We start from the raw sequence: 137199 nt of genomic DNA on the forward strand, positions 1-137199 counted from the left end.
TTGGGTCCTCTTAGAATCTCTTTTGTCTTCTTTTGCTATTTCAGCACAAGTCCATGTCAAATTAAAACAAACACATGAAGGGTAAATTTTGTTTAACTTAATAAACAAAGATCACTCATTTCAACCCTTCTCAAGTACATAAATTCTGAATATCTCATGCATGTTGCCCTCTAGTGTTATTTCAAAATGTATTTAGAAGATTCTAGCCCCCAAAATGAACAAGAAATGCATGTTTCAAAGAGATCAGGCAAGGTCTAAGCCTGAGAAGCAACTGTGCCTGTAAAAAGTGGCATTTTTAATCATTTGATTTTGGTTGGATCGATTATCTAAAAGTCTTTACCAAGAACCAGTGCTTTGAATATTCATTTATACATGTAAGGAGTGGGTAGTACAGAGATCTTCACTTTGCTGTCCACATGTACTCCGAAGAGGATACCACTGATGCCATATGGGCATTTTTACTTACCCAGGTTTTTTTTTTCTGTAACTGGAAGTTTCTCAAGCAGTTTAAAATGCTTGGTTTTGCTATGGGCCGGTATTAATAAAATCAATATGGCAATGTGCATCCAAAAAATGGGAAAAAAATAATTTATTATCATTTTCTGTGAAAATATTTAGAAGCTTTCCCATTTTCAAGAAAATACATAACTTGAAGGGGGAAAAATGCTAAGTCCCAACTCCATCCTTATATTTAAAACAAATCCTTAAGAAAAATAAGGATTTTTTTTTTTTTTTTAAGACTGGGAAGGAGCATGGATACAGATTCATGAAAGTAGGGACAACAGCTGTCACCCACTACCAGATACAAAATGTGTCTTATTTTGCTAGACTGAATGCTGAAAATTATGATAGTACACTGATTTAAAGGGATCTATGAGCAGAAACTTAACAGCAAAGTTGTTTGTTACCATTAAGCAAGGTATTCTTTATTGGCAGCGCTGGGGTAGCATCGAGATAACTCACCAAGAATGCTCCACCAGTTGATCCTTCGTGAACAGGTTATATTTTCACATGTATTACATATTCATTACATTCCCCAATTCATTAATCTATCCACTCCCAGTGACTGCCTAACAGACATAGCCTTATTTGGCAATCTTCGATATCATCTGGCGTTCTTCTAGCATCGTGATGGTCCATTGTTAGTCCTCAGGAGTCGTTTACTTCCTCTCGACACTCCTTTTGTCCCAAAGATTGCTGCGGAATGCAAGGACAATCGAGAAGTCTCTGCACACACAGATAAGGAAGACAAAGGGGAACATCTTGATGCTGTCTGTCACGTTTCAGGCGCTCCGTTGTTGTTTCTTTGGCCTTGTTAAAGCAGACCAGCCTTACATCATGTCTCCCCATCTACAGTACTATATCACAATTATCATCCGCAATATCTAAAGACTACTGTGGTGTTGCAAGCAAGTATCAACGGAATATTTTGTGTAATTACTTCTTCAAATCAATGTCACTGTTTAAATTCTGATCTAACAATCTACTGGCTAGTTGCAATTCTGAGTAAGAACCAGGAGTTTTTAGCTTCTTTGAAAATCAGAACTCTAAATTAATGTGTTGGTTGATACTTAAATAGTTTAGCACTGTTATCAGACAGCCATCAAATACTGCATATTTCTTAATTTTACCCATTAATTTCCTCATTTGATGGCATTCCACTGGAAAGAATATCATGTGACTTGTGAATAACATTACAACCAATGGGATGCTGGTAGCTCAAATTCTGGATTTCCTGCATCATAATGGTTTTTTAGCGCTTCATTTTTCCCATCTAGAAAATAGGATGATGAACTAATTCTCTCACGTAGAATTCTTTGACATCTATTGATGAAAATGGTCCGCCAGAGCTGCGGTATTACTAATTAAATCCAGACTTCTTCTGAAAGCTCTAAACATAATAGGATAAAATACTAGATTTTATTCTCTTCAAACTCACAATAGTTGTTCAGAAAAGTTCTCTAACCTTGAAGAAAGTTTTGAGCTCAGGTCAGCAGATTAATGTACTTTCCTCAAACCATGTTATGATTCAGGGAAATCAAATCTCAGAGTGATTTGTGCCCCTCTTTTGCTATGGTTATAACTTCATAGTAATCTTAGGATGTGCACTGCTTGTTCTTTACATTCAAGGCCTGTTAGAAAAGGATTTATATCTGAAGCTTAATGTGTGGATGTACTGCAGGTTGCCCAGTTTCCTAATACATCACAAAGCTAGTTGTATTCAAGTACGAAGCTGAAGTGAGAGGTTTTCCACAGAGGACTTCCACTAAAGTCAAGAGGACTTCAGATCAGCAGCAGAATGTCTGAAGATATACTTCAGAGTCCACAGCAGCTGCAGCCATCACAGTTTTAGCTCAGGTCTCCATAAAGGAATCTTTCAGGGCAAGCAACATAGAAGCGCCCAGTGTAGCTCTGTGTTTATGTTAAACATTTTATCAGCACAAGAGGAGAGTTCACGCGTCCCAAAAAAAGACACAAGCAATGTGGAAATAAGCTCTGGCAATTAACTGCCTGTTCTTCTGAGCAGAACAGCAGTGCTAACTGATACTAATGAAACTGCCAGCTCTGATCTCTGAGCAAAGGAATTGAACATAGTGCATAAGCTACCTTCATCTCCTGACTCTGGGGCACAGCTGCCTTTGGGCTATGGAGTTGTTGCGCTCTAGAGTTACTATTAAACCAGTCGCAGTAGTATGTGTTAGGAAGATGGCACCTATACTTATAGTTTGAACTAGAGACAAGTTAGGTATTTCTCATTGTCAGAACACAGAAATTATTTAATTTTTAGGTTATTTATTTCTTAATTTTTGCATAAGCAAACTAGACTGGCAGGTAAGCTGCAGAAGAATGTGAGAAAACTGCGTTCAGAAAATCTAATTATTGCTTGCAACTGCCTGAACAGAATTTTGTCCCTGTATCCCTTCTCTCCTTTGGGAGAAAAATGAAGCTAGATATAGTGTCCCCTTCACACTCATTAGATCTGTTCCCTGTATGTCTTCTTCCTTTTATATGAAGAAAAAAAGAAAATCTCCAAGGCTGTCTTATTCTTGTTCATCCTGTACAATCAGAGCTGTTGGGAAGGAGTTTGAGTGATTTTTTTTTGTCTTAAATTAACAATAGTTTTAACGAACGTGCCAACATCAGAAGAGCAGTAATGAAATGCATAAGTCAAGAGCACAGCTGTGACTTTCAGATTTTGCAAGGCTGTCAGCTAGAGAAAATGTATCTTTACCTGTAAAGTGGGGAAATTTATTCCATAAGACTTTGAGAGAAAATAAATTTGGAACTTCACAATGGTATTTATTCAGAGTCGCTTCTCAGCATATAACCACTTCTTAACATTCTCACAATAGTAGGAATCTCATAAGCATCTCAATGCACCTTAAATTCTTACCTCTGTCAAGAGTCAGCAGCAAAGTTTATAAAAAGATCTGGCATCTTTTATTTTGCTGGAGAGATTCTTTTAATCAGTTCACAGTTGCCTGGTATATGTCTAATTTTATGTAGCAAGAAAAAGATGAGCATATCTGCACTGACTTTGCAAGCTCAGAGATATTTTGCTTTGAAATTTACAAACAGATAGGATCCATGACCAGAATTACAAATGTAGATAGGCATAACACATTAGAATTGTATTTCTTTTCTTCTAAATTGTTTCTTCACATCTTGTCATTGCTTGTGTAACATATCAATAGACCCAGGACAGACTCAGTAACATAAATGCCATCAGGCCACATTCACAATAGAATGCAGACTCTGGTTTTGTATTTACAAATATACATATGCATATATTTACAAATATATATTTATCACAGGAAGAAAAGCAAACCCACAAAACCTTAAGAAACAAAATCTGTCTTTGACGTTATTTCCTTGCCTGAATTTGACATACAAGCATTTGGAAATCAAGCTTCTTGTTAGATAGCAACTGGATGTGTTTGCAAGTTTAAAGATACGGTGTCCAGCTTTTTTGATTAGGATAGGAGAGCTTAATTATACCAATAACAAGCTCTTACAGATCTTGAAGCTGTACTCTGCTGTTTACCTGCTACAGTGCACTTTGGGCATCTGTTAGTTTTGGCAAATTCGAGTTGATGCTGTCTTAGAGATAGAAGCGAAGACCACAACTGCATGCCCTAGCTGTAATTCCCAAAGAACCTGAACTGCGCCATCTATTGATAATTAAGAAATTCTCTTGGTCCAGAATAAAAAGGATCTGTTAAGTGCTGCTCTGGTTGACTGTTTTTATGATGGAAGAGCTTTAGGGGAAAACCTTTAGGTAAAAACACTGTTGGAGAAAATTTTCTAGAAATTCTGAAGCTGCATGTTGTGAATTGAGGTAAGTTGTCCCTTTGTTCTTAAGCTTTACATTTTGACTGTTGAATATACGCTTGTCTTTGTTACAAGCTTTAGGGCTTTGAAACTGTAGTTGACTTCACATGTTCTTGGCTTGCTGACTTGCTCTACTCTCTTAACGGAATAAATGATCTCATGTAATAACAAACCTGACAGATCTTCATAATTGATCTCTATTCTTCACAGATGAAGGGCATAGGAAGCAAATAGAATAAAGCAGTGTAAGTATTGTGCAATGTAAGTATTGATTCTTTTAATAGCAGTACTGCTTGTCTCTGTAAGTGCCCACTTCAGCAATAAGAAATTATGGGGAAAAATAGAAGTGGGAAGTAAGAATTAGAATCAAATGGGGAGGAAAAAATGTTACAGATAACTCAGTGAGAGCCTGCCAAGTAGCCTTTTTGCCTAAAGGTTCAGCCTTATGCAAAGCCTTTAACTGTATCAATGGATTATTTTTGAACTTTTGAAGGCTAAACAAGTGTAACTTGGGAAGGGGTAATATATCAGCCCCGCTGGAACCGGATGCAAGTTAGCAGTGTTCAAGACTCCTTTAAACAATTGGAATGATTTACAGATGAGTGATTGGCGTAGACTGAGAGGTACTGTGGGTAATGGTTAGAGTGATGGGGGGGGCTGCTTGTACCTTGTACAATCTAGCAAATTGTGCTTCCAGAGCTTGATGTCCTTGATAAACAAGAAATGGCAAGACTTATTAAAGTACAGTCCAATCATTGTTATACCCTGATACTGGATGAGATAGGTGTCAAGTTCTGTTACTGCTGAAGTTTTCACAGCATCTGAACGATCTCATTTGAGGTGTGTGAGAAGACACACTGGCATAATATGTGCACACCTATTCCCAAGCCTGCAAAACCACTGCAGGAACCCTTTAACCTACTCTTTCATCTTCTTTTATACATCACTGTTGTCTCACAGTCTGCTCCCACTGAGCACGCTGCAGTTGTCTAACGAATTTCACATTCAGATGGTTGACTCGCATTACACTCCACAGGGTCATATGAATGTTCTGAAACTGACAGTTGTGATTACAAGTTAGTTGGGTAAGAAGAGGACCCCTGGGCACAAATCTCTGATGTACCTGAAAATTTTTTTGGCAGCAATGACTAAATCTATCCCAAGCCTGCAAGGTCAATTTGCAGCTCAGTTGCTATCCATATTTATCTGCCTCACACATGAAAATTTTGCTATGACAGTGAGAGGATCTCTAGGAAATACCTCAGATAGTTTCTGTGGATAGCCTGTAGTGCTTGTTCTCTTGAAACAGTCTTCCAGGATATTTAATTCTCCTGATGATGATATCTTCTACTATTTTTAAGAAAAAAAGGTTCTTGGAGTAAAATAACTAAACTTGGTTTCAGTTGTCAGTGGCCTGTAGCTTGGTAAGCGTTGGTCACGCCACTGTCACCAAGTATAGTCGGTGTTCTGCTAAGCAATGGAGGGAAATGTTTGGCTGCTAGAACGGACAAGGATACAGTGTGAGATCATTAAGTTACCTGAATTTCTTACATTAGTTATGATATCTCACATCACTGAGGCGATTAGAATTTTCCTCCTCTTCCGTATTTTCTCTGTTCCTGTTTGCATTCACTGCCTCCTAAGCACTTCCAGTTTCTGATGATTTGTCAGTAGGTGTTTGTACTGAAATCTCATGTATTTAATCACAGCAGCAGTGTGACAAAAATACCAGATAACTACAACTAGAAAAGGGAGGAATCATTCATACATGTCATGTAAATTTTAGAAGCAATGGCATTTTTTAGAAGCAAACAGGAGGGGCAAAAATTTTGGCTCTTGAAACTGGTTTTAAAGTGTTTAGCATATGGTGATACTTGAGAAGTTTTGAGCTTCATCTCTTCCCTGAGAACCACATGTTTTGGTCCATAGAACATCCCAGGCAGTGCATGGCATGTGTGATATAGGTACATCCCAGATAAGGAGAAAGGTTTTTACTATGAATTTGTAATTTGCTAAATGAAATGGTTGACTCTTCTCAACTCCCAGGGCAATCCACCTTTGAGCTGTTAAATACTGCTAAAAATAAGAGGTTCATTGCTCTGAAGTAGCTGTTTAATGTTGAGACAATGCAGCTGATATTTTTCTCTGATCTTTTTCCAGAAGAAAATCATGTAAGGAACGTTTCACAGTGGCTTGGAGAAATGGGGGTATTTTTGTGGTAGGCTGTAACATGGGCACTGAAAGATACTGAGGGGAATAGCTTTCTATAGCACAGCCTTACATGTGTTCCGTAAGTTGTAATATATCTAGGTAGCACGAGAGTTCAAGAACTTCATCATTCAAACACTGTCACTGCAATTAATTGCACCGAAGGCCTAATATACCGTATGCTGAAGCCAACAGGAGTATTTTCATTAGCTGGAATGAATTTTGGATCAGGTTCAACACAAAAGAGTTGCAAACTCTGCAGCTCTTACTGTCAGAGGAGCTCTCTACTACCTCAGCTAAAAGTAAACTCACTATTAGCTGAGTTCATATTGTCATCTGAGATACCGAACACATAAACAGTTCTGCAAGCGTAGAAGGTAGAGTGCTAGATAGTGATAGGCACAAAATGCATGTTAGAATCTTCAGAAGCACAATCTCTATGGTATATGTGCTGTGATATGCCTTATGGAAAGTTTTTGCTCAGCAGAATTAGTCTTTAGTCTAGTAGTTAATTGTAAGACCATATCTTATTTTCACTCAGGAGATAGCATTCTCTAAGATAGGGAATTAAAATGCAGGGAAATGAAAATGCAGGGTTTTTTTCAGCGCCTATATGCAGTTATTCCTTGTGACCTAGCTTTAGTTCTTTCTCCATCAATATTCAGTTGCTAACATAGCAGTTACACTTAAGTAGGGACCACAAAATGCTAACGGTGTTCTATTGTGAATGTACGCTCTTGCTGTTCACAACCTGGAATACTAGTCCTGCAAATTTTCGGTTTTTATTTACAGCTTTCTAAGCACATTTCTAGAGGGAGATGTTACAATCTCTGTCAGGGATACAAACAATATAATATTACTACATAGATGGCATCTCTGAAGCTACAATACAACCCAATCAAACTGACACAACTGATAAAAACCGGTGCTACAACTCCTGCAAAGTCTTTACAGCACTCTGAAATGCTTGAGTACAGCATGGTTCTGAAATCAGTATGATGTTTTTTGCTATAAAAACACCCTACATCAGTGCCAAAGAATAGTGTCTTTCATTGCAGTGATTTAGTGCTCCATCCCAACCCCATTCTCATCAGGAACTGGCCACCAGAGACAACTCAAAGTGTTTTGCTGCTTTTAAGTAAGAAATCTAAATTAGTGGAAGCTTCAAATGGAAGTGTGTGCCTTCTTTTGCTACCAGAAAACCCTCTGTCCTTTGCATCAATAACACTGAATGATTCTAAATTTGCTAATCTTGTTGAAAATGGTTTTATTGTGCTCTCTCTTAGTCTAGTAAATGGGGATGGAAAGTGATAGTTACAGTAGATACAGTATTATACAGAGGGTGAGTCAATTCCTAAATTCCAGCATGTGGGGGTTGTATTGTTTGAAAAAGTAGTGTAGGGCTGGTTTATAAATGTATCTTTAGCCATACTGTGTGCTTTGCTTATCTCTTACAAGGGTGGCTGCAAAAGTAATGCCTCCTATTTCATTTTGGTGGCCCACGATGTCTGAGGCAGATGTTAGTGGTATGACAATAGACGTTGAACCTTCCCAACAACATTCCATTAAATTATGTTGCTGTGTGACAGATGGTAGCAGAGGGGCAGTCTGACACAGTAGTGTCTGATGTGGAAGTGTGTATGAAGCAGAGGTGTGTCACTGAATTCCTCCATGTGGAAAAATGGCTCCTATTGACATTCACTGAAACTTTCGCTGCATCACTTTCAGAGCAATTTATGTATTTCTTGAACTAACTTTATATTTGGTAGGAAAGCATTTCTTCCTTTGAGGAGAAAGTTTTGGTCTCATATTATTGCTGCCCACTTGATGACAGGAGAAAATATTAACCGTATTCGTCTTTGAGATATTTATGGTTATGTGGTACATAGTATCATGAATCTTGTCCAAGAATTTCACTGACTTCTGCAGCTAAACCACAGAAACTTGTTCAATAGCTATCAAACTCTTTACCACTTTTTGTTGTTGCTCTCTCCTCTTCCCCTAGGAGCAATGCAAATTTAAATGAAAGAGGCCTTTACTATGCTTTGAAATAATTTGGTACATATTGACTTCTAAGTGTCAAATACCATTATTAGACTTGGTGGGAAGGATGAAAAAGACTGCATTTTTGCATAGCAGAGAGTACACTGTTTGTAACACCTGCTCAGAGCAAGTCTCCCACACCCCAGCACATTTCCTACTGCTTTCCCATATTGCTGCAAGTGATACCAGAGAGCTAGACAAAAAGGAACAGATTTTAGTTTTTCAAAGCTGAATCTTTCATCTTTTCTCTGCTTATCTCTTGCTGTTGTTCAGACCCCCTCTAGGAGGAAGATTAAAGAACAATATGGAAAAACAAAGGAAACAACAAGAGTGTTTATTTTTAAAGAAGCCTTTCTCAAGAGCCTCTGCTCTCAAATACTTACCATCGGGTTTTAATTTTGTTGTTTGTTTTTGTGTTTAAACACATTCCACTCTGTCATAAACACACCTTGTGCAATTTCTCGTGTCAGGAAGGAAATCTTGGGGCTTGAATTAATTGCGTAAAGGTACAGTTACAAGGAGAAGCAGATGGCAGATAAAATAGTGAGTGAGATTTTTGTCTATCTAGCCATCCGTTCATTATTGTTTGTTTCCATCTGTCTTTGCCTCGCTTCCAAGATTGCATTGTGTATTTCTCTAAGTGCTGTTAAGTGCCAGAGATTTGTCTGAGTGCTACATTAGCTTACCTCAGCAAGAAGAAATAGTATTTGGTTATACTGAAATGATTTTCTGTTCAGATTGTTTTAAAATGTATTTATTTGTGTCTGCAGAAGGCTTTTATAAGGTTTATTGTGTAGCCCTCCTTAACTGGAGATATTTTACCTGTGACGTAGGACACATGCTTCAGGGCTTTTCTTTTCCTCTCTGCTCACCGTGTATTATTATTTTTCGTAAGACTTATTCAGCAAAGTATTTTAAAACAAAATAGTTTTTTAAAAAACAATTTTAAAACAAAAGGTGAGATTTTGTTAGCATGGAAAAGGATAGGTTTCAGTAAGGTAGGTGGGACTGTATTCATCATTTAAGATGACTTTCCTGAATTCTAAGCAGGTCTGATCCTACTGGTAGTTATTCTGTTAGAAGGGACACAAACTTCTTGCCTTTGTTGCCCCAGCTGGAGTATGGGAATGGTAATGCTACTCTCAGCTCCAAATTGCTGGTTGAAAAGGGTAGTTAAACAATACTAAATACTGACTGTTTGTATACAATGTTGGAAGTAAAATGCTGTAGTCTCATAAAAAGAATCAAAAAACACCAAAACTCTTTTCACATTTTTTCCCCGGAGTTACACTAGTATTTTACATGTCGCATGAAAATCCACGTACGTCAGAACACAAAATCTGCTGTGTGGATTACAAGCAGCTTCAAGTTAGAGGATTAAAGTAAAACCGCTAAAATGTCACAGAATCCACGTAGAATAATGATAGAAATATCCAGTGAACTGCATGATGTGATGTTAACAATTCCAGGATGTGGAAAATGATATGAGTACTATAAGTTAGACAGCCAGAGCTAAGGGCCAGGCACTGATGTCAGGACCTGTTGGGGAAGGCCATGGGAACTGACCCAGGTCAGGTCTGCTACTGAGAGTGGATGTATGTTTTGAAGAAAAGATCGGGGGCTGGAGGCAAGGGTACTTAACTTCAGGTCATCAAAGCAAGGTGATCATTTTAAAGACTTAAAAAATACAAATTCTGACATCTTTGAGCACCTAGAGGTGGTTACTGCTTTGTTCTCAGTGTGGTTCTCTTTTAACTGTTCATCCTTTTTTCGATTTCTTGTCCTGAAGTAATGTTTGTATGAGTTGACTGAAAAACTCCACAGAGTTGCATAAGGTTTAACAAATTGTCAGCCATAGCAGGGGAACAAATCCTTTTTCCTTGCTGTGTTTCCAGGATCCACATCCTCCATCCTTTTACACATAGGTGTCCTAATTTCCTATGTTGGCTGTGAAATACTTAAATGTTGCTGGACATTGAACATCACTATGAAATCAGCTCATCCTTGAAATGCTGCACAACTCTATCAGTAGCTACTGTGCTATTATGAAAAGGAAGTTATGCAAGTTATTTCTCAAGATTGTCAAATGCCTATTTTGTTATCAGCTTAAATATATTACTGTTTTTTTTTTTTTTCATTATTTTTCACTGAGAATGCTTTACACAGTAGACTTCAATGAAAACCATTTGGGTAAGAATTATAGGATTAAGAAATGTAGGATTAGAATCTCTTTTCATAGAAAAATGTCTTTTCGTCTCTAAGTAGTTATTTTTTTGCACTACAGCTGGAAGTTCCCCAAAACTCTATGCCTGAATTTCTGAAAGGAATAATCCCATCATGATGATTCCCATATGTTTTGTAAGCAGGAAAAATAGCTGTCTGTACTCAATTTGCTTGAAAAATATGCATTCAAAATATTTGTCATATATTTATAGTGGACACAGATACAACATATCTTAATGTCTTGCAAATAAGTGCTTTTTGTGTTTGATGGCCATTTTCATGTTTTAAGCCTTTTTGAGATACCATTCTGTTGAAATCTTAGCTGACATGTTTTGTTTCCTGCCTTTTTATGGCATTTCAGTGATTTGGGACCTGAATTCTAGTGCTTCTCTAAATCTGATTTATTTTGTTATTTCATTTTTGAAGTTGCATGGTCACCTCAAGGCTGCTAGGATATTCAGAATGAAAAGAAGCTGGGAGTGTTCAGTCTCTTTTACAAACCTGACAACACTATTACGTGAACTGTTCTCTGTGTGCTCTCATGGGAGATTCTTGGTCTGAGGAGTCTCCAATCTTTGTAAAAATACCACAGCCAGCTCCTTTGCCATGTTCCCTTAGAGAATCTGAGGACATAGGAAAATTGTGTTTAATGTCCTCTGAACTCCTTCCTGACAATCTGCCTATGGGAGATGTCATGCTGGAAGCCACCCATTATAGATTAGACTAATTGCCCTGAATTCCCTGACTATTTAGATGCCATGATGACGTTACTGATTTTACCAGCATAGTCACTCCCATCTGTAGAAAATGTTTTCATGTAATACTCCCATCAAGCTATGTAATAGCTAACTTAATCACCATTTTCCATAGCACCTCTATGTGTGGATGCAGAGAGAGCTGCAGTGTCTAGGATATACTTGTGAGATCCCTAAGGGTAGTACTAATTCCTTAGCGGGTACCACAATTCATTTCAGCGAAGTACTGCTTGCATTTTGTGATGCTGTTTTCAGACAAAAGAACATTTCTACTCTGACAAATATACTAGATTCTCCTTAAAGTGTTTATGAAAGAGGGAGAGAGCTGTTACAGTGTCATGTAGGCTGTCTTTCCAACCCCACAGTATTTTGGCAATAAATACATGAATAGGCGAGAGATGAAGCTGTGACATTGAATCATGGTATCTCAACAGATGGTCATAAGAAGCCTAAACATGAGCTGAGCACATTGAATGTTTTACATGACACTGAAAAGATTTACACATTCATGTTTTACCTTAAAAGGAAATAGCTTTTCTAATCTAGATCTGTACTACATTAATTTTCAAAGATCCTGTGTCTCCGTCGCACTCTGAGGTAGATTATTAGTTCTTCTGAGCCAGGAGGCATGTAAAAAATGATAAAAGGGAATAGGCTTCTATTGAATTTATCAGAATAAGTTGATAAATTGTATGTGAAAAGGCAGGTTGGAAATATAAATATGTTCTACATCCTTTTCATGACAGGCTATGGAATATTTATTATAAATGGAGACATAAAGCAGGAATAATCTTCCCCATGACCTCACTGTGACAAACTGGCTTCCTAATTCTTGCTGAGTGCTGATTATTACTTGGCTAACCCTCTCAGCTGAAGATGAAGCATGTGCTAAGTTGCAGGAATTCTTACAAGTAGGCTGAGCTATTTTCAGAAGGGCAATTTTAAGGACACATTCTTGTTTTTACTTGGAGGATTTTATTTATTTTTTTAAGCATACAATTAGATCTACATATGTGGAAAACCATCAGGCAAACAATATGAATGCAATTGCTCACTTATGCACTCAATTTTGTGCTTTCGATGAAGTAGGCTTGTGAAGTGGGGTTAGAGAGCTTGGTGACATGCTATGAAAAGCTTTCTTCTTAAACGCTTTTTTTTTTTTAACAGGTGTAACGTTAATAAACTTGCTTCCATTTGTAGCAACTTGAATAGAATGCTAGTAGCTAAGGTAGCTCAGAAAGAAGTGGATATAGCATGAAAGAGCAGAGGTAAGTGGTGCCTTGTTGAGTTTTGTCACTTGCTGGAAAGTTTTGAATTGTATTTGTGTACTTCCTTATAAGAGGAAGGAAGGATGCAGTTTCTTGTAGCAATTTTGCCACGTGCTTTCAGAAAGCTGGAGAAGAATTACAGTGAAATGGCAGGAAGAAGTAGAAAATTATGACTTGTAGCATTAAATAAGAATTGTGCCATTCCTTAAGTAAGGTTTCTCATACGTAAAACCATGATTTTACCATGATTTGAATTCAGGCAAAACTACTTCTGGGCTGTACTTTGAAGGTGGTAGACCTTAAGCAAAGGTTGACCAGATCTTTTTGGACATACCTAGGCCATCTCCTCCCCAGACTTATAACTGTAGCTGAGCCAACCTTTCTATTGTGCTGACATCAGTCTGAAAAAACTTTGTACTGTTTAGGTTTAACCTGGACACATGATTTTAATCAAGTGTATTTGAGCAGTTGCCTTGTTTCTCTGTCCTTCAGGATGTGCTGTTCCTATTCTAGCACCAACTTTTGATCATTTCCTCTTATGTTTACATAGCAATGAGTGGTAGGCATGAGCCCTCTGCAAGCTCAATCTTCCCATGTTTTCAGAGCCTTTTAACAGTAGCCTCTTTGCAATTTTGTTCCACGGATCTCTTGATACATAGATACAGGGACAAGAGAAAAAGTGAAAAGTACTCAGGTTTTGCTGATGCTGAGCAGCAAGAACAGCGCACTGCTGGGTATGACTGTTTTAACATTTTTATTAAAAATGTCCGTGAACTATACATAGGAAGGATTGATCATTCATTTCATTATAAACACTGATAATTTGCTTTTAAAGTTTTTACCCATATGTCATAAGAGTTTCTCTAAACAACTTATTCTACCATCTCACCGTGCGGTCTGCTTCTATGACACAACACTTCTGTTCTGAAATTAAGACCACTAGGGGAGATCAGTGGAGAGAACTGTCTCACAAGGACAGTGTAAAACATCAAAGAGTATGAGCGAACACCTGTTTTAAGTTCTAGATGAGCTGTGGGAAGTTTTTGCTTGTATAGAGGCTCACAGACTGCTTGAATTTAAATCTCCTAACTCTGTGAAAACAGAGGATTTTTCTTTCTTTCTGAACTGAAATATGAGATTTTCTCATACTACATACGTTCAAAAGCATTGAGTAACACTGACAAGAGAGAAAAGCTATCACCAAGCTCAGTAGTGTGTTTCTGTTTCCTCCGTAGTCTGAGCTCTGTGGTATTATCAATGTAAGCATACTGGTAATCCATGCAATGTTTTTAAATTAGTAGGCATATCTTAGTTTCTCAAATGGGTCAACATTTCTCCGATTTTATAAAAGTGTGACAACTTTGTCTCTGAGGGTGATTTCACTAGAATGGAAACTTTGAATTGAAACTTTGCTACATGTAAGAATCTCAGGCAAGTCACATATGAAAACCATCTTTTGCAGGTATACACTGTTTTGTTGATTGCAGCTCAGCTGACCTTGTCAAAAATCTCAAGCAAATCTTAATAGTGAGATTTGTGTTCTTACGTATCTCATTTTCACAAGATAGCACAAACTTTTGCATAAAATATAGTGGAAATCTAATCATATCCTTTCCTAGTAGTGCGGATTATCCTGCCATCTCTCTACCAGAGAGATGTTTGCTCTGAATAATTAAGGATTAAACCTATGATGGAAGATCTTCAGTCAAGTCCTAGTATTATTTTCAAATCAAAGACAAACAGATGCAGCATTATAGTGAATTGTATCAGAAGTTGGAGATTTTTCTAGGGAGCTGCAGGAAATTGGTCTGCTCGTGACTGATCCAAAGATTCTGCCTAGACTTTTCAGTTAGTGTGGCAGAACAACAGTATTGAACAGACTGTTGAATGAGTGATAGTCCTAGAATAGAATTTCATGTCTTGTAGGTTCAGAAGCTGTTCACATTTTTTGTTGCTACAGGCTTAAATTCTGTGATGTCTTATGGCTATTATCAGTGCCACAGAGGGTAATTGTAATCACAAGATTGTGTCAGGACAAAAGGTCACAGAGGAAAAAAAAAAAAAGTTAACATCTGAAGGAGTGTTCACAAGAGAGATGTTCTTCATATCAGGTATCTATAAACATGCAGAACTCATCCACTTCGCAGGAATAGAAGTCAAATACTTGCAAAAAGTGATCACCAAACATGATAGGAACACAGAATTAGAGAAAATGCTTAGGAAATTCAAGTACTTGGAAGGATTGCTTTTAGGGTTTGTCACTGGAAAGATGTTAACTAAATAATGTAGAAGTTAGTGCCATATGAGTATTACCTAAAAGAAGAACATATCGCTTCTACAGATCTAGCAGAATATATTTTACACTTCTACAGTGTTAAGTATTAGCTGCTATGTGGTCTGATAGTGATGAATTTTACACTTCAGGTGAGCTGCATAAAAGCAAGAATGTGTTATATGTGTAGAAAGGAAACTCAGTACCGTCATGGCTTCAGAGCTAATAGTGGTTCTTCGGGTTCAAGTACTTTGGTAACTACAATCATTAGCATAATGCTGCCTTAAAACAGTAGTAGGCAACTATTTCTTTGCCTATGTGTATAAATAGTTAGGACCAGGAAAGGAGAAATCATGCAAGAATGAACTAGAGAGCTTTGTAAGCTATAATAACTAATATCTATTGTACTGAAGCAGATGAAATAGTTGTATTATTAGTAAACATCTACTTCCATTTTCTGGACTGATGGCAAATCTGGTTGTGTCTGTGGGAGGATAAAGGGGCTGTAAGTCATAGAATTATAGAATATCCTGAATTGGAAGGGACCCACGTGGGTCATTGAGTCCAACTCCTTGCTCTGCACAGGACTACTCAATATTCAAACCCTCTGTCTGAGAGCTTCTTGAACTCTGGCAGCTTGGTGCTGTGCCTGCTGCCCTGGGGAGCTGGTTCCGTGCCCACCACCCTCTGATGAAGAACCCTTCCCTAACACCCATCTGACCCTCCCCATATGCTGTTTCATGCCATTCCCTCAGGTCCTGTAGCTGTCACCGAAGCAGCAGAGAACACTGGTGACCCTCCACTCCTCTGTGAGGAGATGTAGGCCACCATGAGCCCCCCTCTCAAAACAAGGGACCTCAGCCATTTTTCGTATGCCTTGCCCTTGGGAGACTTTGCCATCTTTGTGGCTCTCCTTTGGATGCTCTCTTATAGTCTTATGTCTTTAAGTCTGTCTGAAATAAATACGATTATCTCTCCTTCTCCACAGATTTTGTGTAGAACCTTTGTGCAGCTTCTACAGATAAGCATGCTGTATGTGCAGGCTCTTCTTGAGGTATTAAAAAAAAAACAAAACAAGAAGAAATCAAATGACACCAGCCCTACATGTATGGGTAGCGTTGTCAGAATTGGAGCTCTGAGGGCTGGATGATGGTAAATTTCTAAGGAACAGGGAGGAAATTGGGACAGAAAAGCAGAAACCAGCGTGAAAAGGGAAAGAGGCCTGGACTGCAGCATGCAATCTCAGTGTGACTATGCATTTTGTCGTGAGCTGAGCCATGTGAGGAGGGCAGGAAGATTTTTGAGTGAGACCTAATTAAAATCATCTGGCCCTCATGAGGGAGATGTCTTTTTCTTTGCAATTATTTTGTGTGTATGTGTCAGGCGTATTTAATTAGGCATGTAGAACTGATGTTTCTGAAAGGAATTAAAGCATGCTATTTTTAGTATATTATTATATTGTTGGATTTGTGGATTACAAACAAGTCTGTAAGAACAAAGAAACTATATGTTCAAGGCTCCAGCAATGGCTTAAGACTGACACAATCTACAGCTATGGTAGTTCTCTGCATTTGATTTCTGGGAGATAGCAAGTGTCTACGTAGAAACTATACAGTATCCCAAACAGATTATAATCAGCAGTGTTTGTTTCTTTTTTGACCTACCTACTTCATACAGTGATTTTGTGGCTTATTAATGTTAGATTAAACTTTGGAGAATGGTGATTTTTTATAATATTTTCCATTAGTGTCTTACTGTTATATTTCAGCTGAACTTTTTCTTTTCATTTTCTTCAGTTATAAAAGATACATCTGGGAGCTTACCCTTTGCAAGTCGTCTTCATAGCAAAAAGTAATTTAGCAAGCAGTGGTTAATATGTAACCACAAGACTGATGAGGTGCAAACTCTGGCTGCTTCACTATAATTCCACACATTCTGCATCTTTCTAACATGAGGATGAAATTGCATGTAGTGGCTTTGTGAACATCCAGAGCACTAACACAGATATGAAGCCATAAGTATGAAACTTTGTGGTGATCTCCCTGGAATAACTTTGCAAAGGCAAACTCAAACATCATACCTGACTATTTTTCTGTGAACCTTTATGGCTGTTTGTCAGGGGGCATTGTTTGTAGATTTTTTTTTCTTTCATAGAGATGGAATTTAGTACATAGTACTGTGCATTCACAGTAGTAAATGTAAATGCTATTCTTCATATGAACTGGAGTCATAGGTTTTCTTGTATCACTTAAGATTTTGTTATTTTCACAACTATGTTCAAGTTTCAGTAGCAGAAGTGTTTGCTACTGAATGTATGCCAGTGATGCAGGCTCTCTGTGCAAATTCCATGCAAAGTTAAGACTCTTTCCCTTTGGACTTTGACTCTTTTTTTTTAAAGTTGTGTGGTATAAAGCTTTTATATCAATAGAAGTGTTTTGATTTAGAAATGGGTATATAACATATAGGTGAGATGAAAAAAATGTATGTACAGACACACATATACACTTGTTCCTAAACACTTTTGAAATTCACTTAGCATTGACATCTTTTTTAATACTTGAGCTCCCACCCAAACGTGAATTTCTAGAATTGCTAGGTAATAAGGAATCTTATCTCACAGATGTTTAGTAGTTCAAGAGCCTTTCTTTTGCTACTGCATTTACTAGGAGGATAAAAACCTGTGAAGCTCATTGCTGATTTTAGCACTGTAACTGTAGAGTAACTCCAGTCTCACAGTTAGCTGAATTTTCTTCCAGCTCTTGATTCCTCACTAAGCTCACTAGGTGGCTGTCTAAGAACACATATATTCTTTCACTCACTGAAATATAGTTCTTTCACTGCCATGCCATTTTCTGATTTCACACTGGAGAGCACCCTCTCATCAGCCATGGCAGGTACCAGCTGCAAGGTCTGGGTTGAAAGAATACCTTCCCCATGAGTATTGGTCATCAAATGTCTTTAATTAAAACCACTTTCAGCCTCCAAGACCATGAGAAAGTCTGAAGTTCAGAATTAGTTCATATAAATACTTAAGTCCAAGCCTTGCTTGAACAACTTCCTTGCAACACCATTTTTCAAATTCTAGGTGTTATCCATACAAGTTAAGTAAAAACAGAGGAATAAGAAATGTCATGTATAACTAAGGATACTTTGTTCTTCCAGTAAGCTAGAGGTGAGACAAAGCAGCTTCCAGAAACTGGAATTTTTTCTTTCTAGCATCCAATCTAAACCTCCCCAGCACAACTTCAGAACATTTCCTCATGTCCTATTGCTTGTAACCTGAGGAAAGAGACCAATGGCCCCTTGCTGCAGCCTCCTTTCAGGTCATTGTAGAAGAGTAATGGGCTCTCCTCTGAGCCTCCTCTTCTTCAGGCTAAACTGGCCCAGTCCCATCAGCCACACCTCATAACTTTTGTTTTCTAGTACCTGCACCAGCTTTGCTGCTCTTTGCACATGCTTGAGCAACTCATTATCCTTTCTGTAGTGAGGGACTCAAAGCTGCACCCAGTGTTCAGGATGTGATTTCACCACTGCCAGGTGCAAGGGGCAGTCACTTGCTTAGTCCTGCTGGCCACACTGTTTCTGATACAGGTCAGGATGCCCTTGGCCTTCTTGGCCACCTGGGCACACTGCTGGCTTGTGTTTAACCTGCTGTTGACCAGCACCCCCAGGTCCAGCTCTGCTGGCCAGCTTTCCAACTGCTCTTGCCCAGGCCTATACCACTGCATCAAGTATTACTTTATTGCCAGATGTCCTTACTATCATCTTACTACCAGATGTGGTTTGAGTTTGGCTCGTATGTGCTGATTTTGTATGGTTATGAATCCTTTAACTTATGGGAAATTACTTCTGATTGAGATGAAAATTGGACCCCAAGGCTCAGACTGAGCTGAGCTTTGGGCATGTATCTCTGTTTTCCAGTGCTTTTCATTGGAAATCCTGACTTATGAAGGAAAGTATGCGCAGATCTCTCTCTAGTCCATGTATCATCCTATTGTCTTCAATACTGCAGAATATAAAGCACAGAGTAAGACCACACAGGGCTGCATCTCTCTAGAGCACTTCTGAATCTTTCTTACGTGGTCTGTGTTACTCTGTATTACCCCAGAAAGATGAGATATGGAATAAGCAGTATCCTGTCTTTGCCTTAGTGTAACTGCAGCAAAGCTGAATCAGCACATGGCTGGGAATGATATTAATTGCGTGTTCATGGGTAGGGGGAACAGTAGGGAATATTAATGTTATCTGTACTTGATCAGTTTTTTCCCATCACTGCATTTTCAACAGGATACTGATGTTCCATAAAACAGTAATTTTTCTTTCAGTGTAGTCCTGTTGAAAACCTTAAATTTACCTGACACTTTAACAATATTCAATTGGAAAAACTGAAACAAGATACTTCAGGCTGGAGGCTGGGTCAACTCTATATCTTCCAGAAAATCTTAGACAGTGAAATAGTTTGTTTCCTGTCATCAGGACACAAAATGCTGATGTACAGCTCACCAGTGCCTTCTGGGAGTTGTAATTCGCTTGTTCGCTGCCCAGCTCTCGTATTTTTTGGCACCTTGCAAATACACAATACCTTTTCCACATGAAGATAAATGCATAGTTTTAAGCCTTCATTTACCATAAATCTTAATTTGCATATTGCAAGTTTAGCTGAAATAATAACAAATTGCAGAAGTGTTCTGTGTGGCCATCAGGAGAATAGAAAGTTAGCGTTCTTGGCTCAGTATCTGCAGGATTAACACAAAGTGCTAAAACATGATACTGGAGCTGATCAAACCATGCAGCCTACACCTGAGGGGAATTTTTCTCATGGAATTCATAAAACTGTCCTTATTTTCTCTTGATTAGTTGTGACTGTTAAGGTTTAAATAGAAAGCATCAACTTGTACATGAACAGCAGTGGGAGCCTTACTGTTTCAAAGCCATAACTTGTAATCAGCATAGTTCCCTGTCAAAGCGGATTACCCTAAGACACTTCACAACTAGCTCTGCTCCCACCTCCCCCATGGCTTCGAGGGGGGAGCTTTAGAACAGGAGGAGAGAAGCAGTGAAAAAGGGGATGCAATTGTCCGAGAGAGACGGAACTATGTGCCAAAATGTCTGAAGGTTGCAGGACTGTATGTTTCTCGCATTATTCGTACTTTATTTTTAATCAGCTGCTGTTTTCGAAAAGACAAATCCACTGTTTGCCTCCCTCATATATATAGTTAGTATGCTACAGTAATACAGTTTGGAAGCTGAGGTATAAACTCTGCTTTCAAAGAGTTCTTTGGTAGTTTCTGGCTGGGATCCATCCAGTAGGCACAAGGTTCAGAAGGTTAATGAGAAGATCAGGGAAGAGCATTTACAAAAGCCACCACCAAGAATAACCCAGTTTTCAAAGTACTCTGTCCTTGAGCAAAGTGCAATTGTGTCATCTAGGAAGCTTTCTTTACTTTGATTATTTTCTGAGTAAGAACAGATAGCATATACAAAATAGTAATTTTTCTTTTTTTTTTTTTTTTTTGTACTTAATTTAGCTCCTCACATAAAAAGAACTAGCCTGGAAGATTTATTGCGTATATGTAGATAAGAACAGTTGGGTGGCAGATCATAACATCTGCCTTGGTAGAGGAATCTTTAATCTGACCTAAAAGAAAACTAAACTGTGATCTCTCAGCAGAACAGTACTTTACCAGTGTCAATAAGAGGGTCCCGTTGCACTTGGTTTCTTCATGGATATAGCAATGGGTGTGAAAGGAATGCACAAATCACCTGACTAAGAACAAGAGAGTATCAGCACATCCTGTACAGTATCTCCTTTCTGCTTGTTGCCAGTCAGAAGATAAATTCCCTTCCATTTTGTGTTTTCAAGTTGCGCTACAAGGTGGAAAACTAATTTTTGGCCCCCACTGGAACATGGGTCAAAACCAATGCAATGTGATGCAGATACTGTGTAGCAAGAACAAAGCTCTTTAACTTCTCATTTAGTGATCACAGTAGGTCAAAACTCAGAACCAGTGTAATCTAAAACTTTACCTTATAGATCTGGCATCAACCCTCACCTATTAGCTAAGCATTTTCTGTGAACTTCTCACTTCTCAGCTACTTAGCTCAGATGAAGTTTTTTCACCACTGCTCATGACCAATCTACAACATTGTACTGTGGCATGGGCACAGGTTCTCTGGTTTAGCTCTGCCTTACAAATAGCAGCTCTACCGATGAAATCAAATTGGATTCTTAAAATATACAAACTCTAGTGTAGAATTACTATACTAAGTAATAAATAAAATGGCTGATGAATGTGCCAGATGTTAAATGTGTCTTAGTTATGTCCTTTATGTCAGCTACCTGAGTGTTGCACTGATATGCTCATGAATCAATATGGCTGATGTCTAGCTAGAGGCTAGTAGACTGTTTATGACACAGAGCAAGCTGTATACTTACTTAAACAAGAAGCTTATAACCAGTTCGTAATTTTCATTGCAAGTTCAATTGCAGTTGAAACAAAAAAAAAAAGTCAGAATTAGATGTTAACTGGCCACAAGACACAACAACAATTTGAGTTCAGAACATGTAATATGGTAGATATATATCAAAGTTGCCTGTATACCATCTAAAGGTCTCACTCAATAGCTGAATACTTTCCAAATTAGATGTTACAGTATGTTCATAAGCAATTTTGGTTTGTAACTAGTATTTTAGATGTGGACACCAAAAACCTCAAAATTAAATTGTGGTAAATGATACAGTTTGAAGAAGTGTATACTACATTTAATTGGAGCTGTGTTTGCAGCCTATTATTGACTGCTGGTTGACTTTTCCCCACACACCAGCAAAGACAGTAATGAGTAAATCATGGTAGTTCTGGCCAACATAGCATTTGAAATGTGTTTTTACGAAGTCTCAGCTGATGAACTTTCTGCTGACAGGCAATATCTGTGTCTCGAAATGAAACGTTCTGGTCTGATTAAAATATTATCTATCAATGGAGAGTGGCTATACAGTTACATTCTTTGAAAGTTAAACTTCTTTTAGTGGTCTTGAAAGAAGAATATGTGTTGTGGAGAATGAAATAGTGATTTGCATATTGAATCTTCTTATTCAGCTCTGATGGGTAAGTGGTGAACTATCATTAACAGAATGAATAATCTAGAAGCACTTTTCCTTTTTGCAGGGTTTATCTATTTGGGAAAGAGCAAACAAAGAAAAGAAAACAACTGTGAGGTTATTCATTTGGAATATATATTGAAAATATAACATAAAAAAATCTCAATGAGAAATTATTTTTCAACTGTCAACATTTTGTTTAGAACTGTAGAAAAATCATTTCTGGAGGTGGATTTTGGGAGAAGACCTCAGTTCTTATTTGTTCAACAGGTACACTGACCATACAACGTGGAAATGTGAGTTCTGGCACTATGGAGAACACATTGCACCAGAATGGCTTTTCCTGTGAAACAGATCATATCTGCACCCAGGGAAAGCAGTAATGGGAGTTTCTCTCATCTTTCTTCATGGAAGGAAAGTTTATCCATTTCTATGCTCAAGTGCTGCTTCTGCAAGACCCTTCAGGAATCCTGGGTGTCACTACAGTTTCCTGCAGAGCCTGAGGTAAGAGGTCATGATGGTTGCCATGCCTTACCATCCCATGAGCACTATGAAAGTTGGTCAGAAAGAGCATTATAGATATGATTAAGTATTTTGTACCACTCTTGAATCGTGTAGATGTCCTGAGTATCTTCAACTGTAATCTAAATAGAGCTATGAGAGTGCCAGTATTTCCATGTTAGCACGGAGTGAAACCGGGGGATTCCTGCCTTGGGGAGAAGGCCTTCAGACAAATCTGATGCAGATATTATATACAATGATACAAGGAATGGAATTCTTATGTATGCTTTTCTACGAACCCCGTTTGCTTACCATAGGTAAGAATTTCCTGGGTAAATATTCATATCATAAACCTTTTAATATGATTTTTGAATGAGCTTTTGTGCCAGTTCTCCTATGTTGTTACAAAAGGATTAGTGAACATTATCACAACGGAACATAATAAACTAATGCTTGGCAGCCCAACTCACCTAAAGGATATTAAGGGTCTATCTTAAATCACTATAAGTACTCAGTACTTAAGAAGGCTGAAATGTATGGTAACAATGGTTTGATTTAATGCTTGGAAAGTAAGTCCAAAAGTGAGGGTTTAGCTAAAGGTTCCTGCCTCTGTGGGCAGAATCAAGAAATTAAATCAGATACTGTTCATGACTGAATACTTATTAATGAACAGAAAGTACATAAAATATTTTAGTTTGAAGTGTAGATCTTATAATAGATTTATTTTTTTTCAGGGAGCACAAGGAAAATTGTTTTGATGTAAAGACATTGGATTTTGAGGTCAGAAATTCAGGTTTCACTCTAGTTCTACTCACCTGGGACATTCAGGCAGGGGACACTGAAAATGAGTCGGCAGCTACTTCCTTTAACCCTATGCAATGTGCTGACTGTTAGGAGGCGGGTTTTTTTGGCCAGAGTGATCTTCTAATTGCTGCTATCCAGGGCAGAGACAATGGCTTGACATGACCAGTGCTGCAGACAGCCACCGGTATTTGTGCTGTTTGCTGTGCAAGCCAGTCAATACAGCCCCATTATGTCTGTCACTGCCTGTTCTCATGGGAAGCAAGTGCTACTTGTAAGTTGCAAGATAAAGAACTTCAGGAATATATACATCGAAGGGCACATTTCAGCCCAACCCAGACCTGAATTCATTTTGAAGAGAAGAATAGCTGTGCTAATGGTGCGCAATGTGCAGGAAGTAGACAGGAAGGTCAGCTTGATTCGTGTTCATAAAAGATTGGCAAGGAAAGAATTTAGGGTATTTTCTAGCAGCTGTATCTTCTTATTTCAGAACTCTGAGGGCAAGAAGACTTCCTTGCCAAGAACTCACATCTCTGCAGTCCTTGATAACTGCCGGGCTAACAAGTTGAATGGTTCATGTGTATTGCTTTCCTCTCATGACAGTCACTATCTTGGTCGGGACTGTCATTGAACACAGTTTCTCTACTGGCTCTACTGTCCACTCAGACCTTAGCAATGCTTAGCATTTGTTTTCAGCATTTGCAGTCAAGATAATTCATCAACATTTTGCTTTCAGATCTTATCTGCAATGTCCGGACAGACAGTGACCCATGAGTAGTGTTTCTCCTGATCACAATGAGCTTACTGTTAGCACATACTTTCCCTATTGTTTCTTGTTGTATATTAGGACAGCAAGCCTTTCATGACATGCATACGGTGTTGTACACAATGGGGCCTCAGTGACTCAGTAGGGTTGGACCTCCATTACAATAGAAATAATAATGTTAATTTATTTTACTGATGCATTTGAATAGAATTTGCTGAAAAGTAAAGGAAATACGGATTGTGGATCATGTTACTATAAAACCACATGCAGCAAAATATTCAGCTGTCTCCAACATTTCATGTCTTCTGGGCATCCAAGGTAGTTGAGTTTGATTTACACAATCAAGCCATTCATTAAATATCTGTTTGAGTTTTCGGCAGATGCATCCTTCACCTGAGTGATGAAATCTGAGTACAGGAAAGAGAGCTATTCCTTTGTGAAAAGACCCCATTCTGCTTTATAAAGTGAGCCTTGCAGCAATATAGTTCTAGAAAACTGCCAAGCTTTGTATACCAAATACCGTTGTAGAGGCTTAGCAATGAAGCAGTTGTGGACTTGGGGTTGATCCAACCACACAATAGCACATCTTTATGCAGTATTTCCTCTTTCAACATCCATCTACAGCTCTGTAATTCACTGACAATCGTCAGTTCATTTTAATTCCAAAATTCTAGACTAGAACACAAAGCAGTTTAGAGTCTGAATTCTTGTATGTGCTTAATAATTATTTAAATCAGTAGTCTAAGTCATGTTTGAAAGAGCACTTGTTGGGGATCTTTCAGGAGCAGACTGATCTATCATTTATTAGCACCTACTAGATTATACTGTGAATCACAAGTAAGCTTAGTATTTTCTATCAACAGCACTTTATATAGCTTGCTATTGTAAAAGACCTGAGTGAATGGACAAGTGGCAAATAAATGTTAGAGAGTGTATGTAAAATGTTCCAGTGAATAGATGTAGTCCCTGCTAGTCCATACTGGGTAATGGCTTGGAAACTTCTTAGCTTCCATCTTCCCCAGGCAGGTATCAGAGCCTGTTTAAAAAAAAACTAACAGCAACAACAAAAACCAATGCTTTGTTGCGTAAGGCTTCTTGTAAACCAACTTGCAGATAAATACATGCAGGAACAAAACATGCTGGTTCTATGACATACATGTTCTGCTCTTTAGAGGGTGAACAGATGTGTCTGTCTTGTGCTGCACATAGAGACGCATCTGTATTTTTGTGTATTTTAGCTTCTGTGTTATTACGGAAGTAAAACCATGAAGTTATGTCCATTTTACCTTTTTGTGCCTGAAATGGGCAGAGCCCAGACCAGCTGCTTCAGTGGTAAGGTAGCCATTCAAACGAGAACTTCCATCTACTCTTGAAAGGCAGCTACAATATACTCACTTTGTTGAATAGTCAGTCATGCATTCCACACTTACCAGTATAAAGGAAACTTCAAAAGTGGACAAGTTTCACATGACCTTAGAACATATGCCTGACTTTGAGTCCCTGAAAGGAATGACCTCCCCACCATTCATCATAGTGCCTTGTTAACACTCAAATCCACTGTTTTGAGAGCTCCCCAACAATATTAACCCATACAAAACCTGAATGGCAAGGGCAGGGTTCGGCAGAGAATTCATACATAGCTATGGTGGCTACATTTCCACAACCCCAAAGAACCAACACTTCGGGGGCAGCTTTTGTTGCTGTCCCTCCACAGAACTGGAGTAGGTTCAGAGTCAACAGCATTAGACAATTATGTAGTAGAAAAAAATAGAAGAAAATGTTTTAAAGATATTACAGCACAATCAACATAAACACAAACAAATGCACGCACCACTTATATTACTTGATATTTATTTATAACCTCCATATTTTATTCATGAATTTTACAATTCCAAATATAATGAAACAGTTAAAGTACTTTATTACAAAGCTTATAAAATAATTAAATAATACACTTATATTTTTTGCTTTTTTTTTTTTTACATCATAAGTCATATTTTGTGACACTACCATTTTCTTTCCTCAGTTTTCACTTAAGGAAGTGAGCAAAGAAATATAAAGGAAAAGCTATGCATTAATAAATTAATTATTTTACATCAAAAAATAAAAAGGACACAATTATAAAAACAAAACAAAAAACAGAAAAAACCTTGTTGTTTTCCTAGAAAAGAATTCATAATTATACAATGTCAAATATCAAGACAAAGCAATGTAAGTTGAGATTTGTTTCCAATCATCATTTCTTAAAGTATCATAGAATACATGTTTTTAATTTAAATTGTTGCAAAAGGAACTGATAATTTTAAGTGACCACTGTCTGGCATTAGTGCTGAGCTGGCGAATCTTATGCTGAATTGATACTTTAAAAAAACAGTAAAATGCAGCTACATTCATCAAAAGAAGTTGTGGGATAGGGTGGAATTAGATAAATATGTCCCTCATAGCCACTCCCCAGAAAATTACAGTAGAACACAGCTCTGTCTCAGAACGGTTTTGGCAAATCTGTTGGGTTGAATTTTTTTAATTCAGAAACTTTTTAAGTTGTACCATTTGACAGTGTCATGTCATATCTTGATACAGACTGATGACAAATATTGTTTACATTTGTTTTGTTTGCTGGTGGATTCTGAACTAACTGCAAGTATTAAGAGAACGTATAAAAATAGAAATGATTTTTATTTGGTTAGAGAAAATAATCTGCTTAGTATTTGCAATTTTTTCTTATCACCTGTATGAAAAAATAACTATTTAGAGAAGTTTGGCATGAATTAATGGACTGTAATATTCTTGTTATTTCCTTTGGGCAACTGATGAAACAAAATTTGCAGAGATTTGAGATTAAAAGGAAGACATTCTTCAGTATCTTGGCATTTAAACAACCTAGCTTCTGAAAAAAATCTACTTTAATATATCAAGTTTAAATTTTAAATTTACATATCTTATGAGCTTAGAAAGTTGAAAACATAACATTGAGCTCAATAAATCTGAGTTCCTTGAGTTAGTTGAAATATGAAATTCTATTTTACTTGTAACACAGCAATGTTAAAAGTCCAAATATTCTAACGCTGAATATTTCTAGGAATACATTTCAAGTTACTAGTTAACCACCTCTGAGTTTCTACAAAAGCAGAAAATGAATTCTTCAAAACAATAAAAACATAAGCATGATGCAAAACTTGCTTTTCCAGCAGCAAGTACAATAGAGAAGCACCATATATCTTTGTAGTGCACTATTTACTTCTCGTGGTCACATGTGTGACACTGGGTTCTCCACACAGTCATTGGAAAGTCTTTCTGTGAAAATGGCAGTAAACAGCTTCCTTACCCTGGGACGATATTATCATAAAAGATATAAAAGGAAAGGCTTCTCACTGCGTGATCTGTCATGCTGCCATGCTGTAACTTTATTCCTTGAGCTCCCAATCTCTTTTGCCTTGCATTCTGGTAAATTAGCCAGAAAAGGCATCCTTGCCTTATTTTCTTCCTTGTAACATGTGACAGTGCAAAGTGACACTTTTAAAGAAAGAAGAACTGCCCCTTGAGTCTCAGTGTTCAAGTGATCCATAGTACCCTGTACTTCAGTGAGGTCAGCAAATAAAAAAAAAATAAACATTCATTTTTCAACATATATCCAACAATTACTGTACCTCAGACATTCCCTTAAAAAAAACGTCTCTTCCATCAGTGGTTTATGTGGCACCATGTCTTGGCTCAAAGCAAAGTTAATTTCAACAATAATTGAAGAAGAAAATCTTGTCAGCAAAGGGTTCAGATAACATGCTGCTATCAGTTCTTCTTTGTGCATGATTTACAACATTGCTTGCCATAAAATTTGTGGTTACAGACACCGTGCTGGGGTACCAGATGACACCAACTGAAGAAATCCACACAAGAAGGATCATCTGAGAGAGAAAAATCCAAGCAATGTTTCAGCATTTCTACAAATCAGACAGACTTGTATGTGTCTGGTAATGCTAAAAATATGATGGGTGACTCAATTCAAAGACAAGGAACCATGAACTAGCCTCCATCTCAAAAATACCAGTTTCTTTTTGCTATGTTATACTGATAGAGCTAATACAGTAGGAATGTCAGAAGCTAAAAGCATTAAACAATTCAGAACATACTTTGAAGTTCAGGAAAATAGGATGAAATGTGGATTTGACCACTAACTGTAGTGGATGAAAGTAGTGTTTTCACCTCTGATTACAAATGCTCTAAAGCCAAATACTTGTACAAATGAACCTGCTTAAATGCCCTAGTGCATGTCAATACCAATATTGCATGGAGTTTTCCAGTGCTTCAAAGTAGCCTGTTTTGAATGTACATGATGCATGGAAATTGAAAACACGGATCATAGTCTCTCACACATGCACAAAATGCTCTGCTGTTTGTTTGTATTCCAGCACTTTCCAAAGTGACTTATTTTTCTGCATTCAACTATCTAGAGAATATAAGGAATTGCTCTTCTAACTTAAACACTTCAGTTAGGTGGCATGGATCATGCTTTTAGGACTTTGACTATGCCATAGTGGTGAAAACTTAATTAACTAAGAAGAGAGACAGGCTGACAATGTCTTGTTCTGAAAAGCCCAGCTTCTAATTACAAAATTAAGTTAGAAAAAATTTATCATTATGATTTTTATTTTACAAACTTATGTATACACATGGCCCAGTAGCTTTAAAAACATTTCAGAGTTACTCCTTTCTAGAGTTTTGGAGTGGATTCTTTTCTTTAGAAGAGCAGAGTGGTGATCCATATGGATCATTTATAAACAAATTCACAGTGTCTGGGAGAGCAGCTAGACATTAAAATGAGATTTAGCAAAATTTGTAGCAAAACTGAAATCTCCTGTGAGCATGGGAAAAGATTCTATTCCACTCTCAGAACTTCTGTTTACATGGTCAATAAAAGGAATTCACAAGGAGACACTGAAGAAAATCTAGCCAATGCTGTCTGCATTCTCAGATCAGCCATGTGGATTCAGGAGCTATCTCAGTCTCTCTGTATGAAGTTCTTTTGATTTGTCACTACTTCACCTTTTTAACTTCCTTTTTTATGATGGCAATGGTGATATTTTTGTACCTTTATCATCCTCAGATTTATTTGAATGAATAGGAAAATGAAAAATACTGCCATTTTATTGCTCAATTTTTAAAAACATAATCCCATTGGTAAATGCTAATGTTATGTAAAGAAAACTCTGTCCCTGAACAAAGAGTTTTATAGAAACTAGGAAACTCAGTGTCATACTGGATACTGCCTTAATCAAGTGTCAGGAGGGATGGATCTGGTAGTTTAGCACCAGCTTTCACTTTACTTCAACTACCATCCACCAGTGGAACTTGGCACTGGGGAACAGAAAGCACCACTTTGCCAAAGCAGTCAACAGATGAAAAGCTGCACAGCTCAAGGTAACAAAAGCTGTTCTAAGTCGGGACTATCACCCGAAATTTCAAAAATTACTAATGACTGTTTTTGTTGTTTTTTTCTTTTTTTTTTTTTTTAACTTTGTACACACTGAGGAAGTAATGTTAATAAATCTTTATCCCCCTTTTGAAGACTGGAGTGCAATGCTAACATTACAGAGGTGTGGCCAAAAACTTTATTCTTGGGGCCTAATCCAAAGACTATTGGAATGAACACAAAGACTCCCACTAGCTTCAGTGGATGCAGACCAGCCTGTCAGTTCCTTATTTCTATTTACTCAAGTATTTACATGTTGTTTTAATTTTGATTCATTTCAAGCGGTTGGATTTGTTAGGAGTTATGGTGACCGTAACTGCTTCTAACAGATGGAAGTGACCCAGCTTGTCTAGGAAAGTGTGTAAACTCTCCCTGAAACATTAATTTCTCGACTGTGATCACTGAGCTGGAGTTGCATGGCTGATAATGGAGACTGATTTGCTTCGATGTGATTCCAGCACAGCTGGTTCCTTCTCTTTTTGCTGGTTTAGACAGAAAGTTAGAGAGCAGTGAGGAGATAATTGATCTCTAGAGCCTGACGACCCAGTTATAATAAAGGTGAAAGGGCTCCTGCAGATGTGAGGCAAGAAAGAAATAGGCCAAGGCCAAAATTAGTAACAGACATTACTTCAGACATGAAATATAGCAGGGGGAGGCTGGGGTGAAAGAAGACTGCTTGCTGTATCATGGCAGAAGAGGATGTAATACAGAAATTATGAAGTACAGCAGAACTTATTAGAAGGTTAATTAGCATTTGAATTGTTAAGAATATTTAATTATAAAAACAGGAAAACTGCTCACTTCTCTGTTTTAAGTACATTTCATCAGTATATTCTAGCTTGGATTCAGGTCTTTTTGATACTCTGTGTGTCCTGAGTTACTTCAGTGGGATGGTCTGACTCTTCAGATACCACAAGGTTCTACAGAGTTTATGTGCACAGTGAATATCATGAATCAGTACAGATGAGAGGGGTTGTTGCCTAAAGTCAAATTACAAGATGCAGGGCCAGAGGTTGACCGTTGCTCCCAACTCTACTTCATTTCCCTTGCAATCCAGCCTGTTTTATAGATGTTACTCTCAGCATATTGTTTTAAAATGGTAACAAGACACTTAATATATGGTATATTGAAAGTTCATGTTCGAAGTGCTCTAACGTGTCTAGCTAACATGACATTGGACAAACCTGGACCGCCATTAATTTTTTTCCTCACTTAAGGAGTCACAAAGTGTAACCAGTTTGTGAGTAAATGCATTGGATGGGATAAATGCAGCTCTCTCTTTGGTGATTCTGAGAGAATTCCCATTCCATCATTGACACAAAGCCTCTTGCTACTCCAGAACTCAAAACACTGAAGAGATGAAGAGGGATATAGCAGACATATAAGTAAGAAGAAAGCTGAATTTCATTTTCCCTGACCTATTGTGCCATACTAATCAGGAGGAGAACCAAAACTACTCTAGACAAAGCATTTTTGAACACCCTGGAGATTGTTGCAATCTGAAGCTTGCGTGGACTTTAAAACACTAAAAATAAATTGCAAGTTCTTACTGTTTAATTCAAAAGTCACTATTTTTAATCATAAAAGAGTACCAGCATAGGACATTCACAAAAACAAACTGAAGGTGCAGCTCAGAACCACACAGTGTTAACTTTTTAAAAACAAACCTCTTTTTTTTTTTTAAAACATAACTCTATTTTTAAAATCTCTCTCAGTTACACTCAAATCTACTTTAAGAGAGTTAATTCTGGGAAGAGGGATGCTATAGTGTCAAGAGTAACTGTAAAGCTGCAAAGATGGGAAAAATTTGTTTGTGGAGGAACATGTCAAATATAAATCTTAAGTGGGTGTAACTGGAAAAGGTGATTTTTACTGGACATAGAGTGTATCTATGTATATCAGTATAAGCTGCTGCAGAATGTAGAGCTGAGTTTTACCTTTTTTCGCAGGGGCTGGGCAGAAGTTAGTATTGCAGGCTCTCAGGATTGCCGGTTTCTGATGGGGCAAGCACCCAGAGGCTGGTCTCCCTTGGCGTAGGCACTGTACGCTCCGGGTTTGCACTCCCCCACCACATGTTACTGTACACTGTAGAGAGGAAACAACAACAAAAAATCTTTAATTATAGAGAGTCTCTCAGAGCCCATGAAGGCCAAAGGAAAACATTTTGAAGATCATCTCATCTTTAGATGAGACTTTCAGAGAGAGGTCAGGATCGTTTGTGTTGATGCTTGGGGATTCCTATCAGGACCAGATTTTTAAAGGTGTGTGCATCTGTTCTCCATGCCTGAACCCTTTCAAAAGTATGGTTATTTAAGGACTCGACTGAAAATTTAGTTCCTTACTTAGGCATGTAGACATAAATGGAGTATTTTAGAAAACCCATTCCTGATTGGCTGCACTGACTTCTTTTGAACTCTAAGCCTCTGGGCCCAATCCTGCTGTCGGAGCAGAGATAAAGCTCCCACTGGAAACATAATTATGGCAGCATCTGGGGAAAAACACTGTGCATTTGCAGGAAGATCTATGAAGTATTTTAGAATGAATAAGCCTTTTACTTGTATGTGTTTTGTGAAAAGTTGTCTTTAAGATAAATGTGATCATTTTCATCTGATTACAATTGTCAGGCATACATTGTTTCATGTAAATGTTATTAAATGAGTGTGTGGCTCATTGATATGTGACTCATAAAGTAGATAAGTTCCAGAAATACAGAAGCTTATTTGCAAGAATGTAGAAACAAATACAGACTGATCCCCTAATTAATCATAGTATTTAGGGAATTCCAGGCAATCTGTGCAGATCCTCAAATACATTGTGCATATAGCTATGTAATAGTTCAATCACAGTGCACTTAGAGGACTGAAAAGGAAGTGCTGGGAAACAGTCGTGGAATCGAGTGGCTCCAGAGCCCAAATAACATTTTAGAGTGACCTTCTTGAATTTTAGGACAAAGAAGTGAACTGAACCAAAATACATCACGGATGGGAAGGGAGGGACAAGAAAGCCTCCCATTCCTACCTGCTGCCAGGGTGAGGAATACCAGCCAGACACCATGTTATACAAAGTTTGGGATGGACAAGGTCCATTGTTACAAACTTCTTCCAGGTCTATGTTTGGTTTCTTGATGTTTCTACATCTTCTCTGAGGAAAGGTGATTAATTTCCCATGGATGCTTTTCTCACCGCATTTTAGTTCTCGCTTGCGTACACCTGGGCCACAGGAGGCTGAGCACTATAAAAGTGAAGCACACCTTTTAAATCTGTAGAAACACATTCAAAGGAGACTGGGCTATGCTCAAGACAGCCTAAATTACGTGAAACTACAAAAGCATTATAAAACCCCAAAGACCATGGTCCATATGTGTAAACAGAAATACGAAGCTAAGTCACTGGAAGTCCAAAAAAACAAAGACATCAGAGTATATCTAACTACATCTGAATGTAAAGAACTGTGTTTTTATAGTGGCTTGCCCACAACACCTGATTTTCAACTGTCAGCTCAGCTTTTCTTTTTCCCTATGCAGTTTGTGTGTGTGTCCCCAAGTCAACATTTTCAGAACAAGAGAAGGAAGACACTGAGCATGACTGTACCTCACTCCAGGAAGCAATCACCCACTGGAGCCGGTCATTTTTGGGGCAGCGTCCTAGCACACAGGTCTGCTGGGATTCAGGTTTATGGGCTTGGCTGCACATACTTTCAGGCAAGATTTTAAGCTTGGGAGAACTAGTACTTGTGCAGTAGACATCCCGTTTCTTAACACCTCTCCCACAAGTCTTGGAGCACTGTGATGGAAAGAAATATTCATTTGAGCTAGAAGAAATGTAAATTGACATTATTTGTACTATACAGCAGAACATAGAAACCATTGTTAACGTGCTCTGTAGCTGCCATTATAATGGAAGTAAACTTGAAAATCCATAACAGCAACATCTGTATGTCAGTCTTAAAATGTTCTTCTGAGTGCTTTCTTTTTGTGAACAATGAACTCTTAACAGCCCCCATGTAGGACAAGTAATATCTTTTTTCCATAGATGAGGGCAGTTGGACTTGTGAGCAAAATTGTTTCTTCTCCGGACAGCATAGTTGAAAGCTACTTCTAACCTCCCATCTGAAAATCTCCCACAGCAAGATGTTCTCAGCTATTTGTTATCTTGTCTTCATGTTGGCCCAGAGGGACGAGAAAGAGGCAGAGAAAACTACCTAGAGAATCTGTACATAACTCCTTCACTGAATGAATCTCACAAGCAGACAGAATCTGATGCAGAAAATGGTAAAGTGGCTTGACCAAAGTTAATTGCCAAGATTACAACGAAGCTCAGGAGAAGTCACTAGTGAATAAATATGTATTGCTGAACTGTGGTTCAGCTGAAAAGACATTCCATAGCTTTCACTGCCTCAGCATGCAACAAAATGCACTAATGAGCCATTTCTGATGAAATGAGGAAATAGCCCTGAAATAATGCTGTGGACTTTCTACCTTGTTGCATCCTCTTCTAAGTTCTTCTTATAATGATTAACAGGCACATTCCAATGCAGAATACCGCATTATCACTGTACAAATTAAATCATAAATGTTTTCTAAAGATTTCATGAATGCAGAGTGCACTGAAATAGAACAGAAATACCTGTTTGCTGAAAATCTCTATTTGTAATCTTATCCCCAAACAGATGGAAAAGCCTTTCATTTAAATGATTCTCTGATTTGTGAAGAGAGACTGGGTAGTTTGCATTTTTTTCTTTTAACTTTTTTGAGCCTGTGATATAGCAGCTTTCAGCTGACTCTTAAAATCTTTGCCAACTTGTTCAATAAGCCTGGTTCAATAAGTCCACAAGTAAGGACTTGTGGAGCTAATTTTTATACGTTAATTTAGAAATCCCAACTTGAATCATACAGCTCCTAAAGAGGGGGATAATTGATTATTTTAAAAATTTGGATAAAGTTTGAAAATGTGGATGTGTCTGAAGATTTTGTTCTTCCCTTTTAAATATCTAATCGTCATATCTGTTTTTTTTTACAGCTTTTTGCCATAGTAGTGTTTCCTTCACATGCACTGGAAGAAAAAGTTACTTGTCTGTCCCAGTACATTACAGGACACTCACACGGAGAAGCAATGTATGCTTCTCAACCTGGAAAGTTTAGGTCAAGATGTTCTTGAACACCTAAAGAATAAAAGTACCAAGAAGAGTACAAAGGAGCAACAGAATTTTCAGTAAGTTTAAATCCACCTTGGGTCTCACTAAATGAATATGGAAAAATCAAAATAATTCTTTTTTATGTAAGTTTACTGTCATCTGTCTTTTACATCTAAAGATTTCCCAATACTTGATTTATCCTTACATTCACATCTCATGCCAGCAGCAACAATATGCACAGACAGAGCAGAGATGAGTTTTGTGTAAGCATGTGTGTGCTTTTTAACTCAGACTGGTTTAATGTCAAGCTTTTCATAGGTTTGTGAAGCAGGGTGTGTACACACAGGAATCTGCCCAGGGGCCTTATGCCCCTCATGGAGATTAACTGCAGCAGTGTTCTACTTGCTAAAGATGAGTTACTCTCACAAAGGCAAAAGTACAGAAACAATTATTGTATAAAAATTAAAGCTGTGTAAATCACAGCTTTATCAATCCACAATTAAAAAACGTGTGTGCATTAACAAGTCCAAATATTTCTTCATTCCTTGACTGCCGATCATCTCTAAGAAAAATCATCTCTAAGAAAAGTTAATACTGCTGCAGGAACTAATTTCAGACAGAAGTTAATGTCTTTGAAGAATTGATTGAGCCTTAAGTTATGAAACTAGAAAAAATCTTCCATCTGTTTGTATGTACTAGAAAGGACACCATGTGTCCCCTTCTGGAAGCCCTCCTATCTGACTTATGAAGGCTCATTAAAATATAGCTTACAAGTTATCGTTATTAATAGAACTATTTGCACAATATTGATTTTCTCAGTTTGCACTATTTCTTCTTTCAGTGTAGAATTTTTGGCATAGTTTTCATTATGTCAGCAGTAGAAAATACAAGTTTTTCTCCAGATTACCTGAGACCATAGTCCAGGACTCCATTCGGGAGGGCAGTCTTGACTATTGCATATCTGCACTTGTGTAGGGGTGCTAACAGGACACAGGGAATGGGCCACTACCTCCTCTCTTTGAAAAGCCTTTTTCTGGACACACTGGATGAGACGACTTTGTTGTCCTCCTCCACAAGATTTGCTGCATGTGCTCCATTCGCCTGCTGACCAGCTTAATGGAGAAAATGTATATTAGAAACACAGGATGCCAATTAACTTTATAAAATCAACACGTGAGCCACCTATCAAATGAGAATTATTCAGGGATTCTGCTTAATCTACTCTACTGATGTACTGATATCTTTTCAAGCAATCAAAAACCTCAGTTACTTAATCTTTCTTCAAAGAAGAGAACATTTTGATTGGAATGAAATGTAAGTAATACAACTAGAAAAACTAGTATTAATTATTTACAGCTCATATCTACCAGAATTAACTTGCCTATGAATCTAACCTGGAATGTGGAATTCCATGGGGACAGAGAGAGACACTGTCATTGAGGCTGGTGGAGTATCTAGAAAATCTAAAGATCTGCCTAACAAATTATCATTCCTTTTTAACCACGTCAGTATCTTAACTGAAATACTCTCTAAAAATGGAAAAGAAAAATATTCTCTACAGAAATGAGTGAATAATCACTTTTGTCACTTCAGCTGCTGAAGAGGCCTCCAAATAGACTAACAGAGAAGAGAACAAAAGTTTGATGGATAGGCAGGTCTATAAGTAGATGAGATTGGCTCACTGGGAAGTTCTGACCTTTGTTGTTATGTTGCTTTCCCTGTTACCTTCTCTTTCAAAAGACACAAACTGGAGGAAGGTTCACCTAAGCAGATATGAGGAAAAAGCTGGCATTGCAGGGAAGGAATGGGACCAACTTACGCAGGCATGAACCTGCCAGTGTATTTGTCACAGCGTAACAAATGTTGGCATGGTAGTGTACAGTGATACTAATGTCAAACCTTAGCTTGCCTCTATTTACAAAAAAGAATAGACATGCTAAAATCAGCAGTCCTGTCAATAGCATTTGGAGGATTTAAATCTCCTCAGACTAACAAATTTGGCAGACAGAAGATGTGGGATCTAAATAAAACAGTAAGAATTTAACCAGCAAAAGCTGTTGCGCAAGTCTAAACTCCAGTCGCAGGCAAGCTTCAGTTATGCATGCTGTCACTAAAATTACACAAAGACTGAAGAATCACTGCCAATTGCTTAGGCTGAGTTTAGTTTTGAAATGTCAATAGCTGCTTAGTATTTCTATAACTGAAGCACTGGGTGGGTCCCCAACCTTTCTGTAACGCTTCACAGACACACAACCAAGTGTCTGTCTTCAAAGGCTTCCAATGTAAGACCATAAGGAACAACTAGATAGGAAAATGAGTGAAGAAAACAGAGGAAATTGTGAATGATTAAATGATTACTTGAAATCTCTTACTGAAATACGCAGCACTGAATTTAAGTATTTTACAGATTTTCAATAATTTATGTCACAGAAAAAGTTGGGGTTTTTTGTCTCGAATCCAGCTGCTTGGCCCATCCTACTTCCATGGTTTCCTACAGCATTCACCCTGTGATGACTAGAAGAGCTGCTTACATGCAGTTTTAATGACAGGAAAGGTTTTGTTTTTTTCTCATTTCTTTCTGTGTGAAAGATGGCCAGCACCTCACTTGCCTGTCTGATCACATCTGCCTGAAAACAAAACTAATTTTAATTGTTTAAAAATATATAAAAGTCCTATCCTGGTAAAATTCCTCTGGGAACAGAAGAGATCCCGACTCTCTGTGTGGTAACTTCAGTAACTGTCAAAAGTAGAGGGAAATATAAGAAGGCCTAATTTAAGGACAAAGAAATATTAATATGAAAAGTCAGTAGTTATGTATTTCCAGAACACATCATAAGTTTTCTTTTTGTCTGATTTAGAAGTATGCGGGCCTTCGCAATACAAACATCTGGACAGAAGTTAATAGCTTTAATCCATTCTACAACTTTTAATTAGTTTGCCTTGATGTTTTTGACAACCATGATTGGCACAGCAATCAAAAGCAATCATTTTAAGAATCTGTTTGCCCTAACTGTCCAGAAAGTTCCCTTCTTCGTAGAGGAGAGGGCAATAAACTTGCTTTAATGTCCTCTAGTAAACTGCCATTTTCCAGAATTATCTGGGCTGTGATCCAAGAGTATCTTTCATTAGCTCAAATAACTAAGTAATTATGAGCAGATTTGGCAGTTCTGAAATCCAACAACAGTGTGCAGTTCTGATGCCTGTGTTCTTACTGTTGGGATGGTAGTTTTATTCTCCCTCAGTCTTTGTTCCTATGCAGTAATTGTTCTGCACTGACCTTTACAACTCTGAAGTCTTCTCTTTCAAGTCACAAAGCAGACACACTTATATCTCGTCTATTAGTCATCTTCTTTCCTTCCCTATTATGCCCCCCATATTTGTTTCTGCTTTATTTGCTATTGTTTTCTCCATTATATTTACTATTTTTTTTTAATGTTGCCCCATGTGGTTTTAAAAATAATTAATTAGTGAGTTGAATTGTTTTTTTCCCAGATGTGTAGTTTTGGGAAGCTTGGGGCTTTTATTGTTGTTATTTCTGTACTCTTTTGAGGGATCAAGTTATTAATTGTGTTGTAGTAAATCTGAAAATATCAGAACAATTTCAGGATGAAAATATTGCACTGCATGTCAAAATGGACATTCAGCATTTTCAGTGATAGTTATACCAGTGGATCTTCAAAACGTGTCATGATTTCTGTTTAACAGAAACAAATTTGTACCATGTAGTCCAGAGAGAGAAAACAGAGACAAAGATCATTTTGCTGAAGCTTTACAGAGTAACAGTGCTACATGAAAATGAAGGTGAGCATAAGCTGATGAAAAAGACTCCTGGGAACATCACAGACACTACATCTCTACAGACATGATACTACGTTCATTGGTTAAAAATAATTCTGGCAGGAGATAAGTCACATGCAAACAGATTGTGTTCGGCTACAAAGATTACTTAAAATTAGTATTCAGAAAATCATGTGGCTAAAAGCAATCTAAAGAAACTGCTGAAGCAGGAACATGGGGCTCTGATGTGACATGCTGCCATTATTTAAATCTTATCTCTATCCTTTTGTGGTCGTAATGTATAATTTACCATTTGGATTCTGTGCTCTCTGCTGTAATCTTTAAATTTTGCAGGAAATTCCAAACTATTACTGGTCTATTTTTTTAGAATGTTAAACATATTGCAAATTATGGATTTTTAAGTAAAAACAACGCTACTGTAAAGTGTATCTGTCTTTTTGCCTCACCCCATCATCCTTTTCTGCACTGGGGTAGATAGAGCAAACCTATTCAGTGTGTTATTTTTATCAAGTATAGGAGTGGGCTTAACTAACTGGTTTTACACTTATTGCGTTCATGGCCACACAGTACAACCAGCAGATGACTCGAGGACCAGAGCTCCTCCACTTCTGCCTTCTGCTGCTTGTGCATTTGAACTGTGTTTTCAACAATTTTAATTTTCCTGTGCAACAATTAATTTTCTCCAACATATCACTGTAGAAAATCTCCTGTCCTGGAAGTCAAAATGTCTTTTCTGATCTTTAATATAAAATTAAAATATTGCTAAAGTTCAAAAGTCAGGAGTCCAAATGTGAAAAAAACAGCAGAAGGCAGCCAGTGTACCCTTAAATCTCCCCATTTAAATTCTAAGCCACATGATACTGTGTTTAATTATATGAACACACAACATTTTTTTTCCAAAGACTCCTACCACAGCTACTATAAATCAGTGTAACTCCTTTGTTTTTAAAGGAGCTCTGTTGATTTATACCAGCTGGATTCTAAAGGCTTATCTATATGTCATTGTCTTCCTTTGCATCTCACCTTTCTTATGTCTTAGAAAATAAGACTGTTAACATAAGAAATGTCTTTATATTTATTTTTGTGGGAGCAGGAGCATTGCTGACAATTTATTTGGCTAAGATAGTCCCCTTATAGGTATCAAAATACTGTATGAAGTATTTTGCCCAAAAATCACTAATTGCACTTCACAAGATTCTTTTAGCCTAATCTAATATGTGGAATCTGAGTCAGAAGGCCAAGCTTCCACATGGGGAGTAGCACTTTACTCAGGAAATGGTCTTATTGATTCAAGGTGAGTAAAGGTGGCAGAATGGGCCTCTAAGTAACTTAGATTTACTCAGTGTCACATAGCTAACCCCAGCATGGTGACAGAACTGCAAGCAATCCTCAGGAGGTCTTGCTTAGCAACATTAGAAATACTGCCTCTATTATTATCATTGGGCAGAAGCCTACACAACTAACGTTTTTAAACAATTACTGTTTTAAATTACAGAATAAAAATGGGTTCATCTGGCGGGCTGTACAATTCTGCGTGCCTGCCACAGAGAACTTCCTTGGTAGCTCACTCAGTCATAATGCACAACGAAAGGTAGAAAAATAAAGAGAACTTACTGTGCTGGGCAAGGATGAGTATTGCATAGTTTTGTTTCAGTTAAAGGCTTCATCCTTGGACCACAAAAAGAGGAATTAACTCGTGTACGATGATCTTCTAAACAAATTGCTTTTGCTGTAATGTGTCCTATGGAAGTATTAGAAACAAATGTAGTAAAATAAATGTTTACTCAAAATTCAAAAGAAAAGTAGTAGGAAAGAATTTTATCTGAACCAGTCCAATCTCATCCTTGGTACAATCCCACTGAGTTGAACTAAGTAAATCAGGACTTCATTTGGCAACAGGTTTTTAATGCTTAAACAGTCTACTGATAAGCTGTGAAGTCTTAACAACAAGCTAACAAGATATTTCTGAATTTCACTTTTTTTCAAATTGAGGAGCATAACATGGCATTTCCTTGCGTCATTCAGTCCAGTTCTTTGCTATCATGGACAACTGCATCATAGAACCTTGTTTATATGACCCACTTACAAGTTAAAGGCCACTCAAATTTTAGTTCTCTTTTTGTTCTTTGTTTTTTCCTGCAGGATTTCCTATGTGCCTGTTTTCTGCTTTCATTACATCCTAGAATTACTTCCATTGACAGAACATCCAGGATTTAAAAAGAATAAATACGTGTTCTGAGGAAAGCAAGTACCTACAGGGGTATGGTAAGAAGAAATCTTTAGCTTATGTAGAATTCCAGAGTTTAAGTTTGCTGAACTCAAATACTTGTAATTAAAGAGTGAGAAAATCAGTGTGCAACTGTCAGTTAAGTTCTTTACAGTATTTTAGTCTTCAATTACTCTGTACAGATAAATAAAATTTACTCATTATTTGTTATCTTTCTGTGTTCCCAGGTTACAACGACATCAAAGCACATGTTTAATTCCCATGTTACTTCAACAGCAAGATATGCACACAGATTGACCTGAAGAAAAAAAGACCGTCACCGTAAATGATATGAATTGAGACTGTCATGACTTCTTTCTACCACGGAGGAAGAATGAAGGTACTTCATCTATATTATAAGTTGTGAGATAAACAAAAAGGACCAGGTGTTCAAGGTATAGATTGTTACACATGCTTGCAAAATTAAAGGCAGCTGAAATGTTTGAGATGAATGTATAAAGAAAAATGAAAATGAAGAGCATCAAATATTAGGAAGTTACCTACCCCCACCACAAGTAGCTGAGCACTCTGACTGCACTGTCACCCAGGAGTGGCTGTGCTTTTTGACAGATGTCTTGTTCTCACTGATTTTGGAAAATGTGTACTCCCAAGCAATCCCAGGATTTTTGCCTTGTAACAGGATCTATAGATGGGTAATTGGAGTTTGGATTTAACAACAACAACAACAACAACAAAAATGGGGGAAGGGGTTAAAAAAAAAAAGATTTGGAAGGAAGATTAACTAAACATGATACATACATAATGTATTTATACACACCGTGAAATAGTTTTCTAGAGACCTAGTTCTTTGTTCAAATCTCAAGATCACATGTAATGCTGAGCTCTTGCCTGATCTAACAACTGCTATGAAGTTGTGGTATGTAAGTGGCCAAAATAAGAGTAAAGCTTAAAACATATAATAAGATATCTTGAAGTATTAGGCTGTGAATACTTGTCTTCCAAAACTGTTCCTTACTTCCTGATAGCAGAGCTAAGAAACAAAACAAATGTATCCTAAATAACACAGTTCAGAACACAGAAGAGGGAGGATGAGAATATATATAAAAACAAGAAGTGGCAACCAGCTTTACTTCTATGGAGCAATATTATCCTGGTGCTTCAAGACAGCAAATGGAAAGAGAGCAAATGATCCCTGGCGTGTTGGGACAAGAGATGTTAGTATCTATCATTCAGAGAACAACCTCACAGTAATGTCAGGAACTTGCAGCCCCCAGCTGAGTGAGCGCCTCTGGGTAAATCCTGCACATCATGCAGGCTGCTCTGTACATGTTTGAAGTCACTGGGCTACACTCACTTCTTGTGCACTGGGAAGTAGATACAGTTATAACAGGGAGCTGAGATCTGTAACTTCCTCTCCTCCTAGCCAGCAGCCAAAGCTAGAGCCCCTTCCCACCCTTGAAGTACAAGAGGATGTGTTCACAAAGCAGGAACTGCATCACGCTCAGGTTTCTTACACCCTGTGTCACCCTTGCTACAGATTAAAAGGGCAAAATCAAACTCTGGAAAAGTACTGGAGACAAAATATTGCATGACACAAAACCATGTAATTTAAAGTCCCTGGCACTCAGCTGAAAAATGTTATACAATGCATAATGTCCAACCAAGTTTTCATCAGGAATGCAATGCTTTTGCAAGGTTACAATTTTGCCAAAGTAATGAGCATATAAAAAGTTTTCTATCGTATTTTCAAACATTCATTATAAAGCCTTCCTTTAACAACCCAATAACTGAAGTCTGCATATACCGCCAAGTTATCAGACCTGCAAATTTGGAAAGACCTCCAGTGCTAGTTCTACTTAACTGGACACATTCCAGCATCTTTTCAGCCAACTGGCATTTGCTCCCAAATTTACAGCTGGCAAAAAAACGTCCTTAAACATTTCCAGTTCCTCAATACTGTTTAATGTCTACCTTTAACACACCAACCACCTGACTTCAGACACAACACTCAGCAGCTCTGACCGCAGGGCGCAGAGTTATAAAATTTACAGCTTCTTGAGTTTGAAAACCACAGACTCTATGGCTGGAATCTGCCAGATCTACTCTGAAGAAAAAGAACTGTGGCTTTTGCTTAGGGCATAAAATGTTAAAACAATGGATAAATGGAATTCTCCTGGGTAAAGAACCTTCTCCTTTTGCTGCTAATTTTGATTTCAAAGATAAACCAATAAATTTTCTAAACTAGCTGTGCATCTGCCCCTATCCTTGAGATTCCTTTTTTATTTCTTTTTAACTGTGGCTATCCTAAGTCTCCTGTACAATACTCCACTTTGCAGGTCAAAATTCTAAAAAGCCTAGAAACATGCCTTTTTATGATTGAGCCTTTGTGCTTTTAAGGTGATATGAAGTCACTTGCAATACACTGAATTAAAAGAGATTATGTAATACAAGATAAATTCCTCTTTCTCCCATAATAATCTGTCTAATGTATGGGAATATATACAAGTGTCTCGCAGGTCAGCCAGATGTAAAAATGAATCCCAGTCTCTGTGAAGGAGAAATAGGCACCTACTACTTAGAGACTCGAGCTGAGCTTAAACAAAAAGCCTGGTAAAGGAATAACTACTGTTTACCTGTATGTGCTTCCCATATCTGCTAAATGAAAATGTATTTTCAGTTTTACTCACTCTGCATGTGCATCATTTACAAAATGGGCATGAGCCCAGACTTTGAGCCCCAGCATACATGGCAGCTTTGATCTGCATCTTCAAATTGCATCTACATTTCCTGGGTCCCTCCCATGTTTTGTAAGTCTTTGATAGTTTCTTGAGGTCCACGTTAGAGCTGAGCTGTCTCCAGTAAGCCATAAGTTACAGCAGTAAGGGTAGGCTAAGAAGCTTCTCTGTGCAGAAGACTAGTGCCTGGCTACGTTATTTGGATTTTCAGAAAGATGCTTGTGAGACTGCAACTTTTATCCTCTCTGAGCATACGTGCCATTTAATAAATGTATTAGCATCCAACATACTAAGCCAGATTCCGATTTCTTTGATCAGTCAAGATTAATCTCACTGACATTAATGAATTTAATCTATTTTCAGTAGTGTAAATGAAAGCATGGAGTAGATGACACTGTTACAAACAGATAAAGAACAGGACCATTGGCTCAATGGGCAGTTACATGGGATCCTTGACCATGGCTAACACCAGGAGCTTCAAAGGAAAGTGAGAGAACACCTGTAGAGAAAAGCATCAGTAAAGGAAGAATTGCATCTATATTGGTTGCTTAAGCCAAACCTTAAAACAAAAGAGCTTCTATCCTTTTCAGTATTTCCAAAGTCACTTTAAACAAAATATTAACTAAAAGCTTATGACAAAATGTTGATTTTCAAGAAAGTCCACTAAGGTCATTAAAAGGGGAAAAAAATAATAAAGAGTATCCTTGAAAGGTCCTGCATGATCTCATTCCTACTTCAGCTGTTTCAAATTTATCTTATGTTGTTATTGTGTCTCCATTTTTTAAATTTTTTTTTACTGTTCACATGCCAAATGTACAACCTTCAGGGATGCTGTCCAGCTAGTCTCTCTTCACTAAAGGAGAACCCTTTTATCCATTGCATTGAATCAACATCTGTATCTTATAAGCACATCTTAGCTCTCTTTACCTTACTTTCTCTTTAGGGGAAATCAGTACAAATTTATCATCTAGTAGCTAATAATAAATGTAATGTTTTATAACTACAACTTGGCTTTCTCCCAGTGGCAGCTAGATCATCAGTAAAGTCATTCCACCTGGCCTTCTTTCTCTTTTTTTTCCCCTATTGACAAAAAGGAAGTGATTTACTGATTTTAATTAGACATTTGCCTGCTTTGAAGGTCCATTAGCCTTCCTGTGAATATCTGCCACTTTGAAAGCATCCTTTCCATCTGCTACTGCTGTCAAAATAAACCACATTTTTTCACCAGTATTTCACAATTCCTTGATTAGGTATTTCACCAAGTCTGAGGTAAACGTCAGTGAAGACACTGATTCTGTCTCATCCTGAAAAACTTTAGAGTGCTTTCTCAAATCAGATACAAGTTCTTGAATCCATTCTTCATTCATTTATTGATAGAACGGACAAGCAAATCATCAAGTTATCGTGTTTTTAAGTTAGTTGATACAATATTTTTGAGGTTGACCTAGGTGTTCAGTTTCTTTTGCACTTTCAGAGTCTTTCCCTTGATTCAAGTCAGTGGTGGAGGGTGACCGAATATTTCAGAACATGGAAGTTACAAGTGACCCTCATACGAGACCTGTGTCAGTGGAGCCCTCTGATGCCCGTGTCCCTGATGCTCTGTTAGCACCTTATGGAAAGTAATTTCAGCATTTAGAGGTGATGACTGTCAGCCCTCACTTCCTAAGCTAGATGAATGAATGATGAATTTACTGTTTGTTCCTCCCTAGGTTAAGTATTTTTCAGTTAAGAGAAAAACGCTGTCGAGGTTGGCAGGGGTGACCTTATATGACCAACAAATAAATAAGCTGAATATATTCAACTACTTAAAAAAAATCCAGTATGTTTCCATTTAAGATGAGACAATTGTGCTACAGAAACCATATTTTAAAACCTGGTATTGATTTCTGATCCTAAATTATCATTTAACTATCATGTTTCCACCACACTGACCTTTGCCTGTTATTTCATCTAGTCTGAATTTGGACATTTTGGGAACTGCCTTCTCAACCCCTGAATATTTCTCATTTAGGCTTTTACTGCTTTCTACAAACCCACAATCACAAAAATAACAATATTACAAACACCCTTTTCAGAAATATATGCAAATTTTAAAGGGCACTGGTATACACTGCATTGCTTTCCCTACATCTATGAATTTACTTCTTCACCAATCCAGAAAGTGCTTTGCTGAATTCTTAAAATCTCATTTAAATCCACTTCCAGTAGTTGGGCTCAGGAAATACTCATCCTACAATTTTAATCCTGCATTCTTCACACAATGTTCTCCTGCTCCTCAGAAAATATTTGGCCACTGAAGTTTGTATTTTTAGTCCCACAATCTAGTTGAATTACAGAATTGCTATTCTTTGTCTTCTTTGGTATGACTGGTTCCCATAATTACATACACATAATGTATGTAAATATATATATATGTGAGTTTTGGGTTGGTTTTTTGTGTGTGAAAATCCAGGATAGATAAGAAAAGTACTTTGTGATTTTTGTCTCTCATCCATTACTGAATAGGACTGCAAAGTCTGATTAAATGACACGTGTCAGCTTAGCTATTGGAAAACCTGATAGAAAAACACAGATGCACAGGAACATGCTGTACAATAAGACATAAATATGAAACATAGTATGACTGTAAGGCTGAACTATTACTTGTGGTATGCAAGACAATAGGGAATTTTAAGGTTTTTTTCTTATTTAGGTTTCATCCTTCTTTCTTAATACATGCTTCAGATGTCTCTTTCAAGAAAATATTTTGGAGAGAGACTGCATTTCAAAGGAAGTGATTGCCTTGAGCACAGATGTGCTAGACCTGTCTGGACCCATGCTTGCAGAGCACTGCTCCCATCCTCTCCTGTGAATGTTGCTCAGAGGACATGCGTAACCTCAACTTTCTGGATGCAGCAGATTGATTTGCATCCAGAAATGTAGTTGAAAACCTGGGTTGCTTGGGTCACCACGCAAATGTCTAGCAAAACGATGACTACAAAATTAAGCGCAAGCTCTGCTAATCTGTCTTTCTGATCATGGTAGAACAGCAGTAAATACACCTACGAAAAGTTGCACTTCGTACCCACCTGAATACTAAAAGTTCCTGTATTTACTTATGCAATTTATTCAGTTTCTCAGTCCCTGCAGTGTATGTTTTTACAAGGACTTCCACTGAATTCTTCTGGAAAAAATTGAATCCAGAAAATAATTATTAAATTGGTGTTGAATGTGACATAATTAAAAATAAAGAAAAAATATTTAAACTACAAGAAGAAATTGAAGTCTGGGCCCTGGAAAGCCTCATCCTACTGGAAATCAATTTAACTGGATAAAAAATTTGCTGGCAGGATTTATTTTGCAGGCTTCTTTGAAAATTACAGATGAGATAAAAACAGATCTACAACATAGCATGCTTAAATGTTCCTTTCATTCAGCCTTCCCTCAGATTCTAGTATTTATCGTTAAGTAGGATTTGTTTCACTATTACTGCTGCAAATAAATATTCAGCAATGTGTGTTTTCTCATAGAAGCATGTTCTTTAGTTTTCATTGGCATTTTTGCTGCTTAGTTATTGATAAAGCATAAATAATGGAGAACAAACAAGATTTTGCATATTTTCCAGAATTCATCTTGTTCACTGTTGCTTAAATTATTGAAAGAAATCTTTATTACAGCTCATATATATATATAGTTGGGGAATATGTAACTTTAACATTTCCAGTTGTTAGAATCCCCAGTTACCAAAGTCAGTGGTGTAGGTATTTCAATAAAAATACAAGGGAAGTTTAAATAAGCTTTTGTAGGAGCAATAGCCTCAAGTTAAATGCTAAATCTTAATAAAACTGTTAAGCATAATATGATAGGATGAAAATAGAAGTGGTATTTGACATTAAGCTTTTTTTCTTTAATCTTTATTCTGTGAAGTATTTGCACAATATGCAGCCAAGTAAGTCATCTACAGTCAATTTATTATTCATACTTTAGTTCTATAATAATACAGTTCAATTTACTTTGTACTATGACAAATAAGATTCCTGAGAGTTCAGATTAGTATTTCATAACGTTTATAAGTATGCTTCTTTCTTTGGTGTAAGGCTATTTTGGAAATGATTTGTGGACATGGAAGCATGTCTGTAACTTGTAGGCCAAAACTCTTCTTTGGACTAAAATATTCTTACTACCCTACACATCCCAAATGAAAAATCTTCAAAAGAGAAAAAAAATGTTTTAAGATGGCATTGCAAATTGTGATAATAATTTGCTAAAATATATACCTTTTTCCTATGTCCATAGGTAATATATACCTTTCTCCAAACTGTCCATCCTAAAGTACTTTAACGTATGTTCAAGGTCTGTGAGCTTCAATGGTGCTTAAATAGATGTTTAAGTACATTACTCAGTATGAATAATGGTAAGGCTCTTCAGTATTTAAAATAAAACTTTACTGAGTAGCTGTGAAAGTTTAAATAATCCTTGAAGAATATATTTCATATCACAGTCTGTATTTGCTGCGTTTCTAAGTTTAAAGGAACAAAGCTGTGTAATGGAAACAGGATGCAGAGTCCTTGGTTAACTACTCCTGCTAAACTTGTGCAGACAGCAGCGTTGAGTTACGGTGTTACGTGATGGGATGAAGAACCACCAACCACTGCCTCACGGTGGGGACAGGCCTCGTGCTCATGCTCCCCAACTACTCTCCAGAGAAAGGGGTGTTTGATAGCGAGCTGGCCAGGGCATTGCTGGAAGAAGTGGGAAGGAATTGAATCTCTCCTAGAGAGTGCTCCTTCCTTCTCCCATGAAATGATTCATCAAAACAGACATAACAGACAAAAACGCAGGGATTTGCTAGAGCCTTCCAACAAAGCAGGCCGGCTGATGTGGCTAATGATCAGTAAACACTCAGGTGATTCCGTCAGACATTGACCCTCAGATGTTCTGATACACTTTAACAGAAAATCTAGTGAGGCAACCCAATGCAGAGCTGTTTCCCACAACAGAAGTACTTGTGACTGGTTTCAAAACTGCAACACAATATCAAACCATCTATGTACCAAATTTACTTTCTACTCAAAATAGTCTCAACACGGGACATCTGGCAGATGGAGTATGTGGTACAAAGTCGACTGGGAGATAAACATGTATAAAATTTTTTATTCTAGATGCTATCACCAATAAAACCGAATCAACAGAAATTACCCAGGAGCCTAATGCATGGTGCTGAGACCATCTGTGCCCCAAGGCAGATGTAAGAAGGGCTACATGTGCCTGCAGTTTCCAAGGCATTATTTGAAACTGTTACTTCCAAGCCCTATAGCGTCACTTAGATTTTTTTTTTTTTTTTTTGTATCACTAAATTTTATAGTACACCACTTGTGGGATGTGCTTATAATCTCTATTACCATTGTGCAGCAGTGGAGAAATAATGCTACACACTATGTTCTGTGCACCTTTCTTTTCACTGAATTTGTGACAGTTTTGTAAACTTCAAACCTTGATGGACTGCTGAAAGGCCTTTCAATCTAGCACGACTACATAATTAAGTCTGAATACTATCATGACTCAACGCTATTCTTTAATCTCTCTGAGAGCTACAGCGCAGAGCTAAAGCTGTCGTTACTAATCCTGTAATAGACATCAAGGGAAGAATAAACAGAAGAAAGCTTACTTCAAAGACCAGTGTCTCATTAGTTGGTCCAGCTGCATATAGACTCTCTGGATGGTTAAAAGAGCGCTGATAATCAAAAACTGTTCCAGCAAAAGGAAACTTTCCTGGCCAATCAATTGTCCAGTCTCCTGTGAGATAATACTTTTTACTGAGATTGCGCACGGCGAGATAGCTGGTCGAGATCTGCATTTCATGGAGGTGTATGCTGCGTGCTCCTGCTGGAATAGTGACCACAGCATAGTAGTCTGAAATAAAAGAAGTAAAGCAACATTTTTGCAATTGTTGTACAGATAGAGGAGGTTTCTCCTTCTTGAGCCAGTTTGAAAGATACTGAAGACAGCTGTTCTGATCCACCAAAGTTACTCCATTTCCACAAGAAGAAACCAGTTCTGATTTTAACCCCCCTATGCAGTCTGTAATCAGAGTAACTCTGAGGTATTTCAATTCCTGGAATTTTTTTGGCACTGAAGACAAGAAGCAGCAAGTTCACCTTAGAAAAATGCAGAACAGAATAACGATGGTTTCACTGTAAACGTTTTACCATGTTTTCCCTGTATTTCCCTACAGTAGGGAAGGTCCTACCTCAGTCATGGACAATCTTTTTGAGATCACCTGGATACAGAGAGCTCCCACAAAGCCCTGTATAACATTGGATCTCCCTGCTGTGACCCATCGCACTCTTGAGCATTTAGAAACCTACTTCATTCTACAGTCAGTTGAGACAATGCTGACAACCTCCAGGACTCACTGCACACAGCTCACTTCGCCAAGCGTAGTTAGATTATTCTCCTCGCATTGTATTTCTATATAGCTATATCCTAAACAATTTCCTGGTGCATCTCACTGTAGCATTCACGTATCTTATGACCATCAATTAATGGATCTGCAAAATACCCATGGGGGTAAAGAAATATTTATTATCTCCATTTTATGTCTGATAAACTGAGGCACAGTGAGAGGATTTTACAACAAACCCATGACAGACCACTAAAGAAAAGTCTTCATCCTAATGACTGGCTCTTCTACTGAATCAACTGGATTGCTTTCAGTCAACTTCATTTGAAAATGGGCATGGAAATACTGTCCTGTTTGGCATTAGGCTGTGTATCACTTTTTGTGATACACGTAATGGGACTTCTATTGTCCCATTCCAGTCAGAACTGTTGACACGCTTAAAATCCCAAAATGTTTTTAAAAAGGAAATTCACACATAAAAGGAAAATGTTTTAAGAAACAGGAGGAATGCCTGCAGATTAACTAACCAAGACTTATGTTCATAGCTTTCTTCCAAGAAACAGGAGAAATGTGAACTCCTCTTTCACTCTCCCTGTGATTTTCAGTTCACATCTGGACTTCTAACCACTGCCCTAATGAGCAAGGAATCATATATATTACATGGGGATACAGCAGAGCAATGAGTTGATGATCATGTGGAACAGCTTTCCTTACCGTTAGCTTTGTGCTGGATCAAGTATTGGCCTTTAAAGAACTTGCATGTTGAATTATCTCCTTTACAAACTCCACAAGCATCCAGTACAGCTTTGGAACCAAGTCCATGATCACACCCTACTTTCTGCAACCAAAAGGCAGAAGTGAAGGACTCAGACACAAGAGATTTGAAGAAACAGCTGCATTTTCTATAAAGGAATCAATTCCCCACTTATTAAAAAAAAAGAAAAAAGAAAAGAAAAAGACATTAGAATTGTAAGAAACTTAATTTTATCTTACTTCACAAATTCCATCAATGCAAACATCATATTTATTAGGAGAACACAAGGTTCCATCCTTCACTTTGCTGGACATTGCAAAGAAAAAGTCAAAGTCTTCAGCTGTGCAGTACAATTTACATCTATCTTCCTCTGAGAGGAAAAAAAAAACACAAAGGAAGAAGTGTTAGTAGACCTGAGGCATGGCTTGAAAATGAACAAAAAAACAACGCAAAGCACCCGTTTCTTCCTGCATCCTAGATGACATTTGGCAGCTACAAGGATTAATTGTGTCATGACATATTAGGACCCCAAGATAGGTGGAATTAGAGCCAAATATAGTTTAAAACAATGTGTGGGTTTAATGTTCCACATATTCAGAGAATTAAGAGCTCAACACCAGTGTAAAAGCAGGCACATTCCATTAGCTTTGCTGATGTGGCCGTGATTTCAGCTCCACTTGTCCTCAGTTTCAAATTTCATTTTTTATTAAAAGAAATTGGGGATTGTAATAATTGTACTTAATGTTTATTACAATTTTAGAAAGATAGGATTGCACAAGTGTTCAGCTGGAAGCTAGCACTGGGACCAGGATTTCCCCTAAGCAAGGCACTTTTCCTCTAAAAAGTCCAAACCACTGTCAATCAAATTTCTTCTTACACACAGATAGTATATTGTGCTTATAGAGGATTGATAAATTTGATGCTGGCCAATACGGTGATGCTATTGTAATTGTTGACACAAAGCACAATTTTAATACAAATAAAGCAATATAAAATTTTCAGGAACATGAAATTAAATTTGAAACAGTATCCTTTTATTCATAAATAATCAGTTGGATTTTCAGCCCTGCTTAGCACTCCACATTCTACACAGGCAAGGCATCTGTAGCAGTTTGGAGAAAGAGCTCATGTTTTCAAGAGTATAATGGAGAACACTGATGCAAAGTATTTACAAAATTAAGACGTATAAATTAAAAATAACATTTAATTCCACAAAAGACAAGAGATAGTTACTGATACCTGAACTTTATAAAGATTTCTTAGTAAAAGATGACTTTAAAAAATGTATGCCAGTACATTACTTGTTCTTATGATTCTTATGGGACTGTACCAGTAGAAAAGTGAGAAGTTTGATTTATGGTTAGATTTTGAAATCTGAGAACATTCCAAAGGAAAGAAGATTCTGGTAGTATTACTGTGGGATCTCTCATTTCCCATGCAGAAAAATTAATGGAATTTTTGTTGCTGTCTATTGTTTTGGTTTTATACCAAAATAAATGGAATATAAAATTAAAGAAAGGGGCAGCAATAGCTAGGGAGTCATGCTAAGGACAAAGATTTACATTCTCAACCGGAATGAACTCTGCGTGTTCATACAGACGGTATCACATAAGAGGACGGATTCAACTATGCTGGAAAGCAAACATACCTCAAATAAGCCAACTGAATTTCTGTTTGCTTACATCAGGGTGATATTTGCCTAAGGAATATGGATGAATTGCAGCTGATAGCTTGCTTCCTGAAATTGCCTTTGTCCATCAAAGCTGTGGCATAATTACCTTCCACTTTAGTATATGGTTTCCATTTGTAGTACCATCCCCGGAAAGGTTTGCTGTTGTATTCTGCACACTGCTGGGCACGGAAGTCCAAACTACTTGCTGGACATGGCTGATTATTGCAAAGTTCATAAATACGACTGGAACCTTGGCAGAATTTGCCACCATACTGTGGCCTTAAAAAGAAAAGAAAAAATAATAACTGGCAACACCTGCTTTTTATGTGATTGGCATGTTACTTACATATTAACAGAGAAAATGAGAGGACATATTGTCTTAAGGAATCAGTATTTCTTACACAAACCGTTAATTTTCAAAGTTGCTAAAACCCAGCAAAGCGGTTGCCATGAATAATCTCCTTGGATCACTGCAAACTCAGCAAAGATGCAAACACCTAGAGGTGAACAATGTTTTCACTAATTAAACTGTATAGGGCTATTTGTATTGGCTGATTTTAGTCTTTTTTGTACAGCTATCCTTACTCCGCTGTAACACACAAATGAACACATGCAAAAATTGGAGGATGAAAAGAATGCATTCTGTTACTTTGCTAGTATCTTATGCTATCAGAATAATATGTGTGTGCATGCATTTGTTACCACTTGATCTATGCACATAGCTGTAAGCCAATGTAAAAATGTAAGAACTGCACTTTTTAAAGTGACTGAAGGGTCTCATAAGCTGCTGAGAAATATACTCACTCACTTTTTTTACTCCCTCTGGATCTCCTAAGAATCCACTGATGTTATTTTTGCAGTTCCACTGCTCTCAGATATGTATCTGCAAGCACTGAGCCAAGTTTTCAAAACCCCAGACTCTTAAGAACTTTGTCATATTATACTATTTCTTGTATCAAGTGAAAAAAAAAAAAGTAACTTCTGCACCTGCACACATCTATATTATGATATATAAAATTAGGAAACATACATACTTGGAAAATAAGCTATGATCTTTCAGTGGTTGCCATGACCATATTACACACACATTAGGGAAAAAATAAGACTAAAATATATGAGATAATAACATTAGACACAGTATCAGTTATTTAATAATTATTAGTAGTTAAGATAATTTTAAATACAAATGCTATTAAATATATATTTAAATATAAAATATTATATACAGATGATAGCTAAATGTATAGTTAATATAAAAGGTATGGTCCAGCAAGTATGATCAGCATTGCTTATTTAAAGCCTTAAAAAGCATACTATAACTGTAAACCATATCAAGTATCTCATGCAGCTTCTGACTGTGGAATATTACGGACACAGCTTGTGATGTGAATTTTAATTCTCACACATCTAACCCACTAACCAAGCTGGGGCTTGGTTCTAATGTTTTGAGTCAGCTTGGAACATGCACAATATCTGGATTTTCCATAATTCAGGGCTACAAAACAGTTTCTTAAAGGAAGAGTTGGAAACACTTTTCTACTCCATTTAAAACTGGGTTGAAGCACCAGAGAAACATGCTGTGGAAGAAACACTTTAACTGACCTTTCTTGTGGTCATCTACTACCTATGCTGATACCAGACAGTACAGCAGTGAAGGTCTTAAAAAGAGTCAGATTTTCTGACCTAGGTGGTGGCAATTCACTCCTTGAAGGGCAGGTAGGATGTGAAATATCCATGAAGTCAGGGAGTATTTGTGTTGACTTTCAGCTGGAGGGAGCTTGCAGTTAAGTCAGCCAAGTGTTGGGTTCTTACTCAAGTCTCTACAGATTTTCTTTCCAGCTTCAGCACATGTAAGATTTTTTGACTTCCTCCACCCCAGAGTATAAATCTGCTTTAAGTGTACAGAAAAGAAGCAACTTTCTTCCAAGTAAATGCCACCAAACAAACAGTATAATAGAATTATTTATGGCTAGATCATGATTTCTAGCCACAGGCTTGTATTTGAGGATGGTATAAAATTCCACCAAACTAGGGAAACACTGAAACAGGCATTCTGTTCTCCATCCCTGTCACAACAGTATTTTGATCTTACAGTACACTCTCATTACTGAAATTGCTGGCCAGAGAATTCATAGAAACATTTCCACCTTCCTTTTTTACATCAAGATGTCAGGAAGTGTTAAGTAATTCACAGGAAACTGGAGAGCTACAAAAACAAATTTCAGAGAAAAGGCTACTATCTACACTGATAAAATCACACTTCTGTTGGTTGGTTTATAACAACAGGTTTTGGCTTCAAGGCTAACAGAAGCTCTGTGAGTATAATCATGCTCACTGGTATTCCACTATAGCAGTATAGTGCTCCGAATGCAGATGGAGCCTAAATTTTCATCTGTGTACCTTCCCAGCTTTGGCATGTTCTGGTAAAGATCCTTGCATGAATAAATGCTGGTATAGCTGAGGCCTTACTGATGATAATTGGAGAAGGAAGTAATTAGGAAGGAAAGGACAGCAAAAAATCCATGTCCAAAAAATGAATTGTAAAAGGAGTCTAAGTACAAAACTGCCAAGCTCCACTTCATATAAGAATCAAATATTAAAACGCTACAAGTGCAACTGAAATAAATTCTGCAGTTTCTACCCTTTTTAGACTACACTTAATGAACAATGGAGGAAAATAAAGTGGCTGTTCATTGGAATGTAACACAGAGAGTGTAAAATCCTAGAAGTAATCTGATTGAGGAAAACATTTCATACACAGGGAATTACCCTGACATTTCTGGACTCCTATTTTTTTCCATGATTTATAATTACTTAAATTCAACTTCCTGTTCATATTATGATCATATTATGACAGTATCACAAAGCTGGACAATAGTTCTCTGCATGCATTCAAAAGCTCTAAAATGTCTTTCACAATCACAGGTATGACTGAGGTATTCATTTAAATCTCTCACTCTTAAGGTTCTTTCTCAGCAAAGTAGTAAATTATTTAACCTATTCGTATATTGGAAAAGTACCTTGATTGTAAAATGGATGAAAAACAGATCCACGAATTTACACTGGGACAAATTAGAGACATATAGTGATTTTAGCAAATCTTCATAGCCCTGTGTTCTACAGGTGAGCTCCATATGTGTTTGTTATTGTGAATTCACACGTAACTGAGGTGATCATTCAGAAGCCTTATCCAGAGCTGTTTGGATGTGGTCACAATGTCCATCTTACAATTATCAAACAAAAGGAAATTGAATTGGTTGGATATCATATTCAAGAGGTGAATTTCGCATACAAATATGGATAATGAGATTTTCATAAGCAGCAGCCTGGAGCTACATTCCTCACCTGTCTTTAAGCTCTTAAGTAAGGTGCGTCACCACTGAAATCACTGGAAACCTAGAAATTTCCTTCAGTGTTCCTAAGTCAGTTGTTCAGAAAAAATGGAGTACTAATCTTAAAAAAACACATTAGAATCCAGTCGGTTCTTCAGAGATCCACAGCTCCTGTCATAATCTCTTATGCAAATACATATTATTTATTGTCATTCTCAGAATTTTGCTATCTACAATCTTCTGTCAGGCATTTGAACAAAACAAACATCAGCTCCTACACAAACCTGGATTAGGAAAACTGAAATAAATATCTTACGTATGAAATAATACATATATTGAAATGTATAAACATCTGAAATATTTTTCAGAAGTTCAGAAAGAAAGGAATCATTATTCTTTGTTTATCTGTAGTTTTAGAAGTGAACAATGAACAGTCAGTAGGCTATAAATCTTTCCATATGGTTTAACATTGAAAATGGGTAGGATCATTTTTCTAATGATTCTACTTACATACGAAAGTTCTGTGATGTGAAATACGTTACCTGAATATTCATTCACTGTTATACATTGTTGTGTAGATGGCTTGTTTATAGTCCTTTAATTTAATCACTATAACTGTGAGGGAGATTTGTAGTTTATTCTCTTTGCTCTAACTGGATAAACACTACTGTAATAAAATTAAATTCTGTAGAGATACAGTCCAGTTCTGACATCTAGTCTTACATCAGGTTTTACAGTAGTTAGAACAGATAGATGACTCTGAATACAAGTTTTACATTCAAAATGCTATAGCAAGGCACATTTCAAGAAGAAGAGCTTTTGCGTTAACCTCATTTGAAATCATTATTAGTTATTACAACAAGCCAAACTGAAACATTCCAACTGATGTACATTCTTCTGCATCATGGAGAGGGCAACCTACATACATGCAAATTTAGCAGGAAAAACGGACTAAGGTAACAAAACCAAAATATATGTATGACAAAATTGAGACTCTTCATTCTCTTGCTAAATACTTTTAAAAATGAACCAATCCAACCAATTTGATGTATGAAAGACCACAGAGAAACAACAGAAAAGGTTGAGAATGCTCTGCTATGGATCTGTGAAGACTGACTGACTGAGGGTAATAAAGACTATTTAAACTAATTTACATTTTTGCATTTTCCCATGACATAATATATAAAGTGTGGATATTACTACTGTAGCACTCTATAGTAGGTATGAGGCTTCCTTACGGCCTCATATAAAATGTGTAATGCTTTCTTTTTATATTACTGTAGTTTAAATGCTGTTTTTATTGTGTATATTGTATATGTTATTATTCATATGTATATGCCTGTTAAAGTTTTGTATGAAATAGTGAAATCTTTTTTTTCTAGTAAGTTGCAGTTATTTGAGTACTTAGAAAGGATTTTGATCTGATAACATTTTATTTCTACCATGAAATAGTATTGTATGGAATAGTATTTACAGTGATAAGACATTCACTAGAGGAACAAACTAGCAATGTTTTATGAGTTACCATACAGTTCTATGGCTCAGCAACTTTATGACCTGTGAAACATAAAAGAACACAAAGAACATGGCAGGCATACAAAGTCATCCGTCTGCAACCATTTTGATATTGACTTTAAACATCTCTGGTTTATTATACAAGATAGTATGATCCCATCAGGAGTCTTTTAATAGCTTATAAGAATTATTTCACTTACTCTTAAATTATTAAGTGTGAATGTGTCTGTGTGGCATTTCTCTACTGCAGCAGGTGTCGGATAAACTGCAGTGTCACACAATAAATTCAGAAAGTTGGGCTGTATAGATGTTCCAGTGTTCTAGAAGTCTTCAGACAGCCACTACTTTCTACTAGCAGAACGTATGTCTGTCCTTCAGCTACTGAGTGGTTTTACTGGACAAGGAAAAAAGGCCTGAGAAGCATTTCACGCATATTATTTCTCCCAAGAAATGGACTACATTCTTTTTGTTTTCTTTTGTTTTAATAACATAAATAGTATAGAATTAATACCTTTTCATATCTATGTCTTACTTTGGATTGTTGCAGTGTCTTTCTTGATATGTGACCCCACCTCCACAAGTCCGAGTACACTGTGACCACTCAGACCAGGCAGACCAGTGGCCATTTACAGGCTTGGGTCCATGATCACCGTATTTGACACACTGTCCTCTTCGACACCACTGCCAAAAGAATGCCAAAAAATATCCCATCAGAGTTAGTGGTACCTAGTAGGTGCAAAACAGAAGAAAAAAAAAAAAAAAGGAAATGTAAAAGCTCAAGTGCTTTAGCCTAATAAATCAAATGTTTCCAGTTGAGATCTATGAGATAGTTCTCAGTATGACAAGAATTCTGAAGTAGGACATTGGTTAACACAGTGGTATACATAAGCAGAGTCCTAAAACTTGTCCAAGCTCTGAGTTTAAGATCTTTGAAGTACAAGTCTTCAAAACCGTGCTTTTGGAGAATATCTTTTTGGGTAATCTTACCAAAAAAATCCATGTTAATTGACGGTCTTGGGATGTCAGAACCTCAAAACCTCCCATGTTGTTTGAAAATTCTGCTAAAATGTTTTCCCTTTTGTCATTCACTTACCATATTTATACCACAAGCTGTTCCTTCTGCTGCTGGCATGAATTTTGTCTCACATCTATGACCCACTTTATGGCACCAGAGAGATTTGCAAATATCCTGAAAAGAAAAAGAAAAAAGTACTAATCCTTCATCACAAAGTTGGGACTTTAAGCTCCATTTTTTTCTTTTTATATAACTCTAAAAATCCTTTCCAGACTTCCAAGTTAATGCATAGGAGTAAAACAAGAACTTTCTCCTTTTGCCACATCCCATGAAAGTTTTCATCAAAGCTGTATTACCTGTTCATTTCCTTAAGTATAAGGAAATAAGCATAAGTAGGCAAGGACTTGGGTCTTATGTATTCAACTCCACTCCTTATGACTCCTGGAAAGAACAAATTTCCCTTTGAAACTTCCCTGGAAGGTGATATCCCTTAAAGGAGGCCATAGCCTTCAAATTAAATTGCCAAGCAAGGTAAGGTAGACAAATAGCCCTGGCCTCTGGGAACCTCAGTGTTATTTTTATGTACTTATAGTGTCACAAGAATATCAGTAGGTACCTTTACAAAGCTGAGGTTGCACACTTTTGCTCTCATTCCAAATTGCCATTTGCACTGAGTGTCAGCATCATACATCTGCCCTGGCAGTTTGTCAGGGTATTTATACTGTCCAGTTTGCTTAGGTTCATCAATCAGGCAGGCAGCTTGAGCTGTACTATAATGAGAAGGTATAGTAATTATGACTATGATCTTTATATCAAAACAATTTGCTACAGTATAGCAAAAACACATACTATGGTATACAGTACTTTTAACTAGCTTTGTACTCATGTACTGAAATAATAGCTGGTTGCAGGAGCCAAAAGATCTTGACACATCTTGTTGGTAGCCTGACCTGCAAACTTTTATGGAAGTAGGAATTTCCAGGCTTTGGGACTATTGTGACAAGAAAGACTGATATCACATTCTTCAGTTCTCTTCATTTGCATGTAACCAAGAACAAGTTAATCTGTTCTGCTTCTTTCCCTTAAGTGGGTTCCCAAAATCAGGAATCAATGGAGACAACATAGACACTAGCTCATTTCAGCATTCACTTCATGTGGATTGACAAACACAAGCCTGCTGCAGCTTGTTTAAAAGCATCACTGAATAATGCTAACACTCTGGAGAAATAAACTGCATCTTTCTCTTTTTTTCTTTTTACTCCAGAATCAGTGTATGAAAAACTGAAAATGTCCATACTTATGGCATGAGTTAGATCAAGAGAGAAACTCCAGGGAGAAAGCCCACTAATGTTAATTCACATTTTCTAACGAGTTTGGTACCACCGTGTCTGCTCTCTTTTGTGTTTGCTTCCTACTAATTCTCTAATAAACCTAGTTGCTGACAGGAATGCCTGGGAAGGAATGATATGCCAGTCATTAGTGTAGGATATTCATAGAGGGTGAAATTCATTCTTTTGAAATGAGGCAGGACAAAGGCACTTAAATACCATACCACCTATATGCCTCAAAAGTCCAAGTGTGAGAGCTCAAATAGTGCACTGGTTTGAGTACATCTTAAGAGAGGTACATTTCACACTTAAGTAATTTCTACGTCTGTTCAAAAGTTCAAGCTCAGTTAGTAAGATACATTCCCTGGCTTTGGCCCAGATTTACATCTGACCTACCTGAGAAATTTGTTGAGATACTGCCTGCTGCATACAGACCAAGAAAACACTCCATTGTTTCCTGTGAGTGTGGGAGACATAATATTTCCCTCAGCTTTTCTACAAGGATTTCCTTCTCCATCATGAATCATACCAAAGCTGAAAATGAGCCATACATAAGAGTGAAAATGTAGATTAATCAGAAGCAAGAAACAATTTGAGGCAGGAGAAACATATTACAGGCAACACTTCTATGATTGAAATCCACAAAGGGTTGAAAATAGGCATAAACCACCACAAAAATGACAGTTATTATGAAACAAGCTCCATTTAGTAGTGTTCAGATTTTACCGCCTTCAGTCTAATTAGAAAAAGATAGTAATTCTTCAAGAAAGACCCATATTGGTGATGAATAGGAGCTCTGTAGTGTGAGCTCATGACAAGACAGTGGCATCTAATTACCAATTGTAGACTGTATCAGAAATTTTACATTTAACCATTTCTTATTTTTTCATGAAATCCTGCCTGTTTGTTTTTTTATGAATTGCAAGTGAAAGTTACTAACATCTGTTTTATGGTGCATCTAAAATGAGCGGATGCATTCAGTCATGAAAGCGTTTCCGTGTGCTTTATAAAAATAACTATTGCTCTTGGCCACCTTGTTGGACATCCCATAACAAGCCAACAACTTATGGTACTTGGAGTCAACTGCCTCTCACTACTAATGATATTGCTCTTGGAAGGAACTCTTAGGGGCAATAGAGAGAAGAAATCTACTATGTCACCTTCTTAATAAGCATGTTCTGCAGATTAACAGATGATGAATTCCATGCAATATCATGGCAAAACAGAAATATTATAAGACGTTCACAGAATCACAGGATTGTAGGGGTTGGAAGGGACCTCTAGAGGTCATTGAGTCCAACACCCCTGCAAAGCAGGCTCCCTACAGCAGGCAAAAAGCTGTTGTTCTTTGTCTTTGCAGTCTTAAGTCAAATGGGACAAATCAATGCCAAAATCAGGTTTATACTCTAGGCACTCTATTTTGACATCTCCAAAATACTAAGTACCTTATAGGGAAGAATAAAAGGTCAGTCAACCAAACAAAAAAAATGAACTGATGAGTTGTGCAGATAACTGTAGTATAGAAATTACCCCAGAGCCACTACTATTACTAGTTAAGGATAGCATGTAAGGCCAATTGAGGAAAAAGTACATAGTATATAAAGAAGCACTTAGTAGCATTAATAACAAGTAAGCAATAATAAAAGCCACACTGAAAATGATAAATGATGTGGTGCTTATGATTGTAATAAATTTAATTTTCAGGCTTTGTTTAACTACTTCATATTTACTAATTGTACAGGACATCTGTGAATTTCAGTATGTTTTGAATAGAAATTTCATAATCTGTTACTTTAACATTGTAGTACATTGGCAACTTTATAAATGCCATGTGTGCATGTGCAGGGAATATCCAATTTACTGGACTCAATCCTCTATTATACATCATTGCAGGCTCATCGGTTACTGAATGTGTTGCCATCAACTGTGGCTCCAAGCTTGCTAAAATATATGGCTCATTCTATAAATGGACAAAAAAAAGTCCCAACTGAGCTTATATTTTATAATTCTTTATAAGATACAAGCTTTGTTCACATGCTTTGCAGCCAAAGAATCCAGTTTTAATATCCACTGACATAATGGGCTCTGAACTCCCAAAGAAAATGTTAAACTTTCAGGTAAAGACACAAAGTACTTAAATGAAACCACAAAAAGTGTGCAACAAAGAGGTGTGTAACTTTCAAAGACACACAATGAATGAAATGAAAAAACTCCAGGAAATGTCCCATATGCAATATCTTGTCAAATAAATACTTTTTACCATAGTATGAACCTTCATTAATCGCTACAGAACGTCACTTGTTCTCCAACACAAACACCCAATATCAGAGCACTCCTTAACCTGTTATATAAACATGGATCAGTAGACAGAGATCCTGAATTTTCAGAATTGCACTGAAGTTCCTCACACCGTTAGATAATGAAACTGAGTACTCTCCCAAAGCTGCATTCTGCGTGATTGCTAGGATTTCCAGGCAATAGTTTCGAGGACATTTTTCTTCCACAAATCTTTGTATCACAGAGACCAAGTTCTGTCATTTTACACTTCACACTAGGTAGTCTCAGGAACATACGATAATAAAGCCAGTTTGTATCTGGGGCAGATTTTTTCCAGAACGTAAGATGCACATCATTAGGTAAGAGTATGAAAGTATACCAAAGGCTACGTAATGTAAGAATCAAAAGCAGTAGTGGAGAAGAAAAAAAAAATCAGCATTGATGAAATTCCAAGTGTAATCTCTCAAAGACAGTAAGAACAAAACAAATAAGAAGGAAGGAGATTAGTCTACTGAAGGGGGTAATTCTTGCAAAATAAGCTATGGGCATGATTCTCTCCATAATACTGATTGAAGGGCATTAAAAATCTACTGAGGTCAGTGAAATTGCATTAGTGTGGCAGGAAGATCAAGCCCTATGCATTTTACATATTTGGTCTTACTGAAAGCATTGGCTCTGTTCCCATGGACTTCACTAGTAGCTGGATTATTCCTTAATTCCTTGTTTCCCTTCAGATGTACAGGAACTTGTGAAAGGGTCACTCATGTAGACATTAGGTCATAGTATATACTGTAGAGCATATTTGTACAATGAAAACTAAATAGTCCTGATTCAGTCATGCAGAATTAGAAGCATTCATGCCTTCAGCAAACAGCAGAATACAGTAGTACTGCTTTTGAAAGATACTATGTGCAGAAATGTTTCTGTACAGAAAAGTGACCGTATGTCCATGCTTTCTCTAAGCCTTGATTTCAGGTTTGTTCCACATAGAGAAGTGATGCCTTCTATACTGCCAGTGGTTAGTCAGAATTCAAAGAATCACAAAGTCCTCGGGGTTGGAAGTGACAGATCTAGAGATCATCTAGTCCAAATCCACTGCTAAAGCAAATTCTCTAGAGTAGGTTACACAGTAAAGCATCCGTTCACTTACAAATTTAGGTACAGAAGGAGCAGGTAAGACTCATGAAAAATAACTTACTTGTGTCCAGATTCATGAGCAATTGTAAAAGCCAGTCCAAGGCCTGTATCTTCATTAATGGTACAACTACGGTATTTGCTGCACATACCACTGATAGGTGCAAATCCTGAAGGAAGGAAGCAGTAGAAAAGGTTGTTCTCTACAGAACTCTAAACACATATATCATCTGCATTGCTCATAATAAGCCATTCTGTCATGGTGCATAAAGATGCAAGATGGGTTTCTTCTTCACCACATTGTTATGGAAATGTTTAAACCAGACTTTTATTTGACAGTAAAGGAGATCCTGTATAAGAACTAAATGCAAATCAAACCTAACCGTCCAAAATGCACTTTATTGCTAAAGATTATTCTTGGCCCCTACATGTCTTTACTGCTCCCAAATAAAGGAGGAGTCTCGTTCAAAATGGGCAGGTAATCACAGAATAAAATATAAAATAAAATAAAAAGTCAAAACAAATAAAATCAGAATGGCTTGTAAATATTTTCAAAATCCCAAATATTCCTTTTAGAGGTGACAATTCAGAAGAATGTCTTCAGGTAGCTTATTTTGCCATTTTTGCTGATGCAATAATACTAGAAATCTTTTCCTTCTTGGTACTCCAAAGAAAATATGTAGTAATAATACTGTTCTTTCCTGTTCAAGAAGTCTAACATTATATGCAAAAATAACCTGTCTTATTTTAAGACACTTCAGTCTCTATGAGTCAAGATGTTGCTGTTGATATCCAGAATTTTTCATATCATACCTAAAGTATCACAGGGCTCATTTTTCCAAGAGCAGATATCAAAACCTGTAAGCAAGATGGCATGGTCGTGGCGCTTTCCATTTTTCCCAACCAGAGCGGACTGCCATTGACAAAAGCTATTCAGTGACTGGTCTGCATGGTGGTTAATCAGTAATCCACCCTGGAGGTATTTCAAAGACACAGAAATAAGGTGTTTCCATCAGTACTTGAGAAAGATGACTGAAGGAAGAAGAATTGGTTAGGGAAAAGGGATTTGGGTTTTTTTTTTTTGTATATGAATTTATGCATTCCTATATTTACTGTTTGTGAGGATCAGTTGATGGATGAATGTATTAGAATTACAGAATAAAACTGAAGCATTCCCCAGACACATAGATATTTCCAGAGTCAACGGCTGGAATTACAGCATACAAATACATTTGATTTCCAATAAAGCTGAATACTAAAACATTTTCAACTTTGTGATTAAAATGTGTGAATACTTCCTGGCAGGACAAATATTATCCAGGTAGATGAATCCCTCACAAATTTCTTTTCATCAGAAAGGTTTTTTCTTCTTCTCTTTCAGGAACATTGCCAAAACAGTTGGCTCCATTCCTGCTTCTGCTACAAGCTATCTACATTTTGGGACTTTTGACTCCTTCCTCTTCTAATCATCACACTGGTGAGCTTTGATCAAAACCTTTCTATGTATTTAAATAATTCTTAATTAGATTTCTCATTACAGCTCTCTTCAAGAAAATGCTAGAAACTGTTAAGTTTTATCTTAAGTTTCTAAAGAGCATTTAAATGAAAATGAAGATTTAGTATTAAAAAAGGAAAAAGTGAAATGTAAAAAACATGCTTTTTGAGGTTTTTGTTATTTCAGTTTTCGTCTCACATTTTATGTCATAACAAACTTCTGATGAAAGTTCATGTACATAACATGGGAATATACAATGCTCCCTGTGAACAGTATGAAACGAAATATACACCACAAAAATTCACAACTTACAGGCTCTTGTTCCAAAAGAAGGAGGCTCACAACGATAATGTTTATGTCACTTCCAATTGTTCCATCTTTAAACAGACTAGAAACCTGCAATGATTATTGAAGAAGAAACATCAACTACATACATAAAAAATCTTTTTTAAGTAGACTAGACATATCTATTTAGTTATCACATTCAGCTTCAATTTTCAGTACATTAATGGAATTATATAACTTGTAGGATTAATCCAAACACAGAATTATGCCCCAAACCGCTCCACTTATTCAGAAAACTTGAAAACCTTCTACTGATTCCAGTGGGCTTTGTTCTGTCCTTACTCTGTTAGATCAAGTGTAATCAATTTCAAGTTCTGCAGTACAGAAGTAAAGAACACAGCCACAAAGGAAAACATATTTCTAGATAAATTATATTATTTTTCTCACTATAAATTTGTAGTTAACCTTTTTTTTTAGTTTCAAGGAGTGACATCAGACTAAACAGAGTAAGACTTATCAAATTAAATAAAAGTTTTTATTTCAGCATGTCTGACTTTGTACTACGCAAAGCATATTTTAGAATTTAACATTTCAAAATATTTTCCAAATATTTATATTCTTTACACTACAGTAATGTTGCTAGAGCTGTGATAATTTAAAAACCTATTTTTAAAAAGCTTTTTGACCTAATTAATACATTAGATGAGACCTGAAGAAGAGGTTGTGTAAGGTGTGCATGCTCTTTTTGGTATCATCATTTGTCTAATGATAGATATGAGTCCAACATGACAATATTCCACAGGAAGAACATACTTCAAGTACCTCAGATCTTACCATATTCATAACTGTTAAAATATATGTTGTTACATTTTCCTTGCCATGTTTCTCCAACATTTTTTTATCTGCCACAACAAGAGTTTCAACATTTAGACTTCCATTTTTCTGAATTTTAGCAGATGATCTTCTGAACCTAGCAGAAGTCCCATATTCATCTGAACGAATATATGTCTCTTCTGTGGGCGGCTTAGGTGCATCTGAAAGGAAATAAAACTCAGTTTGGGTAAGGGTTCAGATCATTCGTGAGCAGTTTCATCAGATACGGAAATAACACAGATTTAGAGCCTTAGATTATTTTTACAGTATGTAATACTTATGAGTAGGAAGGTCTTGTATATTTATTAAGAAGATCTGATTCCTTCTTCGGGGTAGGATGATTACAAGAAGACAAAGAAATAGGAAAACCACGTACATACATAGTGTAAAATAAATAAATAAATAATAGAATAAAATGGTAGCATCTGTGGCAAAAAAAAAAAAAAAATAGAAAAAAGAAAAAAACCACAAAATTTTTAACAGAATACCTTCATTTGTCCTATCCTGAGGTGTTTGGGATGTGCTACTTATGTAGCAGGGTTCATAAAAAAGCTCCACAACAGATTTCCACTACCAGCACAGAAAGGGAATGCACACCACAAAAGTAGGATTATTGTATTTGTATTTACATGTCCTGTAGACTAATCTACAAGCAGTAGAGTTTTGCTCTTGGATTAGCTTCACTGCTGCTAATAGAACCTAAGCAGAAATATGTTGCAAGCATAATCTACTGACTACAGTCACTTCTCATGATCTAAAGCCATACAGATTGTGAGGAAGAGTTTGAAAGATGATTAACTGGCTTTTCTCGCTCTTACAAATTCCCAGCACAGGAAATTTTGAAAGACAGTGGGTTGGTCAAGCTACCTTTATGACACTAGAAGTGGCAGGATGCTCTTCCCTCCTACTGTTCAGCAGACTTTAATTCATTCCTAGGTTAGGATAAATTAACCTTGAATACAGGCAGTGTTAATAGCAGAGAACTGCCTTCTGTACTGCTGCATACTCAGTGCTTATGCATTCGTTTATTCCAGCTAAAATGTTCTATTCCAGGTGGCCAAACTAGATGTTCTCATTTAATACAGGAACCAGCGCTGTGTAAAAGCTGAGGAGGTCATGAATTATTCTGAATTTGGACAAGCAGTCATACAGGATAGAGTGAATAAGGTGTAAGACCACAGTGAACAATGCAAATAAAATAAAACACCCCAGAGCAGATGAGCTATTGTAGCACCATTTCATTTGCTATGAAGCAGTCAGCAGGAAAACCAGACACAAGGGAAAGGCCTCCTGTATGTAATGAGGTAGCTTTGACCCACATCAGAATGCAAAAGTTTACAATTTGAATCACAGACTTGTGCATCTGGCATTTGAGGCCTAGCTTTCAACTCAGGGAAGAGAAGGACTTTCGAAGAAGCACTCAATTTTTAAAAAGCAGTTTCCAGTCTTCAAATAGGCCTTAGTCTCAGACAGCCATCATTTCCACTATCTCCTTTCTCATTCCTTCCCTTCTACTTGTTTTCTTCTCTGTATTCCCTTTATGGCTTTTGGAAAAGGAACTTGCTCAAGTAGGAAGCTGGAAGAATATAACTGGACTGACAGTATCTTCAATACTGTATGCAATCCTAAATCCAAAAGACCCTTATTAAGAAACTCAACTCAGAAGCAGACCAGCTTTCAAAGAAAATCAACTGAACACTCTAAGTACAGATATAGAGTCCAAAGGGACTCTAAAATGCTCAGAATTTGGGGGCCTAATGAAGGACTCAGAATAGACCTTGGCAGGATAATGTGTTTTAAAATGTTTTCTAGGAAGTGGCTCCAAAATTTTATTTAAACAGTTTACTTAGGAGGTTCTTTATGAAGATCTCAGTTGCTGAAAATTTCATTATCAGATGGTGAGTTCTGAAAGATTTATTCTCCATCCTTCATAAGTGAATGATTTGGAAGGCTTCTCCATCTTTAAGCCTAATAATGTTTCCCCAAACTAACGGAACAGCTCAGGGACTATCTGTGCAAAAGCAGCAGCCTAAAACAGAATAATTTACTGAAAGCTATGTAAATGTCAAAAAAATTAGGCAAGGGATCTTTTAATCTAAGTAGAGAAAAAGTAAACTAAACAGTGATTCTGATTGCTTAATAAAAAAGATTATGAAATCAATTTGAAGGAATTATCACATTCCCCATATCTATTTCCCTTTATAGCCATACTACTTAAAATTATTACATCTCCATCACAAAGCTGAGTATGAACTGCAGGTATCACCATACAGTCTCTAAAAGCCACTATCTCAAAAAAGGAGAGAAAGTTTCCTTACATACATTTCTTGCGACGTCCACAAAAATGTTGCTTTTGAAACCTTCCATGGTGGTAACCATTCGCTTGCGCATGATACTTGTGGTAAATGTGAGTTCTATGATGGCCAAGAGAAAAGGATTTGGGATTGGAATCTACTGTGTACCGGTGCACCTTTTCTTCTGCTGTTCGTTTATATAAGACATGAGGATGATGTCCAGCAGGTGATGTGTAGTTGTGCTCCTGCGCTAGCTGCTGAGGTAATGGAGATATAAGGAATTCGATCTTCCGTGTCCTTATCAAACCTGACTAAAAAAAAAGCAGCACAAATTAGAGGAAGATTGTCAAGGTTCACAACTGGAACATGCTAGCTCTGAAAGTGATCTTCCAAAGCCTCTAGACAGACTGAAATGTGCTCCTCTAATTAGACTTACTTGACATTTAATCTTGATAGTCTTCCCAATTAAACATACGTTGTTTCACTTTGAAGATGGCCAAGTTTCATGTTTGGTAACGCGGAGAACAGGAATGTTGTACCCCACAGCATTAGCACAGCACTTTCACACAGTGTTACAATTAACTTTTTAGGCAATATTAATCCTGGCATAAGGATATTATAAGTAGAAATCTAAGCACATTATGGTACAGCGGTGCAAAAATAAAGCTTCTAAAAATTTTAGTACCATCATTCAGTGATCAACTGTCAACAATTTAATCAACATATAGCAGTTCACAATTTTTGCCCTCATACAAGAAAAAATTGATCAGTGAAATCAAGAATCTTATCGTTTTCTTTCTTGGAGCCCTAAAAGACAGAAGTATGGGAAATCTATGTTCTACTTTTCACATAGTGTCTACACATAAAAATGCACATGTGATGAAGTGTTTCCAGGATCAGGGCCAGAGAAATGTGGGTGGCACTGAGGAAGTATTTCCATGCAGCTCATTAATCAGTTATGATTTTATTTCATTTCTTGGTTTTGTAAAACATGTAGTAATAAACACTCCTTTTTACCAAGTCAAAACCCAAGAAGTTTCATCAGGTAATTCTACTGCATTATATACCTAATACTAGATACAGATTTTTGTTTTGGATCAATGAAGCTCTACCACATGCCAACACTCTTCTGCCAAAATTGACATCCCATGGGAACAACATATCTCTAATACTTCAGAAAAATATGTGCAGTCAAACAAATGTCAATTACAAACCATCTTGTCCAACATCTTAAGTCCTAGCTCATGATTCCATCTCCTTTCTCAAAAGGCATTCTCTGAAATGTGCATATTAGACAGGTATCATCTATTCCCTTCTGAAATTGATGCTTTTCTTTAGCCAAAACTCCTGCATCCAGAACGCCAAGGTTATCCAAAAGAGAGCAAATTTTAATGCCTTATACAAGCCCTCTATTTCTTAAGGATTTTTGAAATTTTCTGCACTTTCAGAACTGTTTCCCATGAGGAAAACTCAACAGAAAATGCAAAGCAAGGGAAGATGAAAAATTACATGTAAAATCTTCACATCTTTAACTGTCTACTAAGTCAATGCTAAAACTGAATTTAAGTTTATTCCAGTTAGAAAGATATTTCAGAGATATAAAAGCTCTCCGTAGTCTATAGTCAGACACTATGCACTCTTCAAAGAAACTCACTTCTGTTTTACCAAATCAACTGCGTCTTCATCATACTCCCCGGTACTGAGTCCTAATGATAGCACTCTTAAAATCATATTGTGTTTTTCATTTTGACAACATAAGAGATGCCATATCATTAACAGGGATGGTCTAATTGCCTCCTGAAAATTTATATGAAAATAAAAACAGATCATATTATGATTCACAATTTACCCCCTCTCCTTTCTTCAACACAAATTCATAATAATATATCTCATCTACTTGACATTCTAAATAAAGGTTAAAATTGCCTCTGTCAATAAAAGAGAGGCAACATAGACAAGAATTTAGTTTGTGTGCTCACTGCAATAAGTTGGCATATTTCAAATGTCAATTCACATTTAGTAATGGCAAAGTACATTCCTGTAGGAAAGAAGACTAATATTTTAATCCTTGTGATGCCATTACACAATTTAAAAGTGGTTCTGTGAGGCAATCTTTATCTGCTGAAGTGCACTGGTAACTGTGCAGAGCTATTTTTTTTTCTTCCTGCTGGAAAAAGGAGATGTAGTAAATCTGTTTTTTATTTCCCCATTTTAAAGGTTTCCACATCTGAAATTACTCCTGTAGGATTCATTTTGTAAATGAATCAAACCATATGGAACAAAGGGTTTTCTGCATTTTCCTATAAGAAACCATCCCTGATGTACACCAACTTGCATCAATGTAGCCCCAAATGTAATTTCTGTATTTAACATCATAAAGGCAGATTAAGAATTGTGGTGGTGGGGGGGGGGAAAAGCAGACTGAATTCTGGCCCCTGTACTTGCATGCATATTGCTCCACCACTATATAGGCGGTAACCGAGTGACTTACAAATGTATTCGGTTTTTTTTTCCACCAGGAATGATCCTGAATCTCCCATAAGATTTCTTTTCTTTGGGTCTTAGATCAGATGCATCCTCCAAATGGTAACATCTAGTCTTATTAAGTTGTCAAGAAGAAAGGGGAAGTGCCATGCAGCAGTCTGGACACTCACTCAGTTACAGATCATTTTCCATTTCTTTCAGGTATGGGATGCTTTCAGTGACTCACACTGAAATAATCTCTTTGGTAATTCAAAAGTAATGCTGAGAATGCTGACCTGGCTTCTGACAGAGGCATTCCTTTGGATTGGTGCAAAGTGGGCAGCTGGGCAGTAACTGCCAGATACCTTTCTTGTAGGTTCTTGAGAGACTTAGGTAAAGTAAAATGGTCTACGACTGTGGTCATGTTGTCTGGAAACTATGCCAGCTGAAACATACTGGAGCACAGAGGCAGGACACTAGCACAGAATCATCTTTTCTAACTTCCCACTGCTAAGGAATTTCAGCTCCTTGAAGTAGACCTGGTTTTGGCTAGCCTGTACTCCTGGGCAGTCTCAGTGTTCTTTGGAATTTTTCCTGCACATACATGAAACATCACTGTAATCATCATTTAGATGCAATACATTTATCCAGCTCAAGTAGTTCAGTAGATGAACAAATATTGTCACGGAAATTTTAAGTATTAGGTTTTCATATTGCCAGCACAGCTTTAAGTATACATTTGCTTTTCCTTGAATTAGACGTCAGTGATACCTTTCCATTAATTTTGTTGGGTTTGGGACCCAGCAAGAAGAGGAACAGATAGGTCCAACCCCCTTTTTTTTTTCTTCAGAATCTCTGCACTTAGAACACCATGAGAGAAAGCAGTAAGGCAAAATCTAAAATTTTTAACAAGTCTAGACAACACAGCATGAAATTGACTGGGGACTCCCTCTCTCCCACTGTGGCTATCATTAGCAACAGCAGTGACTGTGAGAATACAGTGGGAAGGAAAACCCAAGAGACTGCTCAGTTGGAATCTGCTGTTCTCTTGTTCTTCCTTCAAAACACACATTTGCTGTCCTTCCATAAAGGATATTCGATGCCACTGGGAAATAAATTGAAAGACATACATTGATCTATGCCCGGAGCAAATAATTCAGAATCAATACATTGGAAGAACTTGCAGTTTGTTAGCAGAAAAAATGAGAAAAGATGAGAAGGCAACATTCTTCCCACTCATTATGTGTTATGAAATGTTTGCCCAGCTTTGGGCTAAAGAAACTTTCAGACAAGAATACATCTTCATAAAATTCCTAAGTATCAGGGGGTTATCACCAAGGTAAGGCACTAGTTCCATTTTCTTGGTGCAGTTCAAAAGGAGGACAAATCTCAAAATGAAGTTCAGAGATGGGAAATGATAAAATTTCAGCTTCAAGTTATTTTAATATTACATTAGAATAAAAACTGAAGAACAAGGGGAATTCTTTGAACCACTGAAAGTTCATCTTAGCTACTAAAAACCAGATAAATCTTCCACTGGTTTCAAACTCACACAGTAGTTTTGATAGAAAAAGGCAGAAAAATACATGTTAGAGTGAGACCATCTGTTCTCATTTTGCCTTTTAGTAGAACTGCAAATGGCTGCTTCCATTTGTCTTCCTCTGTGTTCTTAGACTGAGTGAACAACGTTGGAGCTAACCAGCCAGTAAATCTAATTCATTTGGATGTTTCAGCATCTCTAAAAACCATACCCTCCTTAAGAAATGCAGTACTGACAGTGAGTGATACACCACGTAGAGGAGCATTTTCAGAACTTCTATTTCTTGCCTGTATTTAAAAACAAAAACAAAACAAAACAAAAAAACCCTACACTCTGAGATAGTAAGGAAACCTCTGCTCCCAGCCAGAAGAGTCTCATGGCTATCAGTTCTCTATTTGGATATAAGGCCCTTTCATTAAATGCTGATAACATTAAATGCAACAGCTTGGCTACACACATAATGAAGTTACAAGAGTTTCATAATTGAGATGAAAAATCCATGTAGTGAGGTAAGAAGCATAAGGAAATGAAACTGAAAATTAAAATGTGAATAAATGAACTGTGATGTCTCTGCTTATCAAAACTACTTAATACAGACTGATGCAAAATTGAATTATAGTTCGTATGCAGAGGAGTATCTAAACTAAACCAAGTGCTAAAAAATATGTACACAAACTACCTAAGCAATATTACTCATTTCCAGAATGCTTTATTCAATATTAGGAGTATATAATAAAATTAAGTGTTAAAAAACACTTTGTCATAACTGGCGGCCGCTAAGACTACGGCCAAAGAAGTTAATGAATCCTATACTGCTAGGTGGGTGTGCATGTAATCAAGATGAAAACTCTCTAAAGGAAGAGTTAAATGTAGTTTCACACCCATTAGAATAGTTCCAGATATTCATGAAAAGTTTTAAGAGATTTGACACAAGGCCAGTTGAAATTGGCATAAACCTTTACACAGACATCAGTGGACATGGATCCAAGACTTCTGTTGTGTTATTTTCCAACTGTCCAGCTCTTAGAAAACACAAATCACTGATTCAAACATCTTAACGAGAGTTACAGCACGTATCAGAGGCGCAAAGTACAGCTTTTACTTCCACTTCAATAAAAGTGTAAAAGAAGAACTTTCTTGAAATAGACAGAATAAGAACAGATGACCTAAGAATGGTTGCTGGTTATTTAAAATTATCTGAGGTCCACAACCACAAGTTGCCTTTTATGTAGTATTCCCATTATCGTATTTTTGGGACCTTCTAATGTCACAGCATCCTGCAGTCTTTTCTCATTCTTTTTGTAGTGAAAACTCATGAAATCATCTTAGCTGCAGTTTATTTTAATCAAAGCTAAAAATTCTTCTTTTCTGCCCTGAAGCGCTGCTAAGTTTCTGGTCATTTAGCATCACAAATGAAACACCAGAGACCTATCTCTGCCACCAGTGGCTTCCCTTGCTGGAAGGAGGGAATGTCCTCATTCACATGCACAACCTGTGGCATTTCTCTGCAAGACCATTTCCTGTTGTGGAATAATGAGCATCTTAGAAGCAGAAAGCGGATATGATGGTAATCCACAGATCATGAAGCTATTCACACAACTTAGAACTACCAGCCAACAGCCATAAATTGCCATAGGGCCCAGACTTGCCTCTAAAATTGGGTAAATGTCTGTTTTTAAAAACCAACACACTGTACTGCATGCTAGAAAAAGGGAGAGGTCTCCCAAAACACTTGTACTTCTGCTCAGACTCCACCAGGATGATGGAGAGATGAGTCCTTTCCCTCAGGTTTTATAGGTGGATAATGGTGGTCTTTTCACGAAGAACAGAGATGATCTTCGTGTTTGAGATCAGCTCTCCATTCAATTCTGCATACGGTCCAAGGCAGATGGTGGCAAGCCAACCCTCACTAGAAGCAAAGAAGCTGCTGAGAAACTGGGTTTATGAGCTCAAGCACAGCATAATGTTTATGTGCCTGCATGGTATTTTGGAATGGAGATAGTTCTTGGCCAGCAGTTTGGAGAACAGCAACGGTCATTTCAGACCTGCTTCAAATGCATTCAGACCTGGCAGTCCCCTAGGCATATAGCAGCAGCCTGGTACAAAATCCTCTCAAGACAGAGGAAACATGCCAGTTGTTTAGAATGGGTCAAGCCTTGAAAAGGGGAGTAGAGATACAGCTTTCTCATACATACCACTGAATTTTTGTTCCTCCAAAGCAAAGATATTCAACCAGTAAGAGTAGAAGGCTGTTCAAAGCAATCCCACATCATGTAAGCAGTCTAAATAAATAATTATTTCTTTAGAGAATGTGTACTGAAGTAGACTTACCTCTTAGGATGGGTTAAATTGGTAGTCTGAAAAACTTGTAAGACTACAACCTTACTTACTACAGTGATAAGCCAAATTATTTCCAAGAATTATAGCCAGCAGTATAGTACATAGTGACCTGGAATTAGAGATACCTGATATCACTTACTGACTTTTTGAGAGATGGGTTATTAAGTACCTCTCAGGTTAGGGTCAAAATGCCAATGCTCTGGAAACTATAATAAAAATGAGCAAATTAAGATGTGAAATTAGGTAGAAAAAATACAAGCTACATATCTGGCAAAGCAGAATGAAGGAGCTGAGTTGTAGCAAGTGTAGCAGAGGTGAAAGATATCTTTACCCTTGGGAAGCAGCACACGCAGACAGCCAAACCAATGGCAGTATTTCATGGTAATTAAAGAAGTTTGTTCACTCTGCTATGACCTACAGCCTTCTGGGTTGTAGCTGCAATAGGGACAGCAGCAGCTAACAGAGCTAAGGCATATTTTGCCTCCACAGGTTGCTTCTGCTCCCCTCAGAAGGGCATTTCACCCATGTGCCCATGCTGTTGAAGCACTGGGTGAATTAAAGAAGGTTCTGAGGCACAGCAACAGGGACACAATACATGATTTTCCAACAAAGAGTGAAAGGACTAAATACATATACCACAGGCTGTTAAATGACTGACTTTTAGAGTGCTAAGTGTCCAAGAGCTCCTGCTGAACAGAACACTGTCTCTGGTCTGCAAGCATTTTCAGGGTGCATTTATACCAGTTTGGGAAAGAAAATGTTCTGGGAAACTAGTGAGAATGGACTCTCATGAGGTTTCCAATAATACACAGGCATTACTGAAGTCAGAGATCCCATGAGTAAAACTCAGAGCATTTTCATTTTTGATCCTATCCCAAACCAGGCAGCACAAAGTCATGCGAACATACTAAACAAAAGAGAATTTAAATTAACTAAACTTTTCCCTAGCTCTTATGTTTGCCAAACAAATTCATCCATTCTTCAGGAAAGTATCATGTCTGTACAAGGGCAGTTTCTAATGACTATCCCAGTCAAGCAAGAACAAATGTAATATTTTATTGGTCTCAGTTCTTGGCTAATGAGAATAACCTCAGCAGACCTCTACTGATTTTCACCAGATTGTAATATCTGGCTCTGTACCACAGCAAATGTTTAGGTTAAGTTAATGGACTTTATACATACTAAAATATTTTTATCATCAAAGAAGCATTAGAATCACTGGTTGCCTATTTCAATTTAAGAATTGTACAGCAGATCACATGTTTCGTTAGGTTCTAAATGAGTCATAAAATAACTCAGTTTACTTTGTTTTCTAACATAATGTAGATTTCTTGCAAATGCAAAATGTTAGAAATTCTTAACAACATAGCATTTTATTATCTAAGGATCTGACAGAAGTAAGAAGTTGAAACTGCAGTCTGAGTTAGTCATGAAGGACTACTCTGTATGGCTCCTTAAAAGAAGTGCTATACAGAACATTCAGCAATTACTAAAACAAGGTAACAAAATTACATGTCTAATTATTCTTAAATGAACAAAGACAACATTATCTCTGAATAGCGCCTTTGTATTTCTGCAGTTGACTGAACCTGTTTAAAACATCTTTATGCAATCCTCTGTCAACATATGGCAAATAAGGAAATACTCTTATTTTTTCCTCCATTGAAAGTAATTGAACCATTCACATTGGTATTTAAATGTATTAAATTGGTATTTATTGCAGGGTAATGAGATATTCTAGAACTAACACAAATTTGATTGCTTTGCCAAAGATTAAATACATGCTCTTAAGTACCTGAGCTTCCTCATTTCTCACATTTAAAACAAAACAAAACAAACAGCAAAAAAAACCACATAAGCAGGCATATTAAATAGACAGAAGAAAAATACTGATGTAGACTACAGTATTATGACACCATGGACAGACTGTTAAGTGCCAAAGGTTTGCCAAGCAGCACTCAAGATCACTCCATTAACAATTCCATCAGTATGGTTACTGAGTTTTTGGCTTGTTATAATGTTTCTGGAAATCAATTAGCTAAAACCAACAACTTGAATTAAGGCTTGGTGGCTGTACAAGCAGCTGGGTACTGCCTGTTTAAGCAAATCCCTGCGACTGTGAGATAAAATCTAGATGTTTTATTAGTTATGACAGTTCTAAAATCCATCACAAAGTAAACAGGAAACAGCAGGATTGCTTTATGAATACACTTATGTTTCACTTTTCCTAAAAAGAGGCAGCTCACATTTGTCATGTGGTGTCTTACAGTTGATTAGTTACTTATGGCACACCAAGAGTAACAAACCAACTGACCTCAGAAGATAGCTTAGCCTCCTAAACTAGCATGTAGCAAAGGTCATTGCTGGATCAGGACTTACAGGAATCCTCTGCATGTGACAGGAGCCCTACCTTTTGGAAATTCTGAAGCACAGAAGGCACAGACCTCCTTGTCCTCTCACTCTGGGTGGCAGCACAAAATAAAAGCACCATTTATGTTCCTCTCAAATCTCTGAAATGTGACTTCAGGATATCTAGATCATTAGCAAGAATTGTACTGCTCAAAGGACTAGGTGCAATGAAAATGCAAAGGAAAGATTCTCCTCTTTCATGTACAGCTAATCAATTTTATGTTGATGGGATTAATATGTACTAATATTCTAGGGAAACTGCATGGCTTCTGAATGAACCTTCTGATCCTGCAATTGTGATAAAGGCAAAAACAGTAAAATTATTTAAATATTAATGACACTTAAAATGGACTGCTTAAAGAAAAAAACAACTGATGATGATAGATAACTAAAACCAGTACTTGGAAATTCTTTTCCATAGGTACTTAGCATTAGCAGATGCTTGCTTGAGCATTTCCGATCAGCAACATTCCTTCCTATCGGACATGCAACTCCAAACACTAAAAGTCATAAATCAGGCCTCACAGGAAACAATACTATAAATTGTGAGATTTCAAAACATAATGCTGAAGGTCTTTGGTGTTTTATTTGCTTTCTGATTTCTTGAACCATTTTGGCTGAGTCTTTAATTTTTTTTTTACCCTTTAATGATTGTGTGCATGAGAATCATACTTAGTCTTTTTTTTTAGTGAAAACTCAGCTTTTCCTGCGATGTTAGGATTTTGGCAGCTAGTCCCTTCCCAAGAACTTTATGTATCATGAGTGAGAATGGCAGGCAAGCCTGGAAGACATGCTGTTGAAGTTGCAGCCAAGAGACACTTACTGAACACACTCAGACAGCACACCGCTAGCTGATGGCAGACACTTCACTCTGCTCAGTGATTTACACTGACCGCATCAAAGCCCCACAGGGAATGCTCTAGACAGTGACAGTTCACTACCCATGCCTACTTTTTCCCAGTGAAGATCTTCCAGATAAAAGCTTTGGCCTGGCAGAGCTGATGCAAATGCATTTGAGGGGGCAGAAGATCTGAGCCTGTCTGACCCGGGATAATTTGCATTCAAACAAAATAAATCCAGTTCAATTCCCATAGCAATTTTATTTTGCTATGAATAGCTCAGGCAGCTCCAATAGCAAGGAGCTCGGGTTACATCTGATTGCTTACTAAGAAGTTAGGTCAGTGGTTCCCAACCTTTTAATTTTCCTTGTTGCAGTATACATTGCTATGGATTAGTTACATGAGAGAGTGGTCACAAGGAACTCTGTAGTTCCCTACAGAGTAGGGGAGCTGATACTTCCCTAAAGTATCAGCTTTGCTGATATTCCACATACACAGACATACATATGTTGAAATATCTACGTGGGAAGGAGAAGGGGAGTGGAATAAAAGAGCTTGGGCCATTAAGAGAATGGAAAACAAGAAGCAAAGATGGCCCAAGGGTTAGAATGTCAAGCTGGCGCCTGTGTTATCTGGATTCAGCTCCCAGTTCTTCAGTCACGCAGCTTCTCTGTTCCTTATTTCTCGTTTTTAAAGGCAGGATGGTATATTCTATACTGTAAATGCTTGAAAAATTTGCAGAGACTCACATTTGACCAGTCACATGATTCTATGTCCCCCACTATAGAAGTGCATGGCCTTTCTCCTGTTGCAGCCCCAGCCTTCAGGCTGTCACTCAGCAACCTGAGCACACAAACCCATAATAGCTAGGTACTTGCCACTTACCAGTGCAGAGCCCTGCTAACTGCCCTGTCCAAAGACACATTGCTCAAATACAGCTCTGGCCACCATCTGTCTGTCATCACATCACTGGGTAGACTTCTGCCATGTGGTCCCAGCCACAGGAACCTGAGTGCCATACATTATGTGACCCAGAAATGTGGTCACATCCACTGGAATCTGAGGAGGTTTGATAGGATTGCTCCTAACAAGGAATTGCTGTAATTCTTGCTACTTTACACATGACTATACACAAAGTGTGATTATTTAGCGCTGACGAGAAAGGAAGAGTGGGAAAGAATAAATTTAATCTCTGCTGTTGCTCGTAATCACATTTTCAAAGCAGGCCAGTAGCCTGAATCATATTGTCTTAGTTTCAGCTGGGATGGAATTGTTTTCATCAGAGTGTCTGGTATGATGCTATGCTTTTGATTCTAGGAGAAAAACAATGTTGGTAACACACTGATGTTTATAGTTGCTGCTAATCAGCGTTGTACAGAGCCAAGGCCATTCTCAGTGAAGGGCCCAAGGAGCTGGGAGGGAACAGAATGCAGACAGCTGACTTAAACTGGACAAAGGGGTATTCCATATCATATGACATCATACGGAAGGAGTATTGAAGGGGGTGGGAGTTCATCTTTCTCTCTCTCCTGCTGCTTGGGGTGCTAGCTGGGCATCAGTCGTGGGGTGGTGAGCAATTGCTTGTGCACTTGTTATACACATTTATATATATGTATAGTCACAACTGTTATCCTCTTCCCTTTTTCTGTCTTAGTAAATAGTTTTATCTCAACCCACAAGTTCTACTTTGTTTTTTTCTGATTTTCTCTCCCATCCCACTGGGAAGGGAGGAGTGAGCAAACAACTGTGGTGCTTAGCCATCTGCCAGGTTAAACCACAACACATTTTCTTTCTAAGAAATAACAAATCAGTAAAACTTTGAATAGTTCATACTATTAACCTGAAATTGGGCAGCAGCATCCCACCAAATTAAAATTAGGCCTCACCATTTTCTCATTTTTTCACAACATAAGAAACCTATACCATGACAACTCCATCTAAAAGTCAGATACGCAGTAAGCCATATAAACATCCTTAGCCTCCAGGTCTTAGTTTAGAATGGACACCTGATTAAGAAGTGAATTATTTGCTAAGCTAAATGTCGTAACTGCCATCTATAGTCCATGTCATGAAAAAGCCTCATATCTGTGGGCACCGCTTACAGCCATACAACATGCCTTCACAATATCATATTACCAAGTATACCATGGGTCCAAAAATTTTTTTCCATAATTGCAGTCATATGCAACAAGCTACCAAACAGCGGTGCCCAGATATATTGCCTCATTCCTGTCCTGCTTCAAAACTGTGCACACTCATTCACACTCCTCTCTCCCATAAATCACACTACTTTTGTTATTATAAGGGAATGATGCACAAAGGTGAGCATGCCAACCATTTTGCTGGTTTAGCTAGTGAAATTAAAAGCAGAAAACCTGGATGAAGTTGTCCCCATTTAGAAAAGCATTCAATACTATTATAAGTGAAAGTTTGGTGATAAATAATTTTCAGTAAAATTTTCTATCTGCAGTAGACCCTGTAACAGAAGTTTGATCTCGTGCAAAAACCACTACGATATGTTCCAGTGTGATATGAAATATGATACAGTGTCAAAACAGACCTCTTAACATTGACCTCTTCAGACCTCTTCAGTCTGGAGAAGAGGAGGCTCAGGGGAGACCTCATCGCTCTCTATAACTACCTGAAGGGAGGTTGTAGTGAGCTGGGGGTCGGCCTCTTCTCTCTTGTAACTAGTGACAGGACGAGGAGGAATGGCCTCAAGTTGCGCCAGGGGAGATTTAGGCTGGACATTAGGAAATACTACTTTTCTGAAAGAGTGGTCAGGCGCTGGAACAGGCTGCCCAGGGAGGTGGTTGAGTCGCCGTCCCTGGAGGTGTTCAAGAAACGTTTACATATAGAGTTGGTTGACATGGTTTAGTGGGGTTGTTGGTGGTAGGTGGATGGTTGGACTAGGTGATCTTGTAGGTCTTTTCCAACCTAGCTAATTCTATGATTCTATGAAACAAAAACGCTGCCTTAATTTTGGTCCAGATTTTCAGCATAAAGTGAGCTAAATCCACTCCTCACTCCAATACATCAATTTTCATCTGCTGACACCCTATCTGCTGATGGGGTCAGAGTATAACACACAAGTCTAAACCAGTATTGGACTGTTAACATAATGGTTTGCAAGTATTCAGATCTATATTTGACTTAGCCTTACTGAGTAGGCCTGCAGAACTACAATGGTTATGAAAGGTTACACTGATTTTCCAATAAGCAGATTTAAGTATAATCCTATGAATTATGTGACACGTCAGTTGGGATGAGTCTTAAGAAAAGTATGAAGGACTGTGTGGAAATATTTACATATTTCTTTTCATTAACAAAATTAGTTTCATTATGTACCTCCAAGAATCAGTGATAAGAACAGAGAACAAAAAAGAATATGAGGAGAGGACATAGAGATTTCTGTTTCTACAGAGTCCCATAGAATCTAATCCAAGAAGAGAGGTCTTTGATTCCTGTCTCAGCAAGCACACAATTGTGATTTTCAAGCAAGTGAATAGCATTCATGAAAGTGTTTGTACAGTAAAGTGTTTTCAATGTACTACTTTCTAATATAGTTTGTGGAGCTCCAAAGATCAAAGTAACCTTGTGAGGATATTTGAGACCTCAAGAAATGGGAAAAATAAAATGACAAAGGGAAGGTTGTACTTCAAAGTGACTTTTTGTTCTGTGAGATATTGCCCATATCAAATTGGCCCAAGAAACCTGGAAATCTATTGCCATAGGTGCTGCCAGTGTTAAGCACTATAGGCCTTCTAGCTGGAACAAAAATGCAGTGAAGTCAAGGGAGATAAAATTATATGGAATTTGTTGACAGCTTAACATGTTGCGAGGTTACAAAAGGATGGTTTTAAAAAAAAATCAACAGAAGATGTAGCAGGCAAAATTTCCTGGGCAGCCTGACCTTCTTTCTGCAATGAATCTACTGAACAGTAGGTTAAGCAAAGGTCAGGTTAAATGCAGGTTAAGAAAAAAGCTCCAAGAAGAGGAATGTGCTGTCAGGTTTACAGAGGCTCTGGGACATCATGGAAGTGTGTGAGAGTTACAGACACTTCAGTCTCATATCTATCCCAGGGCTTGCGTGTGCTCCCTTCTCCAGCCTGACACCACAGAACACAAGAGCCCCAGTGAACACTTGTGCAGACACTGATTTACCATTCTCACATTCTAACTTCTCAGCTGTATCCTGTCCCAAGCCCCTGTCTCTCACATTAGTGTACCCCTGACTTGTCCCCAAAATCATCTGGCTGCTGAGTGGTCACTTGGGCTTTCCCCGGCTAAGGGGTCTGCATCTGCACTGCCTGCCAAAAGACCACTGACATGAAAGTAGTCAAGCGCTAGTTATGCCTACACATTTTCCTACACAAGATCTTATGTGTTTCCAGGAATTAAAGTGCAATTTTGCCACTTCTCAGTGTGAATTTGCCCAGCTTAATATGTCATGACTAAAGATGGGACTGTTCACGCAATCCACCTGGATCATCAGACATTTACTCCACCCTTCCTTCTTTCCAGGTGGTAACATAAACAGAGGAAAAGCCAGAAAGACCTCTTGTTGTGAAACATTTCCTCTCTTCACAGCGTGTTACACTACACACCCCTTCCACAAAATCACGCCAGCAGTGTTAATGTCCTATGGAAGTAAACTGGTCACAAATAGCACCATAGGGAACTGAAATATTTTGAATATATACCATATAATCAGGAAATGCCCACCCTCCTTATCTGCTGGTGGAACAGGGAAATTGAAAGCTTTGTAATTTTAAACTGCCCATCAGTTGCTATGAATCAATCACACATCTCACTGTGGAAAGCTAGCATGCATAAGGAATGCTGTTAAGATAAGAGAGGGCTGAAACTACACTCCCACTCTTGTTGAAATAGTTTCAGCCCAAGATTTCACACTTGATGACTCCTGTCCTGGGCTCCTCTTTGTGCAACCTCCACTGAGCTCCTCAAAAGGTCTACAATATGACACTGGACATATTTTTCAATCTATTTATACTATTATCAATCAATCCTAAACCTATCTCATTTTTTTGCATTAGTAAATCAATTGTATAAGATACTTTATGAACTCACAAGTTCTTCCTTTAACATATGCTAATACATAATGATTGAAGTAATGCAAGAACAATATATGTCACAGTCAGTTTTTGCAGCTACTTTACATCCAGCCACTTACTATGAAAACCAGAGAAAAATCTCATCAACTGTCTCCTTAAAATTTGAACCAATTCCTGGAAGAAACATGAAGGTGTTCATTTAAATAGCTAGAACATGGTACTGCTATTTAACGGCAGAGAAGATAACAGCTCTAAAAAGCAGTGCCTTGTGCAACCTTATGTAAATAACAATACATTAATACTTCACTGAATTTTACTGTCTTTTGTAAAATCAAGATCAACACGAGCACCAATTCAGTGCTTTTGTATAGACATACATGTACGAATACATAAATTTCTCTTTATTTTTATTGGCTAGTGAAATGCAAAAAAAGGTCCAGAAGGAAAAGTGCCATGCAGTCCCAATGCCAAATTTGACTTCAGCAGGACTTGATCATGATTAGACCAGGTAAACTCTTTCCAGTAATTTACCTTTGAGTATGTTGCTGGTTTTCTGGGAAGCTGTTTGAATTCCTGCTTCATTTCACTTCTGGCTGTTATTAGCCTGAGTGGTCCATGAGAACAAGATAGGGTCAGCCTGCAGATTGGTTTCTTTGCCTTTCAGGTAGGCCATTTTCCTCTATCTTCTGTCTCTGTGAAATGTGATTATACAGTGCTACCTTGGGCTACTTACAAGATGTGTTTTTGGGTCTGCCAGTGGAAACTGACATACTTCACTTTCTTTACGAACCAACGGTACCTTCCAGCTGAAAAATGTATTTCTAAACCAAATCGCAATTGTATAATTCTACCAAAAAGGTACCACGTGCCTCTAGATTCAAAGGCCAGGATGGAAGAAGAGAAGGGAACTCTCCTGAGGCCAGGTTCTGATCCAAAGAAGTATAGAACATATTACTCATTATAAGCTTTAGATGAAGCCCCTAAACCAGCAAATACCTGTCAATGACAGTAGAAGGTATCATGCTGCAGGAATTGGGACATCAGCTGTTCACTTCTGTCTCAGCCTGCAAATTTTTCCTCCCCCTTTGCTCAGGTTTTAGCAGCTAGAGACAAGAAAACAATCTGATCATCAGTATGTGTTGTTGGGAATGCAAAATATATCCATACAGCCTTCAGCATGGTTTCTAGCATAAAGAGTAGCCGGCAATCAGAGAAAGAAACTGGGGACTGGAGATACTGTTGTGGTAGGCTGGTGTCTAGTGTTTTTACAGACAGCTATTGCAAACAATGTAATGTAGAATGATCCTCTGTCAGAAGAAGTAGCAAAAAAGGGCAAAAGTGACAGAAGCATTTTTTTCATCCATATTATAATCATTCACAGCTCCACAGGGGGCTGCAGAAAATTCAGACTGGCCCTAGACCAAGGTTTGTACTTCAATCTTTAATTTATACTTGCATCAACCAAAATAAATAGCACAATTCTCTGTCAATTGTTAACAGGAAATGAAACTGGGTAGCCACATACTTAGAAAGGTTTAAACTTTCTTCTCTGACAACCATTACACCTACTCTATACCATTACCAGGTAATACTTTAATTGAAGTATCCAGTGAAAATACTTCTTGATGTTTAGTCTAGCCTGATTTTAAGAACTACTGTTTGATGTCTTCTTTCTAAAATAAGAAGAATGAGTACGGCATCAGACAAGCCTACTCAAGACAGAATTATTTTTAAATGCTGTCTTCTCACTGAAGTGCACTTGTTTGCAGAAAGAGAAAGCAAATCTGTTTTAAATTTTATTGCTTGAAAAAAATCTAATTACATTTTGGTGTTATATAAATTTTATATCTCATGGCAAAGAAACTGTCCGTCTGAAGAGCAATTCATGCTTCATTAGTTTGTGTATTCTGACACAGTATATAGCATTACACTCTTAAATTAGTTGGAAGCCACACTGTGCTGCAGAGTATAAAAACAAAAGTGAGGGCTCAAGCTAGGTCAAGCATATTTTGTACAGGTCCATTAAAAATCTCATTCTATTAATATTAATAAAGATGTTGAGACACAAAAGTCCTTCAATTAACATATTAGGCAGGCAGGCACAAGCTTTCAAGTGATCCCACTGTGAACAGCAAGAATCCAGTCCTCACAGCATAAAGCCATGAGTGTGCTGTGTACATAGTAGTGCAGCTAGAAATGCTAATGCCACAGAAGAGTGAAAAGGCAATGCCCTATTGTCTCCATAAGTAAACATCACTTTATTGCTTCAGCTTCCTCTTCTATTAAATGTGTGTATGCTGGACCTTGCTATTCCAGTAAGAATAACTTCAAGACCTGTTATCTTTGTCACCATACTTTTTTATTTTACTACTTTGTGGCAGGAACTAGCTGGGAAGCTACATACAAGATTCAGGAAAATGATTTTTATCTGACTGTACAAATTGTTTGTAGATTTCCCTAGCCTATGAACACTGTAAGAAAGAAATTAACTTGAATGTTCCAGAAATTACTTTGGACAATAATGGTTCCCACGGTACTAAGCTTCAACCATCAAGACTCATTCACTTGCATATGACCTGATTATTTGACATTTCTTCACCTCATTCTTAGTGACTTCCGAGCATGATAAACAATAAAAGGTTACTGATGTCAACCTATTATGAGTCTCAAACACACACTAAAGCTCATACTAAGGCTTAATTAATACATCTGTAAATTGTGTTGAGCTGCAAGGCATTATGATTTCAGGTTTCTGTAAATGTTTACCTCGAAGCTTTAGTCAATGCTCTGCTGTCTGAACCAAAGTAAAGTTCTGCTTCCATCAGCTATTCACATAGCTGGTCGAATCACTGTCAGAGCAAATCAATAGGAAATTCCTTTCGCATACTGTAATTTACGGTAGACCTGCAGCAACAGAATTGGGATTAAAATGGGATAAGAAAAGGCAAGAAAGAACCAACATTTCTGCTCTCAGTGACATGATCAAAAAGACAGCGGAAAACCTTGTTTGTAATATAATTACGCATTAAAGTTCAATTCAGATACTATTTAAGGGCTAGTCAGAGACTTCCTAACACAAAACGAGTGAGTTTTAGGAACGAGATAATAAAGTCTGCGCTTCAGTTGATATAACTTGCTGTAGGTTTAGCTCTCACTGCAGAGATAGCCAAGTTTAACCCCTCTGCTGCTGGCTCACTGACAGAAGACCATTTCAAAATGTGTCACAACAACTAACAACTAACAACTAGTTGCCTAACAACTTGTGTGTGTGATCGGGAGTCAGGTTGGAGGAAATACTTCTAATGACTAACAAGGCTGTTCACTTTAGTGGGGCTGTTGCCAGTTTATCACTGGATACTGATATTTCCAAGAAGAAGACAGGTATTTTCCAGAATCCCCTTGTAGAGTTGTAAATCCATAAATGAAATCAGATGAAGCTCTGAAACTGTCTTACTGAACCAACTGATAAATTATTGGCATAGCAGCCAATTGTATAGTACGGCCCCAGCTTTTATCATACCCCATCCAAGAACTGCAAATTTCAAATCACAGAAGTTGATGAAAGACTTCAGACGTCTGTCCTTCTCTCATAGCTGGCAGTACCAGGAATCAAAGTCAAGTTCCCAGTTCAACACAAGTGTAAAAATCACAAAGCTGTCATACTCAGGGCACTGGTTTTGCAGACAGGCTAAGGAGGGAGAAAACTTGAAGGAAAAAAAAGGAAAAAAAGAGAATTTACAAAGAGTTTTGATACTGTTGTTTGTTCAAATTAAGTGGGCTGTACAGCATGGTCAGGGCACAACCAGGATGCATCTCTGCTTTCCACTGCCTCCACTGCTGTGTGCCATGTACAGAGCTCTGGGAGTGGGCTGCTCGAGCTGGACTTAAACTACAGTTTCACAGACTGTCATCATGTTTTGAATAAATAAAAGGCTTTAGATTCTGGGTCTGCGAACCTGGTATTTTCCTCAAACACTTTTGAAGCGGAGGAATAAAGACAAAGAGAAATAAAACTTTGTTTATTAGTAACAAAAAGCCGCTATTAGTTTTTAGAATCTGCTATTAGTTTTTAGACTCTGCCTTCAAATACAGAAAGATTTTGGATGTTCAGCAGTTCACTGCTGTGGAGAAAAGAATATACTGCATCTCAGCAGCAGAGATGGTATGATCCAAACAAAAATAGTGGCACTTAAAATAAAAATCCTCATTTACATCAAAGACATCCTGTTATGAGGAGGTCAAGTCTGTGCAGACAGGTCATCCTCTCTTGACCCTTATGGAGGAATTTGACTACTAGTTTCTCTCTAACAGACTGACTCTCCAAAGGAAAGTGTGGGAACTAAGAGTTGTGGAAAGATTTTGCTACCGCAAGAAAAATGCTCATGTTTCAAGGATAGATAAAGTCTACCGATTCCTCTAGGAGTTACATCACTGCTTCTTAAAGAAGAAAGATAAACTGCCTATCTATGCAATGACTCCGTTTCTGGAACTGTTTTTAGGGTGCAAGCAGTGGTGCTCACAACAGGCTGAAGTTTGGTCTGAGATACACCAAAGAACAGTTTCCATGCTCTTACTGCCTGTTAAGCAATAATGGAGCAGGCAAAAACAACTGAGCAGACTAGCTCCTGTGGGCAGCCTTGAGACCTGTTGTATGCTCACAGCCCATTGTGTTCAAGCTGATGGGGCCAAACTGCTCTTAGACAGTGACACAGTAATTCCTCTATGTGTGTTCAGTGGTTACAGGTTTTTTTTAATATAAAACCTGGAAAAAACACAACTGCTATTACTTCTCCTGCCAGTGTGGGCAGATTACTTGTCCAGCATTTAACCTCTTGAATTCAGTTTCTCACCCATGAGGAATCAGTTGGCTCACAATGCCTGGGATAACATAGTCCCTGTCTTGCAGAGTTAAAGCCAGAGTTAAACAGAAAGTTTATCTGACAGCTATAGAGAAGGGTAATCAATAACTTCATCATCATGTAATTCAACTCCTATCAGAGGTCAATACAAGGCTGAAGTTAGAAATACTTTGTATTTGTCTAGTATAATTTAAAATATCTTCAAGAATATGGCTTTTTCTCACTGTCACTTCATTTTCCTTGAAAGATTTTTCCTCCTTTCCTCTTTATTGTACTAAGGGAAGAATAATGGCACAATGTCCATCAAAAAGGTGGACAAAATGATGATCCTGTGAAACACAGTTTGTATTTTATAAGGGATAAAGGTGTAATGTTGTGTGAATATAAAGACAGCCAATTAACATATGTTCCAGTGCTGTTCATTTTGCTCTCATGTAACAGCAGAAATACAGAGTTTGTATATTGACTTGTGGAGGGCCTAAAAATAGCTTTCAGAACAAGTCAAATCGTCATTTCTGTGCTTGGTTTCTTTTCAAGGTCCAACTGGGCCAAATCTTGCCCTATTTTTACAGCTGTAGTTTTCTAAAGGAACAGCAATTGTTTTGTACTTTCACCAGCAGACTGGCTCACTGATTTTGATGGGAGTTTGTCTGAATAAGAACCTTGGGATTTGTCTCAACATACTTAATTGGACTTAAAGTGTGAGCTCTAGGAATAAGAGACTGTTGTTAGCATGAACTTAAATAATGCTAATACAGGGTGCAATTAAATGACTACAAAGAATGGGTACATAAGTTGCCTTGCCTGCCTGCCTCTTAGGTGGCCAGACTGCATTAAGAAGCTTTAATTTTGTGGCTTCTTTGATACTTTGAGTAAGTCAGGCCCTCAGACATGCACACACAACTACCATTGAATTAATACATCTCCTGTTTATCTCTCAGTACTACCCCTTTCTCCAGTCGTAGACTCCTCTGACAGCTCAGTGAGTGTAACATGATTCATGCTTCCCTCCTCTTTCTCTTCCCTTGACTAGACACTAACAAACACAACAGAATTTGAGACAAGAGGCCCCTTATAATGAAAGATTCAATCACATCTTACCAAAAACAAAGGAGGGCACTGCTAGTGCGTGAAGCTGACTCCACTCTTCTAATTGCAGTACATAAATAAAAGGGCAGAATTCTCCTCCAGTGTAAGCAGGGGCAGTCTGTCAGGTCTCCACACTGGCGCACTTATTTAGGGCTGAATTTGGCCTAAACCATAAAACTATGTATCATGTAATTTTGCAGGACTTGAGTTGTTCCACCAAACTGATTATCCCTCTGACTGAAAATACACATGCATGTCTCCTCAGTGATGCAAAGCTAAGAGTATTCCTTCATATATTTCTTCTGGGGGCACATGCTTTGTGTTTGCCATATACTCCAATACCTGTCACGTCCACCAAATAGCTGCAACACTCCCACAAATGTTTTATATAAAAACCAACTCATTCATTATGATCAGTGTTTTCTATGTTTTGTGCACTGGGCTACACTATAAATTTCCTTGACTCTTTAAGAGAGAGGTCTTGTTCGCAAGGGAATATGACTTCTGTTCCTAGAAGTACATTTTAAAATTATTTTCAAGAATGTCTCAAGAACATAATCTGACTACTGACGACTCTGGAGCTCCCTTGCATTCTGCCCCAGTTTACTGTGTGACTGGAAACAACTCACTTTATACAAGAGTTTATGCATAGACAGACCTAACACACAGCACACAAGGAGACAGAAAGCATATGAAGAGAGACAATCAAACCACACAGAGTAGTAAGGCTTTTAGGGACAGCGTCATCATGAAGTGGGTTTAAAGATGGTGAACCTGACATAGACATGTTTTTAATACAGGAGAGAGAATGTAATGTTTACAAGGATGGGCAAGGAGAATACAGAAATGGCCATACTGAATACTTCCTAAAAAATCATCTTATTCTAACAGTGGCCTACACTATCTCCTTCAGAAAACACCTTCATTACGTGCATTTGGCATAGTCTGGATTCCAGTTATATAACTAAAGGCAACTGTAAGTAATTTTATACTACTGAACAATAGTGGGAATAAGAAATTTTAATTTGAATAAGTAAGAATTAAGTCAGGAGTTCAGAAAAAAAATAAAGTTACATATATAAAAAAATATATAAATTTGGGCAGAATGAGCAGCTTGAATTGAAAGTAAGATGAAGTGGCAAGACATAGCACAAGGAATTGAAGGGGGCTCCAAAATGTCATGGTCAACTACCAGAAGAGTTTTATTAAAAGTGATAATGAACATCAGTGGAAAAAGGAGTTGAAAATTTTACACAATTTTCTATTTGAGCCACATTAAGATGATGCCAGAAGAACAAACTGCTTTCATATTTACAAATGTAAATGAACTCACTGACCCAAAGTCAAAAGAGTTAAACAAACAGAAACGGCCCTGAGAGTAAGAATGTATTAGCAAAATATATGAAAATTAAAAACCATCATAGCTTCTTTGGAGGGAACATATAATCTTCTCTACAGATAGCCCAGAATACATTTTTTTTTAAGGTATATGAAGTACAGCCATCTTTTGAGCATTTTTTATGAACTGAGTGAATCTACGCAATGTAGAACATGAGCTTGAATTTAACTAAATGTGACACACTTTATTACTAGGTAAGCATGATGCTGTTACTCAACGTCTAACAGTGAAGTAGGCATGTAAGGAAGATCTGAACAAGATTTCCTGCATACAAGTTAATTTAATGAAAAAAAAACATAACAGATGGTACAGCAAGCAAGGCATATGCTGAATGAAGAAAAAAGGGCAGAAAAAAAGCAATTTTCCTGTTGACAATCAAAGTACCTGAATACTTTGAAGATGAAAAGGCGAGAGATATTACTGAAAGCAAATGTGCAAAAAAAAGTCATAGAATGCTAAATTAATTTACACAAAGTATTTATTCAGATAAAGAGCATGGACCCAAGTTTGCCTTTTGACCCATCAAGAAAATTATCTTGATTGGTGGAAACATTTGGTTTCCAATCAACAAATCAGCATGAGAACGTGAGGCCTCAGTGTCAACTAAACTATTAAAATGTTAGATACACACACATCTTAATAGATAATACTGAAGCAACAAATTCTTGCTCCTTTCCAGTGTTAAGTTAAGGTCATCCTGTCTAACAAACCATTTCATATAGACTCTCTCAAAAGTCCACTCTGCAGGCAATGGCAGATAACAGACAACTGAATGACTGAATACTCTAGGTCATCCAAAAAATTAGATCAAAGAGTCCCTGTAGTCTATTGAAATGCAATTGCTTCCAAATCACATTGTGGTGTTCCAGGCCTGAAAGAATGGGTCACTGCAATTTTATTGTAGAGAAGCTATTGCTAATGAAAGGAACAATGGAAAGATTAGTGCTACCAACCATATAGAAGAAACACCACTTTCGGTTTAATTGCAATGAACAAAGCAAATAGGAAAGAAGGGCAACCAAGTGACAAAAGTAGTTGGTGCAAAGAGGATATAGAAGCTATTCACAGGGTTCTCTTGGTCAGGGCACAGCGTCCAGACTTAACATATGATTACTGAATTTGGATCACAGTGAAAAACGAGGCGGTTGTCATTACAAACAGCTGTTGACACATTTTTAAGAAAGTAGTCTTGCAAACTGAAAGAATCCAGTTGATAATTTTCCTGCTAGGCACTAGTTGCAGTGAAATTAATAAAAGGATAGGGAGAAAGGAACAATTATACTTTGTGATACTGACTCTGCAGGAGATTATTAAAAGTTTTACTTCATTTACCAATTTAAAATAACAATTTAAGGTGAACTATGTTGAATCTTGGAACTGATTAAAGAAGGAGACAGATTCTAATTGATGGTAGCATAGATACTGACAAGGTTCTGCCATAGTAAATTTGTTGAAGCCACAATATTTATTCTCTTTTGATCAGTTTCTGGATCTTTTGTAAGTAAAGCTTACCAGTCATAACAACCTCTATGTCGAGACAGTGGTAAAAGATCCATTTCAGTCTCAGTTAAGATCACTACATTCTGTTCCTCTGTGACCCGAGGCAGACTTGAACCTTCCTTCTCCAGACAAGACATGACAAGCCCAGCTCCACTTAGCTCCTGAAGCATTTTAGAAAATAAAACGTGACCAAACAGGGAGATCACCCGAACTCCAGCTGTTGTACAGAGGTAGAGCACTTCCCTTAGAGGAAATGGCAAACGCTGCAATAAGTACAAACTGCTTTTGTCTAAATAAAAATGATAAAACCTATTAGTTTTGAACATTAAGCTTCCACAGAAATTCACAACTAAGCACATCTGATATTGACAGCTCAGCGCTACAAACATAAAAAACAAAAAAAAAATTTCATTCCAGCTCCTGGCATCTGCTCCAAAGCCACATTTGCAACTGTTCAAATGAACTGGAAAATACTAATTCATCTAACTGCTGTGACCAACACATAAGTAGAGCATTCAAAATATTATCCAGACTACTTCAACCAATTATCAGTATTCAACAGCTCTTCCTAGTGAACCACCCTCTTCTCAAGTCACTGATTACTATTTCAGAAGAAACACTAGATGTCTGAAGTGGCCCTCTTTCGGCTTCACCATGCAGTTTAATAGCCCTTATGATCAAGTACCCTCGCAAAAGACATTTCTAGAGGGTGATCCAACATATCATTTGGACCTCTGAACCACACAGCATAAAGATAGCTTCATATAACCTAACACTGTTGAATGTCACTGTTCTAATCTGCATCCATAGGAAGTTGCTTGCGAAGTGCAAGATCTTTTGCCTTAAAGCCATCAATAACTATTAATTCTGTAGTTAACTATTCTGAATTACATCAGTAAAGACTTTTCTGCGGGAAAATAGCACTGTCAAGTATATTTTGAAAGAAAATCATTTGTGCATAATAATTTTTCATGAACTTCGACAACAGCCATCAACAGAAAATATGTAAAGACAGTATTTAACACGTTCATAAGAGATCAACTCATCAAGACTTATAAACCAAAGTAGGCTGGAATTGCCACAGGAAGCTAAGGGAAATTGGTTCATAACTCCTGCTGAGCTAGGAAATTCACCCTTCCTTAAAGCAGTTGACAAACCTAGGTATAAACTTTTTTCTCATTAGCTTGTGGTTTGATTTTTTTCCTTTATTCACAGCAGTTCACAATAGCAGGAAGAACATTTATTTAAGAGGAAGCAAAAAAGGTAGAAACTATCACAAACTATACCAAATGAAAATGTCTATGGGCTAATTACTAGGACTACCAGTCACTCTTCTGCTTTTTTCCTCAAAGACTAAAAACACAAAATGTGTGATACAGTTCATTGACTATAACTATCCCTCTTCTGTTAAACGCAATAGCAACCGGCAATATTAAGAAAATCGCCAAATGGCACATGCATAAAGATCTTTGCCAAAACAACTACGGTTCCAAGAATGAAAATAATTTGAGTACTGATTTGTTTGAAAGAAACACTTACCAAGCCTACACATGTAGATATTGCTACTGACGAGGTACTATCATTCCTTATAAATCCCTGGTAGAAACACTGCTCAATTTCATGTTCCTGAGAATTTGAGACTCCATCTTTCCCAAGTACCTGGACAATAAAACTGTTGCTTAAAATGGTTGAAGGCTTAAGTTCTAAGTGAAGCTCCTGTCCAAATGCTGAAAATTTGTAGTGCAAGGAACTCCTTGAACTGTGAGTTGATCTCTTTTTCCTAGTACTGTGCAAAACATTGTGTGAAATGTACGATCCACTGGAATCCACTTTGACAGGTGTCACAAAGACATAATCTGTAACGATAAAGTTAGCCATCAGCTTTAGCATCCAGCAAATAAGGTGTCACTCTAACACAGTAAGCAGCAGGCTTTTGTTATGGTATGAAGAGTTCCCTCATTCGGGGAATAGCCTCAGAGCTCCACAGGCTATGTGTATATAGGCTTGGCTGCATATATTCACCCCGTAAGTCACACAGGCTCTCAAACAGTGTTTGTTTCCTTTCTGCCCCACTGAGAGGTACAGACTAAGTAGCATAGCTGTGAACATTCCCACAATCACTCTTCTGAAGACATTTGTCATCACCAGCAGATCTGTAGATTTTCCCCTCCCCCTGTATTAATTGCTGTCAAATGTGAAGGCTGCTTTGGTTTGAGGTCTTTTTTATTCCCTAAGAATGCAGCAAATATTGTATCACTGTAGGGGGAACCATGACTGGGACTTTGTAGAACTGTACCACTTGTTCAAATGGATTAAAGGATTAATTTATTAATGCCTTAACTGAGTGAGACCTCATCTCTTTGTAGTGACTTGATTAGACTGGGTTTCAAATTGTAACTGACCTTCAGAAGAAAGAGATTACATGCTACCTAATAACCTTTAGTCAGCCATTGCTAATTGCATGTCAAAGAAATTTATTGTTTTGGATAAAATACATGAAAAATTATAAAACTCAACTGAGATATACTCACAGCCAACTACGAAAGTAAAAAACGGAGGCCCTGGTTCAGGTAGCTGCACAAGCAAGTGCCTAACCTGAAGTCCGTCGCCACTGCTCTTGATCTGTCCCTACAGGGGCCCTGGAAGCAGGCTCTGAATTTTTGTCATTTGCTGGACTAGGAACATTGGCACCTAATCCCAGTTATGTGAGTAAGTATGCTGAACAAACTGCTTCCCAGCCCCACTGACCTGTTGAGTTTTACCTCTGTGCAGGATTAAAGATGCCTGTGCATTTGACAGTTAGACAACCCACTCCTCTCCCTAAATTGAAATAACACCATTACAAAAGAAGAAAAAACCTTCCTCCTTATGTTGTTAAAGACGTTACAGAAGCTATCAATCTCCTGGCCTGAGTAGATTTTATAGGGCACACACTCAGCTGAACATGTAAGCAGTGATAGGCTGTTTCTTCTTAATAGAAACAATACATCAAGAGATTTCACTTTCCTCGAGTGGTGTTAATCAGCAGCAGAAGTCAGGACGCTAAGCACGCTAGTGGCCAAAAAACTGCAAGCAGCTGCTGGAGTGAGGGAATCCCCTGGTGAACAGGCGTTGGGTGCAAGAGGGTTTTCCTTCCTGCACCCTGGTGTGGTTCTCCGCTGTACTTTATTTCTCCTCTCATCCAATAAAAAGCACATACTGCACTTCAACCTTCCCAAAGTCATCAGCATCTAAGTGCCAGTCTCTGCAGCCTGGGAACAAACAGCCCCTGGGCTCCCATTCACACAGCCTTTTCTCTCCAGGTTTGCTCCCTTAGCCTGCAGTGCGCTGCTTCTTCCGCTCTCCCACCCAAATCTTTTTACTACTTTTGTCTCCTTGCTTCCATAACAAACACATGAGGTTTTGATGTTGTAGCTACATACACATTCATCATTCTAACTGCACGTGTATACGTGGATGTATTTACCATCTCATTTATTCATCCTCTTTGCCTGTAGACATCATTCCTTGTAGTTTTTTGCACGCAGGGCTGAACAAGTCAATCTCTGCCCAGAGTTAGCTATTTTACAGAAGCCAACTCACTTTCACTTTATGTTCCCCAAACGCTGAAGCTTCCTCACTTTAAATGCTGTCTACCAAGAAAAAGGCATCTACACAAATGTTCATATACATAGATACAGAAAGAGCAATACAAACCATGGTTTACTTCACTGCTGCTGATGCTGTCACTGGTTAAACTTGCTGCATGAGACATGCAACAGAGGCAGCACAGCTGAAGGGTCTGCAAGAGAAAAAAAAAAAAGAGAAAGAAAAGGAGTATTGGGCGAGATTTACTTGACAAGGGAAGGCAGAAAGACAAGTCACCAGAAACTGTGCAGTAACCTGCTATGCAAGTACACTAGGCGATTGCAAAAGAAAGCGCTCTCGACCTGCCTTTACAGTGCTTCCAAGCCACGGGAAGGTCGGGAACTGCATGGAGCTGCCGCTGAGAATCGCGGCAGGTAAAGTCCAGACGACCAGCAGGAGACAGTCCATGTTCCGCCGTGCACCTGGCGCGCTACCTGCTCCCCGAAGCGCGCGGCAGCCGAGCCCGGATCCCCCGCATGGTCACCTGGGCTCTGCCCCGCAGCAGCTCCGGCGGCCGCCTCGCAGCGCCGCGCCCCCGCCGTGCGCGACGGCGGAGCCCATGGAGCGGCGCCCAGGTGAGCGCGCCCTCGCCGCCCAACGGCGCTCACGCTTTAAGCCTCCGCCGCCACCGCCGCCGCGGGGCAGCGCTGCCTCCGGCGCCGCGTCTCGGAGCGGTCGCCGCCCGGGGGGCGCCGCGGAGCGGAGCGGGAGGGACCAATAGGGAGGCGGCGGGGCCGGGCCGGGGCTGGGGCCGGGGGACTGGGGCCGGGGCTGGGCTGGGGGGCGCGGGGGGAGGCACCTGGGCGAGGGGGAGACGGAGGCGGCTCCTCCGGCGTCCGGGGGCGAGGAAGGGCCGGGCTGAGGGGGAGCGGCGGTGCCGCACACCTGCGGCAGCGTGACGAGCGGAGCTGGGGGTGAGAACGGAGGGCTGAGCCGCGGGGCTTCATCAAAAGGACAAGTGGGTGATGATATGGGGAGAAGGGAATTGGGAAAAAGGAGAAAAGTCTAGTGTAAGCCATCCAGCTTCCAAAGCACCAGTCATTTGGAGAGAATACGCTGTTATTATTTTCAGGGGAAACACAAAATCAAAGATTAGATTGCCTGTGGAGAAAACGTATTTGTGATAGCCAAGAACTGTTACTGAACATTGAACACTGAACGCTGATGTCCATAGGGGAGCTGGCTTTGTGCGGTGGCTTACAGGTACTGAGCCAAAAGCAGCACCAGGCCCCGGGCTTGACACATGCAGTCCTTGCTGTTAGGTTACAGTTTCTCTTCTACAAAAAAAAAGTCAGTAAAGGATGAAAGTCTAAATAATCTGGAAGGAAACCTAAGTAGTGGAGTTGATGGGACAGATCCAGGTTGGCACTCAACACAGAACTTGTTTCTGATGGTTTTGGCTGCACATAGAGAAGCGCCCCTCACCTCACGATCTCCCTTTTGTGCTAGAGAGTTTTCCTGTGTACATCTCAATGCAATCTCACGCAGAATCTCCCCCGTCCTGGTGTCACACCGTGCAAACAGGCAGCAGCTGTGTCACCACCAGGTGCCTGGTGCTCCACTTGGCACAGGATGCAGCACAGCACGGAGCGAGGTGAACTGGGGGCCAGCTCCATCCACCTCCTTGCCCTGGGCTTTCTGGTGGCTGCTGTGGGGCAGTGCCTCACACAGATCAGAAATCCTTTCCCTTCCCAAGCATTTCTGTCCCTAAACGTTAAAAAAACCTCAACAGGTGTGGAATTTCTCCTTCACCTCTCTCTATTTCCCAGTGGTTTTCCATTATCACCTTGCTGAATACATCACGATAAAGTTTCAAGACCTTTTTCTAATAGTGCACCTGTCACCTCTCACAGAGTATATTCAGAAGAAATAGCTGGCTACAAGTTTACAACGGTCCCAAAACATAAAATGTGCTCTACATAGGAGGTAATAGGAGAAAAGCATAAAACTATGGGAGCTATAATTTTATTATCAGTCTTCAACACCCTGAGCAGACAGACCTGACTGTTTTCAGTAGACTATCTGACTGGGAAGACTGACGTTTCATTTGCTGCAAATGGAGGGAAATAAGTACAAACCTATAGCAATTACAAGAATGGTTTAAAAAAGAAACAACAAAACTTTCATCACAAATGTAGCACTCCTTAGAAGGGAGTTCTGCTCTTGATTTCGGTGGAGTTAAGACTTCACCCCGGGGATTTGTAGTTTCTGAGAATGATCAAAGAAGAAAAAAAAAAAGCAATACTGTTTTGCATGACTGTAAATGACATGTGTCTAAATTTGAGTTGGCATTAGGCAGGGGACCCCAACCTTCCTTGGCCTGTAGGCAGCATCACTGATCAGTTAGCGTGCTCAGACGGCATCATACTTGGCTCCCTGAGTCAATCATGACCCCAGCAGCGATGGTCATAAACATCAGAGAATCCTGCAGGCGGCTCCTTACCATGTGCAAACATCGTTACCATGCAAACCATTAGCGAAATAAAGCTCTGCAGTGTGGCAAACAACGCTGTGTCAGAGGGTTTGCTTTCTCTCCCACTCCCTAGCGCTTCCCACCTCAGACAACCAGCTAGAAAGTATTCCTTCACTGCCATAATGTGGCCTGTTCCTGGACTCTTCTCTCTTCTCACCAGGCCATCAGGTTGGACACTGCTAGAAGTTTTTCATGCTGATCAGTTTTGTCATATTTTTAGTGACTTTGTTTGTATCCACCTGCTGTAATTCTCTTCTATCTACATGAGAAACTCTTCCATTACCAGTGAACACAGGGAAATGCAGAATCCCAGTAGAAAGCTGCCACCCTTAAGCAGCACTGTACAGAAGATAATACTCTTCTTGGGAAAGGATCTCCAGCACAAACACATTTTTCTAGGTACCACGATTTGGAAAGTCAGCATTTCTGTCCTATCTATAAGGGAAGTGTGGATTTTTGCTATGCTATAGCAGCAGTAAATTACTGCTTTGCTTTCATCACCGTACTGAGTCTTGCAGGAGCACAGCCTGAGTTCTGCCAGGTAGTCTCCTCCACCCACCCCAGATATATCACATCTGGATGCAAACTGTCTATGCACATTGTCTTGATGTCTGGATGCAAAGATGCTGAGTGTTCTTGTTTCCACAGAGAATGAGCATTGCTTTCAAAAACTTTATTTTTCTGATTTATTTTATAATTCTGAATCCCTCTCCTGAGAATTTCTATAGACTTGTTTCCCTCTAAGAACTATGCTATCACGGTCATAATGATAAAGATTCCAGGCAAATACAGAACTCATGTTATTGGTAACATGACTGACAGGCATGAAGAAAAAATATGTCTGGAATAAAAATGCCATCATGTTTGTTTTGCTTTCTTTGTTAGGGCAAATTCTTTATCACGAGACACATTTGTGACCACTGAGGTGAGCAAATGATTCACAGAAGTCCACTGTTTGATAGATGTCACCTCTTCTGTCAACCTTCATTATTTTTCTAGATACATTTGTGTTAGAAATTAATCTGAATCATTTGTATCACATTTAAATTATATATGATTGGACGGCTGGGAGCAGAGTACTTCCAATGAGAAAATGCAGCAGTGAAGGCTTGTTTCTATCAGATACTTTAGTCTCATTGTATTGAGTGAGTAAGAATAGTAAAATCAGAGCAAATACAGGTTTTGCTACCCCTGCATTCACTTTCTGCAATTCCATTCCTCCTTGACCATTTCTGCGACTGTTTCTTACCAGGGTTGGGTTTCTTGCAATACTTCCGGGTTAATCTTGATGCTCTCTCAGTGTTGATCCTCATGAAGATGTTTCACTCTTGGCAGGCTTTGTCTGCAGTTACAGTGAGTGTTGAATAATCATGCGCTGGGCGAAACTCCTTGGGGAGAAGTCTTCATGAAAACATCTTTCTAATTGAAAAGGACGCTCTTTAGAAAGAGCTGGTAGTTTTCAAAACTGTCAAGTTCATCTTTGTCTCAAGCTGAGTGGTCTCCAAAGTGCAATTACTTGGTCATGCTCCATGCATACCATAACATTTAAGTTTTTCCTTTCTTGTTGTACTATTCATTCAATAATCCCAAAGCAATTTGTGAATTTATATACTTCATCTACAAAGTTCAGCACTTATTACTCACTTGTAGCAAGGTTAAAAAAAATCTTTCAGATCTTCTAGTCCAGCAAAACACATGTGAGTTCACAATTTGTAGAAACGTTCATACAGATTACATGCAGCGGCAGGGATGTAACCAACTGGTACAAAACCAGTATGGCTATCTGTGTGTTACCTAAACTCACTCAGCACCATGCAGTTAAAGAAGAGGACAGATCTCTCCAGCTGGCACAACTGGCCATTACTCCTCTGCTTGGCTGGCACACAGAAGACAGGCTGCTGCAGTCCTTCTTGCTGGGACAATCCCCACACAGAAGGGAGGTTGCACACGCAGATTTCATGGCCTCTCTGCTGTAGGGAGCATCTGAGGTATAAGTGGGTTACTGCTGGGACATGACACGTCCCAAAGCACTGATGACCTGAGGACAACGGTTGCCTCCCCCTCCATCTAGAACAGCTGCTCTTACCTTACTTGCTCTTACCTCCACAGACCGCATTTATGAAGTACTAGACAGTATTGTGATGGCTGCTAATAGCAGAGCTACTCCTATACCACATCTCTCCTCTCTCCCTGGATTTTAAAAGCTACCCTAATGAAAAGAAACAACAAATCCTTCTTTGTTTACTTCCGTGAAATCTGAAGCTGGCCACAATATTTTCAGGAATGGGAAATGCTAGACTAGCATATACCCAAAAGCACATGCAAAGCACACTTCAGCATTTCTAGCCAGCGTATAGCTTATAGTATAAGCTACTGTAATAAACTTGCTTTTGCATGATGGTTAATTGCATTCTTCAGTGACACATGGCATGGGCTATACAGTGTCACTGGTTATTCTGTTTATAGGTAACTATATTTCAGCTGACATGGAAACTGTATACATAACAAAAACATCTACTGCTTGACTTGGTGTGGTTCCTCCATTAATTCATGTTCCTTAAGGGCCTGAAAGTTCACAGAATAAAATTCCACCATCTCTCCAGTTTCTGTATTAAACTCTGCTTTCTGCAGAAGCCTCAAAACATGGTGTGAGGACTGAAGTTATTTCCTCAAATGGTCTTTAAACCCACAGTTTTCAGATTGCATCCTATAAATTCTGGCAAACTCCAAGCAATAAAGAGTAATCTCTGTGGAATAGGTTTTCACCACCATTTACAGTAATATTTTCTGTCAATAAGTCCCTAAATTCATTTCACATAGCTTTTTAATCACCGCCACTGGAAAAGGAGCTTGATCCAGCATTCCTCCTGCACCCTAACTCCCAATGAAATCAAAGAAACAATGTTTACATTTTTTCCTCACCCAATTTGCACGTAGTACTGGGCTGTTATAGTCCCAAAGAAATGCTTTTGATTACAAATATTAAACACAATTTTCTGCTTACACGCATTTCTCTGTGTTGCACAGCATGTCCATCCTAATTTGATTAGTTCTACACATTTACTTGTGCTAGCTGGACATCCTACTTTCTGGCATGGAGCATGAAGTTCCAGCTATCCTGCTGACTTGCTCCTATTGTACTTGCTCCGTCCTGCCACACCAGAGATTTGGACTCAGGAGCGGAACTAAACCCACCTCCATGCTGGATGCTTACGGCTGACATGCAGAAACTTCCCAGAGTAATGTTCTGCATTTCTCTTGCAGTCAGTGCTGTAGGCTAATGCTTAGATTTTAGACAAGATTAACTGACTTGCATTTCCAGTGTCACCAGCAATTTTTAGAAGGGGGAGGGGAGACCAAGGCAGTGAGAAAGACAACGTAAAAACTCGGCAAATTGCGCTTACCTGGCTCCAATCCAAATGTCAAAAGTTGCTGCCACGGCATCCCAGCATACTCTGGCTGAAAAGTGAATGGGGGAAGCTGCAGTTCAGAACACGGGGGCTTTGTCACACACCCACCAGAATTAAATGAAAATGTCCATCACTAATAGAAGAAAAATAAAAGCTGTCATTGTGGGTGGCCCGACTATGGATTTGCAAGCAGCACATTTTAGAAGAGTTTTCCTGGACAATTTCCAAGTGTAATTAAAGAACAGGTACCTCCAAACTCACAGAATTCTAATAAAAACAATTATGCAGTTTATAACGTTGTGCACGAGCCAAAATTTCTATTTATACAATGGATCAAAAATGGCACAGGAGAAATTGTGCAGTCCAGCAGGTTCAAAGATCCACTTTGAAAATGCTTTTCATAAATACCGATTTGCAGTATACCTGGAAGGACATGTAGCCTATGGAGTTGCAAAGATGTATTTAAAATTCCAGCAAATCACTTCTAAAACACTAGTAGTTGTTTCAGACATATTCTGGCATAACGTGTGAGAAGGAAAGCCCAGCCTCTGTTACAGTCAGCCAGCATCTGCATCCCAGAAAAGGATAAACCAATCCAAGAAAGAAAATTCATATGGAAGTTTCAACCTCTTTCTTCCATGATAGGAATGTATGAGGTTACTCAGCCCCAAAACAAATGGCATTGGGAGGAAATGGTACCTCATTCATTTCTTATTGTGTACAAAATGTACTTGTTTCATCCAATCGTGGCTAGATGTTCTTCTAGCCTGCTCCTAGTAGCACTGCTTCTTCTCAGCCAATCTTGACATACTATCTTGCTCTTTAATTTAATTTCTGTACTAGAAAGATAAATCCTCCTGATGTGGCTTGTTCCCTTATTTTAACAGCTACCATGTGAGCATCAGTTTGGGTTGCTGCTAAGACAAGATCTAAGATGAAGATTTTCCTGCTTGTATCCAGACAGTTTCAGAGTGGGACTCTGAGTCCTGGGTTGAAAATCTCCGGTGCACTCTGGGAGCTTAATTTTCCAAAGTACCAAGAATTCAGAGCTCCATTTGGGATCAACAGGAGCTGAACCTGCTCAGCATTTCTGATAATGATTCCCTGTACTCTTTTGAATAACATGCCTTAAGAAGAATATTGCTGGGAAGATTTTGTCTCCAGTCCTTTCTACATGTGTTTCTTCTTTTATTTGGTACTAATTTCATGGGCCAAGCAAAGAAGAAATTGGCTTCTTTCTGCTCTGAATTTCATTATTTGCAGATTTTTTTAATACAAGATAATGCTTCTTTGGCTGACTCCTGGGATTCTTCTATTAAAAACTTCCCCCCCCCCCCCTTTTTCACATCAATAAGCCTTTGTTACTTCAGCCTTCTTGCTGGGAACATAGACTGCAAAGAAGTTCACAAAGTTTTTCAGTCCCTTCCGTGTAATAGTTGCAGTGTACCTGCAAATACTTTATTATAACATTTTCAATTGAGTATCAGTCAATTTCCTACAAAAATTGGGTGCTTTTACTTCAGATTCTGTGTATGTTCATCCACCCTTCGCAGTTGTCTGTCCAGACCTATCATCTTCACCTGTTTCTTACACAAAATGGACCTCTTGGTGGGATTTTTAACTACAGCTTGGCAATCAAGCAGCAAAATGTCGCCCACAGGTATGGAGCTGTTCAATATCTGCTTCTGTAAGGGCTTACAGCACCATGCAATACTATACAAAGAAGGCATTGTCTAAAAAATCTGCATAGATATTCTGTTTGCTGTGTATTGAAAGATTTCAATCTCTTTTACCATAACAAGAGTGGGATGTGTGTTAGACATTGGAAAGCTGTATTTTTTTTTTTTTTAAGACCAGATTCTCATTTCTTGTAGGCTATTTTGCACCACAGTGGCAGCAAACAATCACCTCACAGCTTTGTATGAAAGCATGAACTCTAAATATTTTACTTACTTTATTGCCTTTCACCAGTAAAGCAAGGCCTTTACTACTTACCTTTATTTTTCTGCAAAGAGGGATATTTTTTACCACTATCTTTCTTGCCAAGAGATGACAATAACCCATGAAGAATATGGTAGTGGTAGTTGTACAGGACTCTGTGAGCTTGATGCTGAACACACATAGAACAGAAAATTGGTCCCTATCCCAGGAGCTCAGCTTACAGTTTTTAATTTACTACAGCTTTCTTTGCATTCCTAATTTGCAAACAAAACTATTCCCTTACTGTGGTGTTGATTTCCAAAGGTAGTTCAGCATGTTTAGGAGTCAAACAGTTCTACAAACTCACTGTTATACTGGTTGCTGTGACAACATTTAATAATATCTTACTATGTGTGTGTACTGAGTGGAAAGTGTTCGATTTGCCTATTTTCAATAGAGCCTGATGTTGGGAAGAAAAAGGAATGAAATCATTTCAGGCTGTATGCCTGTAACACTGAACTTAACAACCCCTCTTCAGCTGAAAGCAGTAAGGATGGAGTTGGACCTAATGGTGGCAATTCTGAACAGTTAAGACAAGCTCTTCAGCGGGGAAGTATGTAAAGCTAACTGGTATAGTTAAAGAAGTGATTTTTAGGCGTATTACAATAAGAGAAATGTGGAACAATATTCATGAAAATTCTACTGATGCAGAATAAAACCCTACTCAGAAAACCCTCACATGCAAGTCTAATGTTATGTATGCCCATGTTTGCCAAGAGGAGCCTGATAAGCAAAATCCTTTCTTTCCTTTCCATTACAAAATACCAAATACTGTGAAAGCGCTCTTGCTTTCCCATGTGGATGAGCTTTTTAACATTAATAAACTTGATTTCATGCCCTTTTCAATCATTTCCCTTTAATGAGAGCAGAGTGGTTTTTTTTATCTTGAATTGAAATGAGATTTAAAACCTTCTTCTTGGCAATGCTGACAACAGCAACATTGTGCTAGAACTTCATAACCAGAAACTGAAACCGATTAGCCCATTTGAGAGTAACCTGATTATTTTTCACCCATGCTCACCGGATAATTTTACTGAGTTGCATCTAGTGAGAAGAAAAGCGCTGACTTCAGCTCTGCCAGGCCAGCAAGCGTTGCCTCTGTCCTCATGGTATGAAACCGCAGTCACACACTGCACAGTGTGTAGCGGGGCATTCATAGCATCTCTTAGAGGGATATGGAAGGCCTCATGTGTCTCAGACATAGCCAAGCAAAAACTATTTGCAGTCAGAAATTGACACATTACAGCATACAACTTGAGTTACTCTGGCCCATTTTCATGATTCAGAGCAAAATGGAACGTAAAGTGAAAGAAATGTGATGCATAAATATGAATTAGATTGACAAAGTACCTTTCCTTTTTATGACCCATAATAATCTAAGCCACAAGTTTTGTTTTTTTTTCAGTATCTTTTATGTCCTTTTGATTATATATCCATTCATTTGCAATCACATTCTAAAGGTGTCAGGAGTAGCAAGACCTAAAAGTTGTTCTCATGAGTAAACATCACTGTTTGCAGCTGCACTGCAAACTGAGAGAAATAGGCAGTTTATTAGATATCTCTTTTCCAGATACATTTTTTTCTAAAATCCTGCTTCATCACAGTATACAGACAATGCGATCTGAAAGCATATTGCTTTGGATGAGGTCCAGCCAGCTGGGATTCCTTTCCAAGGACCTGAAATAGAACCAAGGCAGGGCATACTGAGGTGAGCAGCTTCCAGATTTTACCTGCAAGCTCTGTAGGTGGCCTAAGGCCACTTGAATCTAATCCAAATCAGGCACCTGGCCCTGGCCTGGATGCCTGCCAGTTTCATAGCATATTCTAGCCCTGAATTGTTGTGTCTGGACTTATTTCATGGCTTATTGTTGTATGTCTTTTTAAACTAATTCCTCACTGAAAGACATCTGAAATTCAAAGCTTTCTTCAGTTTCCCACTTTATTCTGGAGCTGCAGACACTTGCCTTACTAGGTCCAGGGAAAACCGTCTCTAAGAACTCACTAAATGGAGCTTAAAACTTTAGTAGTGTGCAGGTTGTTGTTCTTGGGAGGAAGAAAAGGGAGAATGGGCGCTTCTGAGCCGGTTTACTTTATTGATAAACATGATGAGATACATCCTTTGTCAGTTTTCACCACAGAGTTTTAAGTGCCTGTACTGTTTAATTTTCAAACTTTTTTTTTTTACAGGTGTGAAGGGAGTGATTTCTTTGTGGTGATTAAAGTTTGGTTGTTTATTAACTAAAACTGTGGTTTGTATATGCTAGCCCTTGAATTATTGCAGGGCTTTTATTATGGCTCAGTCTTCCATATTTTAGGGAGATTTTTCTAATTTCTTCCTTATGGGCTGCCTAGGAACAACTCTAGTGTGGAACTTCATGACTATTGGACTTTTTTTGGAGTACCATGTCAGACTTTCTCATGCTCCAAAACTCCTAATGGAGAAAAGAAATCCCCTAAAATCCAAATGTGAGCATTTTAGTCAATGTTTCCTCTATAGAGGAATAGAATACTTAAAATACTTAAGGGAGAATTTAGTCGTGGATGATACATGTAAATATGTGAACTTTTCCCTCAGAGCCAAATGTTTTGCTTTTGATGTTGAAATATTTTAAGTGAAAAACACTACAGGATTTCTCAGTGCTACAAGGGCAGCTTAAATGGTAATGTATTCATCTTTCTTCTCCCTATCAGATCTGTCACAATGGTTTGTATCTTAATGATTTTGTATAACCAGCAAATCTAATCCTTACCAGATGCCTGGCCTTTATACTGCAGTGTTGCATACTCCTAATTATGTTGCTATTTGGCCATTTTAATACTTGATTATCATTATCGCACTAAGCAGTCTACTTTGAACTTTTAAATGAACAGAAAGGTGATCAGAAAGCTCAGCAGAGCTCTGCGATCTTCTTTCCTAAGTTTGGTAGCCTTACTCCCACAGAAAACACGTTGCTGTTTAAACAGCCCAGAAAAGAATTACCTGACCAGAATAAATAACAACTGCCTTAGGGCATGTTCCCTCTCGAATGTTGATTTGAAATTGCTGATCAAGTGTTAGATTAACTAAATTATTTACAACTCTCAATTAATAAATACCAAAGCAACTTTGCCAAGAAAACAACACAGAACATTAAACAAAGAGAATAATGGCCACGTCTGCAGAAATCACTTGGAATGGTTTGTCAGATACCAGGGCATTACACAGAGAAGAAGAGAATCATCTTCAGGGCTAAATCAGGGAGAGTCTGTTATTTCCCACCTAAAACTCTAGTAAATGACTCAGAAGGATTTAAAGACTGCTGGGCCTACAGGAAAATCACAAGTAACTTCAAAGTCAAGAGAACACTTAGCCTAAGATTTATGTGTTGTATCAGTAATAACGGAAAGCCCAAGGGAGACCAAGGGTTCAAGACACGAACCTATTACGTGTGTGTGTAGAGTGTGGAATGTGGGAAGCTTAGGGCTACCATATTTCTGTCCACATTTTCCCAGACAAAATGAAACGCAGTGAAACTAATGTGTCTGGGATGCATCTTTGATTTATACACATGCACTAAGTCCAGAGTGAATTGAACTTACTGTGCTCACACAGATCACCTATTCAGTGCACACACATTAGATCCCATGCATCTCAAATGCTTGAGATCCATTGTTCATATAGCCTAGAGCAGATGCAACCATGTGCAATAGATGTATCTGTGAATGACCTTGATCAGCTCATCAGAGTCCTAAACAGACATCCCAATACCTCAGAAAGCCTCAGAAAAGGTTAGATGTAGTTCTTGGTATACTGCATAAGTACAAATTTCATTTACTGAGCTTACTGTTATCATTAGAAAAATATCTGAGGATCTCACTCAGATCTGGCCAGAATAAAGGACCTGCATCAATAGATATTTGAAATGGAGAGTTCCATTTTATTGCCCAGAGTGCTTTGTGAGAGAGATAAGAAAAATACATGACTGTCCACTCTTGTCTAAATAGGGACAGAAACAAATGCTGATGTTCAAGAGGCAGAGATACATCTTGAAATGTTAAAAATCCAATAAGCCATATTCACTCCAGTCTAGTAGATGTGTTTTATCATACGCATTGAAACTCTTGACCTTAAATACAGATTTGAAGGATTTTAATCACTTTTGGAAAGTGTATTGAAGCTAAAATAGGCTCTGAAGCCCCCAAATAAAGAAAGACAGGCCTTTTTATTCATCATAACTGAAATGTTTGGAACTCCAAAATGTATGTTAGATGGTTTTCAAGGCCCCTTCGAACTCAAGCCATTCTACACCCATGTATGCCTTGCCTTGAACTGTAAAACTGGAAAGTCAAACATTGAAGTAATTCTACCCTCCACAATATACCACCATTATTTTGTATACTGTAGAACAAATGGATTTGGAATGCATAGTGCAACATGCTTCTATACTGTGGCTGACAGCAACTCAAAAAGCTACGCTATCTGTAAACTTGCTTCTTTGAACCCTGTCTAATGTCATTGTACCATGACCCATCCTCTGAAGCTACTTAGTGACTGGCAGTTGAGAAACACTTTAAGACAAAAGTCTGATTTTACTCGGCAATATACTCTACTGATTATCAAGCCAGGATAACTCATGCAACTCCTATTCCTTTGGCTTAAAAAAAAAATAGGGCTATTTTTTCCTAAAATTTATCTCATTTCAGCACACAATGGCAGAGAGACACCCAATGTTCAACTCTAAGCTTATTTGTCTAAGTAACCTAACTCATAGCATGCCCACAAATATTTTCTAAAACAGTATGAAAATAATGCTCAGCAAGTTTTCTAAATTCCAAGGGCAGGACTTGGGAAATCGCAAACCCCGAAGTACTTATCTTGTGATTTTTGCACCCAGTCCCTCTACATGCCCTAGCCTGAAATGCTGACAGCGTGAAATGGACTTGCTACGCGCCTCTGAAGGATACGCTAGACCTAGTGTGTGCATAAAGGAATTCTGTTCTACACCACTATAACATTTTATACCCTGACTGCTGCAGGTCATGACAAATTCCCTCTGTCAGTAAACCTGAAATTCCATCCAGCAGATGTCAGAAGGGAGCCTTCCACACTCATCTTCATGCCCCACACTGCTCCGTAGTTCTTTCCATGGCATTTACTGAACTTAATTTATATGTAAAATGTAGATGACATAAAGACATTGAAACATAATTCAAGTTGTATTTTAAAAACAACGAATATTTCCATTCAAAGGGTGATTATGTGGGAGGCTTTTTCTCTTTTTAAGAATTTCTGACTTCTGCCTTTTGACACTCCAGTTGATATGCTAATTAAAGCTATCATTTCAGCTTATAACTTCCATTTTTTAATGTCCTGTTCTCTTAGATCTGCTGCTATCTTTGATATCTGAGCTTTGTAGATTTTTCGTGCTGCCATATAATTCTGAAACATGGAAATTTTGTAATACCAAGGCCTATGTCACTGAGGCATTATAATCTCATCATCACTAAGTCATGACAGGCTCTTTTCTACCTTCTCCACATCCATCATTCTACTTAAAGTGAAGCAAAAGTCTGTAACTGTCATAAAGCAAATACACTGCCTTTCTCATTTAGAGAATCTTCATGACTCTACCCACATAACTGACAATTCTTACAAAATTCTCTGAATCTCATACCACTTCTCAGCAAAATTATTTGTAGTAAAACTGGGTATCAGTTTACTAAAAAGCATCAATGAGACTTCACAGGCTCCTTGTTGTGAACAAGGGGTCAGATTCTCCTGAAAGTCTCTGCTGGTGAGAACTGGCATAGCTCCACTCCAGTCAGGTTCCCCTGACACCCCTTGCTATGCAGGATTTCAGCCAGCTCAAGGTGTGACAAATCAGCAGAGCTGGAACAATAAGCATCATAGCAAATTTTGGCTTGGGAATATAAAGCAACCCAGGAAACTTCTTAAGTCAGTCTAGATGTCCTATATTGTCTGTACCCACAAACAAACTGTTAGACTCAGTAAATCCAATGGCCAGAACTTCCTGAAGGAAGAGCTTGCTGCCTTTGTGTCAAAGGAGAGAGGAGAGTGCTGTAGCTTTGTACAGCCTGCATACAGAGATCACTGCAGTGATTCTTGGGAAGTCACTACAGAGGTACATCAATACATTTGGGGACTGCTTCCAGAAAGACTCGTAAGTAGAAAGGAAGACAATTAACTGTGAGTATCAGTAACAGTAACTCTTTGTCAGCATCCAAGTACCTAACACTTATGCTATGGCATCCAAATATACTTTTCTGTTATCACAGGAAGATTTTGCTGAAAAAAAATCTGTTAGTGAGGATTTTGTTGTGGAAGACAGTACAAGACTGGAGACTACCCCAGCATGCCACCCACCACAGCCTATCTATAGCTCCTGGAGAAGAAGAGTCCTCCAGTGGTGTTCCAGGAGAGACCTGAACTTGGATTACATTCCAGAGGAGCCTTCTTCCCCAGCAATGGTGAAGTGCTTTTCTACCACAGTAAATATACCTACATAGGTTTAGGTCTAGCAGTGGCCTCTAAATCAGCTACATGATTAATATTTGTTGAAACCTTTAATTGGCACCAAATCCACATGCACAAACCTGAGAGCCCTGCTTGAGCATCTATGTTGGTGGTAGTTATTGTACAAAAGGAGAAGAATTTGTTCAGTTCTCTTAGCTTCAAAGAGTTCTAGTTGTTCATTTCATTTAAAAAAATCTCATTCCAAATTCTAATCTGTAATTAGCTGTTGTAACTCTGCAGGTTAAATTCACAATTTAAATTCAAGAGACTTTAAAACTGTCTGGACAAATTAGATATGTACTTAGAATACTGGCATTTCTCCAAGACAGTGTCTGTTATTATCAACAGTGCTAATGTTACCAGAATAGTTAGGAAGCTTTACAAATCAGCATGACAAATTAAAAAGAGGAAAAACAAAAATCTCCGAAGGCAAGGAGTTTTTAGCACTCATTTAAATTTAATCTTCATGGCTAGATTGGTTTCCACAAACATAAGTTTGTTGTAATTAGCTACTGAGACTGGAGCTTAATGAGTTTAATAAATATTTCAGGCTTTTAGGAGATGGAAGTGGCACTGTGATGACTGGAGATTTTCTGCAGTTCAATGAAATATAAATGAAGAGTAGAAATTAATAATTAAAAGAGAATTGCAGTGACTGAATCACACATTTCCTAAGGGCACTATCCAACTCTCTGTGGAGTGGAAAAAGTCATTAGGAACAAGGCATGGACCATAAGCTGCTAAACACTTGTCCAGCACAAGAACAGAAGATCAGGCTGCTTGCTGGAGGTACACATTAAGGAAACGTAACAATTATGCACAATGCCGACAGAATATTTTCCCTGAACATGAGATTGAAGGGTGCAGTGGAGGCTCTGTCATTGGTTTCAAAGCCATGTTCATTGCAACACCTGTGAATGTAACAGAGTGGCATGGTGCCCTGTAAAGAAACAAGTATCAGGAGCTGCAAACTCAACTACAGCGTGTGTAAATCCTCAGACAACACCCCTCTTCACTCAGATTTTTGAACAATGAAGTATTTTTCCTTTTCATTTGTTCCTTTGTCTGAGCATTTGTCTTTGAGATGCCATAGGAAACCTTAATTTCCACAGTTTGGAATTTGTAACTTTGAGATCTGATTTAAGCATGTTTCACTTGTAATATAATATTGAGGCTACTTAACTAATAGAACTAGCCCACCTCTCACAATCTAGATACCCATATTACCTGAATTTAGAGACAGTCGAGGCCTATTCTATTCTTATCTGTAGCATTTCTCATCAGATGTATGAGAGCCATCTGCAAAATCTGGGTAGAAATGTTCAAGTAATGAGATAAGTATGTAATCATGTTTGCATGGAGGATTATGTAGTAGAAGTCAGTTGTGCATAGGTTATTTGCTTCAGTATCTTGTAGCCTTTGGCTTTTCCTTTACAACTACAAGATAGAAACTCTTCCTTTTTAGATCAAAGCTAATACCCTTATATTATCACATGACTTCAAGGAGCCTGGAACATTATCTTCTCTTCACTACTACCACCAAAGTTAATAATAAACACCAAAGGTTTGGACATAAAGGGTAAAATTTTGGAATTTGAAACTTCCTTTTTGTAATGACTGACTATTCTTATAGCAAGGACAATTTTTACTTTTAGATGAAATCACTCTTCAGAGAAAACAAATTACATGCTGCTTGATGAGAAGATTCTAGCTCACAACCCACATTCAGGTGACTATGCCTAGAAATACTTCTTAAAACCAGCCAAGGAAAATACACTTCCATCATCTTGGAACAAGCACTAACTCAGACCTTGCAGCTTGACATAGAGTGTTTGCCCAAGATCACAAGAACCTCATGTTTTGTGTTGCGTAGAGAATAATCTATGGATAATCTAGTCCATATTGTATAACAATTCACTACTTCAAAGAAATCAGAGAACCATGCATTTATCAGATAATTGTACTGTCATGAAAGACTGAAGAACATAAGCATAAAATTAGTTTTAACAATACAAATATAAAATAAATATTTAAATGCTAACATGGAAACACTTGTTAAATCCCATAAAATATATGTAAAACTCTGAAAACAGAAGAACACAGAAACAATGGAAAACTGACTTCAGGTCTGTTCTCAACTGTTATTTCAGTATTTGATCATGAATTATCATTCCATTATTAGGTATAATCTAGCAAGCAGATGGCAGGTTTGGAGCACTACTCCTTAGCTTGATTTCTAACAAATACTAATATAATTATTTTAAAGTGGTGTGAAAATATCTTGTCAAAGGACACTTGTGAGGCTTTTCCTTTTCCTCCTTTCTGGCTCTTGAAACTACAATGTTAATTTAGCCTGACTCACAGGTCAGGCAAAAAAGGTAAACAACATGAACTTTCATTTGTAGCGAGGGGTTTTTCCTCCATTCACTGTGCCTTTCTCTATTTTATTCAGTGGCCCTGCAAATGGAGCACTGTCAAACTTGTTCTCCTGGTTTGACTCACCTCATTTCTTATGCAGATGCAGAAGGAAAAGGGGATTTCTACATGGGTTCAGCATGTCCTAAATTATCCTTATTTTATGTAGCTCAGGCAGGCGCTTCCACTGGTTTAAATACTTTGCAAAGTACATATGTCTCAAGAAATATATCATTGTGTTAACCATGAATATACCGACCACAAAAATCAGCTTATCTCAAGCTGTTCACAGAGACTAGAAATATAACGAATGATGAAATTAGGAATCAGCTGTCATCACTTTGTAATACTTTCACCCCATATCTTCTCCTAATTTCATGTGGTTATGTCACAGAACTCTTTAACGATTGTACAAGTTGTGTGTTATGAGGCGTAAAGATTCAAAATCGCTAAGAAAAAGTTGTTGTTTGTCTTTTTTTCTTTTTTTTCCTCATGGATTTGTCAAGTTTATCTTCCTATTAGCAGCAGGCGAAGCAGCTGAAAGCTTCTAAACAGTGTATTTCAGTAATTACTTCCAAAGAATATGAACATGGTTGAAATAATATAGAGTAATAAAAAAAGAAATCATAAGTGCAAATAATGAAAGCTAACCAGAAACATGTTGGACATTTTGCAAAGAAATCTTCAAAAATCAAAGCCCACAGAAGTATATTCTCATGCACTCCAGTGGAAAAATGTGATCTCAAACCAAATGTTTATTTTTCAAACAAAGGAAGAAGTAACCAGTCCATTTTATTTCAATGTCTTCATTGTGGTCTAATTAATCAAATCAAAATGGAAAAAAAAAAGGGTAACAATTTGCCAAACACATAAAAGTGATGTCTTATGCTGTTGATTACACAAACAACTCCCCCAGACAGTCTGAATTATTTCTAAAGAAAAGAATTTTAGGGTCTTGTCTTATGAGCTTTCTGAACTTTTTCTCATAAGATACTTTCAGAAGCTCAAATATAAATTTACCATCTAGCGATCATATTACATATAAGAATTGAAATTCTCTCTTTTAAATTCTCTTCACTTGATTTTCTGCATTTACCTGAGAAAGATCTCTTTTCTAGAAAGGCTCCACCTCTGAATAGCTTCACTAAAACAGGTATGACTACAAAATGAGCACAAATGCAAGTGTTTGATACCTCATTTATAACACACATTCCTGATGAACTCAGGCAAGTCATTTCTATCCATCTCTCAAGTAGAAAGCAAATACCAATACTTTTATGAAGTGCCTTCATTATAAGAATTCAGAGTTTAGCAGATGCTTGTTTCTTGCCACATTTGCAGCAGCTTGCCAGGGGCAGCCTTTGTGCCTGATGGCAATGTACTTAACTTTATTTTACACTTACAGTGACAGATCTATCCAGTGACATTCTCTATTTTTACATTAATGCCTTGTTAGAGTTACCCTCCTACGCTCCTGCACACATGTTACTCAGAGACATTCCTGAACAGGTTTCCTACAGCTGAAAACTAAGTCTATCAGTCACCAAATATAAACTATCCCTGAAGCAAAAATGCATCTCAATAAATAATGAAGTGAACATAAATCACCGTGTCAACGGTTTACGGGCGTTCAGCCCGGTTCCGTGACAAAGGGGATGGGGGATCCACGGGTCCACACCCCGTGAAAAGGGAAAAGGGAAAAAAGGGTAAGGAGATGGCCCTGAGAGCAAAGAACAGCGACAACAATCTGAGGAGAAACAAACTAATTTACTAAATAAAATATCGGAATGCAAAACAACACACTATAATACAATATAATTACAATTTAAGCTGATAAATCCAATACAGAGAGAGAGAATGTCCCAAAATCAAGGTAGGCCTTACTCTACTACCGACGATAAGACGGCTGGAGAGCGAGGTGCTGCCAAGACGAGAGACGGCGGAGAAAGGGCTGAGGTCTCATGATCTGCAAGCTTTTATCTTTTCCCTCCGGCTGGAAATGGTAACAGAGGAGCAAAGTGCCGTGGGGACTGTAGTAGTCCTCTTCTGAGAACCAAGTATATCCACTACATGATGTTATGATGTGGAATACCAATGACCGAAAATCACAAAACCATGACACACTGTTATTTTGCTAAATGGCACAGCTTATTCACTCCAACCAGAGATAGAGAGGGAAGCTGTATCAAACATAAACATACTGGAAACACTACCTCAGAATAACAATGAGGATGTGCAAGCGAAATTTCTTCAACACCGCAGCCACGTGTTCCCACTCAGAGGCACCATGTGAACCAACACACTGGGAATTTTAAACACAGCCTCTTTGTGCCCATACACAGTATGTAAGGCCAATTTAATCTATGTGTTCACACACCTCACATGTGGTCTCACCTCTGCCCCAGCTCCCTTGCTGGTTACTGGTGTTGTGAGTATCTTCTCTCTGCCAAGCTGAACTAATGCACTGACCATCTTGCAAGGCTCTTGCACTGGAAGCAGCTGGTGCAGAAACGGGCATTGCATGCCCTTCTGCACCACAGCGGGCTTCACCTGTTCCAAAAACTGGTGATACCAAGTGTCAGAGAAGATCATCTCAACATGCTGCGGCTGCTGCTGTGTAATGGTAGCTGCTGTGTTTCAGTCAGAGAAGGGTGTAAAATATTTATCTATCACTTTGAGCTTTAGTCTCCATGCACAATAAGTCACAGCTCTAAGCCATTTTCGTGCTTTTTTAATAACCAAAATAAAATGAAAATTTGCATACTTATTGTCAAAAAGCAGTCCCAATCTCAAAAGGAATTTAAACAAGAACTGACAATCAACTTAAAGGATGATGCATGGAAAAGATGTACAGGGGTGTTTGGGGAATGAACAGAGCACTATCCCAAACAGTACTATCTATTGAAAAATGAACTGTGTAGCCCTGAATGTCTGAAGTACTAATGAAGTTTTGCTATGGTACAGTGAAAATACATTTCTGATAGCATAGCTACTATCTGTAAGACTTTCTTAGACACATCAACACAATGAGTTTTCTTAGTTATAGTTATTACTGCTGTTTTGTAGCATCCCAGACTCTGAATTGTTCATATTTATGGTCTGTTTAGTAATAATTGCGAACGCCATCTTTTATTAGTGAATTGATCTGATATTTCCAACCCAGCAGAGGATCCTTTACTAATTGTAATTAAGATTGCCACCAACTCCACTGTAAGACCGCAATACTGCTGTGGGGATATACCCCGCAAACAGTCTATTCCCAAAGGACACACCACAGAAGAGTTTTTCTCTGAAGACTTGAACATTAGTTACAGCAAACAAATCAGTTGACTGACTTAAATAATTAGTGGTTCATCTCAGCATGCTACGGCCTTAAAGGATATGAAGAGCTGACTAATTTCTTAAATCAAAATCCTCACTATACTCCAAGAGCTTTGCTCGGGCTAATTTGCAGCTTTACATTTTGGATGCAAGGCTTTGAAATTTTCACTTTTGAGGGGGAAAATAAAAACAGAGGAAGAAAGGAAAAATGGCTTTTGGACATTGACTTCCTACCCAGTCAGCTGACAAATGCTGAAATCTACCTGCCTGCAAAGGATTTTCAAAGAATGCTGAAGTCAAGAAATGGTGTTGAGTGGATCTATAGTTGCAACATACAAGTACATAAAATATTTTAACACTCTATTCCTGAATTTCTTACTATAAAATAGAGTTGTTCTTAACTGGTATGGAAATAAAATCTCCTCGGCTGAGGGAACTGTTGTCAGTATTATGTCATTCCCTTTACCTGGGGTACACAAATTTAAAGGTAATTGTTCCTTTTGTAAATTAGCAGAGGCCACCGAAACCAGTGGGAATCTTTTCTATTAACTTGTGCACTTGTTAGATTAGGCTTGTACATATTGCCATGCTCTAACACGGTATCCCGATAATATCCAGAGAATCAAGTCTCCTTTGCTTCTGTGGTAGCAAAAGAAGCCTTTCAAATTCTGCATAAAGAACCAACTCTGCGTCTGCAGTCAGAGGAACACTCAGAATCACCCTGCTTTTGAGACAGCAGGCTGACTGCGGTTGGGGACCAGTGTATCACCTCATCCCTAACACAGATTGAGCTTTCAACATTGTCACAACATTTTCACAACATTGTCACAACATTTTCACAACATTGTCACACTGTCCTTGTAGTTCAGTTCATTTTGAACTGAAAATGTCTGCTTTGGTCAATATGGTAATAGTTTTCTTTCTGCCAGGCATTGAAGTCTGTAAAGTCTCTATAACTGAACCAAAAGGACATTTCCTCTCAAAAGAAAAGAGCAGTATGTTTCATGAAACAATTTATTTAAAGAACATCTGCTTGAGTTTTCTGAATGTTGCTGTAGGATACAGTTACATTAAACTGTAAGACAAAAATGTCTGGTTTTACTGTGTTCCATATCTCAGTTATTAAGTCAATTTTATAGGACCACTTATGTAGGCTGAAAGTTTTCCTAATAAATCATTATAGGATATTTAGGCCTCTCTCTCAGTTTGTGGTCTTTGTTTGTTTTCCAGTAACCACAAAACATCTGAATTAAATTATCTGGCAAATTTGATTACTTGTATTCCAGAAGTTGTACATCTTCAAGATATGTGGATGTCATTGCTACATCAGCAATCTTGTTTTCTGACTGCATTTAAATCACTAGGTTTCTCTTTCATTGTATTGCTATCAGAGGTGTTAAATCATATACAAGCAATATAGCACAGCTTCAACCTCTTCTAAAGCTGAACATATAAATTAAAAAGGAATACTAATATTTGGATTACATCACATCGCCTGTTTGACCCTTTTTAGCCATGACCCACTGCTCCTCCAGCTGATGAAGCAAAAAAGCCTCTCACCTTGTGTAATGGTACAGGCTGTGAGGTTTTATCAGGAACGGTTCTGAGAAAAGGTTTGTGACAGTACCTATGTGACTGTTTTGTCCATTTCCACAAATTTTCTAATGAAACTAAAACAATTAAATTTGAAAGTGTCTGCGTGATCCATTTGAATATGCCTCACCTTAGAATGACTTGATTTTATTGAAAATCTTGAAACATTTTGAGAGAACTCAACTTCTTACTTTTCAGAATTTAGATTCTTCAAAATAACTAACAGCCTACCTTTTCACCTTGATTTAAAGTGATCTTCTCTTCATAATCTCAATATTTTTTACCACCTAATTATTTTCCAAACCAGCTATGTTTGTTTGCTTGCTTGTTGCACCCATGGTGTAAATGAACTAGCACAGCAGGGATGGCAAGCGTCTCAGCATGGGACTGCAGAGAGTAAGAACTAGTCCACCTTAATTTACTAGAATTATGATATCTTCACTTAGGCATTACTTTTTTGAGAAACTAAAGCAAAAGAAAACAAAAAAGAAATCCTGTCTTAATTTTCTTTATTTTGTTTTCGCTGCTTGAAAGTGAGCCATAATTGTATGGAAAAACTCTTAAATCTAAAACAAAAATCGTCATTAAAAAAAAAACTTAAGCTACTGGAGAACAAGCATAACCCATGAAATCCATTTGCTTTAGCCTGGGAGGTGTCTTTCCACATTAGCATAGGGAATACAAAAGCTAATTAAATTAGTTATTAAATTAAGCATAGTTTTGACACAATACAGTGCACTGGAATTTCATACAATAAGCTCCCGGAATTACTCAGGGTCAAAAAATAATTACCTCGGCAGTCCCCCATGGCACACACATTGTCCCATCAGGCAAGAGAAGAATGCTCCACACATTCCACAGTTCAAATTGGGCTTTTAAATGTTTAGATTTTTTTGGGTGGGCGACAGAGAGAAAGAAAAGGAAAATGAACAGTCTTTCAACAAACAGTTTGATATAGCATAATAGGAGCAAAAAGCCTTTTGGCTCTACTTTGCTCCCCTGGACCATACTGCCAGACAAACAGGCTTTCAGGCATTCTGTGTCACACTCCAAGCTACATTCCATATTCCCTTGCTTTGGGCACCATCTGTAGTTCGCATATTCCTTTAGGACACCAAACATCCCTGGGAAAACAACTGCTAAAAACTATTCACACACAATACATAGCCCATTTTCACACAGCAGAATCCTCAGTCAAAAAATCTAGACAACAAAAGCTTTAAATAAAAGATATTATCTCTAAGCAGAACTGTATTTTTCCAGTCCCCTAGAGAATTTTTCTCTTGTTTCTGGCTTTGTTTTTTTTTTTTGCCAGTGGGTACTCTGCTTCCCTGTTGTTTGAGGTAAAGAAAACTACAACAATGTCTCTTTCTCCATTAAAATGTCCCTGCAAATGTCTAGAGATAAATTCACAGGGTTTTTAAAAGCCTCAGTGGATGCAAAGCTGGAAAGCTGATGTTGTTTTACTGCCACAGCAAGAATGTTACACAACATCAGAAACCCTAATGAATCTTCGTACGGAGCACACAGGTTGCTTCATTGCAACACAGCCTGCCTGCAAGCACAAAGCCCAACAGCTTTGTCCTCACCAATCTGCCTGTGCCAGGCCGAGGTGAAGGGGGAGGCTTTCTTCTCATATGCTCAGTGTTTGCAGAAGCTTTGGCTACTTTCCCACATCTCTTTGACAGCTGTTTTATCTTACAGATCACTCGGTGCTTTCAGGATAAGGGAATGTTTCTACGGAGGAAGTTGGTGAAAGAAAGCAGCAGAACACCCTTCCTTAACGTATCCCCATTTTCAAGCAGTTCCAGAGGTAAACTGCTGAGCATTAAATACATTCTTCGCCACATTCAAATCCCAGGGGGTTTCCCAAGCCTTTAGCAATGCTCCACTCTGTGAGAAGCAGAATTCCTTTTTACATGCATTCTTTTTTGTTATTATTTAATGTTCACAGCATACAAATTGTAGAACCTGTGCCTGTGGCAGGTCTGCTGCAGGTCTGAGCTTTCGTGGGTCACAGTGAGATGTTACTGAGAAAGAGCGTGGGACTGCGGAGTTTTCAGAACAGCAGCAGAATATAGTATGACACCTCAGTTACTCTGTGCTACCAGAGAAGCAGCAGCAAGGCACACGGATCTCCTTTAGTGATCCATGAGGATCTGGAGGTACTCATTCTGAACCCTCCGCTATTTAAGCATGGCTCAATTCAAGGCTTGTTATCAAAACTATCTCTCATTAGTTGTCTTGTTTGAAAGCATGATCAGGATCTTAGTTCCTTCGTTTGGTCCTCTGAGGTGTCTTGCACCAGTTCTTTCCATTCAAAGATATCTCACAGAACAGCACAAGATAACCTGATCTCAGCAAGGGAGCCTGGACTTGAACACAGGAGGGATGTACAGATGGGTGTATTTTTAACATCTGGGATATGTGTGGTTTTGCTTTTCTCTTCTTATGGGTACACATTTTAAATCATGCTTTAAAAGACTTACCTTGCTGAAGAGACATAAATGAGAGTGAGAAGGATTAGAGGAAAAGGATTAATAAAAATCTGTATTAAGTCTTACTTCTGTTGTTGCTAAGAAAAGTGAATATGCACAAGAAAGCAGTCTGCCTGCAGTTCTGTCTTCTCTCTGAAGCTGAGCTTCACTTTGTACTTCATTCTAAAAGAACTAAAGATGAGGAAAGACAAAGATCTGTTTTACTTTGTCATGTATTTGGTTAGGCTAAAGCAATAACAGCCCCACAGAAGAAACTCAGTCTACTCACTTGCTGCAGACATGGCTCTCTGTTTACATGTCCTGCATGAACATTAGGGGGTTGCTTTGTTCGATTGTTACAGAGTTCACCACAGCCTAGTTCCGAAGCCCACCAACATCGGAATTTTTGTTTTTCAATTTGCACCAGGTTTTCCTGCAGCTCTTTGACTTGTATGGACTTGTATTTCCTTGTTTTCATTGGTCAGGAAAAGCACGAAAGGATTTCTTAGGGAAACTTAAGAAGGTCTCAAGAATCTTTGGTTTCAAAGATATTAGTAGGACAGTTCTATTGAATTTTTGGGTGGCTCCAGGCTCAGAGCCCTCCTGTAGTAGGCACCCTATGGTAAATTACTGGCTGTTTCCAGTGAACTAGTAGGAGGTGATTTATTAAAGAAAATAGTACTGTAGAAAAAGATGCTGTCTTGTGATGATTAAAGGATCTTTAACCTGTTCAGTATCAGTACAAATTTTGGGCTGAACAATGTATGAACGCCCATCGTTATTAACTAATTGCTGCATGTTAGGTTTGATATGGGACGGGAGAGATCACTGTAACATCTCTGAAATACACTTTTCTTTGAGCTCCTCTCACATGTTTTTATATCTCCCCATTGACTATTTTGTTATATGTAAATTACCAGATCGTTGGTCAGGGATCTGCCTTTATTAAAGATGTTCACAGGGGCTAGTGGAACAAGCTGCTACCTTTGGGGAGTTCCGCAGTGCAAACTAGTGATGGCAGAAGTCCCAAAACCTGGACACGAAAGGCAGTACCAGAATTGAAGTTTCCTCTGCAATTCCCTGTGCAGTCTTAATTTGGCCTGCATGTCTTACCATACGAACTCTCATTACTCATAGACTCATAGCCCTTGAGCAGGAACAGGCAGTGCTCACTACTTAACCAGGTCCCTTCCTTCATTGCAGAACCTCCTGCATTCCCTGCTGCACATCATCCATACTCATGAATGCGGTGCCAAATACACTGTCTTGCTTTGATTGCCTGGTTTGAGAAGGATAGGGTTTGACTTTTAAAAGTAATTACATTACATAGCACATTTCCAGTCAGAACAGATGGCAATGCAACAGACATCTTGTCACATCTGCAAATAAGAAATATTAGCTTAGATATCTCAAGTTGGATACTCAGAAAATGAGGAACTCAACATTACCATCTCCCAAACCCTGGTTTAAATCACTTACTTGTATTAATTACATGAAGTGTCTGCCAGACCTTGAGAATCCAGTTCACTAGACAAGCACTGAACTGTCTTACTACTTGAATCCTCTGCCTGTTTCTGCAGCCATGACACATCTCCTCAGAGATCTCTTTGAGCTGTCAATTATTAAGCAGCTTCTTCTCAGGGCTAAAAGCTTATTTTAGTCTGTGTAAACTGAGCAGCTGAAGATAGGTGCTCATTAGATTCCTATCTGGGAGGAGAATTTGGCACACATTTACTGCCTTGCCTCAGTTTTCAAAGGAAGTACCTGTGTGATCCTGCCACGTTCCTAGTCCAAACAGATTGGAAAAGCATGGCGTTAGAGCATGTTATGTCCCACACCTGTGCCAGGTCCAGATACAGCCTCAGTAATAAAATCCACTGCAGCTCCCCAACATTAAGTTCTCATAAATTTCTACCACACAAAATGCATAGGAGTCCCCTTCAGTCCACCAGAGCGTGATCTTTCATAATTCTGCACAGACCTAGGACTTTGCTTGGACCTTCAATCTCTTTGGCCTGAATTAGCCAGGAATTTACCTACCTGCCATACTTTCCCTTTCTGTTTCAGGCTGTATATAATGATCTCATGGCGATGTTACTTAGAGATCCACAGAGCAGTGTTCTCCTATTCTCCCCTTACCGGCCTCCAGACGTAATCAGCAGTTCCCTTTCCATAGTGAGTATACTATGCAAAAGCAGCATTATATCTACCTTGTCTGCTTTCAAGTCCCATCCGTACAAACTTTTTCATTTGCTCAGCTACTTTTTTGCCCTTGAGCTCAATATAATCCAAAGCTGTCAAGCCACTTCTGAGGACAAGGAGAAAAGAATCCCACTAAGAAGTTAAATTGCCTATGCCTGCAAAAATAATGCACATGGGCAAAACAGTGCTTATGTGTTAAAGCTCATGATATTGAGAAGAAGATTCACTCTCCCCTGAAGGAGATGGAGATAAGAGTATCTTCCCCTGAAGTTTCTGTATTAATTAAAGAGAAAATAGTGCTCCACTGGAACAAATCCTTTGTGTTACTTCCTAATCATCAATTTACAAGAGCAGTTTCTAAAGCAAGACCACACATGGATGGCTCTGAGATCATTAACAAGATATAAATCTTTTAATAAATAATCTCATAGGCATAGCATTTTAGGAAGACTGGTACCAATTTCTACACTATGTTAAAGCCTGCTGTGAAGTTAGGCTGGATGCCAGTGCTGGAAAAGAACAGCCTGAAGCTTGGCATGGCAAACTTCCAATGAGCAGCTTTAGCCTGTGCGTCGTCATATTGTGCTCTTCTGGGGCACTGCTCTGCGGAAGTTATCAGAGGAAGAGGCTCATATACTGTAGTGGAGTATTAGTGATGTGTAAATCCAAGTGTTTTCATGCTGTCAACTGAAGCCTACTTAATACAGATTGTCTGTGCAGCATGTAAAATAACAGGGTGAGCATTTCCTTTCCCAGCGTGCTACAGCCAAGTTCTTACAGCAAGAACTGGGAAAGAAAATAACTCCCCTTTCAATTTCATTTGAATTTTTCAATAAAAATATGTTACACAGTGTCTTCAAGGGCACATGTGTCTGTAGCAACAGCAAAGGAGAAAGAACTTGCAGAGAGAACGTAATTATGCCTGTGCTTTCCCTGCTTGCATGGCTTTAAGCGTGATGGGTGATCTCAAAGGTAGCTGAATGCAGTGCCTTTCTGACTGGAATGATAATGCCAACAGGGAGATAACAAATGAGATGGAGCATCCAAAATGCATTTGATGGGATGTGAGCAGTTGCCAGCAGAAGCAAATATATATGATCTGCCCTTCTGCTGCTTTGTGTATGGAAATGCCAGTGCTGGAGCACGGTGATGGGTGTGCATGCATTAATTCTCCTTGAGTGTGCCAGAGTAGGTAGAAAGGAAGCCAGGAGGAAGAATTATAGTAGTCTCCCTTTTATTTTTGTGATTCCATTTGTAGTCAGCCGTGTTCTTTCAGTCAGTTATTTACAGTTGTGTTGTTTGTTGTATTTACTGTTTCTACTAGGCCCACAGTCAGTGCATTTTGCATGGGAAGTGTATCTTTCTGATGTCTTTTAGCAGGCTTTCTTTTCTCTGTTCTAAACTGCTTGGTCTGGCTATCTGGTTTGAATAGCTAACATACAGTTAGTCTATTCTATGGACGCTAGCACAAGGTCTAGAACAGCTATTGGGGTGTATTAAAATGAAAAAAGACCTGAAACGACTTAAAAAGGATGCTTTGTGTATTCCCTGCTCCGGGGGACTTAACTGTTGGTAAGGACAGAAGCACAGCATGTGGTCAGCCTCTTTATATGCCTCACATTGTCTTCTTTGAGACTATGCTAACACTATATTGCTGAGTACAAGTGTTCATTTGTTTATGCTCTCCCCCTCACCTCCGCCCTGGGAATATATATAATGGAAGAGAAGTACTTTGACCTATTTTTACGCTTCCCAGTATTCTGGCACCAGTCAACCTTCCACATATAACTGTTATGGTTACAAAAACACTGTTACACTAGCACCTCACCAAGCAAAAGTGGTAACAAAGTGCTGGTTCTGTAAGGTATGCAGTCCCCATGCAGATGACTCTGATGAGCCCAGCTGTAAAAGATTATCAGATTCTCTTCCTAAAGAATATACATGGAGCTCTCTTTAGTTCTCTGACTTTGGAACTTCAACATTTTGCCTGCTATGGAAGTTAGAGATTCTATCTATTACACTTTTTGTGCTGATTACACATTTTATTTTAATGCTGATTGGAGATTCGTTCACAATGTTACAATTTTTTTTTTTTTCAGGCAAACACAAATGCAGTGGTTTAGTTCAACTGTACAACTTAGTGATGGATGTGAGGCTTTAAAACTACAGGAATTTAAGTTTCAAGTGAACGTGACATAGAAATCATATGACCTGTAGTCTGTGCTACATGCTACAAAAAGACATCTAATTTTATCAACAGGATCCTGAAGTTGAGCTCTGAAAAGGCCTATGTGTAGTAGCAAATAATAATAATTCTTGAACTATGAGTGTGCTCTCTTGTCTTCTCAGCAGCTAGCAACTACGTTCAAAATATTATTTATATCATTTGGAGTTATTTACGTTCTTAAACCTATTACATTTATTGGAATGAAAAAGGATGGACCTGAATTCATTCTTATTGGTAAGTAAGTTGGTGAAATGGCCCAGAAATAAATGGGCACTAAAAATGTGTTTTCTTACACTAATCTCATCAGCCATATGTCTCCTGTCCTACAACACTATGTAACTGTTCAGTCCTTGGAAAAATCAGTCATTTCTTATGTTGAGTAATTTAACCATTTTCACCACATGCCCTCAAGATAATCTCTCGAACAGGATGTGCAACTGATTTTGTTTAACAGTAAAGTATTCATAAGGAAGTATTCAATAGTGATGCATTACAGGAGTTGTCAGAGCAGAATGAAAGGAAGGAATAAATGCAACTCATACGTATGTGATTTAGTTCAGCATATTCAATAGCTATAAAGAATATCTCTAGATTCATTTCACAGGCTGCACTCATAGTTCTATGTCCATTTTTCACCACTTCGGCACCTGGCTGGACAAAAGTATAGAAACCTTGTCTTAAAACTGGTGTTTATCACAGGTAGTTTACATGTGTCCTTTGTAAATATCCTACTAGTTTGAGAGAGGATAGAAATAAAAATCATTCTGTATATTGGATAATTTTTCTAATTGTCTTTTCCTTGTAGGAAGCCTTAACAGAAGAGTTTGTAGAAAGCATGACAGAAACCCACTTGAGAACATTTTCTACTGCAGATGTTGTCATCCCCAGGGAAAGGAAACATGTCAGGAATTCTTTTAGCATCCCGTGTGATTATGTGACAAGCTTCTAAATGCATCTATCTTGGTTACCCCACAACTGCTGAAGCATAAGATAAGAAAGATTACTTTAGCTGAGAGCAAACACAGTTTGAGGGTCTGCTTGTATACTAGTCATTGGTTCTCCTAAACTTGTAATAGCAAAAAAGTCTTGCTTCATTGCTTAAGATGTACTACATTCATTGCGCCTGCATATGGCAACATACTGCTTTTCATTGTAGGATTTCAGCAAATCAAACCTTTCAAATATGAGTGATGCTGTAAGTCAAGTGGAATAAGGGTTTGTGGGGAAATAAACTTGCAGGTCTAAAGCAAGTGAGCAATACCTGCTTATGCTGTGTTACACAGCTTTCTGACTGACACCTGATTTGAGCCAACTCACATCATGCTTAAGCTGCTGTATGGGAACTGCTGAGTCACGACCTGAACCACTGATTGAGCACCTGGAGGAAAGACCCAGTCAGCCCTGGAAGCACAGGTGAAGGCAATTCATCTGTGTGGCCAGAAGGGGGTGGAGCCAGCCTCTTAGGCCTCATTTAAGGGCTGACTGCCAACTGAGGAAGGATTTCTTTCTAGAGACTCCTCTTTGGTGGAAGTTTTTCCCTGTGAACCTAGAACCTTCTGATATAGGTGAGCAATCTACTTCCTTTATAGCACCTTTCTATCATGCTGGTCCTTCCACCTCTTTTGTAACGCCTTTTCCATTGTTGATCTTCCTGATTGCTACAGGTGCATTAAGTAAAGATTCAGGAGAATTAGGAGTTTTGCACATTTACTGTAAATTGGACTTGATACAAATGCAAGTTATAGTTGTTTAAGTTCAGACTGTGATCTGTGATGTCAGCCTATGCAAAAAAAAAACACCTGTCAATGACATATAGGTAAACAAGGGTGGATTTGCATGTGGGGGTTTTTATTCAAGCAACCACAAGTTATTTTAATCAGCAAATTTGAACATGATTACTCCTGAAAGCTAATGCAACTATTTTCAATGAGCCATCATCAGCTATTTCTTCTTTCCACTCATATCTGATATTCTCAAGTCTTGGCCAATACAGCCAAGACCCATCAGACCCTTCTGCTAGGAAATCAGAAAGTGCATGAAAAACTTACAGCTTCTTAGCTCCCTTCCTTCTCCAGTAGTCAGGTTGAGCCAGAATGCTCATTTCCTCTTTGAATCAAGAAAGCAGGATTGCTTTTCTAACATCCAATCATCAGCAGACGGAGCAATCATGAATCCAGATGAATGCCAGAACAAAAAAGGTCTTGGTTCTGCCCAGATTTCTGTCCAGAGCTGCAGGAGATGAGCAATGCTTGTAGATGAATTGTGGCACTCAGTGATAAATGTTTCAGTGCTCAGTAGGAGGTTTTCCCATTGGCCATCCCAAACCACAGTGCTAGTAGAGGAGAGTACCCTCCTAATCATTAGGTCAGCCTCTCAATTTTTCATTAGTTATAAATGATAGGGTCCTTATAATTGAATTAAGGATTATTTTATAGGATTAGAAACTGAGATGATCTGTGATATACATATTTAAAGATATATATATACACACTTTTATGCCAAATGCTTTAATATCTATGAGAATCCCTTCTTTGATGAAAGATTTTAGCTGTGTGATCTCTACTGAAAAATTGGAACCAGCAGCCCCCAGAAAAAGTAATTGACAGGGCTTGTTATAAGGAATTTTAACTAAGCAGAGTAAGAGATAATGATAATGTTGTTAAGTAATTTAGGCAGGTTATCAGAAGAAATTTCAGAATGAGATCTATTAGACAATGAAAATATTGTCCTCAGGAAGTGACAAAAGCCACATCATTTAAAATATTTAAAGCCGGTTTGTTTAAAGCTTTAAAGAGGATAACTGTATTGAAACAGTCTCCATTCATAAAGGATGAAGTCAGCTTCCATTCAGGGGCATGGAATAAATTACATGTCTGGCCACTGATTGTCTATGGCAGACATGTTCAACCCATGGCCCACAGGCCACGTGTGGCTCAGCACTGTTTGTAGTGCAGCCTCTGAGTGTTGACACTACCGAACATCAGTGTGCTACTAACCCATCTGGGCTGAAACCAGAGCACAGGGTGCAGTGCTAACTCAAGTAATGGCAAATATGTCTATACATTTTGTTATATTGGTTAAACACAGCCCTGCGAACAACAAAAAATATGCAGCCGTGTCTTCCATTTTAATAAAGGAATTAGAGAACAGGTTTCAAGACAGCAAAAAAAGTCAATTTTTTTGTCTATTTGTGAAGCAATTTTTAGTCAACATAAATACACAACCTGCAAATTTTCAAATGGAATGTATAGAGTTGCGATCAGATATTCAACTCAAAAAGTTGATCATGTCTCTCTGCTGGACTTTTTATAATTGCAGTCCTACCAGAGAAAAATATTCCCCATTTCAGTCATGTCTTATTCATGTCATTGCTTTTTGGCAGTATGTACATTTGTGAGCAATGCAAGGATGAAGCACAGGAGGAGTAAAATGTCATCAAAAATCTCTGACAAACACCTTGAGAACTCACTAAGAATTGCTGCCACTGCCATTCAACTAGACAGATGCATTAGTTTCACAAAAATGAGGTTGAATATCCCTCTAATTTTATGGCTTTGTAGCTCTCATTTTTTTTATTTTATAAAAAAGTATTAAAAATTAGAATGTTTTATTTGTATACATTAATTATATATTTTATGAGGGCTGCTCAAAAAGTAGCGTTTCCTATTTTACAGTGTCCCACAACATCAGCAGGAAGATGCTAGTTGAACCTTCCTGCCAATATTCTGTTTCACTTCAACAGAGAGGCAGTCTTGCACAATGGAGCCTGATGTGAGTATGTATGAAGCAAAGGGGTGGGAATGAATCCTTCCATGTGGAAAAAATGGCACCCACTGGCATTCATTGATGCTTGCTGAACACTTATGGAGACCAAACAGTGGATGTGAGCAGCAGTGGCAACAGTGACAGTGGGTCACTTCTGCTGGTGCTGATTTTTACCACTGCAGCATGCAGGGTCTTGTTGGTGATATTGCTGGCAAAAATGTAGAGCTAATGGTGGTGATTGTGTTGAAAAACAGTGTTTTGTAGATGAGAATTTGTTCTATCAAACAGTGTGCCTGTGCTCATTCTATCTGTTGTAGTTTCTCTGGAAATAAATAGGAGACATTACTCTCAGAGTGACCTACATATATGTGGCCCAAGACAACTCCTTTTTGCTCAGTGTGGCTCAGGCAAACTAAAAGGTTGGACAGCCATGGTCTAGGGTGCATTCTCCTTCAGTACATTTCATCAGCTCATCTGAAAGCACTTTTTGCTTTTCCATCATGTCAAGTCTGAATTCTGCTGTATGGATGATCACAAATTAGGATCCCTGTGTCATTATATCACTCGCTCACATCATAAATTAACCACAGATGGAAAACATTGAGGAGTAATTTATAAGTTTTCAACTCAGCCCCATCGAGATGTGCTCTAACTGTTTTGCAATTATTTGTTGGAGGAAATATGTAAGAACTTTCATAACTGGGGCACTGGTGTATTCCTGTCAGAGAACAATGAAAATTATAATTAGAGTACAGGAGTTGTTTGCGTGCTGTAATAGAGACTTTATATTGAGGGCTGATATCCAAACAGAGGTTTCTGATGCAGACATCTGTTAATAAAATTTTTACTACTTAACTTTGATATGGAAATAAACCAGCAAGTCTGATTAATCCCTAGACAATCCTTAGGGCAAAAAGCAAAACAAAACATCCCTCCCACCCCTCAGTATTAACTAAAATGAACAATTATACAATATACTAGTTACAAGAAGATTTCCACTATAAAGTCACTTTCCAATGGCCTTAAGTGCCACATAGCAAAAGGATCAAAGTTTGCTACAGTGTGATCAGATGTTCTCAGTAAGATGCACATCCATTCAAATAAATGTATATCTTTATCATTTAACTAACATATATCCCTAATTCCAGACAGACATAGGCTCATATTTAAATAAATCTTGGTGGCAATCCAATGATCATAATGAGTGTATCCACAATGCAGTGGCCTATGCGTATACAAAAATTTCTACAGGAATAGAAAATATTTTTCTGCATAAATATGATCATATGTTATGCAAAAATATTTAGAAGAATAGTTTGACTTTCCTAAAATTTGTTTTTAAAAGGTTTGTGTCATTTTACACAATTCTTATGTCTGCATACACAAACATATGTATCAGTATATGTAATATTACCTTTTTAAGGAGAGGCACGTACACAAACGCAAAAATAAATACATGTGTATCCATGTAATTTTGACTTAACTACACAGCAATTAAATGCATAGTTGTGGCTTAGTGCATTTTTCTAATACGTATGAAGTACATGTCATATATGTTACTATATTGTCATACTAGAAGGGATTAGGAATAAATAGCAGATTATTATCATAAAAGTTGACACTAATAAGGAGAAATAAATAGCTGAAAATTGGAATTCTTCCCCAGCAATTATGGGATCTTATTTATTCCCACTGTCTTTCTCATGTTAATGACTGTTTAAGTTCGGAAATTCATGTACAGATATTGACACCAGGCACTGGTCAGTATTTCAGTTTTGCATGCTAATGTAACCTCTCCCATACAGAGTCATACTTCAAGCTTTACTACTTCTTCATATCTTTATGGTACCACAGGTACTACACAGGCTACTTCCTGACAAAATGAGACAGCTAAAATACACAGTATATCAGTGACAAGAAAATGGTGCAGCAATTCCAGCTATTTCACAAGCCAGAGATAGACCAGTGACTTCTACCTGCCCTGTAGCATTTTCTTCAGAAAAAAATCGGGATTAGCTATTCAGATGGCATGCGTTGTGCCAGCAGCCAGCACGTAGGAGGACAAAGGGCTGTGGAGAACAAGACATACCTAACTCCCTGCCAGGCAGAGCAGCACAAAGAGCTATCCTATCACCTCAATTTGAGATCTGGCCTCAAAGCTTGGACTATTTCTCTGTGCTGCAGTATTAAAATAAGTTCTCTCCAAAACTTTTCTGCACTGTCAGCGTGGTTGTGGCACACCTACACTTGGATACAACCAAATATTCAGCTGGCATCAGTTATCTACGTGATCTTTCAAACATCACTTTGTTCTGGAAACCATACATTATCAGTTTGAGTGGAATTCAGCCTACACAACCCCACTGACTACAGAAAAATTCCAAATGCACATTTCTTTCATAGCCAATACAATTCTTTCGTAGTTAACAATGTACAAAATCTGCTTCCTAATCTAAAATGGTAATGGTACTAAAATTTACATTAGATTCCTGTATGTGATTTCTTTGTTTAATATTATTATTGTACTCCTGTATCTCATTTAAATGCAAATATGCCATGTACTAAAAGGCTATGTGATTTGTCCACATTGAGACATGATGTTTGAATAGAACTCTAATTCAAACCCTTCCAATGTGCTCCAGGTCTTAAACCATCATAGACTTTTTTCTTACAATATCTTCTGGCACAGCAATTATATGATGTCTTTAGAGAACGTTTTCCACACAACATGAGTATTTATTATATATAATTGTTTAGCATTTCCTCCAATAATTGCCTAAATTTTTAAAAAACTAATTTGTTTCCACAGAATTTGAGGAAGAACAGAAGAGCCTAACATTTCTGGCCTACAAATTAGAACAAGCTGCATGAAGCCTGATCATTTAATAAGGCATGTTAAGCCATTTTTAGATTTTGGCATATGGTATTGGGCTGAACTATAAATTTTCCGTTTCTTTTGAGCTGCATTTTTTTGTCAGTATAAGGCCACACGTCTGTAAAAAACCATAAATTCAAGTATGGTTCTGTGTGTTAATTGGAGGAATCAAGAAAGAAAATAATATGTAAACAAGGCCAGGACACTTGCTCATTAGTTCTAGAAAGCACTAGAAATGCATCAAAATATATCTGACTCCCATTGCTCTCTGCACATCAGTGTGAGAAATCCAGAACTCTGAAATTCTTTGTGCTAACAGGCACTTGCTGTTTCTTATTTGCATAAAATTTGTTTGATTTACAATTTCAAAACACAAAGGGTACTACTGTTGTTCAGTTTTTCAATTCCATATTTAAAGGAGTTAGATTTAAAATCCAGTATGAAACAGCTTTAAAACAGGACTTTCTATAGAACTCATTTCCAGTGCTCCTTAAAAGTTGCAGCTGAATTTATTGAATTCACTAAGGAATATGGTATTACCTAATATGAGAAAGTGGGTGGAATGGGGAGGCAGAGTCTAAACCAGAGAAAATATCTGCCATCAGAAAAAGCAGTGGTAGGTATATAATAGGCAGTTAGCTTGTATAAATATAAAATATAAATAAAGTACAATCTTTGGAAGATATACACATCACATCCACAGGATTCTCTCCCAACATCCCTTCAAGAAAGCTGTTAACTGCTAAAGACGTTTCAGTCCCTATACATACAGCATAGCCTCAGTGTTACTGTTGTATCTGATGGGGCAGACCCTCATGTTCTGTGAGAAACCCCGTGGATGCCTACAGCAGTTCCCCTTCACAGGATGAAGATAATTACCTGGCTGATATCTGGGCTTCTGTTGTGGTTACCAACGCTTCACTTTTCCGTGAAATCATAATTGCTGTTTCCCAAAGCACTTTGAACCAAATACCTATCATCAGCCAGATAATTATATTTGTTTCTGGAGATTGCTAGGCTTCCATGTCACTCACTATAACTGCCAGCCCTTGTGGAAGATCAGGGTCATGAGAAACCTATGCAAGGAGGAATAGCTGAATTCACTGTTTAACAGTACTTCTTAACAGTTGGCTTTGGCTGTGTCCTGAAATGTGCAGCCAAATGCAGCTCCAAGAAAACTCCTTATAAAGCTTCCCCTTTTTCAGACAGGTGGCAGCTGCAATGCAAAGGCTCCTTTTTCAGCTGAGAAACAGACCACATTGGGAGCATATATTTAAAAATTTTAGATGGACTTTTTCTGCTTTTGCAGTTTCTGAAGCAACAGCTGCTTCAGCTGAGCTGCTGTGGTCAAAACTCTCAACATCCTTCTCATAATAACAGATGCATTATTAAGCAATATGAAAGACTCTCTCCAGGGGAAGGAGTCTGCTCTTCAGGTGCCAAAACCCACAGATATTAGTAAAATGATTTGTGAATTTGAAACTGCTTAGTTTTGTCTCTCCCTATGTTAATAATGAATTCATTATAGGAGAGCTGTAGTTCTCCCCACTGTCCAAGCAAATCGCCTTTCTTTGTCTGGCAAGCCAGCAGTTCCTAGCAGAAGTTCTGAGCTGATACTTAAAGAGATTACAGAGACACTCTCTGTTTGTGAAAGCAGCCACCAGGCTCCTGTGCAACCCAGAGGCTTACAGTATGGTTTTGGTGCTATTGACCTCAGGTGGTTTCAGATCGTGTCATCTGAGATGTGGACAGAAAATATGCCTGTATACTCTGAATGGTTTGCTACCAAGCAGCGCTTCTAGCCTGGCTTAGGAACAAGGACAGTCAGAACAAAGAGTAAAAGGTCAAGGACTGCATTTCTTTTCGGTCCTACACAGTGATACTGCACTTTAGTTACTGAGTAGAACTACTGCTTTATACAACTTTAAAGTAGCTTGTCAGTCTATTAGAACTGGACATTCCTGTGATTTATTCAGTGAGTTGGCTTTGTCAATCCCGTTACAAGTGGAAAACAGTAGTCAAAATAATAAAGGTTACTACAAGACAAAATGGTCCAACATCAAGAAAGGGGTCCGACAGGGATGCATTTTGTCACTCATTCAGCAGTTCAGACCCTATAGCAAAATGGTTGTGTACACTGATCGTTAGATTTTGGATTATGAATCTAAGGAAACAGATGGTGTGGTCTTGAGTATAACATGAAGATGATGATGATGATGATGATGATATCCTTCCTTGTTGCTTACTCAGAGGAATCACTTGGGATCCTGGTCATGGAAGTGTCTAAGTTTGTGTTTTTTCTGAACTATATGTACATTTGATGTTTTCTGTTTTTCCCTCTCTAAGACAGGTTAAGTCCAACAACCATAGACACTGGTAGTGAAACATCTGGGAAGGAATTTTAATTTCTCATTTTTCCAGCATCAAGATAAGGACTTTACCAAAATATCTGTGAAAGATTACTAATGGCCAATGAAAACTAGATAACTGTGAAAGGTAATATGGGTAGCTATAGAGCTTGTTCTGTTTCTGTGGTTTCCTTGATTTCCTAAAGACAGAAAAGGTACAGCTGTGGCAGATAGAAATTATATTAATCAGGAGGTAGGGCATTAAGTAAATGGTGCAATGAACCCCATAAAAGGAGCTTAGTGGAAAAATATAGTCACTTATAAGCTTAGGTGAAATACTAATCATAGAATCATAGAATCATCAAGGTTGGAAAAGACCTCCAAAATCATCTAGTCCAACCATCCACCAACCACCAATGTTTTCTCACTAAATGATGTCCCTTACACGACATCTAAATGTTTCTTGAACACCTTCAGGGACCTTGACTCAACCACCACCCTGGGCAGCCCATTCCAGAGCCTAACCACTCTTTTGAAGAAGAAATTTTTCCAAATATCCAACCTGAATCTCCTCTGGTGCAACTTGAGGCCCTCTATTTCTGCCGCTAGTTATGCAGGAGAAGAGGCCAACCTGCCCCTTGCCACAGTCTCCTTTCAAGTAGTTATGACCGAAGTGCAGGATCCAGCACTTTGTCTTGTTGAACTTCATCCCACTGGCCTCAGCCCAGCGATCCAGCCTGTGTAGATCTCTCTGAAGGGCCTTCCAACCCCCAGGCAGATTGATACTTACTCCCAACTTGATGCCATCCGCAAACTTTTTGAAGGTGCGCTCAATTCCCTCATCCAGGTCATCAATAAAGATATCAAGCAGGACAGGTCTCAATAACAAGTCCTGGGGAAAATCAATGTCTAACATAATGAAGCAATCCTAAACTATGGTCTCTGTTGCTGACGATATTGTGAATGGTCTGCAGGCGATCAGCAGCTGTCTTCCACACACAGAGCCCCTCATCTGTGAATGCATCACAGCATCTGCAGATACCAAGGCTTGCAAACTAGTGACTGACCATATGACACACCCCTAACACTATGACATCACTTGGCACAGGTCACATGCTATCGTTTCTGTAAAGAATCAATGCAGCAGCCCTATCCCTTCTCTGCAGTACATTTGGAAACAGATGTTGGCTACCATGTCTAATTGCACCATCTTATTAATTTAATGAGATTAAATTATTTATCCTCTCAGAAAATATTCTACAATCAACTTGTCAAAATACGTAACTGCTTACATAATGAATATGGTACTCAAGACTACACATCTGTGTAATTTTCACACATTTCTTCTGTAAAAAAAAACAACAACAAAAAACAACCCAAACTGACAAAAGTTCTTGCCTGACCAATAAAGATGCTTTACTTGTTCTTATGACCATTCAAATCACTGTCAGCATTCTGATCACCGCATACAAGTTAGATATAAAGAAAAAATACATTTGGATCTGAGTATTACTAACATATAGCCAAATATGATTAAAATGTGCTGTGTTATAGTAACACAGTTGCAATGACACTTGTTTCTTATTACATTTTTAAGATAAAAGAATTTATTAGTGCATAATTTGCAACTATAAAAGAAGTATTCTTTAGGGATGTATTGCTAATATTAGAAAAATGCCATGTTAAGATCAAAATGATAACATGTATTATATTTGATATTTTGCATGCAGCGATGAAAAGTTTTTATTCGCGTTTTTACACAGGCATTCTCTTCTCCTCAAGTAATTTTCCTAACTCCTTTTGAAGGTCAGACCAGCATGGAAGCAAGTTGGCCTGAGTCAGCACAGATAGTAGCTGTATCATTCTTTATATTCTAAAGCCTAACTCATGTATTTTTTCAATTACAGGAAAAGAGTTCGCAACTGCTTTTTCAACATATTGCATTTCAGCTTTCAAAAATAAGCCTTCAGATATATGCCCTTTTAAAAACACAAAAAGGAGATTTCAGTTCAAAATGAAAAACCCATCATCCCAGTTAATAAAAAACACTTGTTAAAGCAAAGATGAGACTTGGTGGAAATGTAAGTTTAAAATTATTTGGACGACATGTATGTGTAATAAAAAACCTCCCAACAGAGAGGATACATTTTTACAACATATTTCTGTCATTTCTTGTTTTGTAGAGTACAGAAGTACTTGTAGAACTGTACAGAGAGAAGATCTCCTGGCACACTACTACATGGAATCATACTGAAATCTAATGTAGCAACACAAAGTTTGCTCAGAGCTGAAAGCACAACACATTTCCAGTCACTAAAACAATATGCAATTTATTTCCATTTTGCTAATTAGCAAAAAATTTCTATTTCTAAGATGACTAATGTAAATGTGGTTACAAAAAGCTACCGTTGCTATTAAGAATAACGGGGTTAATTTATTAAGGGGATTTCTAGCAACTTCAGTTCAAATGAAGTGCTATTGTAATAACACAAAGTGATTTACTTAAGTGTTTATGCTGGCATGCTATCTGTTAATATTCTTTCCCAGGATTTGACTCATGACAGTAAGAGAAATTGTTAATTCAATTCACTCAATTTTTTATAATGCCTAAATGTAAGTGACAGCTCTTCTACAGTACCTTCAGTATTATATTCAATATTAACCCTTTTTTCCCTTCCATTTTTCTTTTCTTGCACCCATTAAAGTAAGGCAGCAGAAAATAACACCAGGTGATGGTTCTTTCCCCAAGGAGTAAGATCTACTCTCCTCTGGAAGTACTGGCAGCTAAGGACTTCTCAGTTAGTGAGAATGCTTTAGGCATCTTTCATTCTTTCCATTCTAAAAGTGGAGAAAAAGACCAACTGCCCTTGAAACAGCAGGAAGCTCCATCCCAGCTGCTGAGACAGAGATAGCAGCAGGGGACCCCACTCACTCCAGCAGCTGGGAAACATCTATTTGGGTGTGTGGATTGGACTCGTGTGACTATTTGTGGAATCTGTCTATGTGCAGCTTATGAATCCTGCATTGATATTTTGAATCTGTTGCTATTAAAATTCTTGAGAACTGGATTGCCATGGTGGCCCACATCCAGACTTTAGGTGGGCTGACTTGACCTCTGATGATATCTCCCCGTTATCCATATAGGCAGTCTATGCATGTGCAGACCTAACTCATAAATACAACACGGTTGCCTCAAGGTAAGTAGGAAAAAAATTGAACCTGTGTGTGTCCTCTTTTGTTGCCAGAGTTTCTACCACAAGATCAGGGACAAGGACAGGTGACTAACCTGCATTTTGACAGAACAATTAGTGTGTTAAGAAGATGAGGTTAAAAATGCTGGTGATCAGAGCAAATAACTGAAAACAGACTTTTTAATTCAATTTTGCAGGGCAGTATCTCTTGGAAGGTACATACATGCATGCTGTATGGTATAGGATTCAGAGAAAGGATGATATTATGTATTTCCCATTCATCAAAGGGTTATGTTTCATAGTAGAGTCGTGTTAGAAAGGAGGGCTTTATTTTGTGCTCAGTCTCCTGAAATATACACTCATCAGAAGAGAATTCGTGGCATCTAGGTACACACAGAGATGAGAGAGGGCAACTGTAGGTGAGGGGCTGCTACCACTCTCAAAGCACACATCTTGACTTTGAATCTTCTGAGGGATTCTTTTTCTCTTAAAAACTCTGTTGTTTCATTCCATCTCCACTGCCAGACTAATTAGGTGCAGCACTTACATTGATAAGAAGAGAATGACAACTTAGGTGTTTATCTCTTTTCTTGTCACTCCACATTGTTGCACACTGAAGCTGTTGATTTATTCAAATCCACCTAGCTTTGTAGTTAGCTTTGTATGGGTCTTTCTTTCTCCTGCTTTTCAAACTTCAGTTATCTATTTATCACTCCGTCTCAGGCTCCATTCTTTCAGTAAGAGCTCTATTGGGCAGAAACTATTTTTGGCTCCATAAAGTGCTGAACAGTCTAAAGGTGCTTGACACAATGAATCTTTGATTCCCTGTGGTCATGTTGTTACAACAATATTATGGTTTATCAAAATATGAGATTCAAATCTCAGTTCATCAAAAAAAAATACAGCACAGATGCCTAGTTGTGTGCAATCTCTCAAACCACTTATGAATTACTTACAGGAATCGGTACTGACCTGTCAGAATAATATAATATTTAAAATTATGAATACAGACACAGAAGTTAGATATATTTATAGTACCTAAACATCTCACCTTTTTACTGCATCTTTACAGTAATACATAGGTTATATCATTTTATTGGTGAACTGTACTTCTTTCTGTAAGAAAATTTTGGCTTCAGACCCATAGTGACCAGCAATAATTCCCTCAGAAACAATTCTCACAGTGTTCCTCAATTTCAAGGTTACATTCTAGACAGGAAAAATATTAGCCCCATCTTAGTTCAGATCATCTTGAATAAAAAAATATTGTAATCAATCCTTCTC

At 38.1% G+C, this 137199-nt stretch overlaps 1 protein-coding gene across 6 annotated transcripts; it reads right to left on the bottom strand.

The window, feature by feature from the left end:
• Positions 26108–95699, bottom strand: ADAMTS18 (ADAM metallopeptidase with thrombospondin type 1 motif 18). Of its 6 annotated transcripts, none has more exons than XM_021408802.1 (23): positions 95431–95699; positions 95194–95278; positions 93037–93353; positions 68013–68295; positions 65652–65851; positions 64845–64928; positions 63851–64010; positions 63102–63207; positions 60023–60160; positions 58915–59068; positions 58377–58472; positions 57816–57964; positions 52543–52715; positions 51004–51134; positions 50725–50848; positions 49276–49520; positions 41437–41575; positions 40281–40407; positions 35776–35980; positions 33326–33517; positions 32754–32966; positions 31673–31820; positions 26108–28170 (listed from the first exon to the last, which is right to left on the bottom strand). In XM_021408802.1, exons 1-23 carry the CDS (start codon positions 95530–95532, stop codon positions 28055–28057), a joined length of 3687 nt encoding a protein of 1228 aa, XP_021264477.1. In that variant the 5' UTR covers positions 95533–95699; the 3' UTR covers positions 26108–28054. The 6 variants fall into 6 exon arrangements, with proteins under 6 accessions (XP_021264477.1, XP_021264476.1, XP_021264480.1 ...); XM_021408801.1 differs by having other exon boundaries at positions 57816–58009; XM_021408805.1 differs by having other exon boundaries at positions 57816–58009; positions 95427–95699.

The sequence above is a fragment of the Numida meleagris genome, chromosome 10 (assembly GCF_002078875.1).
Source record: "Numida meleagris isolate 19003 breed g44 Domestic line chromosome 10, NumMel1.0, whole genome shotgun sequence".
Classification (NCBI taxonomy): Eukaryota; Metazoa; Chordata; class Aves; order Galliformes; family Numididae; genus Numida; species Numida meleagris.

What these genes read in the sequence shown, in the direction of transcription:
- ADAMTS18 (XM_021408801.1), bottom strand. Translation starts at nt 95,532, where the DNA reads ATGGACTGTCTCCTGCTGGTCGTCTGGACTTTACCTGCCGCGATTCTC. An exon ending in TTCTTTTGGAACAAGAGCCT is followed by an intron (nt 64,011 to 64,844) that starts GTAAGTTGTGAA and finishes AAATACCTCCAG; the next exon opens with GGTGGATTACTGATTAACCA. An exon ending in ACCATATACTAAAGTGGAAG is followed by an intron (nt 51,135 to 52,542) that starts GTAATTATGCCA and finishes TTTTCCTCTCAG; the next exon opens with AGGAAGATAGATGTAAATTG.